Source organism: Rhipicephalus sanguineus, chromosome 1, assembly GCF_013339695.2.
Source record: "Rhipicephalus sanguineus isolate Rsan-2018 chromosome 1, BIME_Rsan_1.4, whole genome shotgun sequence".
In the NCBI taxonomy this organism is placed as follows: Eukaryota; Metazoa; Arthropoda; class Arachnida; order Ixodida; family Ixodidae; genus Rhipicephalus; species Rhipicephalus sanguineus.
Window position 1 is genome coordinate 267,492,496 of NC_051176.1, and position 144,179 is coordinate 267,636,674.

At 47.5% G+C, this 144,179-nt stretch overlaps 1 protein-coding gene across 15 annotated transcripts; it reads left to right on the forward strand.

Moving 5' to 3' along the window:
• Positions 1 to 64,990: 64,990 nt before the first annotated feature.
• On the forward strand, positions 64,991 to 113,005 carry LOC119378918 (probable nuclear hormone receptor HR38). 15 transcript variants are annotated; one of them, XM_037647993.2, is made up of 11 exons: positions 64,991 to 65,558; positions 70,116 to 70,171; positions 75,658 to 75,815; positions 94,065 to 94,378; positions 94,441 to 94,959; positions 106,982 to 107,156; positions 107,639 to 107,768; positions 108,312 to 108,472; positions 108,844 to 109,043; positions 109,640 to 109,818; positions 110,414 to 113,005. In XM_037647993.2, exons 3-11 carry the CDS (start codon positions 75,792 to 75,794, stop codon positions 110,668 to 110,670), a joined length of 1,959 nt encoding a protein of 652 aa, XP_037503921.1. In that variant the 5' UTR covers positions 64,991 to 65,558; positions 70,116 to 70,171; positions 75,658 to 75,791; the 3' UTR covers positions 110,671 to 113,005. The 15 variants fall into 15 exon arrangements, with proteins under 15 accessions (XP_037503921.1, XP_037503919.1, XP_049267701.1 ...); XM_049411742.1 differs by having other exon boundaries at positions 64,998 to 65,558; positions 94,245 to 94,378; XM_049411733.1 differs by lacking the exon at positions 64,991 to 65,558 and adding an exon at positions 68,376 to 68,493.
• Positions 113,006 to 144,179: the final 31,174 nt, after the last annotated feature.

The following is a 144,179-nucleotide window of genomic DNA, read 5'->3' on the forward strand; positions in this document are numbered from 1 at the left end:
GGCCGAATTCACAAAACTTCTATTTCGTAAGTGCGTTTTGCTCGTGATAGGCTGAAATATTCCGCATCGTGATAGGCTGAAATATTCTCTTAGAAAATTTTTTAGCGTAAGACGTTTTTGCGAATTAGGTCCCAGGGCCAGTATGCACAAAAACTTCTTACGACCAAAATATTCGTAAGAGAATATTTCAGCCAATCATGATGCTGTATATATGATTAGCGAAGTCGGCTGGCCAATGGCGAAAACCACTTAGAAAAGTGATTTGGCTCCAGTGCTTACGCATGGGAGGAGGTCGGTTCCGGCACACGCGAGACAGCCGTATGCATGTATTAGTATTGTTCGTATGAGCAAGCGCTAGCTAATGGTGCTGTCTATTGCTTCTAATTAGGGAAGAAAGAACGAACACGTAGCACCCCTCAGGAATATCGTTATGCGCATCTGCCACCCAAAGCGAAAGTGCGAATGAAAAAAGTTAAATGGCATCGTGCCTGCCGCGGCTTCTTATATCGTCCCCTGCGGCTGGTAGCAGCAACGTCTTTACGCAGAAATGCAAACAGATTTTTTGGCGAAATGCAAAAACGTCCGTGTCATTTGTTCCGAGTGGAAAATAAGCAACGGCGGCGCTTTCTATCCTTGCCTCTGCTTCTTCTTCGGCCGTATAAACAAAAAAATAAACAAAAGCGCGAACAAGGAGAACGGTTAGCGCGAAAAAGCGGCAGCTGACGGAGAAAAATGATCAGCGACAGCGGCACAAAGAGAGTAATTCTGTTACGCCCGTCTTGCCGCCGTTCGAGAGCACACGCGTCCGACGCGCGTCTTTCTGAAAACGAATTGAATTGTTCTGTCTCAATTGAAGCTGCTGAACGTGTCTCTTCTCTTAAATGGCGCGAAATGTAAACACTCGCGCATTGAAATGTCCTTTTCAGTGCGCTTTTGCACGTTCGCCCGTTCGGTCAGTCGCTGATGCGAATATACGGCAATCGACGGTATTCGTATTTATGTGGTGCAATGAACACAGTGTTGAAAGAAAAGAAACAAGTGATCTGTACAAGCAGCAGCCCAGCACTTCATTGTCCGGAATTGGTGGCCTCGGTCGACATTGGGATGGATGCGGGAATGGACTTTCAGGTCGAATGAGTAAATCTTGCATGGATGCCTTAGCCTCTGCTGCTCTCGCCTGTTGCCCTGCCCATGTCGGCTTGGTAATATGGCTGGACATTGGCTTCGCGTATATCCGGACTGAACAGGTGATTGCCTGCATGAATGTGGAACGATATTGATCACGGTAAATTGGTGGGCACACATTCAGAAACACAAATATCGCTCGTCGGCACACAAGCGGGTCAAGAAACACATAGATAACACACAGTTACATAGATTCACTCCGCAGGCACTCCTTCCCTTTGCGCGTCGCGGTTTAGCCGATGGGATTACCTTTTTCTACAACAGCTGAAAGCGCTGCATCGCCTTCGCTACCACTTAGACTTGTGTATGCAGGAGACCTTTTTCTGCAGGAAGCGTTGTGATACTCACGAATTCAAAGTCAGACATTTAAGTTGGTTCCGTCATCTACGCCAGCAATGACAGCGCCCGACATGCAGCACAGAGACGCTGCAATCTACGACCATTTTCGGACTCTGCTCAACTTCAAGTATATGTGGTCAGAAGACTTACTCGATAACAGGCCACCATGGGCGTCGGCAGGGGTGTGTGCAAAAAGGGCACTTGCCCCCCCCCCCCCCCCCCCCCCAAAGCCGCACCAGCATATACCACCTGCTGAAGCTACACAACAGCTCCCCCGTTCCCGCAGCAGCGATGCAACATGGGTATGCACTCCCCAAGACAAAATCATGCGGACTCCCTTCAGGGCACCCTCTTACAGAGCATTAAAACAGGTGCCACCTGCCCACAGGCGTGGTGATTTAAAAGTGACCGATTCCGTTCCCCGCTAGGATGCCTGATGTGGTGACAGCGGTGACGTGAAATACTTCGTCTAGTTGCTCCCGCCCTTTAATGAGAAAGAAGGCGTCGTTACCTTTCAAAACGTAATGTTCCTCGTTGGACCCGGTGATAAGATGTTCTACATATATAGTTTGATGAAACACAGGTACTAATAGCGTAACTATTCTCGGGCGGAACAACTGCCCGCCAACCACGCTAGGCTAACCACGCCTGCCGCATCATCCCCGATCGCAATTAGCGGTGTACTGGCTCTTACGTGTCAGACACGATATAACAAGTCTCTCTGAGTGCTTATGATAAGACAAAGAAAGACTTATGCGCAATAAAGCGGGCATTGAAGCAGTCTGTGGGCGTATTGTCTGGACTGCCTCATGTCCGAGCATTCTGAAGGTGCCTATTCACCTTCAATTTCAGTTTCGACAGTTCCAAAGCTTCACAAGTCGCATCATGCATTGGATGAATTCCACTTAAAGAAATAACTAAAAATCGCCTCGTTTTGCTCATTCTGCCGTTGTCCAACATTTTGTCTGAGCATAAAAGTGTGCACATTATTCCTCAATATGTGCGGTATTCAGGATGTTGTCCTCTCATACCTGGTGAAACAGTGGTTGGTTGGTTCAACTTTATTAATAGCCCTGAGAGACGCGACTAGCGCGCAGTGGGCTCCTTCCACATTTTAACGGGCAGGCTAAGCCTGCGTGCAAAATTTTGAATACTCTTAAAATTTGTAAGGAAAAAGTGACTTGACAAGAATCTACACTGTCGTCTCACAACTGAATTGGCTGCCCGTGAAGCTTACAAAATACGTAATTAAGCTCTCATTCTCACAAGTTCCCCGATTTGTATCAGCCGAATGTCGCTTCAAACAGAGAATGAGATTTCGATCGAGCGAATTTTTCGTAGAAAACGGCTACATTCTTCAATAACGGTCGCCGAAAGTTTGCCGGTACCAGGAGTTCGCTACGTTGCTGTAGCTTTACTGTAAATAATGCTTAATATCATTAGTACGAATGCGTTTTTCGACTACATTTTCTCCGGCGCACCTCCACATGCCGTCTGACAAGCTGATCGAGACAGTCGTTCAGCTATATGCATTGCGTTCACAGTGTACGGCCAGTGAAAAACGTTGGCGAGTAAAGTTGAATGTGAATCAAGAGAACTCGCTTTAGGTACAACATCGTGGCTGGTAACCTACATTTTTTGTTTATGCATGCCGCGGGACTTGTTTACGATTAGTTTGAAACTTAGCCGTCCCTGGCAATTTCTCAAGGTGCCGCAGCTTCTACAAGACAATAGTGGACACCTGCTGAGACCAGTTGCGGTGCTGAAAATAGATGCACTTCTTTTTTCATTGTTCTGTATATTTCCGTAGTTTACGCCCATAATACTTTTCTCAGGCGAAAAACGAAAAGGTAAAAAAAAACGGGCAAACTCAGAAGGTGATGCACATTAGTGTCCGCGCCCTGCTGTGCAGCTCGCTCGGCGGCAGCCAGCGTGGCCAGCGTTTTGCGCACGACCCACTAATCTGTAATTTTCCTCTGCTGCTTCACGCTGAGCTGTCACAATGTGCCACCTCTACGAATTGGAAGCGGTGTTCCAATATACACGGCTGCGTTCGGGTACACTGGAAGCGTTTTGATAGAATGCCTGGTGTAGCGACGACGCGATAGCGACGTCTGCGTTCGAGCTTTGCACGCATTGTGTGAGGCTTCGCTTCAGCTAGGGTTGCCACTTGCCGACGTGTTTTCGTGCCACCATTTGCTGCGACACGGATGACAAATAAGGCATTCTTACCTTATCCCCGGCGCAGAGTAGTCGATGAGCGCGTCACCGAGTCCCAAATCATGTTCCCTGTGTGCTGCCGAGAGAAAGTAAACAGCCTCGTTATCCTTCTTTATTTTCGACGGCTTTCTTTTTTTTTTTTCATTTTTATCTTCCATGAAGCAGCGCCACACGCTGTCTCAACGCACCACTCAACGGCTGTAAAACGCCACATGTCTATGCTCGACTTCCGCGCATTTTCTTCTCTTGGTATGCAGAGAAAGTAGCTTTGGTTAACATCATGCTGGGCGACGAAACTTGTCGGCATTTGGCTGGCTCGGTTGCAGTGTGACCAGCAGATACTATGCGGACCTGCATCAACCTGCTGAAGTTTTTGAAGATCTCGCCACAAGGCGCCAGTAGCTATACCCGAACAACGCTTCTTAAAGTACCGAACCTTAAACTGTTCTCCGTTCCCTCTGGTCCCTATTTCTACGGCAGAGAAAACGAAACCCTTTCCATTGTTATACTTTTTCGAACGCCTTACGTTTATCGACCTAAACAGCGAGCTTTGTAACGTCGGCATTCAGTAATTAAAATCTTCCGTCGTTGATTGCGTCAGTTGGTCGTCATCGTCGTCATTGTTGTTGCTTACTGGCTGCAAGGTATGTGTGGAAAGTTTCGCTAATAAAGAAAATAGTCTTTAAAAATGACGTTAATTCGTTTCAATCTCGGAAGTTGGGCCCGAGGCGACTTCAGCGGGCGCTGACTATGAGTCCGATTGAGTAGGGACCAGGATATTGTGATCGTACGTCACTTTGTCTTGCACACTCATATATTCAGATTAACGCTCTCATGCACGTGTCGAGAAAACAACTCGAGACCCATATTCAGAATGCTTACTCGTATAAGTGTCTAAAATCTGAAAGCTCATTCATACCTTGATCGAGAAACGGCACGGCTTCATTTTTCGATGCTGGCGACTCACTGAGGCGTTATGGGTAGCGAGCAGGCCGATAACACTTCTCGGACAGCTCTTGAGAACCTGGGAATCGATATCGCATTCACGGTCGAATGCAGCTAAAACATTTCGCGTGCGGGAGCGAGACAACACGCTCTCGGCGTGGCGCAAAAATTTTTAAGTGTAAGCCAAGTACACTGTCGAGACTGTTCGCTCCACAAGGATTCCGCCGACGCGATGCTACTCCGCTTTGTCGACTGGGAATAAGAGTAATCTATATTCAAAATCGTTTGCCTTCCGTATTGCTTGTATAGCGCTGCCTGTGATGACTGCGTTCTTTACAAGACACTTGAACACGTGTACGATTATCCTGAATGAAGTGTACAGAGACAAGCGCTCGAGGGTGCGCTCGCTCGTGTTGACGCTGACCGTTGCTAAAAAATATCATTTTTGGAATACCGACCTCTCAAGCCGTCACAGCAGAGGGCTGCGAATGCATTGTCGCAATCCTTACGGTCAATAAATCTACACAGGACATTTCGTCACTGTTGACTATTGACTGTTATCCTGTTCTGTAAACAGCAGTGTCTGTGTACATGCACGCATATGGTCGGCAAACTCACTCATGAGTCGACTCACTCAGACTCAGAGCTTAACGTGAGTCTGAGTCCGAGTGAGTCCGGTTGAGGAAAATTTTGGTAAGTCTGAGTACGAGTGAGCCCTAAGCGCAAAATATATTTCTTGAGTGAGTCTGAGTGAGCTCCAGTTTTTTTGCCGACCTATGTCATGTCCTTTCTCATTTAAATGGTGCATGATACAGGCTTCCAAGTCACTGTGGGATTATCGACAATGAGCGGGCGAATCAAGCTGCCCGTTCCGCCCATACTGAAAACAATCAAATAATAATACCACTCTCCCGAACTGACGCTGTACGGAAGCATGCAACCCATAATCACGACCGGAGAATAGCCAGAGCAAGGTCGCTTCATTAGCGCTACGCAACTTCGACCCCGTTCACTTACGTGCATGCCGCAGAATGCTCCGATCGTCCTGCCTTCGCAGCGGCAGTCTCAGATAATGTCCACAAGCTACTTTGTTGCGCCACTTTCGACCGAATGGCTCAACCAATCGAGGCGGAAGAAGCGGCAATTGCTTTAGCTATGACTCACACCCAGACTCAAAAACGGCCATTCGTAATTTTGCTATGCGTCGAATTCATTCACCTACCCACCGTATCCTACAATTCGTTCTACCCCCTAAAAGAATAATAACTATTTTGTGGGTTCCAACGCATTGTGGACATCCCGGGAATACAGCCGCCCATGAGCAAGTCCGAGCACTCGTCAACCGGGCAGTGGACGGTCTGCCTTTTTTTCGTAGCGCGCGGGAATTCCTGCTCACCTATCATGAAATTACTTCACATTACCGCAATTCCCGCATGATATCCCCACCAGCCCATAAATCGCTGTCCCAGGCTGAGCAAATCGTTTGGCGCCAACTCCAAACGGGCACCTTGATTTCCCACTTCAATTCCCAAATTCATCAGGGTGACGCCTTACCCCTTTGTCGTCTCTGCTCGAATCCGCGAGCCGACTTTAATCACGTATATCGTCATTGTCCAAAGAAGCCAAATGCCCCCTTTGCGGGGCTGAGAGACAGGAGCGATGGGAGGCTGCTTTGCGCAGCTCACGACCGGACGACCAACTCCGGATCGTGTGCTGGGCTATGGGGGTCGCCGAAGCGCACGGACTTTCGGCCACCTATGCCTGAGGGCCCATCGTCTTCTCCTTTCCTGAACCCATCCCCCCTCACCTGACCCATTTCATGGCGTCTGGAAAGTTGTATCCTCCTCCGCGTGCTTGCTCGCCAACGCACGACGTCGCAGTGGAACGAGCCACACTTCAAGCATTCACGACTATATTCCCTATATACCCAACTCTCAGCTTTCAAATTCCTCCAGGACTTCGCCGAGGTGACGCTACCCTTCTGTGGAGGTCATGGTTGGGTGTCGCATTTACCCATGCGTGCGCGTTCCGCATAGGAATGGCCGACACCGCAGCTTGTGACCACTGCGGAAGTGATGAAACAATTCAGCGTATTCTGTCTGACTCTCCACAGTACTGTTCGCAGAGACAGTCGCTTTGCAACGCGCTCGATAATTTGGACGACCTAACTCTTTCGGAAGAAAGAATCCTGCGCCATCGACAGGACTTAACGTCACAGAAGAAGGCTGTGCAGGCGCTATTGCGATCTCTGCGTTCAACCGGTCTACCAGAACGGCTCTGATTGGAACGTCCTGCATGTGTGCATCTTTTTAAGACGACAGTTTTTTATGGCGGGGTCTACCAAGACTTTCATGACGTATTTCCATCACGGAAATACGTCAGCAAAATGAGCGCCATCAGATGGCAAAGAAATAAACTATAAGAAAAAGTTCCGTTGCAGGATTCGAACCCAAGCCTCGCTCATATAGCATCCATTCATATCGAAAAATAGCGCTCCTACGCTCGCCTGGCTTTCGCACCGCGTTCCTCGCTCGCCCTGTGAAAATTAACGGCCAGGCGAGAGGGAAGACACGACGTGCGTAGCGTTTCTCTTCGCGTTTCACGACGCTTTGGAGGAGTGCATATCGAGTGTCATTGCTTATTATCTGCTTGTGAATACCATCTTTGCGTGGGATTCACCATGTGGTGTCCACGTATATGTTAGAACATCAGATACCGCAAGGTTTAAATCATGATCATGGGCGTTTGTCGTCGGTACGGACGGAGGTGTGCCACTACACGTCAACGTGAGTGCATCCACATCAAGCCGTGCTATATTTGCCAACCAACAGTAGAAATTGTATGTACAAGCACGGCCGGACTAGAGGGGTGCGCGCGTGCCGCCACTGTAGTCCGGCCGTGGTACAAGCTCTCATATACCAATGCACTGTAAACAATCAACTACTTCTGTGACGACACGTTTCACTTTCATGTTATACCGATTCCTATGACAGAGGGATCGGCCATCTTTCTTTATCTCTCTCTGTCCTCTTTCCGACCCCTATTTCCCCATCCCTGTGCAGGGTAGCAAACAGGTCATTACTACCAGGTTAACCTCCCTGCCTCTTCCTTTTCATCTACTTTTCTTTCTCTCTTGCCGACCTATGCATGCACGTGCTATCTCTCTCCCTTTCCTTCATATTTCTCCCCCCTCACCCATGTAGACTAGCAAACTGGAATTTCGTTCTAGATAGCCTCCGTGCACTTCCTTTCTTTGATCTTTCTCTCGTAGGCTGGAGTACTTTGCAAATCTTGCAGTATAGACGTCAGCCAATTGCGACAGCATATCGCATTAAAGTACTGGAATGAGATTTTCGTCCTGTCATCTTTCGCCTCGCTCCTACTCGCAAAAAGTTCTCACGCTAGAATCCCTCATTTCCTGGAATCGCTGCAGTTACAACATGCGAGCGCAGCCAGAAGAAACGTGTGCAGCACATTTGCACTTTTTTTTTCTTGACCAACGTCATAACATCTGGCCTTATGGCAACATGATGTGAGTAAACCTTGGTTCATGCCGTGGTAGTGTGATAACGTCGATGACACCAGTTCCAGCATTTCGAAGCCAACGTTAGTAAAGTAACATATTTTGTGTGTTTCTCGACCTCGAAATCTGCTAAGCGTCATCACTTGACGTCTGAGAAGCGTGTGGTATAGAGTTTCTGCAACTTCGGAAGTATGCACAAGTGCTGCAATGCTTATTTAGACAGAAACTTACAGCCAGTGACAAACAGTAACTTAGAGAGAAATCCTTTGCGAGCCCTGGTTTTCTGGCTTTTTCTTTGATTTATGTACATCATATCTGCAGCAAGGAAAAGGGGTGTGAAGGGGGAGGGAGGAACGAGCTATTTTATAAGAGTCCACTAAGTGGATTTTCCATTTCAGCGTGCGTTGATTCAATAGAGCTCGACTGCCGCTGTATGAGCGCCAGTCGTCACAACCGGCTCTCGAGCTCTATCCAATAGCTGCACGTTAAAATGTACAGTCCACTTAGAGCACTCTTGCAAAATAACCCTCCAGGTGCATCGTTTAGAAAAGTTTAAAAAACTATGCTAAAGATGCCTTGTGTCCACTTAACGTTTGAGAGGCATTCAGCAGCCTGCCTTACTTGACTTATCCTTTACGTTGAGTTTGTTGGCACACATTTCAGGATCACGCGCCCTTGATAAGCGTCGGGTGTTATGCCTTCCGCCATCGTCGTTTCGAGAGAACCAGTACCGTCAGTTGGATACAGCTATGTTTTGTCACCGTTAAGCCCTCATCGAAGATGCCATTGCTGAGAAACCCTTGCGCACATATTAAAGCGATGACATATCGCTCGCGTAGCACGTAGATGTCATGAGAATTACGGGATAGCTACAGTCTCCCCGAACGCGGTACCGCCTGCTCCGGCTAGTCGGCGAAGCTCATCGAATGCATTCACGGAGACCATTTAGCGTGCACGGGCATGTGCGCACTCCGTAAGTGCCATGTAGTATCTGTCCTCAATAAGCTCTATACACTACTCGTCCCGCGGGCGCTGAGCGCAGCCCCGGGTCCAATTGTTACCGGCGTCCATGCGAAGCCACCTCCGGGCGTCCTTGGCCAGCAAGGCCGCGCAGGGGTCGCAACTGGGGCGTCGCGAGGCGTGCGCGGAATGCGCTACGGACGCACGCACCTCGGAGCCCAGGCACCACTTCCGCAGTGGATGTAAACAGCAGCTGCGACCGGCAGCGAACGAACAGAGCTCATCCCCACCCCGAGCCCCGGGCCGACGTCACGGGTTTCCGAACGTGCCTGTGCTGGCGGCCCCGGGACGCTCACGCGAGCGTGCCCGGCCGAGGCGTCACGTTCAAGGACGGCTCAGCTGATGGCCGCGGTGCACGCCACGGACGCGTCCTAATTGCCGCCCCTTTGTGACGTGGACCTTGGCTGGGCCGGGCGTCACTCGGGCACGGACGACGACGCCCTGCATTTTTGATGGGTCGACGCGGCGGGGAGCGCACCTGGCGTAGACTGCAACGTCAACACGTGACGTCAAGACACGCTGTACTCTCTGCGGTCCATGCAGAGCGCGTCGCGCGCGTCCATCGATTGGCCGGCGGCGAGCCTCAGTGGCGTCAGTGGTTGCCGCTCGCGCTCTCCGTGCGCCGCTGTCGGCGGAAGGAGCACGGTCCTCGACTGCGACCGCGCGTAGGGGCCCCACAGTGGTTTTCCCGGAGACCGCAGGACAAAAGCAGCTTTCCCTGCGTGAAACGAAGGGCATAGCACTCCGCACAAGTGACAACAAGCCTGCTGTAATCATTCCTTCTTGAGGCCACATGAAGTACATCACGTAAGCTCACTTAGATGTCGCTCCGTGTCTCCCGCATAAAGCAAGACCTAACGCGCGCTAATAACATAGGTTTTGATCTTTTAAACATCAGAAAAGAAAGGAGGGTTTGCAGTGTAGGTCGTTTTTCCCTAATGGCCCGCTGAAACGAGGATGAGCGTGCAACGCATCTTGATTGCTTGCCTGCGAGACACTGGGCTGTGTGCCACGTGGTGACAGACCCCTAGAATTCAGAGGAGATGCTCAGGTGGAACAATTACCGGCTGTGTGGGCCAGGCTAACCCCGCCTGCAGCAACATCACCACAACCACCACCACGACCACCTAGAGGATAAGCAAACCGAATAGCCGAAAAGCTCCAGAACCTTGGACCTGGCCCGGCGAGATAGCCAGTGCAGCCTTGGACGAAGAGCCCCACCGACCTTAGATCTGAGGAACTTTTGATTAAATAAACGTTTATCCTCTCTCTCTCCAGAACAGGCTCCATGCTTGTGGTCTGTCTGTGACCATCTAAATCTGTTTCCTCTTCCAGAATATCCAGGGCACGTGTTCACCAAAACGTCTTACAGTAAAGATGTTTATTTCAATCAGCCATGATGCTGGACATATAACTAGCCAAGCTGGCCTGCCAGCGGCAAAAAAAAAAAAAACACTTACGAAAGGAGAAGTTTTCCCAGATCATCACAGAAGCGGTGAATGACGATAACCACTGCACGTACGCAACTTCCGCTCTGAAAGGCGAGCAATCGTTTATTATGGAGGCACCATATACCCAACAAATTTTCTTAACTATGCCTCCCCGAATAAAGATGCTTTCGAGAAAGAAGTGTCAGCATCCTTCCTTTTTCTGCTGAGAGAATAAAGTCTCGGGTTTGATTCCCGGCTACGTTGGCCGCATTTTGATGACTGCGGAATACAAGAGTTCTCGTGTGCTTTGATTTAGGTTTAGGTTGTCCTCAAGGTGCACCTAAATCAATGTACACGAGCGTTTTTGCATCTCAGGTGGTTGAAATTAATCGGGAGCCATCTATTAGTAGCTTTCACGAAGCCCATGGGTTGCGTTCGGATGATAGACTCCACAATTGTTTTTATATGCGGAGCACTAACTTGCCTAGCAAACCTGGAGGTCATTCAAGGTCGTTGAAGATTCTCGGTAATAAACGAACAATCACGCATTTCTTGTGATTTTTATGTGAGAAAATTACTATACAACATTATTTTTATAAAACAAGACATGAAGTTCATAAGCTAGTTAGTAACTCCCCTGCGCTCTTGATGTCGCTAGTCTTGACGTCAAGGGCGCAAAAATTGCCAAGTCTGACACTCCGCCCCTTCCCTGTGTAGAGTGACAGGGCTTTGTGAACACTTAGCACCTTACCTAGCTTAACGTATATACTAACCGTTTTTCTTTTCTTAAATAACTAGTAACTCCCCTACAGCAGTGACATTAATAAAAAAAATTTAACCCGCCGTGGTGGTCTAGTGTTTATGGTGCTCGACTGCTGACCCGAAGGTCTCGGGATCGATTCCCGGCCACGGCGGCCGCATTTTCACTGGAGGCGAGAATGCTACAGAGGCTTGCTTGAAATGCGAGCGCTTAACGTAGACAAGGACGTAAAGAACTTATGGTGGAACTTTTCTCTGTCAGTATATATGTCTCTTTTTCCCATTAAACCTTCAGTTGGTAGTAAGTGCCTGTCCGTGTGTTATTTCTTTGCGTCCTTGTCTACGTTAAGCGCTCGCCATTTCAAGCAAGCAGAATGAATCACCAACTAGCCCAGTCAGCCATTTTGACAAGCTACAGAGGCTTCGATTTAGGTGCACGTTAAAGAACCCAGGTGGTCGACATTTCCTGAGCCCACCACTACGGCATCTCTCATAATCATATCGTGGTTTTGGGAACCCCAACGATTATTATTAAAGTTTTTAAAAAATTGATATTAAACACCGAAGAAGTAAAAAAAGGTAAGATAAAACATGCATTTCAATGATTGCAGAGTACTAAACTCCGCCCTGTCATATAGCGTAGAGCAACAGGTGTAGGGTTCGTATGTATCACAGGTATTCTGGCGTCATAGTGCCACAAGACAAATATTAATTGTTTCAAATATTTATAATTTAAAATTGAATTAATTTATTAGCATCATTTTACAAAGAACGGTTCGTATTAATCATAGTATAACATACTTCACCTAAAAGAAAATCGCAGGCACTGTTTCTTTTTCCCCCCTTTTTTGAGCTAGAGATTCGACCTTGTGTTGCAAGCGTGGGTCCGTTTTTCACGGAAGAACCATTCATTCCGCATTTTACAAGCTTTCAACTAATTCATTCTGTGCGCTTTCCAGGGTGTCGGAACGAAATGGTTTTCGTTTCGGTTTTAGTTTCGTTCCACCGCAAGAATTCCGTTCCCTTTCTGTTCCGGAACGAGAAAAAAAAAATGTTCCGCAACGCTTCGTAACGGTTTTATTTTTTTTTTACGCAAAAATTTCAAGTTAAGGTATTCATGAAAAACATCGGATTTGTGATGTAGTTACTTGCCCTCCTCTTAAGAAAGTGGGAGAGCGGTAAAACACGTTCTTCCCACGTTCTTCAGAGGAGCGGAAGTAACTGTACTACGAATTCCCACCAACTAGCACAAACCAGTATACCCTTCAAAGTCATAGTATTTATTTTCTCAAAAGTCGCTTACGGTTCTTTTTTTTTTTTTAGCGCGCTCAATGCTTTGTGTCAAAGGAGTGAGCACGACCTCAGAAGCAGCACGTCATTGAGTGTACTCTCTGATGTGCGAGACCGCTGTTCTGATTAAAAAAAAACAAAAAAAGAAAACGCCAGGCCTGCGCGGAACACGCAGCACAGTCACAGCGAAAGCTGGAAGATTGGCCTTTCTAGAGTCCCTTATAGACTTTCTTGGGGCAGCTAATACAAGTACACATGCAAGGTGCCCAGTACGCCATAAATCGTCGCAATTTTTCTGTAGTAGCGAAGCAACCACTATGCCATTTTTCGTCATTCTTCGGAGAATCGTGGTAGCCGCTACACATCTGTAAGGCGTTATGCGCACTTTGTGCTGTGGCTGATCACGATGAAGAATCATGGCTGAGTCCTTTGTAACGGGTTGCAGACATTCAACGACCGACTCGTTGCGCCATTCGCATTGTGTGACGCCAGGTTGTTATTTTACTCTTCTGCCACGCCATATTGCGTATGTTAACACGATTCCTTGCCCGACATGACGCCTGTATAGAATACTTTTGCGAAGGAGTAAGCAGCCCCAGCGTGGCACTGTGGTGGAATACTCGACTGCCACGCAGAGGGCGCGGGTTAAAATCCCATGCGATCCTAGAAATTTGTTTCTCATTTATTTTTCTTATTTCACGCGATAGCGGTTACGGACACCGGCGGCAGCGGACAACTACGGCGCCAAAATCGGCTGTTGTGATCTCATAACAGCTTTCGCTGTAACAAACTTCAGCGCTGAAAATGCCTTCTCCACGCTGGCCTGTGTGACAGGCGCGCAAAAGTCCACTTGTGTTAATATAAACATCTCTGGCTGCCACTGGTTTCGTTTTTCGCACAATTTCAACATATCTTTGCTTTGGAATTCCTGCCTGAGGTACGCGTTAATACTGTACCCTGAGATATGCATAACTGCTCACGTTGCATGACCTCAGTTGTTCCGGATGGCCAAGTGTTCTCGTGAACCAAAAAAAAGAAAAACGATTAAAGAAATTTCGGTTCCACTGCGGAACAAAATAATAGATAAAGTTTCGGTTACGTTTTCGTTCCGGTCAAAAATATCGGTTTTTTTTTTTTCATTTTTCGTTTTTGGTTTTCGTTACGTTCCGACACACTGGCGCTGTCATTATTTTCCGGTTACTTTTTTTAAGGAAGTTTACACAAAAAGGAACTGTGAAGAGTTGTCGCCTACATTTTATTCGAATTGCATGCCTGCAACGCACTAGCCCTCCTTACGCTTCTCAGAATGTACAATTCTTCTGTCCCTTGCACATGGGCTTGGCACCATCTCACCTGGAGGTGGCACTCGAAAAAAAAAAAGTACACCACTCCGCAACAGACGTCACCCGCGTATAAAACGCGGCGTCTTCGAGGGCCCAAGAAAAGGACCGCAAGAAAGTCAACTGGCTTGTTTGCCGATGGAGGTAACGAGCGTTCGCTCACTTCAAGTGTAGGCGACCGCCAGAACCGAGCTATCTCGTTTGTCAGCTCGGCACGAGCGTTGCTGATAGCGCGCCTTCCTTCCAATATTAATCGGATCCCTGCTCCAGCGCTCAACGAAGACACCGCCGAGATTTGGACTCCCCTTCCGCGCCCGCTGCCTCCACAATCAGCCGCGATTCGCGCCCGGGCGGGGATAAAAAATTCATCGGGCCCCAGCACGAGATGGCGGCAACAGCACATCGGCGCGATTCTCGGCCGGCGCATGCCAATTTGAGCCGCCTGTTGCCAAGTTTTCCGCGGCCGTTCATCATGGCGTGCCACTGGCGTGCGATCCATCCGTTACTGTATATCTTTCTCTCTTCCTCTCTCCTTTTTTTTTTTTTTTCGCCGCTGCGGAGTACCGGGCTGTGTCGTGACGGAGCGCTGGTGCTGCCGCCGCCTCGTCCTTTTTTTTTTCTGTGCCTTCGTTATTGATAATTCCGGCGAGTTATTTCGGGCGGACCCTTTGTCTGCGCATTTGCAAACAGGAGCCAGCCCGCGCGCGATCGTCTTTTTGTTCGGCTTCGATCGAGCAGCCCGCCCACCTGGTTATTGACGTTGGTGGGCGACTCGCATTGCGTCATGTGAGCGGCGCTGCTGCTGCCTCAGCCCTTTACGTCGTCTCTCCGGCGCCGGTAATCCAAGGCGCACCTCGTTAGTCTGCACGTGCCTGCTCGCACAGAAGGTTCGCGGCCCTCTTGTCCTATGATAATTGCTCACCCCCGCCAAGATGGGCTGAACCAGCGTTGTAAGCATGCGAGATGTCGTCGCGAATGCTAGGCGCAATCGTCGCCCCCATTGTCTCATCGGGAGCTGCGGCGTTTCGGCAGCGCGAAGCATCGCGTGGGAAAGTGATTAGCAAATGCTTGCTTAGCCATGAAAGAAGGCGTACCGGTCATGTCAAGGTGCACTCTGTGCATCCTTAGCTTCTATGTACCTATTCACGCAACATCTCTTGCTTCCTGTTGGTCAAGAAAAAAAAATTGTCAAGTAGAGGGACGATTCTCACAGAAAAAAAAAAAGAGAAAGGACAAGGGCGCGACCTCTTCGCATTTTCTATAATAAAGCGAAACTTGACTTAGTTCTGTCCTTACATGAGTAACACATGCGCTGAGTACAGTTAAAATGAAGATACATACCGGGCTTATGAGGGAACAAATTATGGCCATACGCGCCGTAAAGACACCCAACAAGATCTTTTTTGTTGAGCGAAAGCACTGTTATCTGATAGTTAGCCGAACTGCCCTATCTTGAATCGGCATAATATTGAATGCTGGGGTGGGAATACATATACAGTGGTAATAATAATCTTAAAAAGCTTCATGTGATTGTTATGAATCAAGCAAACGATACTAAAGCCAACTAAATCACGTGATCAAGGAATATGTTTTGTTATTCCCCATAATTGAACATTCCAACAACTGCATGCGCTGGAATACTAGCAGCACTGCGCACCCTAGCATAGCCACAGTTTGGCCTAAGACTCAGCGAGCGAGTCTAATAAAAACTTCGGCAGATCCCACGCCTTGTTGGAATCGGTTTCATGCAAAGCATGTCAGCGAGTAGTTCTATGCTGCATATTTTTGGCTTTGAGCCGAGCGTTACGAGGTGGATCGACGTGGTTTTGTAAGTGTAGTAGCTGCGTACACATCGTGGGCTTACCAGGCACGTCGACAACACTGGCGTTTAAAGGGCAACTCATGGTCTGACGTAATGTCAGCACTCACGTTAGAGCACAAACGTCACTATTATCGAAACGAAGTGCACTTTATGGTGCGATGATGCCAATATTATACGTAACTTTCGTTAGCATATTCCTCCGGGGTCGAGCAACGCTAGGATATAGATTGCTGAATCATACGGATACATTGTAATGTTTATTAGGATGCTATAAAAGCGGAGCCAACACTGGAACCACAATTGACGTTACACCGACATTAGGCCTGCGTAGGGTCTTTTTCCAAAGCAGTTTCTAGACCTGGCGTGGCTCTGTAGTAGAATACCTGACTGCCACGCAGAGTGCTTGGGTCCGGTTCCTGCTGGGATATTAATTTTTATTTGCATTCATCGGGTCAACGCTGCCGACGTCGGTTTTCCTTAACGCTCTCGCGTTTAAATTACCAATGTCTGTTCTCGCCGTTCCTCGGTAGATATGAACTGTCAGTCACCTGTGGCGCATACCTATCAATCACCTGTGGCACATGCCCGTGGCACATACCCATGGTAAACGGGTATGTGCCGCACGTGTTTGAAGGAAAGTGTTTGACGACGTACGCGACAGGATTTTCACGTTAAGCGCGAGACAGACGGTACGATTTTCCATGCGATGCGACGGCCGACGCGACGGTGCGGCAGCCGGAGTGGTGACGTTTCATCGCATCGGACAGCCACCATTCTGGCTGCCGCAACGCCGCGTCGGACGTCGCATCGGAAGGAAAATCGTGCTGTCTGTCTCGGCGTTTATTCATGTCACAACCAGACAGTCATATTCGTCAAACCCTCTTACCCTCCCAGGCCAATTTTGCTCTACACCAAGCTAAGGAGGCGATCACGAGAGCACCCAGAGGTAGGTAGGTAGGTAGGTAGGTAGGTAGGTAGCAGGGCTGGGCAAAGATACTTTGAAATTGTATCGCGATACGATACAAGATACTCAGGCAAGAAGTATTGGAGATACAGATACAAGATACTGCCGCAAAAATTGTATCCGATACGATACTTGGCAATTGTATCTTAAGATACTTCGATACATTCTCAGATTTGTTATTATAGATCCATGTAATGTAGCAGCAAGCGCCTATGCACAAAAATGTCTGCTTCAAAATTTCTTAACTGTGATCTATTTTGTTTCACTTGAATGAAATGTCTGTTAGTATCTGAAAAGTTTTCCCTTCTTGCTCAAAGTACATTAGTTTCCTTTCAAAATAACTTATTGGGGTTTGTTTTAGCTTCTTCACAGGACAACTCTTTGTACACTTCGCTGACAGCAGTACTTGCTTTGCACAGCTTGCCGACCATCTAGCAGGTTGCCATATAATCAAAATAACTTCAATAAGAAGCCTTTTCACGACGGCGCACATACCGGTGTGGACTTTTACCTTGTCCGTAAAAGACAGCTTGCACAATACCGTATATCCCGAGAGGTGTACAGCAGCGACAACGCTGGTAGCGACATTTCTTTCTTTTTTTTTTGGGGGGGGGGGGGGGTATGCATGGTGTATAGGTGTTTGAGACCTTTCGCTAGCGGCCCGGCCCACACACTTGAACTTCTTCGTCTCATTTGTTTTTATTTTCTAAATAAGTATGTTCGTGAGCTCCACAGACATGACTGGTCTCAAGCATTCCTTTCGTGAGGAACGTGTGGTCACCATGTGCTAAAACATACCCGTGGAACAAAAACTCTATATTTATGAATCCGCGTCCAGATATCAGTCATTCTGTACATTGCTATCGCTGTTTCTCGAATCCTGACTCCAAATCCCCTTCAGAAATGACCTATATATGAGATATGGGAAAGGCTGCCTTTCAAACACCGTTTTGTTCAAACTCTCTCCCACCATCTTCACTGTCCCGGCCCTTGCAACTAAATTTCGCGACTGCGGCTCGTTGGCTATAAGCTCAGTTTGAGACCCCTGATGTATACGTAAACATGGGCGTCCGGAGGGGGGTGCAAGGGGGGCAGCTGCCCCCCCTTGGAATTTCGGATAATATTTTTCTATGCAGGTGCGATAAGCTACACAGCTGGATTAGCACACTCAGGTCCTGGCCTTCAGGTTTTCCATTCAATTTCGCAACTTACAAACTACTGACTAATCTTGCCTGTCATGCCATGGCAGTTAAAGAAACGCTGCCAGTGCTGAATGCCCCCCCCCCCCCCCTGCGTATGCACCCCCCTGCAAAAAGTTCTGCGGACGCCCTTGTACGTAAATGACGTAAAACTGCAATGAATTGTCATGTTCTACTTATCTGCTGGTGTAAAGGATTCTTTGTTGATATTGAAAGAAGAACGAAGAAGAACGGGCGCGAGGGATTTGGTGCTCGGCATCATCGGATCGTCCCTTGTCTTTTGCCTGCCGCTTCATTGACCTCATTGTAAATAAACCCATATCATCCGTAACAGTTTTGGTGGACTGGCGCGGGGTAACCGACGCCCTGGACAACACTGTCGCAGACGACCTTCGAAGAAGCCGACGCCTAGCTGGACTACCTCCGGAACACACCGACATGACCGACGCCCGCGAAGGCACGTCGGCCGGCAACGCCCACGCACCAACCGGTGTCACGGAGCAAGGCAGCCACCGACCGAGACAACCTAGCTACTGGGCACCTGAGCCACGCATATTCTCAGGTAGGACCGATGAAGACGTGGACAATTGGTTAAAGCACTACGAAAGAGTGAGCCGCTATCACGAATGGAGTACGTCGGCGAAGCTCGTGAACGTGGCATTCTTTCTCGCCGGGACCGCCCTGCTTTGGTTTGAGAACCATGAACACGTGCTGACCACTTGGCCGACCTTTGTTGAGGAACTGAAGGCCTGCTTTGGGGACACAAGTTCCAAGAAAAAGAAGGCTGAACAGACACTCGCACGTAGAGCACAACTGCCCGGCGAAACGTGTACGACGTACATTGAGGAAGTACTGAAGCTTTGTGGCATTGTGAACACGAACATGTCCGACGAAGACAAGGTCGGACATCTGTTAAAGGGCATCGCTGAAGATGTTTATAGCTTTTTAATTACAAGGGAAAACCTGCACACACCTTCCGAGTTTAGGCAGCAATGTCGGGCATTCGAGGCGCTGAAGACCCGACGAATTTTGCCGAAGTTCGGGCGCTTGGACAACGTACCTACGGTTGCAAGTATGGACGTCGCCGCCTGCGAAGACCTCCCTCTGATCGTGCGTCGAGTAGTTCAAGAAGAGCTAGCACGGCTTCAGGGAGCAGAGGCTGGCTATCATTGCGCATTCGACGAGTTTCCCGAACCACCATCCTTCTGGAAGCGAGAGCGTCGCATCGAGTATCGACCACAATCTGAAGAGGCGCACTCCAGCACGAGCTTCCGATCGCTCCCGACAAGTCACGGTCGCCGCCGGATGTCACCACCCCGTCGTGCTGCTGCGGAATATCCCCCGACACCACAACGTCCTCCTGCAGACTACTACTAGACGTCACGACGTGCGCCTGCGGAGTACCACCCAACTCCGCGAGCCTCTGCTACCACTAATTTGAACCGTGACGTGCCAATATGCTACACGTGCGGCCTCCGAGGGCATATCTCGCGCTTCTGTCGCCGCCAGCCGCGAGCGCCACGTTTCTCGGCATACCCGGCTCGTGTACACGAAACCTCGACATCTCCATCTATCGTTAGCCCTCTACGACAGCAGTGGCCTAACAGATTGCGTGACGAGTCCCCAGCATCCGAGCGAAGCCTTACGCCGCCTTCGAGACGACCACGCCGTTCGCCGTCCCCGCGTCGTCGGTCGCCTTCTCCTCCCCAGCTGGGCAACTAGCTGGTGCGACCGATGGAGGTGCGGTCGCGGGACGGTCCGATTCGCCAATTCCTCCTTCTGCTGTGATGTTGAAGAACAAAGTGCGTGTCTGTATAGACGGTGTAAACACTGTAGCTCTTGTAGATACTGGTGCGACTATTTCGGTGATGAGCCTTCATTTTAAAAATCACTTTTTAAGACATAAGGTTATGCTTGTGTGGGATCGCAATGAAACTTTTCGTGGAGTTGGAGGAGAATTGTTGCGCCCCGTTGGTGTTTGTTCGGCTTTAGTAACGATTGGAGGACAAAGTTTTAGAGCAGAATTCATTGTATTGGCGCAAGCAACTCATAGTGTTATCTTAGGGATAGACCTCCTGCGAGAATGTGGCGCTACACTTGACTGTGGGACTGGGGAAATTATTCTCCAAAGCACGTTGCCAACTGCCGTAATTGACGATTTTCGGGCTCAACCCGCCGACGTTCTTTCGTTGTCAGAAGATGCGTTGATCCCTGGTCATTCAGCCATGTTTATTCCCGGGTGCTCTTCTCGTGTCCTGTTGGGATCCTGCAGCGGCCTAGTGGAACCAGATCATACCAACGCCCTTAAGAAGAATGTGCTGGTCCCTCGGTCGTTTATTCAAATTATCGACGGACATGCTCTCTTGTGGACAGTCAACGCTTCTGCAGAGTCTGTCTGTCTGCCAGCCGGATTCAAATTGGGAACGTTTGAGGAGATGACCACAATTAACGTCCGGACGGTTGAAAGGTCCCGAGACATCCGTCCACCCACTCCTGACTACTCAGCCGACTTGTGGCGCATGATAAACAAGTCGCTGTCTTCTACTGAGCTGAATGTTCTTCAAGAGGTACTCGCCAGGTACGCGCCAGTCTTTGATTTTGCGCAAAGCGATCATTGTTTTACGCTGCCAAACTCCCGTATGCACCACCGTATCAACACGGGAGATGCTACACCGATACGCCAGAAGCCTTACCGCGTATCCCCTTCGGAAAGGAAAGTGATCGCCGAACAGGTCAACGACATGCTGCAGAAGGGCGTTATTCAGGAGTCATGCAGCCCCTGGGCAGCTCCGGTTATACTCGTCAAAAAGAAAGACGATTCATGGAGATTTTGTGTCGACTACCGCCGCCTTAACGCCGTCACGAAGAAAGACGTGTATCCTTTACCACGCATCGACGATGCTGTTGATTGCCTGCACTCCACCTCGTACTTTTCATCCGTCGACCTCAGGTCTGGGTACTGGCAGATACCAATGCATCCGTCTGACAGAGAAAAGACTGCTTTCGTTACGCCCGACGGCTTATTTGAGTTTAACGTTATGCCGTTTGGCTTATGTAACGCTCCGGCAACCTTCGAGCGATTCATGGACTCCATACTTCGCGGTCTCAAATGGGAGATTTGTATGTGTTATCTCGATGATGTCATTATTTTCGGCAGGACTTTCCACGAGCATAACCAGCGGCTCAGCGTTGTTCTCAGTTGTATCAAACAAGCTGGTCTTATTTTAAACTCCAAGAAGTGCCACTTCGGTGAGCGCCAAGCCGTTGTTCTTGGATATCTAGTCGACCAGGACGGCATACGGCCGGATCCCAACAAGATCACTGCAGTCCGCAACTTCAAGCCACCAAAGACGGTGAAGGACCTTCGTAGCTTCCTGGGCCTTTGTTCTTATTTTCGCCGGTTTATTAAAAACTTCGCCCAGCTAGCTCATCCACTGACAGACTTGCTTCGAAAGGACACCCCCCACCGGTGGACCGCTGAGCATGAGGCTGCTTTCGAACAGTTGAAGTTTTTGCTCACTTCTGGGCCCCTTCTGCATCATTTCGACCCGGAGGCACTCACAGAACTGCATACCGATGCAAGTGGCGTGGGCGTTGGTGCCGTCCTCGTCCAGTTTCATGACGGACGCCAACACGTCGTTGCGTATGCAAGTCGCGCTCTGACAAAGGCTGAAAGCAATTATACTGTAACAGAACTGGAGTGCCTCGCAGTTGTTTTCGCCATACACAAGTTCAGACCTTATTTGTACGGCCGACATATCAAGATCGTAACCGACCATCATTCCCTATGTTGGCTTGTCGGATTACGTGACCCAGCGGGCCGGTTGGCTCGTTGGTCCTTGCGGCTTCAGGAATATAACTTTTCTGTTGCCTACAAGAGTGGGCGATGCCACGCCGACGCCGATTGCTTATCTCGTCTACCATCTCCAACTACAAGCACCGTTGACGACGATTTCGACAATTACCTTGCGACGGTCTCCTTGGACTTTCCGAGTATGGACATCTTCAGTCAGGAGCAGCTGCGCGACCCATCACTGAGACCAATTATTGATGCCACCAACAGATCTTGACACTCAACGCAATTTGTGATTCGTGACGGTGTTTTGTACCGCAAGAATTACTCAAGCAATGGTGCCCCACTGCTTCTAGTCGTCCCAGAACGCTTGCGCCTTGCGGTGTTCCGAGCAATGCACGACGACATTACGTCTGGGCACCTTGGATTTGCTCGGACGCTTCATCGCATCCGACAGCGGTTCTACTGGCCTCGACTGTGGAAGACGACGAAGCACTACGTCGCCAGTTGTGATGTATGCCAACGCCACAAACAATCGACTGCTCTTCCTGCAGGTACACTGCAACAAGTTACGCCACCGACTTCGCCTTTCGAAAAAGTCGGCATAGATTTGCTCGGCACTTTCCCGAAGTCTTCCACCGGACGCCGCTGGATTATATTCTGCGTGGATTATCTAACACGTTACACTGAGACGATGGCACTTGCTTCAGCCACCTCATCTGATGTGTCCTGGTTCCTACTGCATTTGATTATCCTCCGTCACGGAGCTCCCCGTGTGGTAATAAGTGATTGTGGCCGGCAGTTCACCGCTGACGTTGTCGAAGAACTACTACGGCTCTGTGGGTGCCACTATCGGCATTCCACGCCTTACCACCCGCAAACCAACAGGCTAACTGAGCGTACCAATCGTGCCATCATAAACATGCTTTCAATGTATGTCTCAGCGGATCATAAGAACTGGGATGCCGTACTACCTTTCATAACGTATGCCTTTAACACCGCCAAACACGAAGTAACAGGTTATACACCTTTCTTTCTGCTCTACGCTCGCCATCCTCAAAGTTTCCTCGACACCGTGCTTCCTTTCTCGACCAACGAAAACGCAAGTGTCGCGCAACATTGTGTCGCGCTGAAGAAGCACGTCGACTGGCCCGGCTCAGAACTCTCTCGTCCCATTCCCGTGCTAAGGCCCGTTACGACGCAAGACATTTGCCAGTCACCTTTGCAACAGGTGATCTCGTATGGTTGTGGACACCACTAAGAAAGCAGGGACTTTGCCAAAAGCTTCTTTCTAAGTACACCGGTCCATTCGTCGTCGTTAAAGGTTTGAGCGACGTCACCTACGTCATCGCAAAAGTGACAGCTGGCAACCGCCGTTCACGCAAGACGCAACTTGTCCATGTTGCACGACTGAAGCCCTGCACTCAGCGAGCCCTCTGACTTGCTCGGTGAGCTTCGTCTGGCCCCGAGGAAAATGTAACGCGGCGCTGGAAGAGCGCGAAAGAAGAACGAAGAAGAAGAACGGGCGCGAGGGATTTGGTGCTCGGCATCATCGGATCGTCCCTTGTCTTTTGCCTGCCGCTTCATTGACCTCATTGTAAATAGACCCATATCATCCGTAACAATATATTCACTAACGTGGCATCTTTTTAGCAATTTTTCTTCAACTAGAGAACATGTGCAACACAGAAACGTCTCAGACGTATTGTAGAGTTCCATAAAACGTCGCAGGACACCGCCGCTATTCGCGCTATTGACACTTATAGCTCCCATTACGTGAATGCGAAAAATATTTAAGAAAACCTGAAACAGGAAAACAAGTATAAGTAAAATGGAGAGGTGGTTGTGTATCAAACATTCACATTGAATGAGCACAGAAACACAATACAGATGGCGCCCTTAATAGCTATGAGCATGAAGTATTTTCAACTTGCCTGTTGAGACAATAGAAAAAGTCACAGTTTCGCCGCAACGGCGAAGCAATGAATGCGATAGCAACAAATTGGAATGTAACGCGAAGAACGGAAACCAGCTCGAAATTTCCAGCTCGTCGCTCAAGCGCAAAGGACGTACGAAAAGAACACACACAGGACGAGCGCGAACTATCATGCGTCACAGCTCGACACTTGAAGAGCACTGCTCACACATAAACCAGGACGCACGAAACGAACACGTACACACAGGACGAGCGCGAACTAACTGTCACAGTTGTCACTTATTTCTGTTTGAACAGCGCGCTCCTTTCGCAAACGCGGCCGCTGCAGCGAGCGAAGTTACTTTCGTACGCTCTGTGACTTCAGTGCGGACATCGCGGGGAAAGCACAAAACAGACCCCGCTCCACGCCCCCCCCCCCCCCCGCCCATCCCCTTCTTTCCTCGATAAGCGCATGAATGCGACCACACCATGTAGGGCGAAGAGAAACGGCGTTCGCAGGAGCGGGGCGCGAGCTGGCCGACGCCTTTAAGTGCGCCCGTTGCGCTCCTAGCGCCATCTCGTTGGCAATGAAGAAACGCTTATAAGCGCTTGAGTACTGCGGTAAAGGATATGTATATAACGCTCGCCGTTAGCCACCTGGACGATCTGCGCTCTGTGGCATAGAGGTTAGAGCCACGCCCTGCAGATCGAGAAGGCGCTGGTTCGATTCCGCGCTTCGGAAGCTTTTTTCGGAATTATTTTTATTTGGGACTTTTATATATATATATATACATACTTATACATGTACGCAGCATGACGGCGGCCGAGTGCAGAGACTTACGTAATGTAAGGGATGCAAAATGACAGCTAAGAAAGCACTTGTGCTAATAATGAAATTATGATTTGATATATTCCTTGAATAAATGTAGCAAGAAGTGAAAATGCGGTACGCCAAGATATTTTCTGTTAGCTAAACGCTTGCTCTTTTAGATCTAGCAACAGTACCAGTGGTGCTAACGTTGTTAGATGCTTATTTGCATATAAATTAATTCATGGCATGCAAGTCAAACTTACATCCACGAGATCCTTCAAATCGGTGATATGCAAAATCCACGCGACGCAAAGGAACTCCATTCTTGCACGCATCACATTTTGTTACGGAGCAAGACGCAAGAGAATCTTCAAGATCGACACTGTAGCAACATCAGAATTTGCGCGATAGACGCGGCGCAGGACAGTGGCTAAGAGCAAGTGTCGCGGCATTGACGTAACTAAAAAGAAAATAAATCGAGGAAATAAAAGGTACGTGGGCTGGGCGTAGACGTCCGCGCGCTTGTCTTCCTCATCTTCTGCCCTCACTGGGGTACTCTGGCGGAAAAATAAAATTGCGTCACTGCCCTAACACTTATTCAGATGGCTTAGTGGCACCAGTGCCAGCTTGAGAAGCGGAGCTTGGCCAGCGATTATTGTTTCGCACGGTTGTGTTGCGATAGAAGTATCTTGTATCTTAAGATACACGATACATTATGAATGTATCGGAAATACAGATACAGATACTCGTATTTCGAGAAGTATCGCGATACAGATACAAGATACCCATAAAGTATCTAAGATAGTATCTAAGATACATGTATCTTCGATACTGCCCAGCACTGGCAGGCAGGCAGGCAGGCAGGCAGGCAAGCAAGCAAGCAAGCAAGCAAGCAAGCAAGCAAGCTCAAAGTCGCAGAAGTTCGCTAAGAAATGCTTTGCATTTAAAAATGCGACGTATCGCGGCCATGGAGCTTCCTCTCTACCGCCCGAAAGCGGTGCAAAGAGGGAAGGTAGAGAAACGCACTCGGACCCAGGCTCGCAATGCTTCGTCCGTCCACAAACTTTACCTTTGGCATGAATCTTTGCTATGACCTCCTTCGGTACCACGTTCGCTCGGTGAACGCTGTATAAGAAATATCGTATGGGTCGTAATCATAAATTCGCTAATTATGTATGGTAGAATAGGCTTGATCATAAAACGCTTGGTAGTTATGTTGCTGATAAATTATATGACATTATAAAATTTCCAGTAGCCTGCAGGCTTACTACGGCACAGTTGGCACTCGCCTCACCGATGACTTCTTACCCCACCAGAATTCCAACGTCGCTGCAAGTGAGCTATGGCTTCAGAGCCATCCTGCGTGTGTTCGGCGCGCTCCAACACACCGCGAAGCTGCAACCATCCCTTACGCAGCTTCGATCCCTCATTAAGATTGCAGTCCATCAGTGGCGTAGCCAAGGGGGGGGGGGTTGGGGGGATTGAACCCCCCCCCCCGAAATTTTTCAGTTTTGCTTGCGTATATATACACGCACACATACAAACGCACGCACGAACATACATAAAGTATGGTTGAACCCCCCCCCCCCCCGAAAAAAATTTCTGGCTACGCCCCTGCGAGTCCATCTCATATTTCTCATGATGCGACCCAATGCTGCTATGTCAGCCTCCGAGATCAAATGTAGTCTTTCGTAATCCATACTGCTATCGCACCAGAATGACTGACTTTCCCGTGTGAAGCTAATGATCCCCTGCTCTTCCACTGCTACCTTTTCAATTAACAGCGCCAAGCTGTTTAGGTGCGTGCTGAACCGAGTGGTAGAGCGACCTCTCAACCATGCTGAATTCTTGGAAGCGTCAGATTGTTCCTCGTGTGCCTGAAAAGCCATATTAGTTCCCTTGAAATACTTGAAGGCAAAGAGGAGTCTTATAGCTCATAAAGGCACTGTATGGTGCACTTAGTCTGAAAGAACGCTCACCTGCTTCGCCTCATTATCGCTCCCCGAATTCCTCTCTCCGTGTGTACAGTAGTCAAGTGTTCGGTTAGCCTTCGTGCCTTTTCTTTGCCCTCGGATACATGTAATGTAACTGTCAGCAATGGTTGCTAAGTGATCGTGCATAATAACGTGGTGGATTACTGTAAAGGGATTGTTTTTCTTGTCTCGCAGACACTCTAGCACTGTGGCATTCTGGCAATAACAAAGACAATAAGTCAAGCGATCATTGACATTTTCTTGGAGCTTCGTTGGATACTAGCCAGTAAATACTGGAACCACAAATCTGCCTCAGGAAACCTTGGTAGCTAGTTATGTGCGCAAGGAGAGAGAGAGAGAAACGAAGGGGGAAAGGCTGGGGGATCAAACAAGGACGCGCCCTGTTCGCTACCCTAGGGGAAAAGATAAATAATAGAAAGAATAGAAAGAATAGATAAGAAAATATAAAGTTAATCAAAATCACAAATGGGCCATTAGAATTAACACATAGAAAATACGCCAGCAGTTCACAAGTGTTCGTAAAGCCCAGTTGCCCTTAGGAAGCACTATGTCGGACACTGTGATCTTGTGCATGTAAGAATGTGTAGGCCAAGGTTCCAATATCTTTTCCTCTCAAAGCAGTCTTTCAGGAGGAGCCATCGAAATAAACTTGTGCTTCCCTTCCCCAGCTCTTGACGCCTTATTTCATACGCTGGCTGCTCATGCAGTCTATTACACTTAAAGGGACACTAAAGGCAAATAACAATTTATGTCAGAGTGAAAGCCCAATGTATGACAACTTCTAAAACGGCAATATTATCAACAGCAGTGCCCTACTTACCGAGAAATTAAGCTAAATGTATCACATGATGAGCGCCACGAGTGGGACATTTTCGAAGTGATCCCGATGACGTAGGGAAGTCGGCCTACAATAAATCACTAGTAATCAAACTAGCAGCAGTAAAAAAAGAACATTCCGAGCATCAAAAGACGTAATAAAATGCCGTTTGTTCGTTTCCGCTTGATTCATGGAAAACAAAACCTCCGTGGCGTTGCCATGGGGAACGGCGCGCGTGGTTCAAAGGTTCCGTTTTCGCCGAACTCTGCCTCGCCCGTCTCAGTGGTAGTTTCGGGATCGCGTACTGCCGTGCGTGTTTTGCGCGCTCGTGAAGGTCGCTCTGACAGAAAGTTCGACAAAATGCCGCATGCGTGTGATATTGCCGGATGCCCGAATGGTGCACAACACCAGTGCTGCAGCAAGGAAACCGGTGTGTCTTTTCACTGGGTGCCGCGGAATGGACCCTTACGCCCGAAGTGGCTTAGTGTCATGCCATTGCGCCAGTGTGCTAAACAGTCAAAACCTCTGCGTGTGTGCTCGCTGCACTTTCGTACTGAGGATTACGAGACCAACCGCAACTTGGTGACGGCTTTGAATGTGCCCATCCGAGCAAGTCTTTGCCACAGCGCCGTTGTTGCTACTGTGGGTCCCGCTACTTCCGCTCGGCTGCTACTAGTGTCGGCGGCCGCGCAGTAAAAGCGGGCAACGTTGGGCATGGCAGCAGTGACGTATGAGAGTCGTATTTTCAGGCGGGAGATTTGAAGCGCGGTAACGCGATGCGGACCACTAAAAACGTGATTTTATTTCAAAATAAGCACTTCCTTGGCACAAAAGCAGCGCTACGAGGTTTCTGGACCGCTATTTCAACAATCAACGTCGACTTAATATTTGCCTTTAGTGTCCCTGTGTAGGCCAAGGTTCCAATATCTTTTCCTCTCAAAGCAGTCTTTCAGGAGGAGCCATCGAAATAAACTTGTGCTTCCCTTCCCCAGCTCTTGACGCCTTATTTCATACGCTGGCTGCTCATGCAGTCTATTACACTTAAGACGAACTGTACGCCTAGGGGATGGATGGATGGATGGATGAATAAACTTTATTTTGGTGCCTCGGAACGCGCCCTAGCACGTTGCGGGCCGCTCCCACGTTTGGGTTCGTCAGAAAATTGAAACAGGAATGCATTTTGCTGAAAAATTGGGCACGTTATGCAAGGCCTGTCAATGGTCTAGTTTAGTTAGCATTCAATCACCATTCACTTGAAGCGGGAAGAGAGAAAATTGGGCAGGAAAAGACGAACACGGACAAGCGCTCCCCTTCTTGTGCAAGGATTACTCTCTCAATGACCGGCGTTTTTGTCACGATTCCTTCTTGAGCACCGCCGTAGTTCACCCCATCAATTTGTGTTTCTTTTAGTGTGTGTTTCTTTTAGTTGTACTGAAACTTATGATACGGACCGTAGCATTGCATACACGAATTTGTGAACCCAATCTTGACTGTGAACGTCGTCATGTTAATGTAGATGTTGGATGCCCACAAAATGCACATGAGAAAATATGGCTGACCACGAAGAAATAAAGAAAGAACACCTTTGAAGACACAGTTACTTCGGCTTTTATTTCAATTCCTTAATAAATCCTTACTTTCGACATTATGAAGAAGCTGAGGGACGCGGCACCTAGAGATTTAAAAATCCGGTACGCTCCCTACTTAGTGAAGCAAAATGTACACCGGGGCACGTGGAAGCTGCAGAAGTATCAAAACAACCGCTGCCTTTCACCCCTAACTGCAATAAAAACGCTCGATATTTTATGATCAGACGTTCAGTTTCTTCATGATCATACTGTCATTTATTAAAAGGAAAAGAAAGAGTGAGCTGGTATTTGTTCTCAACGAACTTTGCGAGAAGGTATGACGACAGTTGAAAAGAGGTTTGTGTTAAAAGCTACCATATTGTTATACATATTTCGAACTGGTTTCGACACAGATCTCAGGCGGACTTCGGTCCGTCAAGAGTGCATGATAAAGAGACGGAAGGGAAAAATAAACGGATTTAATTTTAATCTTCGGCCTCAATTACAATATTTTCATCGCGCTTCGGTGAACAAAATTTGGGCACCTGCAGCCGTCGCTGTGGGAAAGATACAGCGCCAGATTTAGAATAGCCAGAGGCACGTGCCTATATACCTTTAATTGCGGCGCCCCGTCACCTTCTTGCCTTCACGCTTTCGCTTGCATCGCTCAAATGTGACTGCTTATTTATAGGTAGCTTAACGAGTACAACTTAGTCCGAATGGGGCTCAACACGTATGATGGCAAGACTACCACATTAAGCACGAACGGTCGTTCCGCGAAATGGCGACCCCCCTGTTGAGGTGCGTCTATAGCCGAGGTGGTACGACGTTTCACAAGATTAGCCCTGCAATTACGCATGGTCAAAACAGTCTAATTGAAGCTACGCCGTAGATGTTGAGGGTGTAGTTATAGAAATAACTGAAAAGACAAATATGTAGAAGCATACGTTTATCTCAGTAACATCGCAAATTTTTTTCTAACAAAAGTCGTCAACGGGGATAATCTCAGCATGCGCGTGCACTTTAAGATCAGTAATAACTGACTTTTATCTTCACCCACAGCACCGGCGCGTGACGCTTGTCTGGACCTATAGAGCCGAGCACGGAAAGACATGCTTGTACCGCCGTGGCCCTCTCTTTTTTTTTTCCCCTCAGCTCGTGTTTTTTTCAAGGTGCACTATGCATGAATGGAGTGTTTTGGCATGAATAAAGAGCGCAAAGACGGCTTCGGACAATGGCTGGCCGAAAGGCTGTCGCTCCCGTGTTGCGATCAAAAGGTTCTATGCTGTGTATCTATGAATGGCTGCGGTGCATGGTAAAAAATAATAGATTCAACCAATAATACCACACAATACCAATAAAAAGCGTATAGAGGTAGGCAATAGATGAATCATATAAAAACGCTCCACTACAGCCTTACGATGAAACATGGCTTTAGTGGTCTAGGGCGGCTGCGAAAGAAAGACGGGACTGGTCGACACACGTGTCCAGAGCAAAGACACGCATCTAACATGCGTAGAAATGCAGGAAACGTCTACTCGTTTTGGCAACTAAGAGCTAAAGGCAAGGAAGAAAAAAAAAAAGCTGGACGTTGTCGAACTGTAATCCAAACCTTCACGGCCTTGAACTTCGTTTCATGTTAAAAAAAAACGATAGACAAGAGACAAAGAGGTAGTTTATTACTAATATAAGTGATAGTTTAAATAAAGGCACACACAATAAATTATCGTAACTCCGATATGTTGAAGTGGTGATCGCCTCGTGACGACAAATATATGTATATACGCCAGAGCACACGCGTCCACGTTACGCTGATCACTGGTCTCACCCATGGCCTTAATCTGCCGTAATGGCTAGCATTCGCTACAGGTCAACTTTTCGTGATGAGCGACGCTTCTTATTTGCCGTACAAAAATATGCCACTGAGATACTGAAATAAAACCAGCCCTTGCGACTATTTCCGTCAGGGCTGCATTTACATAGCATACCTCCCTCTAACCTTCCGTAGTGCCTACTAAACTTTTCGGAGGATCGACCGAATAATCGATCTACGAAAAGGCCAACTGATCGATACGTTCCGGCCCCTATGTCATAAGCCTTGCGCTGGCGCTCTGTAAGCCCCTGTATAGCGGTCACCAGAACAACCCAGCCTCAGAAGCGACCGGTCGGCCTTTTTTTAATAATTTCCCATATCCCTGACTACTTAGTCATACGTATATTCAATACGCATACCACTGTTAATTAACTGGACCTGGTTCCTCTAGAACACGTTGTACATGCGTACGGTCACCTTAAAGAATGTCGAATGTCAAATATACTTTTAAGTTATAAGCGAATAGATCATGTGCGAAATGTTAACGATAGAACAAGACTGTGTATATTTTTGATCGAAGAGATGATCGGTAGACCTTCGCGATACGGCATCTACAATCGAATATCTGCGAGCACCCCTTTGGCAATCGCGCAAGGCGCGCCTTATTGTGGAAAAGATGGGAAAACTAAGAAACATTTCTGATAGCATTAATTAATTTTGCTGGCCCACTTCACCGCATTTAACCCCCCCCCCCCTTTGTAAACGCTGGCCACGCGTTCACAAAAACGTACAGACCAAATCAAACTGCTCATGAAATTGGGCAGGAATGGCACGGAAGTTCATCAAATGTTCCGAAGGGCCTATCGAAAGAGCTCTCTAAAGAAAGTTATGTTCAGGTGGGTCTGCGTTTCCGGGAAGCTTCGCCCTGAAGATCACAAGAACGATGCACGATCGCCCCCTCCACATCACACGAAGATGGGAGCGTGGATGGTCTGAGTTCTATAGTACTAGGTGACTTCCAAATGTCCATTAGAATTAGAGCGGGAGCGATTTTACGGGAAAGTCCTGCTTTCAACAAATTTTGACGAGAAGAAATTTTGCCAAGATGGTACCGAAACTGCTGGCTCAAAAGCAAAAGTTGCGACGAATGAAAACTTTAATAATAATATCTGGGGTTTAACGTCCCAAAACCACCATATGATTAAGAGAGACGCCGTAGTGGAGGGCTCCGGAAATTTCGACCGCCTGGGGTTCTTTAACGTGCACCTAAATCTAGTACACGGGCCTCAAAACGAATGAAAACTTTAGACGTCAGCGAAGAACTTTTGCAAAGGGCCGTTACCGCCAATCACAGTTCGATTCGCGAATGCAAGATAAGGTGGAAGACGCACAGACACGAAGGCAAAAAGAGAGAATGCTTATAGACTGTCATAAAAATTAATTTTATCGCCATAGGCGTGCGCAGGGTTCCCCATTAGGGGGGGGGCAAAGGTTCATCGCAGCGCCTCCCCCCACCCTACTAAGTCAATGTATGGGGCAGATTTTGCGCCCCCCCCCCCTCTTAGGTGACTAGAAGGGTCAATGTACGGGGCAGATTTTGCGCCCCCCCCCCCTCTTAGGTGATTAGGGGCGGGTGGCCGCCTCCCCTCCCCCCCCCGTGCGCACGCCTATGTTTATCGCTTAAAGCGGCTGTCGGGGATTTGTTCACAAGTACTTTTGATCCGTGCAAAATGACCCTCTCTCCCCATGTTTCCAATTCTAGCGATAAAATGACAGAAAAAAAAACAATAAATGCCAACCACGAATTACTTAGGTTGCCTGCCGTAAATACACCCCTCCCCCCCTCCCTTTTTTGTATACTGTAAAAGGGGTAAAAGATGTTTCATATAATAATTGTTGGGGTTTAACGTCCCAAAACCACGATATGATTATGAGAGACATCGTAGTGGAGGGCTCCGGAATTTCGACCATCCGGGGTTCTTTAATGTGCACCTAAATCTAAGCAGACGGGCCTCAAACATTTCCGCCTCCATCGAAAATGCGGCCGGGATTCGATCCCGTGATCTTCGAGTCAGCAGTCGAGTACCATAACCACTAGACCACCGTGGCGGGGTGTAGCAGATGTTTCAAAAGGGGGAAAAAAAAAAGAAAGATCGGCTATCCCATAACAGGGGATTACACAGTCCAAAAATACTCGGGACGCGCAGCGTTGCCGGCTTTCTGTATGTAGGTCTGCCGTGACCAAGGTCCGGTGCATGATCTTTTATTCCGCAAAGGGCATGTCATATATAAATTACTTTAGGCTATCCCTGGAAAGTGACTGGTGCACGGGTGTAGACAAGGACTGAGTACACATTGACATTTACGGGGGCGCACTAGCAAGTGACGTCAACTGACGTGCACGCCCGTATGCGTCTTCGAGTGCCTCATTGTATTCTAACGCACCCCCTACGTACTATGAATTACCAGTTCGCCTAAGAAGCAACATTCCAAATGCGACCCGCCTATCGTAGGAGAACCAGTGGTCGATGATGTGTTTCGCTGCAGTCGCAAGGGTAACAGGCGGCACCGGATGCTATTTTCAAAAGCAGCGAATGAGTATTGGCGAGATAGATGTCCAACCATTGTCTGCAGCCGAGCGGTGGGAACACCCGAAACCTCAAGGAATGCTAAAAGGAGGTGAGATTAATCGCGATTGTACGCAAAATCGTGGGCATTCCAATAGTTGCCTATTGCCACAAGTAAGTCATATAAGTTGCCATAGTGCTGGCATCCGCGGCCGTGTCCACAGGACAGACAAGTACCAGTCATTGTGATGAGTGTGGCGCAGCTACAGTTTTAGCGTTTCTGAGATCCAGCTCAGTGTATACGGCCAGCTGCGATTAGAATTGGAGCAGTATTCCGACGCGATCGCTTTCAGCGATACTTTCATTTTCACGAGGTTTCCCGAATTTAGCGTCGGCTGCATTGTCGCGTACGAGCGATAACGCAGTCTGGCCGGCTGTCTTAGAACTGTTCGCGCAGTGCCAGACCGCTGTGACCCGTACGCGACCGAAAGGGGCCGACGCTTTAGCCTCAAGAACTCTCGCGAAAGTTAACGTATCTGCGAAAATAAGCCCTTGAGAATATGGCCTTAGCATGTCCTTACAATCTGCACTTAGTCTCTCAGCGAGAACGCTGGTACACGTGCGCGTAACTTTCACGCCAGTATTGGAAGACCAAAACCGAATGATGTCCTTGCATCGCCGCAGAACCTTTTGAGCGGAGCATGAACGTGTGTCTAATCGACCCGTTGTCATATTGAGTCAAGCTGACTGAGCCACACTAGGGTCTAATTTTAGAGAGGTACTAGAACAGGCTTATAAAAAAAATGAATAGAGGCTCTGTGCATTGCCTGTGCAGCGGAGCAGACCATTGGCGACGGCCTATTCTCGGTACTACTGACGCTTCAGTAGCTCGGCAGCGATCGAAATCCAATACCGTCAAAATATTGAAATAAGATGGTCGTCGTGACATTATACTCGCAGTAGAACGTTTTTCCAATTTCAGAAACCCATCACATGCATGACGCGTTTCAGTCGCGAAACGCAGCCCGTCGATTTGTTGAATGCTGAGAAGTGCTACTGCAAGTGCACGCGACGTTGGTATCACAGCGTTAGTAAACGGATTGAAAAGGCATGCGGATTTTGGTTTAATTATCATTTTTGCTCCGCGATGCTAGGCAAAACAATGTGATTCAGACCGTCCTGATTATTCTGACACTTTGAAATCGGCAACGATTATTCTACCGGATTGCAGTAAGTAATTAATAAACAGTGCAGCTGGCGTGAATCTAGCAAAGCTGATGCCACATGTCATCAGTCCATGCCTTGCTTCACTCGTCAGAACCCCTTTTACACGGTGCACAGCATTTACGATGGTATTTTATGCCACCTTTAGCTGTCATCCATAGATAGACTACTTCCATTACGACGGGCAAAAAGATTTCTTGGTGTATAGAAAGAATCGTTTGGTATATCGCCGTGACTAAATATTACTGTGCGCAGGTAAGCACACAAAAATGGATCATAAGTCTACCTGTCTGATAATGTCTTTCTTTACGAATTTTATACATGTGCGTTCCCTGTGCATTCCTTTATTTTTTTTTTCCTCACCAAAAAGCTACGATTGTTAAGTGCGCTTCAGCCTGGTCCTTCCCCAAGGATATTCGCGATGCATTTATATTGTCGATCAGGTTGGAGTTTGTAGGAGCTGTATAAATATATACGTTTGATTACTCGGTGCACAAAAACTGATTCTCGTGATTTCTTTTCGCTTTAGGCTGACTTGCCGTTGTCCAGCTTGAGTCACAATACCCGCTGATCTCCTCTGGGAAATTCAGTGTTCATACTTTCTTTAAGGACGCCACTATTTCTCTACCAGGAGTGCGCAAAGCAGAGACGAAACTTATGAGAAGAAGCGGCCGTCGAAGTTCCTTTTGGAAACGATGTTTGTGGCTCTACAACAATACACAGCAGTGAAACGTGTGTATGAAACGTCGAGTGCATGATCACATAGTCGTCCGTGTTTGTAAATAAGAGCCCTATGACGCTTTTAACGCGTAGGTGAATGAGCAGAAAGAAAACAGCCCTTGTTTCTGATGAATCTCTTTCGAGAGGTGGGCTGCGGGGTTGGGCTTGGTTATGCAGTTCTTTTGTGGGGCTGAATACGACTAGAACAAGTAAAATAAATGCATTTCTTGAAGAAAATGTAATAATAATATCGAACCTGCCATAACTTGCCCGAATGGTTGAACGCTCATAAACCTTCCTATGGCCAATTTTGATATAAGAGTTGCTCATTACTCCTTTATCTTTTTTTTTTTCCACAGCCTTTCTTTTTCTTCCCTGTATCACAGTCGAGACGTGTAGAAATTTGACTATATGTCGGTCTTTGCACAAAGCAGAATTCCTACTACTTGTTGTAAATGTCCATGTTGTGCACATTATAGTTACCGCTAACTTTTTTTGTGATGTGGTGTCAGAACTTACTGTGTTGTCATTCTTTGTGTACCCGATACTAGCCGCTGGCTGTGGGTTCAAGTAGCTTTGGCAGTTTGTAACTAAGCTTTTCGAATGTAAATGTTGAAGATATCTAGGTGGATAACGAATCTTTGTGATGGAAGATTGAACGAACTATAACTGGTGAAACTTTAAGAAACTCGGAAGATTTCAGTGTATAGTAGAGAACGAACAGGTCTAGCTAGCATGCGTTATCTCAACGAAAGAGGACAAATCGAGTTGGGAAGTTGATCAAAGCGTATAGCAGATAACCAGTGGTCAGTCATAGTAACAAAAAAAAAAGATTACGCACTACTAAGGGAAGGAAACCGCAGTCGTGTAAGTGTTAGGATAAGCTGGTGTTTAAAGGTTGGGAAACTTGCAGGAGGGTCCATGGGATAGGTATTGTAACTCCAGACGGGGAAAACTGGATATCGCGAGGTATTCGACCGGCATTGGACATAAAAGATTATGAGGATGACGATGATGACGATGATGACGATGATGATGATGATGATGAGGAGGAGGGGGAGGAGGAGGAGGAGGAGGAGGAGGAGGAGGAGGAGGAGGAGGAGGAGGAGGAGGAGGAGGAGGAGGACTCAACCACGATGGCACGGCCTGTGCATGATAAATCCCTTGTACATAGGTGAACCCATCGCAGCAAAAGGGTACCTGTCAATTTGAAAGAAGATGTGTACAGGGCAAGCATGCTAAAAGTAGTTGTGCAGCTAACACAAGTTCACCCTGTGAAAAATTCCAACGCTCAGAAGATCCTTGTGGATTAACAAATGACGTTGGGGAGGTTCTGTGGGTGACAGGAGAAGGCAGCTACGGGACGTCTGCGACGGTCAAGGCGGCCAACATCAAAATCAAGCTGTCAGATTGAAAACTGAGGTGGTCTGGCAGCATAAGGCTAGTAGTATTCCGCCAGCATCAGAGACAGGTCGTCGTTAATTATAGAGATGGGGGTCGCCTCAGGAGAAATGTGGCGATACACTGTTGTGGGTGTCCTTCAGTGGAAGAAACTACTCACAACCAAGCTGATATAAGAGAGTTCGAATGCGTGCCTCACGTCTGGCTGAATGCGTGCTACCTAATGCATATCTGTAGTTCCTAAGTTAATTCCGAAAATGAAGCGCCAAGCTCGTTGCAGCCTACCCACCGCGTACCGAATGGCGCTGTTCACACGGCTGCCGCGTGCACTCGTCTACACGAGGAGGCAGCAGCCAACGTCATCGCTGATTAACTGTCCGCTAGTGAGCCGAAGCGCCGTTGTCTTGCTTGGCGAAACGCGCGGGCGCAGAAATGAGGAAAGGAGCGCAACGAAGCGGGCGAAGTGCGCCCCCCCCCCCCCCCCCTTCGCTAAAGCGGCCTCATTTTTCAATTCATCCCAGTGAAGTCGGGTGGAAAATCCGCTACTACAGTTACATGCGGTAGCGCGCCTGCGAAACACGTCTCGTTCTTGTCGCTCACGGTGCGCTGCCATCGATTGGGCGCCGCGCCACGTACGAGCGGGCACGCCAGCGCACCGTAGTGACGTCGCAGCCCGTGACGCGTCTCCCTAGCGACGGCGACGAATCGGGACGTCACACAGTTCCCGATTTGGCTCGCGGCGGAGTGAAAAGGGGAAGGATGGAGAGCTTACCCTTCCCTGTTGATCACTGCTTCGCCTCTATCTCTTTGGTAAGATGTTTTCTCCTTTTTTTTTCTTTTTCATTTTTTTTTTTTCATTCGTTCATTCTGTCTCTCCGGCCACGCAGCGTGCGCGTCCGTGAGGCTTTCCCTTTGCACGGCTCTTTTTCATCTTTTCCCGCGTGCGGTACGGGATCAACGGAGACAAAAGCACTTCTAGAGACGCGGCGGCAAGTCGACCGGAAATCCGACGAGAGCGGCCCTGAATGATTCCCGCCTGTACGGGGGCGCCGAAGTTTCTCGTTTTTCTCGTATCCGTTGATTTGTGGAGGAAGTGCGCGCTGTACACGGCACCCGTGTGTTCACCCACGCTCTAGAACCTCAAGAAAGAGCATACCTGGCACGTCGTCTGCACTAGCCCGGGGGTGCAGACTTTGTCGAACGAATGGAAAGGCACGACGGAGCATATGCGTGGGCAAGTGCGCGAGCTTGCAACATGAATGATGATGTTGCGTGGCAACGGTTTTGTACGCCCTTACCAAAATTGATTTAGACAGTCATAGACTGTCTAAACCCATTTTTAGAGCGTCTATAGGCTATCTAAGTATATTTTTGTAAGGGCGGGCCCTCTCGCGGCTTATGAACACATGTTGCTTGAGCCTGACATGCCTAAATAAAGACCGGTTTAACGTTTCTACGGACAAAAGCTTCGTTATGAAAATTAGTGCTCAACTTGTTATTGCCGCAAGATTTAATACGCTACAACGACTGATAAAAGGCATTAAGTAAAGATGAGTAACAACCTTCAAGTTGGTGTTTATTTATTTATTTATTTATTTATTTATTTATTTATTTATTTATTTATTTATTTATTTATTTATATCTACTTATTTATTTATTCCGTGACAGTTTGCCGTCAGTAGCTGGACTAGTGCTTTCTTTAGGTTGATGAGACCGCAAGTCGCGCACGGTCGCACGGAGACTGTTCCAGCCTCCTCGAATCGGTTAAAGTACGTGGGGAAGAGAAAGGAAAAACGGGGTCGGTAGATTCTTTTGTCGCACTTCTGGGAATGACAGATATATTTCCTATTTTCCTCTTCTCTACCAGCTGACAGACTTAAAAAAAATAGTCACAGTTTCGCGGCAAGGGCGAAGCAATGGATTCGACAGCAACAAATTGTAATGTTATTCGGAGTGAGGCTAGCAGCTCACTCCTTTGGGAAACGCGACCGCTGCTGGGACCGAAGTTCCCTTCGTGCTGTCTACGACTTCAACGCAAACTTTGCGATGAGAGCACAAGTGCAAAGGTGTGAGCCGTCTGCTGATCTCCTCTAAAGATACGGCACGCGCTACCGCCGACGACCACCCGCAGGCGGTCAAAGTACGCATTTCCGCTGGAGCCATGCCGCCCCCCCTCCCCCTCTATGGCTCATATCTCCATGCGCCTTTCGCGCGACGTAAGACGGCCGGCGCGTTTCCTCTCTGCTTGAGCCGCGATCATCGGCAGCCTTCGCACGCTTTCACTCGCACATATAGAACATACGACACGCGGGGCGATGCTATCGATTTGGACTTTATGCCGATCAAGGCGACGCCAACGGCAAAACCGCGCCTGGAGTGTCCATATAATTGTTATCGCAGTGAAGAGGAAATGGAACACAGAGAAAGGTAAAACTCAACGTATACAGGAGGCTTGCTGCCTTACCCGGCGCCCGTATACCTTTGATTTCGTCTTCATCTCTTTCTCGTTTCCTCTTTTGCAATTCTCTTAATTGGTACTCCCCCTGCTCAGAACCATGTACCAAGGGGTCCAACAAGCTACGCTCGTCTTCCATGACGGCTGGCGGGTCGCCAAATCCGATGGACGGGAATACGTCGTTACGATGTCACTGTGCAGTGAATGCTGACTGTTCCGCAAAAAGTTCCGATGATGCAGAGCTTGAATAACCTCACACCGCAGCGCCGCTGTATTCAGGCTCGCCCTAGGTTTGAAAGCGTAAATTCAGACGAGTCAGGTTGTCATATGCTTATATTTGGCACGAGCAGCCAAACATTCATTAGCTTAACGAGCAAAGCTTGATAATACCTTGAAACGTGAGACGAGATGCGCAAACAAACAATGTGGTCAATGTCTAGTCATTTGTGAATTACGAAATGGAAGGAACATTTAAATTACCATTGGTGCGTGTGTCAGGTTCTGTAGGTGCGCCAAGCAATGACTGGAGCGACAAAAACGGGACAGGCAGACGTTGGCGTAGCCAGGGGGAGGGGGGTCAACTTTCCTAAACCCGCCTAATTTTTATATTTTGTATGGCTATATGTATATACACGCACACATATATACAAACATGCACGAACATACATAAATGGAGGTAAGACATCACCCTCCTCAAACAAAACATTTCTTGCTACGCCCCTGCAGACAGGTTATTAACGCTGATAAAAATGAGCATTACATTGCGAAACATGCGTTTTTTTAGACTCGTTCGTTGTCATCTGTGTCGTTGGCTGTCGTATGAAGGCCTCGAGATGGTCGTTTTTTGTCCCACAAGCACTCAGAAACGACAAGGTTCGCTTGTACGTTTCGGGCATCCTTTCTTTGTTAATTCGTCTACAGGTGGCTTAACAAATACCTATGGATCTTACTAAAAACTGGTCTCCAAAGGTGTTCCCTACAGCGCCTTTGATAAGTACTCTACTGCATGACGCGCAGCAGTTCTTGCCTCCTCTCCCCGCACTTGAAAGCTTAAATGTCTTGGGAAGCTGTGAGCCGTTTGGGAGGAGGAATCCCGAACCCAACGACAGCCGAAAGTAACACAATAATGACCCTTCTTTTTTCGAAGTAAAAATCACTGAGAATAAAACAGAACTCATACGAAATCATGATGAAAACACTGCTCGTCGAGCTGGCGATCCTGTCGCAGCTTGTTAGAGTCGAAAAGATCTTTTCATCTAAACGTATAAATAACCTTTCTTTCTCACCGATTTTTACGCAGTTTAACATCGGAAAAAATCAGGCACATGGAGCTTCGTGGCTTCACCAACGCGAGGTGCAGCGTAAGCTCTGTTTTTGAAACCTCTAGATCGCGCATACAACGCCGTAGAGTGCTATACATAGTACTCGTAAATTCTGTTATTTTAACTAAACCGTCGCTGACGACAGCAAAACAAAAAGACTAATACCGAAATTGATTAAGATAACTAAGTTTCACTTGATGAATTACTTAGTTCGGAACGTCCTGCTTCGTCTTTATGCGTATTTCTATACTTTTGTGTTTGACTTTAACGAACGTGAAGTGACTTTCTAATGAACATGGCACTTTTCCAGCGACTATTCACTCGTTTCGAACCGTGCTGTTGCAGCGAACTTAAATCCAAGTCTGTGAGCTTCGTGATGTCATTAGAACGTTCCAATTGACAAAGTACAGTTTGTTCGCCAGTATTTTTCCCCCTCTGGGGAAAAATATCTCATAACATGGGCTCTTTTCCTCCAATTTCTAGCTCAGTTTCCTTGTTTTCGACGTGCACGATCGCAGTCTGCTCTCATAACGGCGGCCTAGCAATTCGAGTATTTCTTCTTGAAAGCTGCTTGCATCACGGGCTCGGCTATTTTTTTGTTTTCTGCTAGTCATTATCCTTTCGTAGAATAGCAAAAATATCCATTACATTCTGAACAGGAACATCTTGATTCTTGAAGTACGATTTGAACTGTTCACTTTTTTTAGAAAAGTCAATTATTTCCGTGGGAAGAAATTAGATGTTTGGCTGGAAAGGATTCGATTCCAGTAATTGGAACAAATACGGCAAGGAACGTAAACATGGTGACTTAGAATTTAAAAACAAGCTTACGAAATGGACAAGGGGTGCACGAGCGTATGCGTAGGAATGCGTATGGAAGCTTTGACATTTCCAGAAGATAGTACCGTACCACAAATACATCTGCACAATTCACGTAAGGATCGTACCACATTTTCCTTTCAACATTGTTTTTTTTTTCTGCTCACACTAGGCAAAGAAGGCGACGCACTGATACGGCGTCCACGTGTACTCTTTATCTTGGGATGGGAAACACACGTACGTACATGTCTGTACGTGGCGGTTCTGCATGGAGACTACCGTGCACTCGGAACAGTTAAACGCAAGCCTCAAAGCGACAGTCAGCGTGAAAACATTGGTGCGATGTACTTACAACGACACTATCGCACGACACTTATGGCAGAAGTATAAGATGAACAAAGCACTTACGAACGCAAGCGTGGGTGCCAGATAAACGTAAAGTCTAGGCGCATTGACCAATGGCACCATAATATGCCACTAAACTATAAAATTTTGTGGCAACAATTAATGCCCTTTTATTTATATGTCCAACGAGTTCTTAAAGCAAACGTACCTGTTCCTTCATGGCATAACATCGATAGCGGCGACAAGATAGGAGGAGGGATGGCATGGTGATATTTGAGAACCGGAGCTGATAGAGCATAACAACTGCTTATAGAGAACACCTATGGGTGACAGTACCTGTGGACAAAATGAACTGTGTATAAATAAACGACGAGTTGTTACATCGCTTAAACGAAAAAATTAAAGAGACCGTAGCAAAGGTACGTATTACGAGTGTATATCCGATGTGGGCTCGCATTTGATCCACTTGGATGTATGGACGGACTGCAATGGGAAACTCCTGCTTGATGTGACTGACCAGTAACATTTGACCATTGAAAATAGGCCACTTAAATGTAACGCATAAAATCGCGCGGGAATCCGCGGAATAGGCAGAGCAAAACAGGCATGTTTGATAAACCGACGAAATCTGCAGTGAAGACGCCAGATGAAAATTGACGAGTCAGGACGGGATCATAAGCGTATTACATAACACTTTAGTTGCCTGAGCGAAGAAAAATAACAGAGGCAGTTGTATAACGTACAGCGCTATATTTAAGTGACGTACTAATAGCAGCTACAGCATTGAGTAGTATCAAATATGCACAAGAAAGTATTGGAATGTTGCGTAAACTTTAGCGCGTGGCAACGAAAATTTCTAAATTGCAGAAACAAAATGTCCGGCGGTAAGCTGGCAGAATAGTACGATCATGGGCGTAGTCGGAAAAGCGTGCAAAGCGTTAAAGGAACACGCAGAAGCAGAACATAAAAAAATAAAAAGAAACCTGCGGTGCTGTCATAAGGGAAAATGGATCGAAAATGAGAGACGTCTTGGCGCAAGGAAAAAGCAATTGGTGGTTCAGGAAAAATAAGTAGAAGCTGAAATAATTGCTGAAAAAGAAAAGACTCGAAAAAAATTCTGGAACTCGTCAAATCTTTCCGTAAAAAGAATGACGGCGTCCGGTATCCTATTTAGGACGCATACCGAGGGCAATTTGCTAGTGCGAGGTGCGTTGAATTTCATTACGGGCACTGAAGCTGAGTCATTCAAAAACGAAACAGAACGATCCGTGAAAGGGGGATTACGAAACAAGGTAAATGCAGGAAAGGTATCAAAGCCGAGGAATATAGCAATAATAATTGTTGGAGTTTAACGTCCCAGAACCACGATATAATTATGAGGGACGCCGTAGTGGAGGGCTCCGGAAATTTCGACCACCTGGGGTTCTTTAACGTGCACCTAAAGCTAAGTATACGGGCCTCTAGCATTTTCGCCTCCATCGAAAATGCGGCCGCCGCCGAGGAATATCGAGTGGAAAATGGCAGAAGAAAAATTTTGGTCGGACCTGCAACGAGGCTGGAGGGCATAGTCATACCCAGTAATAAGGAAATGCGCCAATTACCAATGAAGCCTCGCTAAAATTGTCTTAAATTCGAAGCATTTCTTAGCGAACCTTTGGTATTTTGAGCGTTTCTATCTGTGTATCTATCTATCTATCTATCTAGCCGCGTACGTCTGGGTGCTCTCATGATCGCCTCCTTAACTTGGTGTAGACCAAAATTGGCATGGGAGGGTAAGAGGGTTTGATGAATATGATTGCCGGGTCATGACATGAATAACACGAAAGTCCTGTCGCGTACGTCGTCAAACTCTTTCCTCCAGACACGTGTGGCACATACCCGTTTCCCACGGGCCGCGGTGTACGGGAATGTGCCATAGGTGATTGACAGTTTATATCTACCCAGGAACAGCGAGAACAGACATTGGTAATTGAAATGCGAGAGCTTTTAGAGAAACCGACATCGGCAGCGTTGACCCTACGAATAGAAAGAATAAAAATTAGGATACCAGCAGGAATCGAACCGAATCATTCTGAGTAGCAGTCAGGTATTCTACCACAGAGCCATGCCAGGTCTATAAACTGGTTTGGAAAAACAGCCTATGCAGACGTAATGTCGGTGCAACGTCAGTTGTGGTTGTGGTGCTGGCTATCTAATTTTATAACCAAGCAATAAACACTACATATGTACTCCTATGATACCGTACTTCATCTACAGCCACCGAACTGGCCGCACTACGGGCTGCTTTTAATTTCATCGTAGACCAGACAGCCGAGTCTTGGTTCATCTTCACAGACTCAAGATCGGCGCTGCAGTCTCTGAAGTCCCCCAGCACCCAGGAACAGCTTGTAATGGACATCAAACACCTATGCAATAAAGCCTGCGAATTGAATCACCGCGTTGTTCTGCAGTGGATACCTGCCCACTGCGGAATACAAGGCAACGTCCAGGCTGATGACGTTGCCAAAGCTGGACATGACGCCTCGAGAGAAATTGTTGAAATACCTTTCTCGAGAAAAGACGCGGCGACACTTGTATCGGCACATGCATGGCGCTTCCAGCGATCCCTCTGGGCAGGTGCCAGTCACCAGTATGGGCCTCTTTACAAAATTGATCCATCGTGTGCCTTCGATATGCCGCGAGACCTCAACAGACAAGAGGAAACATGCTTGCACCGCATCAGACTAAACGTCGCCTGCACTCATTACTTCAAGAACAAAATCAAGTTGTCGGACTCACCGTTGTGCGTTCAATGCAACGTCCTAGAAGACCTAAAGCACGTTCTCTGCGAATGCAGGCGATACGCAACAGGTAGACGATCTCTGAAGGCGGCTTTGCACCTTCAACAGGACTCGTGTTTAGAACTGCGGCACATTCTGGGCCCATGGCAGAACAGCACCTGTGCGTTACGAGCAACGAAAGCGCTGCTGACTTTCTTGCGAGCCACAAGCCTCACCGAAACTTTGTAAACAGTATAATCTATGTATGTATGTGTGGTTGTCAGTGTATATATCATAATCATCACCCTGGAGCACCTGGAGTAGCATGTCAGGCGAATAGCCAGGCAAACATCTCCAGCTTTTCACTAAAACATTTCTCTCTCTCTCTCTCTCTCTCTCTCGCTCTCCTATGATACAGGCGTCATGTCAGGTTAACGTCTGTGGTTCCAGTGTTTGCTCTGTTTTCATAGCAGTGTAATAAACGTTACATTTGTATTCCTATATGATTCAGCAAGCTATATTCAAGCGTTTCTCGACCCCGGAGGAATAAGCAAACGAAAGTTACTATATGATGTTCACATAATCGCACCGTAAAGTGCACTTCACTGCGAAAATACTGACGTATGTGCTGTAACGTGGGTGCTGACGTTACGTCAGACCATAAGTTACCCTTTGAACGCCAGTGTAGTCGACGTGCCTGGTAAGACCACGATGTGTACACAACTACTGCACTTACAAAAACACGTCGATCCACCTCGTAACGCTTGTCTCAACACCAAAAAAGAATGCAGCATAGAACTACTCGCTGACTGCTTCGCATGAAACCGATTCCCACAACGTGTGGGAGCTGCCGAATTTTTTTTAAGAATGTCGTCGACGACAAAGAAAAATCTGAGAGTTCATGTCAGGGTAGAAAGAAATAAATTTACAGAGGTATTGAAAATGAAAACATTGAATCCAGCAGGTCGATTACTGTTTTTAGATTACTATATCATCCGCAGTGCACAGATTAGCAAGGCTAGTCATTAAGTTGAAGCGACAAAAGTGGAACCAGATACTGGGAGTTCTACACAGAATGCTTTTAGAATAACCAAGGGTATCTTTGACAACCTGTTTGTAATCGCACAGTGCCAAAAAATAGCCAAGTAATTTCCTGGATAGTATATGTATGTAGCCTTTCGAGATAGTAGCAGCGCATTCGACAGCGTAAACGAGTTGATTATTGGAGACGGCATTTTGACAAGAAAGCATACACTCTTAAAAAATAAATGTCATCATATTCACTTAAATAAATGCTAACCGTTTGCTTGTCACAAAAAGCACTAACCTCATGATGAGTGATGTTAGTAAAATGCAAATTGGTGGAATCCACCATTTCGTTAGCAAGTGAACACCACCATCTCAAACTGTTGGTTCTTTACTATGTTGTTAGTAACAATACTTGCAACTTAGTAACTGTACTAACACTAGGGGACTATAATGACCTAACAAGAGGTTTACGCCTATTTGGTTTACATGTGCCGTGTACATTGTCATATACCAAGTTCATTCTAATAAAAAAGGATATGTAAGACTAACAAAAAAAATTGACGAGATGCTACAGCATAGTCCTTTTACCCTAATGAATAATAACCGCTTCAAGTAATTAGTACACATCACAGCTCACACAGAGACAAGAACGGACCACGAACGAGCGCACACAGTTTTTCAAGAATTCACAACGTACGCGACTTTCTGTTTCCCTTCACTTTTTTTTTTCTTTATTGACATCTACTCTAACAGCAGCTTGACGGCTATTAAGATGCCTACTTTGGGATAACACACCTTGCACCGGTTAGCAGTCATGGAATTTAGTGGAATGATCGATGTTTTTGCCCGGTATCTCGCACCCTACTGTTTGCATATATGTCTACCATCGCGTAGCACGAAACTGTTATTCTAACACAATCAAGAAAATAAACTGTGTCTAAATTTTGCGTAAGGCTGTCAAAATTACGGAATAACATACTACGGCATCTACGAAGCATCTGCACGCATAGGTGGCTTGGCAGTTACCTAGTAAAAACACCAAGAAAGCCTCCCTGGTTAGTAACGACAAAATTTACAAGCTTTACTAGCTGCTGGCTAGTAAAGAGATGCCACGAAGGTAGGAAAATATGCTCGAAACCGATAAATGCATGCATTTACAAACTGTTTACTAACTTTTTTTCTACGAGTGTAGAGTTTGTGGAGAAAATATACCAAAATGACAGTTACAGATAAGCTAAATTATCTAACCTAGAGAAACTTAGCAACCTAGCTAACCCATGGAAAGGGCAGGGGTGGTAATCAGGCTGAGCCTGGTTGGTTAGCCAGTGTATTGGGGAAAGAGAATTCAAGTTGAGGAGGAGGACGACGACGAGAAGAGTTCGTACTTCGTACTAATATAGGCTTTCAGTGTCTGGTCCGTCACGAGCGTTTGTGTAAGGTAGTTCGTCTGCCCCCTGAATTTTGGTATATCCCTTTTTTTTTTTAGGATGATGGCATAGACATGACCACTAAGGTGCCGCGCTGCAGCTCTTCATGACAAAGGAATTTAGATGTTGTTCTCTCTCTCTGGCTCTCTCTTGACGTGATTTATGGGCAGCGTTATCGGCCATTTCATCGCTAACGATACTGCAGTGCATGTTCAGGTAACCACTGAAACACTACGTCGGATTGTGCCCAGTTCACATGAACAATTGGTCTCAGATATTAAACTAGGATACCCTAAAGCTAATTAGGAAGGACGCACTAATTGCGCTGCAGTAGCTATCTAGAAAGGCACACTCTGTGTGAGAGTTAAATTCAGTATATGGAAACCAAACTTTTATAGAGTTTACTGACGCGTCTAATCGGCTGTTCAAAGTAGAGTAACGTGAGACGCCATGGATAGCTGACTAAGATCATATACCTACGGGAGTGCATAAGAGAGGAAAATATCTAGATTGTCGAGCAAAAGTCTGGAGACTAAGATGCTTCGATTAAATATATAGCTATTCGCATTCGAAGCATTAGTCCTGAAATAAAGTGATGCAATATGCGCACCCCTGCTCGACCAATGGAATCCATTGAAACAATTCTCCGCAAAACGGACTCGCTAAAACATTTTTTGCTGATACTGCGGCCTCTTGACTTTTGTTCCTGACTGCACAAAGAAAAATGTGACGTAAACAAAGTGAGAGGCTTAAAAGAACGCTGATGTATTAAATCATAAAGCGATATTTGTGTGTTCAGCAAACATTAACTAGTACAAGGGGCATGGGAAGGCTGTAGCTGTAGTGTTAGTGGGTGCAGTGCTTATACAGCATGAAGGTCTGGCAAAACTGTAGGACAATGGGAGATCCACTGAGACCCCATGGGATATATGGGACACGGTAGTGCAGAAGACTTCGGTGGGCATCTTTTTTTAATTTGGAAAACTCTGAGGAAAATCTCCTTCCAATGACGATTGCAGAATATAGTTAAAAATCTATGGGTGGCTGGGTTATAAAGCGCGTTTAGAGAAGAAAAAAGGTGGCTCAAAGTCGAGGAAGGGAATCGGGAAACTAACCAGCAAATATTACGTTAAAGTGGTATGCGCTAGCAGGAAACCCGGATATGACATTGAGCATGACACTTCTTTGTAAAGTTTTTGTGGTCAAGATCCATTATATTGCGAAGTCTAAGCTCGACTGAACAGATGCGCGTTTTTCAGGAAGCGAATAAATGATCATGCCTGTACAGGTGTGGGGTTAATTGTTAGCAAGAATATTTCGTAACAGCTGCGTCGCGTAAAGCGCCGTGAAATGAAAGCTACGGACATGGTTATCCCAAGGTATCCTAGACTTCTACGTAGGGTACTCTCACAAGACGACTTATTGCCTCGGTATCAGGGTCCTAGTCAGCTGCTCCGCAGTAATTACACAGTAGTTCCACTGACGCTGGGGCAACATGTGTCCCTGCAGTATCGTATGTGTCGCCGGTGAATCGACGAGTGCGCAGCGAATGCGGTGCGGCTGCTGAGCACGGCGTACACGGTGCGGGTCAGAGGTGCCATGGCTGAAGTGGGCTCGTGGGTTGATATTCCGGGTACGAGCCGTCGAAAAGGGTATCTGGCGTACTGTCACGCATGCAGGAGGAGCTGCACAACCTTTACGGGAACTGTGTGCTGAGAGTAGTTTGCTAGCACAGTCTATTTGGAGATTCTAATTGGCATTTTTGCGAACTACTGTTTCTGTTATCGTCATCGTCTTTCTCGGCGTTGGAAACATGTATAAATGAAAAGAGAGTTAAAAAGGAGTAGGCTGGCAATTGCCACAAAGACACACTTTCTTGGTAGCCGTTTTCTTTTTAACACTCGCAACACTTTCAAATATTCTGTTAGGGTTGCAATACCACGGGAGCAAATAGTAACTTAGTGTCTTCCTCCTATAGTTTAATGCAGCGCATGCAGTATTGCGTTTCTGGAATACGATGTAGTCTGAAGTGAAGGCAGAAAACACAATATCATGCATGCATCTCCTCTTCGCACTTGAACCGCAGTGTCATATTGGGAGTCTCGCTACATCGACATGGAGGAGACCTGGCTCCTGTTTCTCCAACAGCGAGTCTGTGTACTCCAGACAACCAAAACACAGTCGTGGAAGGCAAACGACAGCAGAGTAAGCACCACGGAACAACTACAAGTGTGAACGCGCAAGACCCCACAGAACCAAGGCCGCCTACACACATGATCGCACATCAGCGGTGGTCAAATGGTAGCGTAGCGCGTCCGCCTCCAGTGCGGGAGGTACTGAACTCGATTCCCAGTGCCACCTGGGAACCACCAGCTTTTCCTATTGGGAAAAGTGTACCCCGACCAGGCGCTCAGTGGTGTGGTCTAGATGGTCTGAGGTTACGAAAAACGCTTATTTCTGCAACCCGTAAGGGAGCACGACGCAGCATCGTTGGGGGAGAGAGGAGTGGAATGAAAGAAGAAATGCGGAAACGAGAGGCCATGCTCTTCAGATGCTAGGAGTATCGCCAGAAATTTTCGGGGGGGGGGGGGGGGTCAACAATTCATTACGCACTGTGGTTGGATGTCTGCGTGTTGCGTGTGTTCGTATGTGTGTGTGTGTATATATATATATATATATATATACATATATATATATATGCATTCATATATCTTGCATTCATATATATATATTATATATATATATATATATATATATATATATATATATATATATATATATATATATATATATATATATATATATATATATATATGACTGCAGCTTCTCACTTCCTTGGTGACCGACATAATGCAATGCAATTACTACGTTGTCATTTCATGGAAGGGTTGTTAATAAGCTCCCTCTATTCCTCGCATAGTTACACCGTAAGCCGATCTCACTGTGCTAAACAGTGAGGACAAACACCTCGACATTTCCGTGAGCGCAGGCAAGCAAAGCAAGCGCGCATGACGGCGATCCCAGGACACGTTTGCCGCCTGACAAGTCACGTACCATTCGTTTAAACGCACTTATGCATATCCACGCGGGCTTGATTTTTGCACAAACACAAAAATGCAGTTGTAGTATGTGTCCAAACCTACGCACAGCGCACGTTTGTGCACACTCCGATGCATGCGCGCACGACAAAAAGAAAGAAAAAAACGCCCGGCCTGCGCGGAAAGCCCAGCACAGTGCCTGCCGTCGAACTGCGTTATTCGACGCGCTCTTCGCTTGTGCTCTTTTGTTGCTCTCTAATCACTTGGACCGCACACAATTCTGCCTGCCTCTCAGAACGCGCAGAAAATGCTCAGTGATGAGCAATATCGTATTTCAGTCGTACGGCAGGCTTTCCGTTTCCGCGGCACGTTGACAGCCTCGCTACGGCCAACGGCCGCTGGTTAACCGCCATCCTTCATCCTCAAGAGGTAATTTGGGTACCCGTCAACAAGAGCACCATGACACACCTGTCAAATATGCATGCCTGGCTTCACGGCTTCCATGTTCCAGGCATGCCTGGCTTCTGGCTTCTCGGCTTCTAACCTGGAATGGGTTCTTTCTAGCCTATTCCAGGTTAGAAAAAACGGGGGCTTCGGCGTATGCGACGTATTTTCGGCCGACCCATCTCTATGCCACGACTTCAAATGTTTTTGTCACCGCTCCTCCGGTGTATTACAGCCCCTCCCCCCCCTTAGTTACATATGCATGGTTGGCGAAAAGTAACTCCTTATTAATAATCGTTTGTAACCTTTGTAATACTTAACCAATTTTAATGAAACAAAAAGCATTTTGTTCCTTGCTGTTTGAGATTTGTTATGCACGGCTAAACTTAGCCTACAGTGGTGGTACCTCGGCTATGCAGCAGTTACAGTGCTCGGCTGCTGACTCGAAGGTCGCGGGTTTAATCCTAGCCGCTGCGGTCGCATTTTGATGCAGGCGAAATGCTTGAGACCCGAGTACTGTGCGATGTCAGTCAGTGCACGCTAAAGAACACATGGTCGAAAATTCCTGAGCCCTCCCCTACGGCGTGCCTCAGATTCACATTGTTGGTTTGGCACGTAAAACCACGATTACTATTAAACTTCAGCGTAAGCACCACCATTATTCACTACGTTTTCTGTAAACGGTGGAAGGTGCTTGCGACGCACTGCTGCAGATATTCGTGTGGTGCGCTTGCAAAACCTCGCTGAATTCACACCTCGAATTCACCAATATGCTTTTCGTGTTGTGTGGTAAATTTCCTCTCTAGCCCACCCCAAGAGGAACAAGTCGCTGGGCGTCAGGTCTCCTTGTATGCAGCCCATTTTAGGGGGCCACGACGCCACAACGAACCTCTTAGAAAATGTGTACCGAAAACCTTTGAACCCAGGGCCTTTGTTGAGGTCATGTCGCTGATACCTCCAATAACATAAATGAGATATGTAATAAATTCTCCTATTGGAAGGAACAAAATGCTTTCTTGTTTCATTGAAATTGGTTAAGTGATATAAAAGTTATAAACGATTCTTGATAGAGAGTTACTTTGTACCCACATGTTATATGTAACTTTATTATTTTTATTAATTTTTTAGTGGTCGCCTCTTGCATTCTTTTCCACAAAGGTTCTGCTCGACAAAATTTCGTATGGCTTTAGACTGCACTTGAGTGTGCAGCCGACAATGTCCGCTTTCGGAAGTGCGCTCCAAAAACAGTCGCGCCGTTTTTAGGCGTCTTTTTGTCCCACAAATAGCAACCATTGTCCTATGTCTTGCGCGAAGTTCCTTGCCTTAACGCCTCGCGCCCGGCACTTCCAGGTTGCGAACAGCGTGTGCGCTATCAGCGTAACATAGCATCGTTTGTTAGGAAAGGGGCTAGCACTAGTTATCAAGAAAGAAAAGCCAAGCAAGTCGGAAAGTGGTTATCGTTGTCGGACTAAAAAAAAAAACCCATAAATGTTGCGAACGTATTTAGAGAGGGAGGTCTGATGTCATACTTTGCCCCCTTTGCCCGCACTCCTCCCCCCAGTATTTACACCGACGCAGAGCTGCAAACTCGGAGTTGCTTTGATGAGATGTGCTCAGGGGTCGCCTACTCCGCAACGCTTTCGCGCCAGCCACGAAAGCGTTGGTCACAGTGTTTGCAAGGCAGCAAATCTTTCGCTTGTCAAGTCGGGGCACGAAAGGCAATCGTCACTACAGAAGCCGGGGATACGTAACAAAAATCCACTAATTACGTTACTCGATTATGATGAAAGAAAACTTCGCCGAAGTATTGGTATTTGCCAGTGTGCTACTGACGTTGAGCACGTTCAAAAGTGAGGGGCCTGTACCCCACAACTTATTAAAGAGCGGGTGGGGGAGCGCCATCACGCCCCCTACGGCGGATCCGCCTGTACATACATACATACATACATACATACATACATACATACATACATACATACATACATACATACATACATACATACATACATACATACATACATACATACATACATACATACATACATACATACATGTTTGCGTATGTGTTCTGTATTACTCCCCTCCCCGTAAACCGCGCTCATACAATATGGTAACATCTCGGATACCAGAAACCTAGGTAAAGCTCCGTGCTCCTCGCTTTGAAGTGCGGAGCAATCGCCACGTCTCCCCGTTACAGCGCCCGATAACAAAAAAAAAAAAAAAAACAAAGGGGAAATGTTAGAACGATCGATGCACGCATCAGTAAACAAGCAGCCGCAGCTGCGTCTTGAGATGTCCGTGACGAGTACGATGAGCTGCTTCTGTCGTCATAATCAACTGAAACTTACTGACGTCATAACTTCCAGGCATTTCTTACGTTTCTGCCAGCTGCCTACGCACCCGTTGCCCGTAGCCGCCAGCAGCATTACACCTGTTAAAGTTCAATGGCAGATCCAGAGTGGTCCGCAAGCTCCGCTCCAGGGAGCCGTCCCCCAGAAGAGAACACTCGCCCCAAGTCCGCGTTGGGGTGCACTGGCGTTCCAACCAACACTCGAGGAAGTACAAAACCACATATGGAACTACCAACATTCCTTGCGCACTAGTCAGCTCTTTCGAGTATAAAATGTTTCGCAAGTAGCCGCTGATTTCGACGGGAAGGATTGCACGGTTCCGAGAAGCAATCTCTGATCGAGACCCGCTCCTGATCAGTCGCTGTATCAGCGGTTCGCACTCGGAGTAGACGGGCTCCGAAACAAGTAGAAAGTTTTGTCCTGAATCTACTGTGCAGCTGACACGCTACCATTAGAAATAGTAATTGTGCGCACCAAACACGAGGCAAAAGTACGATATGCATACGTCGAACGCTGCCAGGTTCTTCCAAACTTATAAGTGCACCAATCGCGTGGGAACGTTTTCCCGTACTTCTGGGGCAATGAAACCACGCAGCCTGCGAACCGGACAGAGAGAGAGCGATGGTTATTTTAATGAGAAGCCGGTGACGTAAGTCCGACTTGTGTGCTGATCCTGCTTCAACGTGATAATTATTGCAAACCATGGCCAGTACTGAATTCGCAAGAAAATAGTATTACGCTAGAACCAAAAGCTGTGAAATGAAACACTGGAGCCGCATTCAAAAGGCTTCGTTAGCACTGTGTTCTGTCGTTCTTCTGTTCATCCTTCTTTCACGCTGTTCAATATTTGGCTGCTTTCGTGATGTGCCGACTCAGCCCAAGTGTACACGATGCCAATGGTTTAGTTTTACGCTGCAACAACAGGCCGTCCGGGTCTCCTTAATGAGCTCAGCTTGATGTAGAAGGAAGCCACCCGTGGGTAGGTTATGTGCCACAATTAGAAAGATGTGAATTATATCTATCCAAAAGTCACACCTGAAATTAGTCCTCACCTAAACGAATAACTAGCTAAATCTGACCGCACGTAGACCCCCTGAGCCCACAAAATATTAATGCGTCTATCGCGGGAGTTTTAAGGAAGTAACGGGGATGAGACTCTTTTTATAGGAATTTCATTCCTCTCTCCATAATTACTCTGTTTCGCGTGATAAAAATAAACGTTCACCACCTCCATGCATGACTTAACGGGCCCTCTCTCGAAAGTATTACCGTTTTTAAGGCTTCTCTTCTTTTGGTTTGATCGCAAATGAAAGAGCGCACATCTCATGGACGGTCGCGGAATAATGAAAATAGACAAACCTCTGGAAAATCGCTCATTCCGAGACCCAAAACAAATAAAAATAAATAAATAGCTCGTCAACATTCTCAGCCTCTTTTTCGATACAAGGAGACACACAAGGCCAGGAACTGGAGAAAAACCGAAGCATACCGAACCAAACCCAGCCACGTGAAGCCACAATACGTGCATTGTTAAATAAAAAAAAAAAAACGTTACTTTGTGTGCAACACGTGAATGTCATTTTTCAAGTAGCCCTGACATCAAACGAAATCCAGATATAGTTCATAAAGTGTAACCACCAAATTAAATTACTTAGATTACTGTCTGCAAGAAAGTTCCGGATGGTTCTCAGCTTAGTGGACCGTGATGGGAAATGTTCGCCCAAAGGCAGTATCACGCGGGTCATAGGCGCCAGTTGATCTCGATAAGCTTAGCCTGTACACCAGCAGCAGTCGTGGTAATGCCAGAATAAGAGACTAGTGTTTTCGTCTTATTTATGCAGAGGTCATCTAAACGGCCTTTAGATCATTTCACACTGCGCAATAGATATTCCTCGAGCGAAGAACCCCTGGCAGCCTAGCCCTGAGCACCAGCAGCAATAACCGTTGGACAAGTAAAATTTATTCAAATCCAATCCATAAACCGACTGTACACGCGCTGTATTGGCTGCATTGTATGAAGCAGTCAACGGCCAGTTATTCGAAGGGAAGATAACGGAATTAAGTTGGAACACCGGCGTTCTCTTTTCTGAATCTACTGAGTGGTATTGCGGAACCGTATTACCGATTATTGTGTACTCGGGAACGAGTTTACTTCAAGTATGCTTGTAAATGCAAAAAAAAAGAGGGGGGGGGGGAGGCAAAAGACGACACATAGAAAGGTAACCGTTGCAATATCTTCTTTTGTCGAGTGAACGTGACAGCTGCAACCTCGTTTTACTCCATTGCGGCTGACCTATCCTGCTCCATGGTCCGCGTTGAAATGAATGATCTAAAGGGCACCACGGAACACAATACCATCTCCTCTTCTGAATTTCTTCTTTTTTTTTTCAGCTCCGGAGTTATCGCGTCACAAACAGGTCATGGTAAGACAGGAACAAGGGCATACGTTCGCCGTTCCGTCATGTGCGCGAACTCGCGAAGCTTGAATGGAATTGAGGAACCTCGGGCGACTTACATGCAATTGGTGGCAATGTTAAGGCATGCATTGCAATCTTCCGGAGACGCATTCCAGGAACTCTTGATCCCCGAGTTTGTTAAGTAGAGACGACATGCTTTGAGAACACACTTTCTTAACAGTTCTTTGATAAGTTTTCTTTTTTTCAAATATACAAAGGATATGGGGTCCAAAGCCGTAAAGTGCGGTCATGCATGGGTGATTCCGCTGTCGTTTTGGCGCCCCATATACTTCAGTATTTGGCACTGAAATGTCAGTACACGAGCGCTTTTGCACACATCCTCTCATAAGCGCTGCTGCCACTATCGGGACTTGAACCCACGACCTAATGCCAAGAACGCCGTAGCATCGCGACATGGCCCGTATGGCACTGCGACAGGTATATATATATATATATATATATATATATATATGTAAGTGTTGATATGGTTCAATGGGCCAGTTCTTCTTGGGTAATAGGTGTAATACAACGGAGGCGTTGTCAACAGTGATATAAATATTTAATTCCCAACAGTTTCGGGAGGGGTCCTCCCTTCTTCGGGGGATGAGTTAAAACTGATGTCGAAGTTCGGTCTTGCTTCTTGCCGCGTCGCTCTCTCGCCTTCAAAAGCACTCGATGAACTCCGAAGAAACGCCGACATTACCATCAAGCCTGCTGATAAAGGGGGTTGCATAGTAGTTCTAAACACGTCGGATTACCTAAAAGAAGGGGAGCGACAGTTATCAGACACAAACTTCTACAAAGAACTTCCAAAAGACCCGACTCCCGAATTTGAGAGTGTGATAAAAGCAACGCTAAATAATCTCCGCCGGGAGGGGAAAATTACCGCCAAAATGCTAAAAGCGATGTTGCCGGCCCATTCTGTTCCCGGTCGCTTCTATCTACTCCCTAAAATACACAAAGCAGGCAATCCGGGACGTCCGATAGTATCCAGTAACAGTACATCAACAGAAAATATATCAGAATTCATTAATTCCCTGATAAAAGACATCCCACCGACTTTTCCCTCTTACCTAAAGGACACAAACCATTTCATCCGCGAAACTTCTAGTCTCAACATTCCAGCTGATAGCTTCCTGGTGACCATGGACGTCTGCTCACTGTACACTAACATACCCCACCGCGACGGAATTGGGGCTACGGTTTCTGAGTATGTGAAATTTGACTCATCGACCGGTGTAAGTGGCGAGGTACTGTCTAAACTTCTCGATCTTGTACTAAACCATAACCATTTTGAGTTTAATGGCAAGCACTTCCTTCAGGTCAGTGGCACTGCAATGGGCACAAAAATGGCCCCGAACTTTGCGAGCACCTTTATGGCATCTCTTGAAATCCCATTCATTGAGGGGCGCGCCTTGAAACCTTTGTATTACAGAAGATTCTTGGACGACATATTCATTATATGGAACCACGATGAGGGGAGCCTTCAACAGTTCATATGGGATTTCAACGAGCTCCACCCATCAATTAAATTCACGCATAGCATTTCTAAAACTAGCATTAACTTCTTGGACGTGACTGTTTCTGTCAAAAATGAACGCCTTTCAACAAACCTTTACAGAAAGCCTACAGACCAGCAAATGTACCTACATTTCAACAGTAGCCATCCAAGACATTGCAAGACGGGTATTCCATATTGTCAGGCCTACCGGTATCGAAGAATATGCACCGATATACAGGAATTTGACAAACACGCAGAACGCCTAAAGAATTCCCTATCACAACAAAATTATCCCGAAGACATTATTGACGATGCCATACTACGTGCTCGCAACGTGAACCGGAATGACATAATTAAGGAGCCAAAAACAGTATCCAAAACAACTTCCCAAACAAATCTTGTACTAACTTACTCCTCATCGGTGCCACGAGTTAACAACATACTTTCCCGCCACTTCAACATAATTAGGCAAAGCAAACGACTGACTTCCATCTTCGCGGAGCCACCTCGCGTGGTGTACCGCAGGGATAAAACCTGAAGGATATTCTTGTCAGAGCAAAAACAAACCCCGCCAAAATTGAGCCAGGGTGCCGCCCCTGCGGAAAAGCTCGTTGCAAGGTATGCCCACACATGGTCACAACGCGTGAATCAAAGGCAAGCTTCTCAGATTTCAAATTCAACATCACCCAAAACCTAAATTGTGACTCCAGCAATGTGATATACATGTTACATTGTAACGTCTGCGGGCAAGAATACATCGGCCAAACGGACACGCCATTTCGGCTGCGGTTTAATAATCACCGGTACCACGCCACTTCACTGCCGAAGCTACCCTTATCCAGACATCTGCGCTTACCAAACCACAGCTTTGAAAATATCAGCGTAACTCTTTTACAGTCCGGTTTCCAAAACACGCGCGCGCGCGAACAACGTGAGGCATATTTTATCTTTAAATTTAGAACATTAACAGCCGGCATCAATGAGGACCCTGGAAGACTCTCCTGCCTCCGAGAGATAAGCCAAAATGAATTTGGCAACACGGAATCATAATTGGGACCATGCCTGTTTCTTGACTGGCTCGTACGAGTGCAGTGTCGTTTACTTTCTTGCTTTTCTTTTCTCCCCCTTTTTTTGTTTATTTTTTGTTCATGTTTTTTCACTACTTGTACAATGTAAAGTGCTTACGCTCCTCCACCACTTGGAGCCTATTCACAGGGAGCGGGCGAAGATGAAAGGCGGTATGCCGACCCATTAAGGGGACGCTTCCCTCAGGTGCCTCATTCTGCCCTCCGCGACAACAATTTTGGGTGGCCCTGCGCCCAACGCGAACCGAGAAACACCTTCCACGACTTCATGCCATACACAGTTAGCGTTTTTTTTTTTTTTTTCCTCGCCTCGTTTTCTGACTTCGTCGGTGTTCTTCTCTCTCCTTTTTTCGTTTTTTCTTTTTCCCTTTTCTTTCTTTTTCTCGTAGTCTATCTCCCCCACTCTCTCAAATGTCCTTGAAGGCGAGAGAGCGACGCGGCAAGAAGCAAGACCGAACTTCGACATCAGTTTTAACTCATCCCCCGAAGAAGGGAGGACCCCTCCCGAAACTGTTGGGAATTAAATATTTATATCACTGTTGACAACGCCTCCGTTGTATTATACCTATATATATATATATATATATATATATATATATATATATATATATATATATATATATATATATATATATATATATATATATATATATATATATATATATAACATTCTGGTTCGGCTATCGTATAGCATCGGCTGACGCGGGCGAACTTCTAGGGTGCTATTTCGGACAGGGCGTGGTGCGGCTGGTCAGCAGGCCCCTATAGATGACTGCCGGCCCGCGCATTCTGAGTGTAACATCATTTAGCAAAGCCCACTGAGAACTGTTCTTCGTGGGTAAAAAATATCGCGCCAAATGCTGCCAGGGTCATTTATTGAATTGTACGAATTATCAGTCTTCGCGCTTGACTTCACGGTTCAAAAAGCAGGACATCCTTCTTTAATTTAAGAAGGTGGTTTTGCCTTGCATTTTACACTATAGCATAGGCAATGAAGGTGGAACGCCCAATCCCACGGGAGGAAATATTTCGCTCCAACTCCTCCTTTCTTTTTTGCCGTTGCGGAAGTGAATATTCTAATACAATACGCGATGGTTTAAATGACACTTACTTACGTCTGCTGTTTCGCATCAAGTTAACCTATTTATTCGTTTGAACGATTTGCCTCTTCTGATGTCGAATTTTTACGGTTCTTAGAACCCTTGCTGTAGTTTTCAGGACCCTCAGGAGAAAAACGAGACGTGTTTTTGAGCAGATGTTTTATAGCGATACATGAGGTGACAGAAAGCGAAAGTCACTTTCGCTTCTTATGTGTAATGAGCACTGAGCTCAACACGCGGGTTTAGCGACAAATACATGGTGAAAAGATCCATGTCGCAATATTACCTGTGTAGTCTTGCATACGTACGTATGCCACTTTTCGGTTCCTTGGAATGGGTCGGGGGCAAATACGAAACCTAACATGCGGTTTGCGTTTTGCCCATGCGCAGTTGGCATTCGTGAATAGATAGGGTGCCAGGGGCGTAGCCAGGGGGGGGGGGGTTATGGGGCTTCAGCCCCCCCCCCAGAAATTTTTCGTGCTGTCTCTCACCGCCGACCAGGGGCGTCGCCCGGGGGGGGGGGGGTGAGATTTATTGGGCTTCAGCCTCCCCGCCACCCCTTGAATTTTTTTTCGTTCTATTATACACCGCCGTCCGAAATAACCACCTTCACCGAAAACCAACCAGGATGTCGTCTAAAATGTTTTTTTCTTTTTTTTTGAGCACGACAATACCATGGACAGTTAAAAAGTTCTGGATGGTAGCTTTTCTGCGAGATTTGTTTTCAACCATGCAATTTGTGAAACAGGGCATCACTCTTTTTCTTTTTTGAACAATATAAAGAAAATTGACTGTGGTCCGATTATTGCTATTTTACCTTACTTTCACGCAGCCGGCGTCTGCCATTGTGTCCTTCCTATCCTAGAAGCTCTACAAGGCGACGCAGGTTTAATTACATTAATTTTTTAATGACTAACGTCCCCGGATTTAACATTTACTCTCCATGCAGTTACTTCAAGGCAACTTTTTAGTCTTCTTCGGGAAAAATGTGCAGCGCGGCACGGACGAAGGACAATAAACGCACAACACGAGCGCTTGTCCTTCGTCCGTGCCGCGCTGCACATTTTTCCCGAAGATGTTAGTACACCAACTCGCCCAGATCGCCGTATTAGTTCAGAACTTTTTAGTCTTCACAGATCACCTCGCCAGACGAATAGTCGGTCCGCCCACAGACTCCATGCGAATGATCTTTTTATCGCCAGTTCAGATGAGCTGTAAATTCCCAGGGATTATTTTTCACATTTTTTTAGCGCTAGGCGCGAGTACTTTTTTTCATGTGTTTTTTTTCGTGGTTACAAAAAAATCGCGCGGAAAAGAACGCACCAAAAAATATTTAGCATTGCGTGCCTCACTGCTTTCGCTGTTAATGCGACAACTATATACAAAAGTGACATAAAATGATATGTTTTATTTTTCTGTGTGCATATAAAACTTATTTCTTTCAGTAGACTCGCTGTCAAATGTACGCGTGCAGTGATAAGAAAAGAAAAGAAAAACGTCCTTAAGAAAACAACCCTGGTGCCATGTCCAACCCATTGCTGAAAGGACACCACCCTCCGACCACCCTCGAGCCACTTCGCTGCTCCCGCCTCCGCGCAAAACGTTACACGTGGCACCACTTACGGGCTCATTACCCCAACTGCCACTCCAGCGATTCTGCCGAACCAGACTGTAAAGCAAAGTGCGGAAATGGTTACCGCGCCGAAGGAATGTCAGTGCACAAACAATTATCAAAGGTGCCGACTGGGCGCCCGTAACCCCGCGACGTGTGCCCGCTCCTCGCCGTTCACGCATTCTAGCGTCAAGGGCCTAGCCGCCGTCTGAGCCGCCTGATGCACGAAACACATGACGAATGCCTCCGGCGACCGCGCGGTGCCGAAAAAGCAGGCCACATTATCTTGTACCTCCTTGGGTGGCGACCGCGAAGCGCGCGAACAGCAAACGGTGGGGCCGAACCAAGGCCGAACCGATGCGACACCTCGCCACCGCCGCGCCGGGGCCTGGAAGCGGCCCATTCATGCGCAGCCGGAAGGCATCGCTGGGCAATTAGGGAGGTCATTACGACGGCGTTTCCAACCCTTCCAGCCACCGCCCGCGTGGAAGCGGGCTCCTTTGTCCTGGGTGCGACAAGAAACCAGATGGGCTCCCTCATCTCCGGAGCCCAAGCACTTCGCGGGGCGACGCGCACGCACTTCGAAGCCTGCGGTCAGGGGCCATCCGGTCGCATCTGCTTTGACCAAAAGCCGCCCAAGTCGCGCTGCGCGCCGGAATGAACGCAGCACCCCGACCGCCGTGGCCTCCCAAGTTTTCCGCTCAAAGTAAACAAGAAAACAACAACAATCGTGCGCCCAGTTCTGACGGCGGTCCTACAGACAGCTACCCAATTTAAGGCCGTGCAGGTCCGATTGTTAGGGAGTCGCACCAGCCGACGTGGTCGAGCACCCACTCGTGGTCCCAACGGCTACGCTACCCGAGTCGCAACAGCACCGACGCGAAGAGATTTGGCGCTTCAGTTGTGCGGTCATGTCGCAGAAAATAATATCGTCCTTTTTTTCACCTGCGCCAAAGCGTCCAAGCCATGACACCGAAGCCAGCAAAGGTAAGCACATTATATTTTTGTACTATAACCCCTATTCCTTAGAGCACGTGAGCCTCTTCGATTTTCACGCATGAGCGCTAATGGAAGGTGTTGGAAGATGGCTGGGCGTTGAGTAAGTGGTTAAACTTCAGCTGCACTGCTGAATTGTGTGACGGACAGACAGAATGACAGACCAAAAATGTTTAAGTTACCCAAGGAAGACCATCGTCTTTAAAACTCGAAGCGAACGAAAACAAAGGGGCTAGAAGGTGCGTGTCGTATCGCGCATCATGGCCCTGGGCAATTTCTCTCTCTTTTTTTCTGTGAACGTGGGACCTGCTTTCAGTGTGATCGCGAGCGCGCGCGCGGGCACATGGAGGCCTTCCGCGGCGGTCGCAGTAACTGTGCAGCCTACGCATCAGCCACCGACCTCCGAGTGTATTACGGATTCATGGCGCTGTCATTTCGGTTTATGGCATCATTTGTCGATAGAATAGGGGACAAATTCTAGCTGACTGAGAATTAATCGTAAGTTACAGGCCGCGTGCTGGGTTTCCAGCGGGCCTGGGAAGGAAACGGAGGAGCTATAACGTCTCGCTCGCGTGTTCTGACCATGCTGAAAAGTTGTTGCAGGGCCCTTTTAAGCACACGCAGAAAGAACACGAGGTTAGGAATGCGTTTCAATTTTTTTCCCCAGCATGGGCAAGATAAATAGGGAAATAAGAAAGCTTACCTTTAACGCCTCATTGCATATCTCATATAAGTGACCATCGTTACAATTAAGGGAAGTTATTTGTGGAACGAACGTCTTTTCGAGCTCACTTTCCCCACACTCGATAACCCAGTAGAATCAGCTACGGCAGCAAATTGCGGATTGTATTACCGAAGCATTTTTCAGAACATTACTGGCGAATGTATTACGGCGTGAACTTATTTTTTTCTATTTCTGTTGTGTTAATTTTCTTTGCCCAGTTGTCTATTTCTACGCGCACGTGTAACCCTGTGTATTTCTTTCCTGCAATAATTTCTTACTTGTTTTCTTACTTGTTCTTGACAGTGCGCAGCATTCAAGAAGTGATTTGCAGCATATAATACAAATTGTCACTGGTAATACGTGCTATTCATATACTTAGTCGTTCGAAACATTCGATGAGGAGGTTGCGCTGCAACGTGACTCCCCCCCCGAACAAAATTCCTGGCTACGCCACTGTAGGGTGCCCTAAGGTTTCTCTTGTTTTAATGCACCAACTAACGTCTCGTTGAGTGTTCGTTTCACCTTGAAGCAATGAGCTGATGAGCACACATAAAGCGTGTTCAAAATTATTGTCATACTACAACATTTACCATATGGCTTAAGATGGGACACTCGCGTAAATACAACTCTCTACTTAATTGATTCCTCAATGCCTAGACGGTATATATCAATAAGTTCATTAGTAGTTAATTAATTATCGAAATAATAACAATATCACAGAAGAAAAGCAATTTCTGTGTTATGGGCAGAGTTTCCGTGCAACGTGCAGTCATGGTTAAATCACTAAGGCATGCTTTCAGAAAAGTGTACCAGCAAGCGGCTTGTGAAGAAAAGGCTTACATGCTCAAAAGCAAAATGAAACTGTCGGAAGGTCCCGTGTTGGCTAGTACGTGACTTAAAAAAACGATAAAGTTCGGCGACCCAGGTGATCGGACAACGAGAAACGTCTCGACGTGCTTTGCAGGAAGTGGCTTCGAGGATAGCGTCGCGGCTCTCGAACTCAGAATGGGATTCGGTCGCATCTGCGTGGGCGCGTCATACAACGTCAGGTAGGAATGCGGTACGTGCGCGGATCTGTCAGCCGGCATCACTCCGCAGGCCTGTCTGCGCCTGACGGCCGAGCACGCACAGCCATCTGGCATGCCAGGCGACATCGCGTCGCGCCGGGCTCGGAGGCCGTTGACAAAACACGCCGACGTCAGGCACTGCCGCACATGCCTGCAAACTCCTGGCTCATTCGGATGACGACGCTGTTTTCCGGCCCCTTCCCTCCTTTCCCATTTTCCTAGTTTTTGTTCTTTTCTTTTTCTGCAACAGTTTTCACGGTTTTCTCTGAGCGTTAGTGGCTCACTTCTACGGTACATTTTCTTTTTCTTTTCGCGGTGATTGTTTGTTTCGGAACAGAGGAAAATGGAATCGTTGCCACGGGGACAAAATTTCGCCTGAATGCTAATATTTTGGCTTCCGTTTCGTTGAACAGTGCTAGGGAAATTAGCCGGTTCAACTACAAAGAGGGATACAGTCGAAGGCGAAACGTAATTATGGCCTCTTATAGGAGGTGCGGAGAGAACATGACGTCATACTAAGCCGTTGTAGCTTAGCGCAATCAGGTAACCGCAATGCATGGCCACAAAAGGACTATGTGCGTGCGCAGCAGGATAGCTCGACTCGGTCGATCGCGCTAATGCGAAATTCACCGCGCTATGTGGAAAAGCGGGATAGATACCATAGTAGTAGTAGTAGTAGTAGTAGTAGTAGTAGTAGTAGTAGTTGTAGTAGTAGTTGTAGTAGTAGTAACGCAGTAGCAGCTGGTTACTGCTAACTCATTCACTCACGAAACAAGACAAGTGAGCACACCGTTAATATCGCAAACTTCTGTAGTAACTTACAGGAGTATGTTCTCCTGTCCATTTTAAAAGAATTAAAAAGATACCGATCATTTCCCAAGTGTACTTCTCAATACTTACCGCTTTTACATGTGCATTGCATCTTTATAGCTTCGTAGCCTTCAGCTATGTATTATCCCAGAACATTATTAAAAATTTCCTGGTAATGTGCCTTTTATTCTACGTATATATTACTATGTTTGACTCATCCCACCTATTTTTTACTGCAGTGCAAGTTAAGTTCGTAAGATATTTTGACGTTTTCTAGCAATTACATTAGAAGTGTGGTTGCAAGCAGCTACTGGTACAAGGAAATGTTACGATATATTTTTTTCATCTCGAACCCTTAGTGAAGGTGAGTGTTTTCGAACGGTGAGAATACATCTGGAAATTTCCTACCATAGCGAAGAAGACACTCCTGCGACACAGACACTTGCCTGATCACAACAACCCACTCGATCACTCGCGAGCCGTTCACTATAACACCGCTTGAATTTCTAAGGAGAGAGCACATGATCAGCTCCCTCTCTCCTCCTCCTGCGCATCTGAGACGTGTTTTGCTCTGCTTGGTTCCCGCTGTTCTCAAGTTAATACGCGCGTATAAATTCAAACCATCTGTAAGTAACCATTCCCTCCACTCCCACATAGTATTCATTTCGGATGCGCTGCACATTTTTTGATATGTCTACGCCTACGCTCGAAACGCGATCAGCGCTAGCGCTGCTGTTCTTTTACGCCCGTCTCAATCCCATGGCTGTAGCAGCAAATCCCTCGGGGCAGCAAGCCACCGAGAAGGCCGGCTGAGCGCGGAGGGTGACTTCAAGCAGGCCCGTCCTGCAGGTTGGCTCCCCCTGCTGCTTACAAGTCCTGCAGGTGAACACGCTTTCCCGCACGGGTGCCTGTTTTTGTGCAGTGGACGGGCGCAACGGCCCGTCCGCAGACGACGCGGCGCGTGAGTCAGCTGAAGCTGGCAGCAGCTGCGGCCGGCCGCGTCGCCGCTATTGGGCCCCGGCTGTCACGCAGGCCCCGGCGCGAGACGCAATGTTGTCAGTGCTCGTCGCCAGGACGTGCTGGCACGTGTGCGCGGAGCCCCAGGCGGAATCGATCGCGGTGCGTTGGTCGCGTGGCCCGGGACCTCATGACGCGCGCGTTTACGTCACGGACCCGAATCGATGCGTGACGTCGCAGCGCGTCTTATGTCTGCTTGCGCTTCCCCATTCAGGGCTGGAGAGACGTCACCGAACGCGGCGCTCGGGATTGGAGCCGTGACGTCACGACCCATGGTTGCGTCACGACCGCTCCCTTTCGGCTCACGGCCGCTATAAAAGCTCGCCGGCGGCCGGTGCGCCCGGATTTTGACGCAAGTTAGCCGACCTCTCAGACGCATTCATGCAGGCAGCCTCGCCTTCGCTCAACGGGACAGCTCGCGAGAGGGGCCCTTTTACAGCATACGTCGGCACCGGCCATCACTAACAGGCCTCCGGATACCAGCCATACCATCGTACAAGCTCGTCGAGCACGGAGCACCCTGCAACACTGACCAGCAACCAGTGAGTCACTTACTTCCGGCTGGACGGGCCGACCCGGGCTACCTCACCCGTGGTCTACCCGTGCGGCTGACCCTTGACCTCGGCCGGTGGGCAGCACCAAGTCCTCGTGACCCGCGGGGCTCGTGGCGGCTGCTCGCCGGCGCTGGTTTACTTCAGTGCATCCTGCGTTACGCGTCCGCAGATGTTGGCTGCTCCTTCGTAAAAACCCTTTAAGTGTGTTGAGTTTGCCAGATATGTTGAATGCAATAATTCGCTTCCTCGGTTGACGCTTTTACGGCTGTGTATGCCGTAGCTCGTTGGCATCGGCGCATGGTCCAGACCTACGTGCGGAAACTTGGAAACTTGTGAAGAAACTTTCACTCGCGTAAGCCGCTTTTCCCCATGGTAGCCTTCAGTTATTTTACGCTGGTGTATCGGCGAATGTGAGTTTTGTCGGTTGCCTTCCTATCGAAATATCGAGTGTGTAGATCGACTGAGTGAGATCCGTAGAAGTGGTAGCCGGAGGAGCGGCCCTGGGCAGCGCTCCAATCATCGCCAGTGAGCTCGTGGCCATCGCTACGTTGTGCGGGCGCAGGGGGGCAGCTGTTGTGGCCTGGTTGCCCGACGGCCCGGGGTTGGCTCGCCAATGCGCCCGCTGACGTCACGTTGACGCCACTGTGACGTCACATGAGTATTGTGGGAAGGGAAGCGTCAGAGGGTCCAATAATAGCGTGGCGCCGCGCGTGACGTCAGTGGCCGTTTCGATCGGTCTATTTCGGGCTGCTTGTAGGGCCTCTTCGGGCGCCCGAGCCTGGCCGATGACGTGCGCACGCTGTGACCTAGTTCTGGCGCTGCGGTGCCTTTGGCGAGCCCGCCTCTGCGCTGCTTTCCCTTCCGGCCGCAAGGGCCCTCGCTCCTTTTCCTCCCGGTGACCCTCGCCAAAGCCGCCGCGGAAGCGCTGCGCTCGCGCCCGCCGCTCTTTTGTTTATACCGATGCGCGAGAGGTCAGCGAGTATGGGTAACCTTGACCTTGAGCACTAGTTAGATGACCCGAGAAGACAGAACTCGATCGGTGCGGACTGCCAACTTCCAGTGCTCGCGCGAACGAAAGTAATGTCTCAGCTTCAACGCTACAGCCACATCAAAGGAGAGTCTGGCGCGGCCGCATTTACCACGCTAACGAATCGTGTAAGCCAGCTGTGTCACTCCCAAGCCATACATATTTCCCCGCTGTACCGATACTACATTTTAGCGACAGAGGCGAATAATGCTCGTTCTTGTTTGTTACCACTACGCATGAGACGACACAGCGACGGCCTTTAACACTGAGACCTCATATTTCCTCACCGATTTTTATCGACTTGATTACCTTCTACTAAGTATATTACATTTTTTTGTTCATTTTCTTGGTCTACATGTCAGCGTATACTGCCACATTGAAACCAGCGACCTCTTACTTTTTTGTATACCGGCTGTATTTGCTTTCTGATACTCTGTGATAAGATGATATCGCATCTGAAAGTGATGTGTCTGATTTATCACTTTACAAGTGGCGTGATGTTTGGTTGATTAATTGTTCGGGTTTAACGTGGAGTGACGGCGTCAGGAAAAGTTTTGATCCCCACCTGGGGGCCTTTGACGGGCACCACAAGCATGGCACAAGAGCATTTTATTTATTTATTTATTTATTTTCTAATTCCGTCTCATTGGAATACGGCCTCCAGCGCTGGGAATCAAACCCACAACCTCTTGTTCATAAGTAGAATGTCATGGACACTTAGTCACCCCAGTGGGTAAGCATGGCACGTCAGCAATCGGCATCGTGATGCTACGGCAGCTATTATTCCGAGTCCGTAAACACTCTTATTGCAGCCGACAGCCCGTTTTCATAACTTGACGCATCTTATAGTTGCACGAAGATATTAATTAACGAGTTTGCTGGTAGTAGACCAAGCTACCTATCAGCAATAGTTTGTACTACCTGCTGCGGAGTATTACCTACTGATCGGCAGAGTGTAGACATGTCTTCATCTAAATTGGGTGCTTTATCTGACGATAAAGCTAGCCTCGCCTGGTGGCATCATGCTTTTGCTCGTAACCCACTGGAATTCGCGTTTTCTTTCACTGTGACTTAATCACATGCTAAGGTCATGAAAAATTAGCTGCGATGCTACTGCCATGTAAGAATATATGGTCAATCGTAGTCGGAGAGCACACCTGCCGCGGTAACTCTGTGGCTCTGTGTACAAGATTGCGGATTCGATCCCCTTTGGCGGCAGCCACATTCCAAAGGCAGCTCGTGTAGGTCGCTTTGAGTGCACCTTAAGGAACTCCAAGTGGGCAAAATGGCTACGTTTCAATAGCCTCGCTACGTAAGATTAGATCATTGCGAACAGATTTCGTCACTTTCTGAGGCACTTGTGACGAGAATGTCTGTCTATTTGAAGGGATTGCATAATTGTCTGTCTTCCTGAAAGAAATACGGGGAAGCCTCTCCGATGACAGCAACCATTATGTCCAGCCTAACGAGTCACTTATTGAAATGGCCACTCCAGGACTCGAACAAATGTTCCGCACTTTTCAGCGTAGGCTTTTACGAAACATTCTTCTCCTGCTCTCACAGACAAAGCCCACTGCGGTTTCCGGCATCTTACACGACAGGCCTTGAGCACGAACAAAGGGCTCATACCGGTTTCCCTGGCTTCAGTGAGTCGCAGAGTGCTGACAATATTGTTTAACAACGCGCTGACATTCTGCTGCAATGGCACAAAGCCTTTTTCTTCTTGTTTCTCTTATTTTTTAGTAGGGAACACCCGCAAGAAGGATCTTCGACGGGGACAAGGTTCACACGGTTTGCGCAAAAGCTGGGGCCTTTCATGATCTTCTCGCTGATGATGTATTTGGGCGACTGCTCTTCAGCGTGGGTTCATTCTGTGCATAGTGGGCGTACAGACTAGTGAGTACAGGATAGTCTATTGAGTCTTTATTGTTCTTTTTTGTTAATAGAACTCAAATGCTCCAACGCATTGGTTTAAATGTTAACAAGCGAGCTCATTCGAGGTAAATTAGCGAATTATTGGCTAGTAAATTTAAGATCGTGTGCTCTCATATCTAAGTCAACACGTTTGAGAGATTGGCTGAAGAGGATCATTGTGCTTCTTCTCACCTGCTGCAGAAGGTGAGAGAGAGCAGTCACTCCTCTCTCGGTTTTCAACGAAAAACGAGAGGTACGCCCGGACTTACTGCACTGCTTATACTTTCTTCTTCTTTTTTTTTGTGGACCACAGGTGACGCGCATTTGCATCTTCGGTTATCTTAGTGCCGTTTGCGACTGGCCATCTCCTTCGCGATGTCACCCTTATCACGACAATCGCTGTCATGGGTGGCGTGCTCTCAAGAGGCCGCCTCCTCCGGTTGTCACTGTCAGACGAATCGCGGAATGCAGAGGCTGTTGAGGCGATATCATCGCTAAATAATGAAGGACTTGCCTATATTATGCCCCTTCAGTGCGGCCACCTTTCACCAATGCCGTAGCTGTAGGGTGCTATCATGCTCACAAGCCTCTCGATGAAATGAAGTCGACTAGCGTTTCAATGTGGACTTGTTGGTATGACATCTGTGGGGGCCCTTGCGGTGATGGATGCGACTTTACTGCAATACTTGCGAACGGCCACCGTATATGATCACAGGTTCAAGACATTGTCGACGTACCGAGTGCCTCCCTGAACCATAGGATTCCCTGATGCGGTTCCTCGTAGCGCCCTACATTTGCGACGAGACTAGACATATTTCTTTCAATCTAGCATCCACAGTTGGCAAGTGCTTGTTGGCCCGATATGCCGACATCAGCAGCTTAGATGCTTAAACAGAGAGAAAAAAACGAGGACAGAGATGTGCGTTTTTTAGTAGTTGGCACCTAATTTTCTTTACGACTTCATGAATGAGGCCAACTGGTAGCATGACCAAGGAAACTGGCCCTGGTCAAGAGGCCAACTTTCTCGCGTGCTCCAGTGAACATGCTCCAGTGTCGCTATGACACCCACGGGAAAGCTGCAATGTTAAATGAGCACGTTTCAAGCACCAGTTGCTGTATTTTGTGACAACGCTTTTCAGCTTCTGTTCTTATTGCTGTTCGTCATTGGCACGCGCGAAGACACACTCTGATTACTGCCAGGTTTCTTTGTTGTTGTTGTTTGTTTGTTTGTTTTTCACTCGGCCGTACGTATGATAAAAAATTATTTGCACAAAATCAACAGAAGCGGCCACAAAACACCAACCCTTGTGCTCGTACTGCGACTGGCCCACCGTGCCACTCTAAGACTCTGTTGAGTTGAAAATCTAAAAATAGAGTTGCGTAGTAGCGGTAAATTAGTCGATGGAAAATTGCGAGAGCTCGATCCTTAGTACCTCAGTGCAAGATGCAGCACCTGGTAACCTTCAAGTCGAAACACACGTAGTACTGCTTCGCTGCGACAGGATCTCGCTAGATACAAATAAGTTTAGTCAAGGTTTCCTATATTACAGGATCATTCATTCTTTCATTACAAAATATTTTAGTCAAGGTTTCCTATATTACAGGATCATGGAGCAATGTGGTTCGTATATCCGGATTTTCTGACATGTGTGGCCGACAGGTGAGCACCACTAATCGTTCGCTGCGAATAAAATGGCAAGTGTCATATTTTGTACGATTCATCTATAGCCGGATTGAGGTGCTCTCATGAGTGAATTTGCCGATTAGCATCACTTACTTAACGTTACTGACAAGCTGTGACGTTTCAATACAGGCAACGCTACAGCTACTTACACAGGATGTTAACTCATCTTGAAGTACATCAACGAATTATTGAGGCCTCCGTTTCGCATTCCTCTGAAACGATACATTGGCGCCTGATGTGCTGTGTCCTGATAACTTGAGCTCCGTGACACTTTTATTGATACTTGTAAGCATTTTACGGCGGTAAAACGCGTGCTTAAATTAAGAAACACGGTGCATCAAGCCAGGCATTCGACATTTGCGAAGTGTATCTCTTACATAGGGAACGTGCATCTGGGAGTAGCGGTCAACCTCTTTGCCCGCTGTTCCCAAACGCGCCACTCATGAGTTCAAGTCTTGGTCCTTCTTCTGTCATTTTCACCCAACGATGGTGTGGGATATATCTCTGTACGGCTGTATTGCAAGGCTGTCAGTTCTACTTCAATAGAGAGAGGCAGGGGGAGTTTATTTTAATGAAGGCACTGAAGTCAGATTGAGCTAGCACACTCGAGCATCCTACTCGGCTCTCTTTTAGCCTTTCACGCAGGGCAGGAGATTCGAGGGATGGCTGTGTTAGACATACGCTGTTCATTATAAACTCTATTCTGTTCACTTGGAAATTCATAGCCTAGCGTAAATGCAGCGTGACATGGAATAGTCACAAAGATGTTGGCTGTACTGAAAAAGACTGGAGAGTTTAAGAAACGGAAAATAGGCAACCACCAATTTGTAGCACGAAGCCACAAGGAAATCCATACGAATTTCGCAGAAATAAAGCCTCTTAGTCGCCGAAAAATTCGTCCTGGTCCGGGGCCAACTGTGGCCAACGGAATGGGCATGGTGGCCTTGATGTTGGGGTAAACACGCAGCGAGACATACTGCATGTGAACACACAAGCGGTACAAGCACGCACTTAAACGCACGTACAGCATTGTTCTTGCATTTGCCGTTTCGTTAAAGCGTCTAGACCTCAGGAAAACCACAGAAGCAGAGCAGTTGCTCAGGTGCGGGTTCAATACCGACACTTCTTTTAGCACGTTAACTAAGAGATCCGGAAGATAAAGCGAGACATTGGTCAGTTAATGGCACGACCGTCTCGACTGATTTTATATTGCACAGCTTCATTTCTCGCTGAAACACCTCTTTCTTATTACAAGATTTTGCGGATTCAAAGCACTGCATACAACGAACATTAACTGAGGGTCAAAAGTGAAATGCCGTGGGTAGGGAGCACGGATAAAACGAACTTACTGCGATGTTTTTGTCTTAATCGCACAATTGTGGGACAATTTTCACAAAGCTTTCTGCTGTGGTGAAGCTGCTATATAAAGCTGTAGGCTTCCAAGCAGTGTCGCCGCTTTTCCAGCTTGAAGTAAATCTTGAGTTCTCAAAGAGTATTTCGGCATTAATAACCCTGAGGGATCTTGGCACACGAAATGCAGATACGGTAGTTTTGCGCTCGTATTTGGGTCACTTCCCAAATTAAGTGTGTGCGAGGCAGTTGTCTGCCTACACGCCGAGTCAGCAGCAGGCAAGCGACAGACACGAGCTTACCGCGGCTACATGACTTTCATTTTATTTCGGTTAAAGTTATAGCGACGGGGCCGTATCAAAATTGTTTGCCGGGGAGGCGACAATCATACTATGCTTTCCTACCCTCAGAACTGTGCTTTACAAAACGCCGAAGCCATGAATCTTAGTACCTCTCTCTTCGAAGCAAGAGGCGCGTGGCGGCGTTTCCTGGGCGAATCCGCCTTACGCAAGAGACAGGGTTTCAATGTCTGCGTAAAAGCGCTCGGCACTACTGCCTTTCATAGCGCAGCTCTCAAAACAGCCGCCTAAGTGCAGCCTAAAGGCGCAGCATGCTAATCAGCCACAGTCTGTTCGCTCGCGTATCCTGGCTGCATCAGTGAAGCAATAATGCGGTGTGAGGCGGCAACATTCTACAAACTGCTTCGAACCGCTTCTTACGTTTGGGCTCCATAGTTCCGTGGCAGCATTCAAAGCTGCCCACGTGACGAACACCAAGGCATGCGCACCAGTATTTATCACGGAATGACTTTTTCCTCAGACTGAGAGCCAATTTTATGAGATTTGCTACTCTGCTAAAAGACGGAAACGTTATTTAGTGACCTGAGTGCACCCACAAAATGTGTCCAGTTTGTCCTACTGTAGGTGGCATTCCGCACGGGCTCAGAATGTTGGGGGCGTACTCGTCCCACTGTCCACAAACAAAAGAGGTTTGTGATTGGCCCACAACCTGGGTTTTTGTTTGTTAACCGCCGCGATTGGGCCCCCGCCCATTGCTCCAGCCAATGAGGTTCTTACGCGCGAACTGTGTCGGGAAACTGGCTCCCTTCTCCGCGAAATGTGGAGTTCGGGCCCCACCTGGCGTTCCGACGTGGTTGTCCACGTCCCCTTCGCTGGTCCCTTATTTTATCCCACGTTGTCGGTACTCGGCCCGCGGCAGCATAAACGGCGCTGGTCCGCATCGGCGAGAGGGCGACGAGGGGGAGGGAGGCGCGACGCGCGCGCCTCTCCGTTCCTAGTTTCGAAATCGAGCCTGTGATGTTTGGGCGAATTCTTCTCGCGCTGGACGATCGCCTATCGGCAGGGACATTAGAGCAATGTGACTCCAGCGTGCTCGCTATCTGCGGCCGCGTGCGATAACGGTGCCGCTTGCGTGCTGATAGCGCACGCTCGGCGATCGGCTCCACGCAGTCTGCCCGCAGTCGGCGTCGTACCCCTCGCCTCTCGTGGCCGTCCCGCTGCCGGCGCGCTTTCTCTACGCGGCCGATTTTTTTGCTGGAGTCCGTACGCACAACAGTGTGAGTATGTGCGCGCACGTGTTGCACGCACCGCCGATGCCTCTGAGAGCTGTCAAGCGCCTAGGCCCGCGTTTACGCGCCAGCGTGCGTCGTGCGCTACGCGCGAGCCGCCGGGGTGTCGTCGTGTCCCGGGCGGTACACCGCAGGGGGCGCGCCGCTTGGTTGCGCGCAAGATTTGTGTTGCCATTAGTTCCAGCAGTCGGTCACTTCAGTGTTGGTTGTGTCTAGAAGTCGGGCCGCCGGATATTCGTGAGACATTACGCGTCCAGATAAGCAATTCCCACGCAAATGCGGGCCGCCCAGCGAGAAGCAACTTCTACGAACTGAAATCGTGTTTGTGAATTCAGCCCATCAGTAGCAGCTAACGCAAGCGCTGACTTCATCACGCGCATGCAGTGCATCGGAGCATCGTCCACTGCTTACGTTCGACACTTCATATCAACTGTGACCCGGCTGTGAGAAGCGAAAGAAAAATAATAGGAATTAATGATACGCGCTCCTTATGCTGCCTTAATGGGTCCATTTGCCAGGCACTACCAACTCCAGAGTTTCTTGCAAAGGTAATGCAGCTGAGAAAAGCTAGAGAAATAATTGCCACCCACTTGCAGCTGATGGCACTTAGGAAAGAATTGGTAAAAATGGTCCTTTGTTTTTAGTGCGCCGTCACAACGCAGATTCTACAATATTATGTTCTTCTTTTTCTCGTAAATTATATATCAACTTTCTCTGAAAGGTCAGGTTTCTTTACACCGTGCTCAAAGCAGGATCAGCTTTTTACCTATCGTGTCTGCTATGTAGTTTGTCCTTGCTGACGGCTCATGAGGTCTGTGTTCATGCTATTTTCACGTTTGTTTTCACTCATTTTCAATATGTTTATAATCTAAGTGACGCTAAATGGAGCTCAAAACTGAAAAAGCTTGACTAAGATTAACATTCCGGATCATAGATTGGCCGCTGTAGGGAATTGATGTTCATGAGACACTTCTCTCATAATTAACGCGACCTGAGCAATTTGTTACTGTGGAGATACTTTATTGACAGCGGTAATGGTTGCCAAGATACTCTTAGTGAATAGTGACCACAACACAAGGTCTCTAAGACGTGTTCTGAGCAGTAACTATATCATGCAACCACTGTCCGCCGTGCGCAGTTCATTGCGAGCTGGGGACAGTACGTATACATCTAATACGATTCTCTTTGTGTTTAGTTGTACGAAAGTTTTTGTGCGGCTTATGTCACTTTGTTTTTATTTTGTTTTTCACTGGAAAACAAACTTACTAACCAGAGAAGACGATACCCACGCTCTCGTTTTGCCTTTACGGGCTTCAACGCGGTCTTGCCATAGCTTTGCTGACGCCAACCGGCAGATGTGTCGGAACAATGCTGTCTCAGAGGAGAAAAACAAGAAGAACAGCAGGAACTCTTTTGTTCCTGTCGTGTGCGTCTCGACTGATTCGCGGAACATGTTACTCCGCGTTGACGCAGGGATCATGCGTCTGTACGAAGTTAGTCACCTGCGTGCGCTGGATTTCAAAAGAAAACATTTTTTTTAGTCATTTAATATTTTTAAACGCGTGCACGTGAAGCATATCAATGGATGGCTCATGTTGGTGCTGAGAATGGCTACAGGGCGATAAAGATGTTCAAGCGGCATATACGTCCAAGTCCTCGAGAGATAGCTTTTGCATACAGCGACTCCTCCGCGGACGCGCAGGACCGTATCTGTGCTATCTCGAAGTGGTGCGTCATTTACGCAATAGATGCAAACCTTAAGTGATTCAAGTTATGCCATAAACCGAACTATCCCATGCCATAGTGTTAGTAGAGCGTTCTCGAATGCAGCTGTACCGCTCTGTCGTTAACGTTGTCATTTAGGCCGCTGTCACTTGCAGCGTATACGCAGTTACCTGACTGTGGCGGCGACGGCCGCGAAACCAGCGTGATCAAATAACTCGCTCCAAAACATGGACTGGTCCGTGCTCCTTATAATGCTTAGTCAAGAATTCCTATGTTGTAATCACGATGCTGTAAACCGTCTACTTGACCTACTATACTGTGCTAGGCTCATATAGCATCGTCAGCGAAGCTGCTTTAGCATATCCGATACAACTGTAGACATGACTGAGCTTACAACTGTGGTAACGGTGTCAACTGACAGTGCATCGAGACCTCCTTGAGTGTTCAGTTTCTAACTTAATCTCGGATTACTTGTTTACACAGGCTGTTTTACTCACTCTTTTATTTGTAGTCATCACTGAGGGTAAACAGTCGTCAATCCCCAGTGGAAAATATACTTCTCGGGGTTCATGCTCTGATTCGTCAACATTGCGGCACTTGAAGATAGATAACAACCTTCCGCTCGGCATCCGTACTCAGGCACCTGTTGACACTATAACGCCATCCAAGCTAATACCAAAAAGTCAAATACCAGAAAGTCTCCCTCTCATTAAAAGAAAAAATAACGAATAAGGCTCAATGGCGTCACGTTTGATACGCGAAACAGCATTGTGACGGCGGGCTCGACTCTCTCGCGCAGCCCTCGCGGTGTCTGAGCCGGAAGACCAGCCCAGCCCGAGTGCAGCTGCAAGCTCAGCGGGATCGGAACCCAGCACGGAGCTCGAGTCTGCCTCCCAGGCTCTGGCGACAATTGGGGCTGCACCGTCAGAAACCATGCTGCTCCTTGAATCACCGCAGGTAAGGCGTCTCTCGCTGCTACGCATGTAGTGTACACGCTCGCGGGCGCCCTGCCAGCGGAGCCGTTCCTCGCGAGAAGTGTTTTGCCGTGGCCTGATTGTTTTTCATATCGAGGCCAGTCTTTGACGCCTGGCATGAGAGCACTGTCTCGTCCTATTGCGAAGAACATAAGTCCCCTTAAGCATAATAAGTTCTCCTTTGAGGACGATTGTACGGGGCCTCGTGAGCTCAAAGTTAACTTAATCCGTGGGTGTCTCTTTCTTTCTTTCTTTCTCTCGGCATTATAATGTCTTCAGCAAGAGGTATTTAACCTTCTCCATTCGAGCAATCAAGTGAAGCATATTTCATCTTCAAAAGTGCGCTTAATGAACACAGACACAAACGAAAAAATGCAGGACATAAGGCAACGTTGCCTTATGTCCTGTATTTTTTTCGTTTGTGTCTGTGTTCACTAAGCGCACTTTTGAAGATGAATCAACGCCAGCTAGCCCACCTTATAGCTCTCCTGAAGCATGTTTATTTATTTATTCATTTTGGAATGAGACCAAGAATGCACGAGGGGAGGATAATGAATATACACGGATGAGAGGGGTAAAGTGCACACACACGCACACCACTTACAAGTTGCAGGTACCTGTAGCTTGCTGTGTGCATGAGAAACAGCGCTCCTTCGTTATTGTGGATGGAGCCCCTCGTACAGGGCCCCACTGGCCATTGCGGCTCGCCGGGCCTGGTCAAGGGTCGCCACTTGGCTTCCCAAGTCGAGTTCGGCGAGTAGCACCTCCCACGACCGATTGATAAGCCTGAGCTTAATTAGCGGTCAGACGGCGTCTGCCGGACGGTGTGTGCACTGGTAGGATATGTGTTCGTGTGTCGTGGTGCGGTCGCGCCACGGACATTTGTCGCTCTGTTTTTCGGGAAATATCTTGTGAAGTTTATGTGATTGTGGGCAGCTGTTTGTCTGCATTCCGCGCCAGTCCCTTGCCTGTCGCCTGTTGCATTTGGGTTGAGGCGGGGCATTGGTTCGCCTCCCCAGTCTTTGTGCCGCTCGAGTATGTCTCTGTTTATATTGTGCGCGTACGTTGCGTAAAACTTCGGTATCTGCCGAGAACGCCTGCCTGCATGATTTTAGTGTCCGTGTGGTGAAGTACGAACTGGTATTTAAAAGGCCGCGCGCTGCCGTGCAGTTTCACTTTTGGGTCTTGGGCGGGTACTCACGGTCACGATTTTACACGGGCGGAATGCTTGGTGCAAGAGCCGTGCCTAATTGCCCCACGTGCCGCTAACGAGGGGGCCCCGTGGGATAAGCGTGATATCGAACGAGCAGCATTCATATTGGAAGATATCCAACTCGCCCGCCGATACTGCGGCGCGCACGTAATGCGCGCAATCCCGAGTGCATAATCGCCATTGTGGCACTATCAGCGAATGCAGCGCAAACACGGACACGCCGTGCGATCGGGCATGCAATGTGCGTCGTTTGGGTGCCCTTCGATGGAGGAACCCTTGAAGAGGCTGCTCGCGAGCGTGCAGGCTCGGCAATGACCGCGCGCACACAGGTCAGTCAGGTGCATGAAGGAGCGGCGCGCCTCTTCATGAATGCGTATATACGGGTTTCCCGCAGAGTAGAAAAAAAAATGAAACTGGGATTTTACGGGCCTTAGCGACGACATGATTTACGAGACGCGCCGAAGTGGGGGACTCCGCATTAAATTTGCACTCCTGGAACTATGTTCGGCCCCATGGAAATGCGGCTGCCATCGTCGGGAATCAAACACGCTTCCCCGATCTCAGCAGCGCAGCTCCTTACCCGCTAAGCACGGCGTGTTCATTCAGGGTACCAAGCAATCTTTAAAACGTGTGCCAGATTCAGTCGCATTTTTACTTGCGGATTGTCTTCTATGTCGTAAATTTTTTTTTAAGCTTTAGAATGATCAGACCCTGTCCTAGACGTTGTGTAGACGGCATAAAATGGGATCCTCAGCTAGGGTTCACTGTGACTGACATGTACTCTGTAGCTGAGTGGTAAAGGCCCTGTGCATGACATCACTTCTGTGCCGCGAGGCAAGACGTATACAGAATACGAACTTTAATATTATGCTGGCGATGAGTCATTCGCATTCACCCATGCGCATGAACGAAGTATGTTGAAAAAGAAAATCGTATAAGTGCTTTGTTTTCCAAGCTAAGTCAGTGTGTACTTAAAGAAACGGATGCCACGTGATTGCATTGAGCGTACTGTTACGGCCATCATTCGCACTTTCTAGCAAGGATCCACATCGCACACGTAATGTAACGCAGGCGTACTGCGCAAGATGTGGGTTCGCCTCCCACTGGTGGCGAACGATTTTTGTCCTCCTTCATTTTTCGTTACCACATCATATCTAGAGTTCAGATAAAACAACGAATAGTTTCCGTCGTGCTTTCCTTTGCTTCGTTATCTGTTGGCTCCGTATAGTTGCGTCCATCAAAAACGGGCTTTTCGGCTTCCCTTCCCGTCTTACATATGAGGAGAGGCCGCCACGGTGGTACAGTGGTTTGACTGCTGTCCCGAAGAAGAACGGCTATTTGGGCCAGTTGGTTAAAATGCATATTGAAAGGGTTTGCAGCGCAAGCACGGCAGTGCTGAAGGAAAGGCTTAAAAGTGAGGAACGGAAAGCAAAGAGGGACGACACGAGCGCTGTGTCGTCCCTCTTTGCTTTCCGTTCCTCAGTGTGTCGTCCCTCTTTGCTTTCCGTTCCTCACTTTTAAGCCTTTCCTTCAGCACTGCCGTGCTTGCGCTGCAAACCCTTTCAATATGCTGTCCCGAAAGTCGCGAGTTCGAACCCAGCCGCGGCGGTCGCATTTCAAATGAGGAGAAATGCTAGAGGCCCATGTACTTAATTTAGGTGCACATTAAAGAACCCCAGGTGGACGAAATTTCCGGAGCCCTCCACTACGGCGTACCTCATAATCATATCGTGAGTGTGGCACGTAAAACCGCAGATATTATTATGATATATAAGGAGCTTGATGGTAAATCTGGCTGCTAACCGAAAAGGCGTTGTCATAGTAAAATCATTGAGTGAAACAGAAATTGTGTTTTTCTTCTCTCGTTCATTTAGACACTTCTTCACGATCCCCCCTAACTTTCGCTTCTTGATTTGTCGAAGTAAAAAAAACCGATGATCGAAATGCCTAAAGCAAACCCTATTCTGCAGCCGACAAGTTGTCAGACGGGCAAAAAATGGTGCTGCGTCAAACACGTATTTTCAGACTTTAGGTTCTTCGGATAGCAGGTGGGAATGCCAGCTTTCATGTTGCTGGTAAGATGGAGCGTAGATGTTACCATTGGAGCCGCAAAAACACGGTCGTGTGTTCTCTTTTGTATATTTTATTTTGCCGCTAAGTGCGCAGCTGCCATCGAGATGGGTGAAAACAAGCCGTTAGGCTACATGCGTGTCTCGGCGGGAATCGTCGTTTAATGCTTACGCCTGACAAACGGTAAAAGATGTTACGACGCACGCCGTCGGGAGAGCCGAAGACGCGCTATAGTAAAGCAATAGACAAAGGCTCGAAGCGAAGAAAATACTAGCGCGAAGACGCCAGTCTGTTTCTAAGAAAGGCGGTGGGGAATCTCTTCTTGACGCATTACGCAATCTTCTGCCCTTTTGCACTGCCCTATGGTGAAGAATAAAAACGAAAAGCTTCTGATCTCATTTTCTCTCAAGTAGGAAACGCGGGATAACTGAAGCGGTAACTTCGGAGATTGCACACACTCTGCCGCATCTTGCTGCAACACAATGATAGCGAACAATATCTCGCGCTCTGTCAATCTGTGTGGTCCTTTGCGGACGTGATACAAGTGTGCCTGTTAGGGGTGTGCTAATATTCGAGTTCCGAATTCGAATCGAATAGTTCATAATCGAATAATTCGATTCGACTTTCGAATAGCTAGTATTCGAAGTTTCGAATAATTCGACGGGACGAATATCTCAAACGCGACAAAGGCCAATGGTGCAACTTGGTTAGGGTAGGGTGGCTAAAACTAACGCTAACTTCGCCGTTCTTTAAACTTTCACCGACATCCTGGTTTAAAAGCGAACGCATGTTGATCTTGAAAAAGATTGTCATTTCCGCACGTAGGAAAACACATGAGAGAACTGTCAAGTCATTCACAACTTTGCTCCCGAAACGAAGGCACGGACTTCTTGCGTAGTTCGGTCGCATATGCCGCAAGCGCCGTAAAACGCCCTGACTTTGGCCTGCGAAACCCTCGGTCATTGGCTTTGCATGTAAAAAAGCGTTCACGCTGGGCAGTCGCCACTACCGCACCGCACCACTAGTTCAGACACTCATCGTTCCGGCGCGCAGTTAAAAAACACGGGTGTGAACGGGCGCCCGAAGACTTTTGGGCCCGGAGCACCAATGGTGATGAAGCACAACATTATACCATTGTCAGATGAGCCTTATTGCTCGACCATGGGGAAAGAAAACTGGCTACCGTAGCCCCCTCTGTTAGGAGGTGAGGAGTTCCGCTGCTGACTGGAATGGCGGCTCTTCTATCAACATGCTTGCGCGCCCATAAAAACTGAAACAAAAGCCACTCCCGAACAAGTGCGTAATGAAGCTGTCAGCACGCCGTAGCGTCCCTGATTTTTCCTTTGTCTTGTCGTAACTGGCGGTACACATTTCGTGTAAATATACTATTCGGTATTCCATTCGATATTTTTGGCCACTATTCGGCACTATTCGATTCGAATTCGATTCGAGATTAAATTTCACACTTCGCACACCCCTAGTGCCTGTAAGTGCATCCAAAGCCAGTGAATATCCAAAGCCAGTGCAGAATTATTTACGGCAATCACTCATAAAATGCAGTCATCGCACACTAATCAAGTATACTCATTAGATTAGTGAGTGTGTTTCGGTAATAATGGTTCTGTAGTATGGCTCGGAGCTAGCGGTAACTGCGGAGAGATAGAGGAGCAATTTTTGGCAGCCCTGTATCGAGCACGTCTCCGCAAGCCTTACAGTAACGAATGTAAATGTCACTTATTGGGCATAATGCCAGCTGCACGCGTTATGGCCGTTATTTATTTATTTATTTATTTATTTATTTATTTATTTATTTATTTATTTATTTATTTATTTATTTATTTATCGTTCAGTTATTCGACAAACTAAGTGCTATCAGGTATTAAAGACTGCTGACTATGTCTATTATTCGCGTGGCTCTCTTGATCGGTCGCTCGCCGATAGTTTCCCGATCACGTTGCGCGCCCCCGAGAATTCCCGCGCGCACGTGCACTTCGAAAGCGCACGTCCCCAATGCCTCACGGCTGGCACCTGCGTCTCCAGCGCGTCGGAGATTCAGGGCGCCTTCAAACAATGGGCTGCGTTACGAGCTGGCGGTGCTTGAGGTTTTCTACACAAACGTGGCTCGAATTTGTGTCTTCTTTCCATTGTCGGGAGCTGTTCATTTTATCCTCTGCCGTCAGCCGTCACGATCCGGACGCCGCTGTCGCGGAGCCGCGACTTGGCGGGTGCGAATTTTCGTCACGCTAGATCGATGGGCCTCTTCTTCACTTTCTTGTCCACACCTGCACATTTTGTAACGCATGAAAGTCGGTCGGAAAACTAAAAATATGTTCCTTTCGGTGCATTTTTTTTGTTCTTTTTCCGCGACGATATACTGACGTGTTGAGTGACAACGGTCAGTGTAACGGAGAATCGGCCTTTCTTTGAGCTCGCCTTCGATCCCGCCCTTCGCCCGCCATATCGAAAACGCCGCACTACCGCCAGCATACCCCCCTTGGTTACAGCCTATTATTTTTCTTGTTTCTGTTTCGGAGTCGACTGCATTGAGTCTTTCTTCCTTTTTCTGTTTTTTTTTTTTCAATTGAAATCGTTTGACTGAAGGCTACAGCCGCGGTTGATGCATGGGCTCCGCGCAGCGAACTACGGCTTCGCGCTGGCAGCGTCGGTGACGACGCGGTAAATATTGGCTGCGCCACGCACACACGCTGCTGTCTTTCTTCGAGCCGCCTTGCGCAGCGCGATGGCGTCGAGTCAATGCGTCGCGATGCACAGCTGCACTCACTCGCCGCCACGCAAACGCTTTTCCTCGAGTTGATCAGCGTTTCAAAACACACCGCAAACAAGAGCCCTCACTCGGGACGCTAAGCCAATGACGTCATACACTGCCAACAGTTCTGACAGCATTATGATAGAGAAGTACTTCGCGAGCATCGCATCTTGTACTTAGGCCCGCATGGACGGGCCTAAGTACGAACTCTCTGTCCAAACACCTTATAGAGGAATAATTACGCAAGTTTTCGAAGTTATGCGCAACTTTATAGCACACGGTCTGGAAGCATTTACAGTTTTATCTTGCACTCTCGAAACGCCCTGGTCCAGACATCATCGGCAGTAACGTGACGTCATGATAAGATTGATTTCCTGACGTCGTCTTGGGATAAGGTTATAGATTTTATGATGTTGTTGATTTTTAAAAAAAAAAAAGTATTAACAAGAGTGCTACGCACATTTATTCCGGTCGCGTGTGGCAGCTACAGCATTGGCTACAGCGTTCGCAGAAGCGGAACGAACCAGTGTATTTTGACGTCATGACGCATCCACCACCAAGACCGAAACCGAAACTGTGCACCCACCAGTTTCTATTACTATAACTGGTACTTTACCTACTAGCGCAAACCGACAAGGTCATAGACCACTTTCAGAGACCTTGTACAGAGCTATGCGCGGGAATCGCTACAGTTTATAAAACCGACTGGCTTCGGTGACAGATTGTTAGCGTGATGCACAAGCGCACGTGTTCCCACAGCGAGACATTCGTCCCTCCGTCTCCTTTACTTCTTTTCATCCGTTGAACCCCTTCCCCCTGTGTAGGGTAATAACCAGACGCGTGTATCGCTTCCCACCCTGCATTTCATTCCTTTTCACCTCCTCACCATGCATGCAAGCGGACCTTTCGTTACAGCCTGAATGTTTCACTCTGGAATACTTTCACTGTATACGTGTTTTGTGGCAAGAATAATGACAGGATATTTAACTGTAACAGTTCCTTAACTGTGCATCAGCCTCTGCCATTGTGATTTGTGATGACGCATTCGCAATCTGTATCTGAAGTGGAAATTTCCATCGCCCCCTCCTTCCTCGCCCTAGTTGTCTTAGTATTTTTTCTATATGCTCCCTTCTTCATGCCGCAGGGTCGGATAGCCGACCATATTATCTGTCCTGGTTAGCCTCCCTACCTGTCCCATTTCTTTGTTCTATCTGCGTCTCCCTTGGAGCTTAAAAGGAACGCACACCGAAAGATAGAAGGGTTTATTTATCCATTTGGAGATAGGTGTCTTCCACAGTTTCTTAAAGATTGCAGTTGTCGCCGCTAACATCTGAATTCTTCATAGACCAATGATTACGTCTGTTGGCAAGAAAGATAAAATAGTTACCCTTTGCAGGGGGGCTTCCACTATGTCTTAGATCTCACACCTGTCGCCACCGACATCTTAGTCTATCAAAGACGTATTCAGTTTTATGGCTCCAAATGGAAGACCACGCATTGTACAGGGTGCCTGATTGTGTATGACATTCGTTTGAAAACAGTGTGCCGAATTTAATGTGCGTATTTGATAGATGTGGTCACTTCAGATCGCAGTCGTCTTTCCTTTCTGGACTGGCAAAGCAAAATAAGACATGCGTTTAGATAAGACATGCGTTTAGCAGTTTCAACGTTTGGCCAGACTGCGCCGCCCACTAGAGTGCGGCTTTGTGTACACTAGCGACGACCGTTGTCGCAATGGAAATCTGTTTGACGTTGGTGGTGTTTCGGCGAGGTACGATGGAGGAGTGCCCATATATGGCTCAATTTATCGGTTCTCCTTTCCTCGCTCGGCTACACGCGCCCTAGAAGGCGGTCTCTGGGTCAGCACTACAGGGTTGTCTACTCGGGCACTGTACGTCTTATCTGTATTAAAATACGCTCAGGAATAAAAATAGGGAACCGGATCGAGAGAGGGGGCTGGGTACAGCCGCCGACGACGCAGGTGGGTCGCACCCGCTTCGGCCATCGGGGGATTTCGCTATCGTTCTAAAAGAAGCGCTCTTGCATGGCTATCGAATGTTTACGTTGCCGCGGCAACGATAAGATGAGCTGAAGTGAGAAATTCCATTCCCAGAACGTCAACAGATAAGCGTGCCGCGCATAAGTGCCGAGCGAGAGGCGTCACGCGTGCAGCCGGCGGTGCTCGTGCGCAATACGCCCGCTTGCATCACGGCGTGCGTCCGCCACTCGAGGTCGCACAGAGCGCTCCGCTAATCTCCGTCCTGCTGCTGACATCCACCTCCCCGCCGCTTCGTGGCTGACTCTCTCCCGTTTCTTCGAGGCGCGGGGCACTTGTATAGCGAAGTCGCTTACAAGCGTAGTTTTCGTTATCGCCAATTTTCTTCTACGCCCATTTTTTCGCCTCGCTGAGTGCCGCGGGGCTCCGAGCACTCGGACAACCGACGATCGCGCCGGTGACGACACGCGATAGACATTATACACTCGATGCCGAAGACGGGATATGGGCTCCCCAACCCTGAGTTCGAGACCAGGCTGAATCTGCGTAGTCCGTTCCTGCTTCACGAAATAATTCATGACTGAGCTCAAACAAGCGAGCTTGGAAAAACGCAACTCATTAATTTTATTGCTTGTGACTATTGCTCACTTTTTCCCTCGTTAAGATCTTGCTTAATTACGTATAAGAAGGAGGAGGAAATAAATTTATTGACAGATGTGGACGCGGCATGGCCGATTATACTCTTTAAATATTTACACCTAATCAGTTCAAGTCATGAATGTTACGACCACCTGCATCAGTTGCCACTTATCTGCTTCCATGAAAGTGCATCAGCGATGTCTCACGAGACCCCGTCAGTGGCAGTTATCTTAACCTCATGAAGGTAACTGTGCAATTTATCTGCAAGGAATTTTCCCAAAGCCTTGCTGTGCGAGACTGCATTAATTAGATGGGTGTCTCCGCAGTACGACTTCAGAAAACCAATACCTCACACGTCAGTGTCGGGGGGAACAGTTTGCTGACGACTAAGGGTCCATTTGGGCTGCACCTTCGAATTCCTGAACTTACTACTTCTCGGCAGCCTCAGAAACGGTAACGAGGCAAGAGATAATCGTTTGAGTTCCCGCCAAAGCTGCGTGTTAATGATAGAGCGATGAAAGGCGTGACGACTACCGCGTCATTGTCGGAGGCTGCTTGCGGAGCGCATCCAGAGTGGCCACCGGGGAAGGGCAGCGGGGTCAGAACCGGTGCGCCTGGTGAGGTCCACTCTGAGGGAAGTAGGAGTGTCCTCGAATCCAAGACTAGCAGTTCAAGTGGAGACGGCATTTTGCTCTCTCCCTCCCTGCTTGTAGTCGCGCCGCGGAAACACCCACGAGAACGCCGGCCCCACGCTCTTGAGTACACCGGCATCGGAGGCCGCGCTGTTCGAAAGCCAAATGAAGCGAGTTTATTATTCTTTTTTTATTATTATTACCAGCACCGTCCCAGGTTGGCGTAGCATTGTTTGCGCCCCTGCGAATGGCTGCTTCACCAGCCTACGTAACCTGTTCGCTGGTGTGTGATTGGCTCGCACAGCCAGTTTTCTTTTCAAGGCGGTTGAGAGGCACAAACGCGGCTGAGACTGATGAGAGCGCCTGGTGAACAGATGGCACCCGGCTTCTCATAGCTTGTTTCTTTCTCTCTCCCTCTCTCTTTCGAATGGGGCGATGCGGGCTTGACAAGATAATGCTCACCCATAAACCTTAGCCGAGACTGGGTTATAAACGTGTGTATGGATATAATACCCGGTCGCGATAATACACTTTGGCGCTGCGCTTTATTAAACGGCCCCGCGCCAGCAACGTTTTCGTGTCAAAAGACTTGCGAAGCGATCAGTTCAGCGAAACATAGACTCGCCCAGCTGTACGAGAACATGATCGCGCGGTAGCTTGGGGCTCTCCAAAAGCCGGCAGGGGGCAGCACGTATCAGGAGCCTGTGCGGCACGCAGATGACGATGACGCTAGAGTAGTGCGTCAAGGAGATTAAAATGTGTCGCCACCCACTCACAACAGCTCCCCCTCCCCCCCCCTCTCCCTTTCCTTTAACTCCGACAGATTGCTTCCACAGCTCAAGTCGCACCCTTCTTTTGATTGATAGCTCAATTGTGGTTCCTTTACGCAGTCATGCGTTTTCGACGGTTGTGGTAAATATTTGCACGTCCGTCAAACGCTCATTTTTGTGGCATTTATTATGCATCGTCACAGAAGCCAAGAGTGGCTGCATCGCGTGTTTTGGGGCACGCGGGTCGTTCTTTGGCAGAGGTTGTTTACCTGCTCGCTCAGCCGAATATTATCTGCAGCATAGCGGCACACATATAACTCGATTTGCAACCTTGAACAATGCCTAGAAATAAGCGTGAGCGTGTCCCATTTCTCAGATCTGCAAACTCAGAAATTAGAGTAAGTAATTGAGAGTTTTGTCTCTCGTCAACCAAATAATTGTGGCGCGAAGTACGCATTAAACAGGCAGCTCGTTCTCGTAGAGCAGAAAGGAATCTGTCGCTTTTGCTTCTCCCGTTAAATGTCATCTGACAACAAAGGCAGACTGTCACATTCGAAGCAATTGATGCACGAGAAAAAAGAAAGCGTACGTGTAGGAGTTCTCCGAACAGAACGCTACTTGGGAATCAGTTGTTCTTGAGTTGGCCCTGCCACACACTCGCTGACAGGCTTCAAGCGAGAGGTTAGTCTCTGTCAGCGTGCGCCAACGGCATTGTACTTCGAGAGTTACAAAACAATCTTAGAGCCGACTCTGAATATTGCACACACAACATGAAAAATAAAATCCAAATTTACCACACTACGGTGAAGCTGAGCAGGCGATAAGAATATGCAAGCGTGCACTATCAGCAGCAGGCGGCCGATTTCATTGTGATTCGAGAGCCATGGTAAGTGCGAAGAAGACTGAGCAAAAGTGTCTACACACACACACACACCACACACACACACACACACACACACACACACACACACACACACACACACACACACACACACACACACACACACACACACACACACGCGCGCGCGCGCGCGCACACACACACACACACCAAACCTTTATGATTATGAAGTTGTTCTTTGTTTGCCAAAGGACCTACTTTGTGCGTTGCTGGAAAGCTCACCTTTCTGATTCTAGAAGCATTCCCTCTAGTGATCTGTTAAGCGCAATAACGTTAGGTTCACACTGTTTTGCATACGCCAGTCAAAGACTCCAAGCTGTCATTGTAACGTATACAATTTAAGGTACATATAAGGGCAGCAGCAAAAATGCGATTGGGTTTTCGCATCTTGAAGTGACCCTTGGTCTCGCGCATCTTGAAATGACGCTTCCTCTATCGGCGTTGGATGCGCCTTGTCCATGACCTAGCTCAGCGTTGTAGTCTTCAGCTCATTGTTTAGTAGTAGTAGTAGTAGTAGTAGTAGTAGTAGTAGTAGTAGTAGTAGTAGTAGTAGTAGTAGTAGTAGTAGTAGCAGCAGCAGCAGCAGCAGCAGCAGCAGCAGCAGCAGCAGCACAGAGGAAAAATAGCGATACCTTTAGCCAACACACAAGAGCGCAATCTACTCAGCGTGTTTCGTTGGCTGCTTACATGCAATAGAAAAATATGGCTGCCTGTATACCATCGCGATCTGATGGAATGTAGCAATGTGTCACCCATAACTTTTCTGTTAATTGTTAGATATACAGCGCTGGGCGGTTAGCTCACCACATTGAAAGAAATGCATAAGAATGAAAGCGCTGAACGTAATAGTCAGTTTCACGATCTCCTTTATCAGACAAACTTTTTTAAATTTATTTATCGTGGAGCAAGAAGGAGCACGGCCCAAGCAGTACAGAATGGCCATTTGCACATCACGATGCTCCTTGCGGTCGAAGCTGGGAGCAAATTCGCAAAGCTTCCCATTGGTAAGAATCGTTGGTCACTGCGAGAAATGGGCATCAGAAAGATTGAAAGATGACAATAAAAACAGAGACAGGCAGAAAAGAGGTACACGATCACTGCACACAATCATGCTCACTATCACGAACATTAACAAAGACATGTCACAAGAGAGGCGATTGCTTACACGTAGGTGCATACATTCTCATCAATCTATTCAAGTTAGCTTCAAAACAAATGTCTCTTCCAATGATGTTCCCTTGCCACGTACTGCTCTGCTTTAAGTGCTTTAAGCGCACGTCACACCCACCCTAACATTTTCTAAGATTGTCACTCCATCTAACTCTTCGCTTCCCTCAACTCTGTGCAGCAAAAAAGGAAAAGAGATAAAACATGCTAATGTAGAAGTTGTTTTGCGCTCTCTTCACGCATGATTAGGGGTACCTGCAAAATGAACTTGTTGGTGATCCATTAGGAACAGTTAAGATGACAGAAAACTTCATTAACCAGTGCTTTTACGACGAATGAAAGCCGCGTACACAAGCCTCGTACGACGACCTCAGTGCGAACATATGAACGTGCGAGCTAATGCAACAGTGCAACGATAAACAAGAAAGGAAACATGTAGAACGAAACCGTACACTGTAAACCACTTTGCACCCTTAAGGGGGTTTCAAGCAATCAAAACACCCTTTTGCCTAACAAAAATTTGCAAAAATTAGGGTGTAAGGGTGCTTTCCTTCCCCAAAACAGCCTTTAGGGTGTAATGCTCTAACTAAACACCCTTTAGGAGTTAAGGGTGTTATGTGTTATCGAAACACCCATGGCCCATACCACAGCGTGCCAAATGATAACTGGGACTCGCTGATTAAAATGTCGTTGAATCTTCGGCGAGTTTAGATTAAAAGATATGTCTCTTTTAGGACTATCTACAAGCGTACCATAAATTCACGCCTATTCTCTTAATGTTTAATGTTCATTTATACGGAACAGAAATATCTCCACCGGCACTGAACGGCGGCTTAAGATACTATGGCTATATATACCAGATGGTCAGTGTAAGGCTGTGTAGCACAAGCGCTCCGTGCATGTGGTATTTTACAATACGCTTTGTTGTGTGTGCGGTGTGGCGCGTGCGTACTGCTGATGTCATCTATAATTGCATGTTCCCTGACTGGTAGATTTTTTTTTCACATTTTTCGCCAATAAGGGTGTTTAGGCCATTGGAAACACCCTATGGTATGGGTGTTTTGATACGTGAAAACACCCTTTTCCTAGGGTGTAAGGGTGTTAGTTATAGACACGGCAAAACCCCCTTAAGGGTGTAAAGTGGTTTACTGTGTAAAATGTAGAAGCAGTCGTACTTTGTCACCCGTACGATTTGGTGTTTAGAAATAAAGTGCGACTTTCTGGGTTACGTGGTTTCAGGAAAGTCGTGGACGCATAGTGAGAATTTGAAGCAATGTAGATTCTCAAGCTTTTCCGGCGTGTTGCTTGTATTCGTCCTGGGTAGCCTGTGTGACGAACATGTGTTATCCGTATATTAAGGCTATTTGCTTATTTGTGCATTGTTTCAGACCAAATTCAAAGGCATAATTATTTTAAACGGTGGTACTCTTGGAGTAATGTATCTTCGTACTCTCAGCAACATTCCTTACAACACCACTATAACGTGCAGCATTTTACTAAATCTTCTCTGCCGCTTCGAATACGGCACAGGGTTGGGAGATAATCATAATGGGATGCGTTGAGCGCATACGAGACATTACGAGGCGATGAACAATGGAGTTATGTTTTATTTCCGTCATTTCCCTACTAGTGGCATAGCCAGGAAATTGAATTTCTTTTTAAGAGGGAGAGAGAGAGAGAGAGGGGGGGGGGGCGTGTGGTGCATGTGCTGGATCAGAAATGATTTGTCATATCAAAGAAGTCGCGCCTATTCAGTATTAGTTATGATACGCTTGAAGCAATTTGTCGATAGTTAAGCTAGCGCACAATTTACCACAGTGAGTGCTGAAGTGTGTGCACTTGTCTCTTTAACTTCATCTATCACCGAGAACAACAGGTTGCCAAGTCGAACGGGTTGGAGCCCCCACAGCTTTAGATGAGAAATTGATGTTTCGAAATCATCCACTGATAGCCAAGCTGTATTATTGCTCGGCTTGTAGTTTGCTTTTTACCTTTATTGGTCTAATTAAAGCCAAGTGATTAACGTTACAATATCTCGCACTACTGTTGTCATTTACTTGAACAGTACTTCGTATTTTACTATAGGAAGAGCCTTCCGACGCACAGTAGCACATCAAGTGGACCAGTTCTATCCTTATTAGCAACGACTGACCGCAGGTATCGACAGTAAAAAAAAAAAAAAAACTAACCATCGTTGAACTAAGGGCTGATAGAAAAAATGGACACAAGCGCCTGCTACCAATTAGCACTTTTCAAGAATAGCGCGCACGTGTAACACATACTGCTCATACCTGTACATGCATGTATGCATCACGCACTCATACATACATACATACATACATACATACATACATACATACATACATACATACATACATACATACATACATACATACATACATACATACATACATACATACATACATACATACATACATACATACATACATACACGCGCACGCACGCACGCACGCACGCACGCTTAATCCCACACCTTTGGTGCTCAACCAACGCAGGTGTAACGCGTTATCTTGTGTCGGTCACCTGCATTCAGTGAGTGCCATAGGTGTGCCAGCTTATCAGCGCCGTCAATTATTGCACTCAAATTGCAGACTAGATAGGGAGTGCTTTTGCTGCAATCAGTGCCGTGTTCTTAGCTGGAAACCGCGGCGCTCACATCCGTCAATCGAAGCGCAGGGCAAAGAGGGACATCGATAGTAGCGTCCAGGGAGGCATGCGTACACAATGTGCATACATTACAACATTACAACACTGTATAGACGTGTATAGTTAGGTGCACATCCAAGACTGGAAGGGTGTCGCATTATGCAGTATCTGCTGTTCCATTAATCCATATGAACTCAACATTCTGATCGTGTGCCAACCTGTTAGCATGAGTTTGTCGAAGCCGCGAAGAATAAAATTTTCCATTATTTGTAATCACGGTTTATGCGTGTATCAACATTCCGACAGTACAATATACTGGGCAGTGCTTGCATAGTCGGCAAACGAATGTAGTTTGGTAGAAGAAGAATATGGCGCTATTTTCCGCAGCCACTGCGGGATCACGGCCAACGGGGAGATGGATATGGCAGATGTAGAAGACGAAAGGTGGGAGAGGTGATAGGAACAGGCCGGGAAGCAGGGGCCCATGGGATCACCGGGTGATGGCAAGGCTGACCCTGCCCGATGACAAACGGAGCGTACACGTTACACACCGGACATTGCTCTTCCACCTCCCCAAAGTGATCCGGCAGCTATCGGCTCATCATTTCACGGCCACGCTGTGAAATACCGACGGCCGAGCAAACTAATCCGTTCACAATTTCAGCACCGAAAGGGAGCAACTAACTGGACAAAATACCAAAAGGCAACGTCCCTTTTGTGCGCTTCGTCACCTACAAGTTTTTGAGCATATATATTTGAGGTTCTGTGTAAACAAACAATTATGAAGAAGCGGTTAGTACAGCGTTCGTTGTCCTCATTCTCCTCAATTTTTTTTACTTTTCTTCTCTTTTTTTTTGTCTATCTTCCTTATCACATCCTACTGTGTGTGTGTGCAGCACTTGCGCAGTGCTAGAGTAGATGGATGTGCTTGCCGTTATGTTCATTTCTTTCTCCGATAATAATAATAATAATAATCTGGGGTTTAACGACCCAAAACCACGATATGATTATGAGAGACGCCGAAGTGGAGGGCTCCGGAAATTTCGGCCACCTGGGGTTCTTTAACGTGCACCTAAATCTGTGTACACTGGCCTCAAACATTTTCGCCTCAATCGAAAATGCAGCCGCCGCGGCCGGGATTCGATCCCACGACCTTCGAGTCAGCAGTCGAGCGCCATAACCACTAGACCGCCGTCGCGGGACTTTCTTCGATGAACGAGCATAGTGAACAGTGAAGCTGAGTGTAGGTGCGTTTCTCCTAAAATCTATTGGTCTGCAAATGTGGCATCTGAGCTTAAGATTTCATACACTTCGGCCCCATAGATTCATATAAGCATCTGCGTGAAAGCACCCGCGCTGTCAATATTTACTATAAAATGTATTCAACCATCGCGTCTTCTGGCGTCTCTCATAAAACAGCGGCGTACTGAGAGACATACAATAACTGGTTTGGCGACAATGACTGTTAATCTCCAGGCGCTTTTCTGCGTGGTTCACGCGGGCGCTTCATTTCAGGTAGGGCTCATCTCGTTCTACCTTTCGTTGGTGATCTGATGTCGGCGCTAACCTTCGCAGCGCACGAGAGCAAGCTCGCTCTGGGCTCGCTTGAGTTTCTCTCGAAACCTTCTAAAAGCCGTCGGTCGGTCGTGTGAACATGATACACTCGACAGGACTGAGTGCTTTTCTAGATATGGCGCTCCCCACTCGAGACCCGCGACGACGATGGAACATATAGGCGTGGCTCCCTAGGGGTGTACACAAGCGTGCCCTCACTACTACTACTCGAGCAATCGCAAAAAGCAAAAAAAAAAAGCCAAATCAGACGAGGAGAGCGGACGATCGGCCGCACCGGGTGCACCTATCAGAAGGCGGAGAATGGTATCCGGAGGTAGCAACTGAGCGGAAAAAAGGTTCACCGAGGCTTAAGCGCTCGTTTTCGACTTTTCCGCTGTATGAGTGCGCGCCATTTCTCGGCCGTCTCCGGTCTACTTCGCATTGCTGTTTCCGCAAATCATTACGGTGTCACACACGTAATTTTCATTGTTGCACCGCTGTTCCGCACCCACTAACCATCCCATATGTCGTGTCTAATACGGCCGCGCGCTCCAACTGGAGACCGACGTCGTCCAAGGCGCTCGTCTTGCGGCGGCAGCGGCAGCGCACAGATGACACGCGTAGACGCGTGGCTTGATCTCCAAGTGCCTCGACCTCGTGTCAGTGTCATTTCGCGCGCATGCGGCGAGGGTGCGAAGCGCGCTGCTGAGTGGACACGGAGCACTCTCTCTCCGTAAGTGCCGGGGGAGACGGATGGCACCTTATTGGCGCCGTTGACGTTGGTCCCCGCATGACGTACAGAGCCGGGCTTGTGCACGCCCAGCACCTGCTGCTGCTGCTCGCCCTGACCACGTCTAGCCTTTTGCCGATGTGCTCGCGCCTTGGCGTGTGGACACACTCTCCCCCACAGCATGCCCTTCCCCTCTGTTCCATCCCTCTTTCCTCGTCATGACATGCTCTCCTCATTGTCTCTGGCACCTGCGAACCGCGCATCACCACTGGACATGTAATCCTTGACGCGACCGATTATATGCAACCCGCGGCTGCGCTCGTGTTCATTGCGAAGACAGACTGCCGCGGATGGAATTGGACGCGGCTCTTAGCATCCAAGGCGCCTGGCACGGTCTCGTACGCAGAGCTCACGTAAGGCTCCAGAACCACCAGTCATAGGGTGGCGGCGACCGGACCCGCGCGACTGCCACGTATCCTCTTGGCCACTGGCCGCGCGCGCAGCCAGGCATTCGTCTGGCACTTGTTTCATTTTCCTCACTTAGCTGCCGAAGGAGGTACGGGTAACGGCGCAGAGGGACACGCGCCATTGTATTTTGTGTTTCGCTCATTTTCCCTTGTTTCTCGAAGTATCTCGCGCATTTTTATTTGTGCTGAACGCAGCTGGTATGTTTGCGGATGACTTGTATTGATTTTGCTGTGTGATTAACCACGCACTTCCATATGTCGGTTGCATTTCGTACGTTGATGCGCATGCATGTCGCCGTTGAGTTTTGACTTGATTTTCCGTATTAAGTATGTGTTTACATGTTAGTGTCAGTACGCGAAGTGCTGTGCTTGTGCCATGTTGGAAGCCCTGCGGAGAACAGCGCGCTGGCCCTGTTCTCCGCAGCGGCCACTCTGTAATGTTTCCGGGAGCTGCTCGTAGACTCTTAAGCCAAATTCTCCTTCCCCGCGCGCCTTTCGCGGTGCAGCAGAGCCATTGGGTCGTGGGTTGCTTTCGAGCAGCGCCCATTGCAAGAGCGGGGGCCGTGCTCGGGCGAGACTGAGCCCGGCCTATGCGGGTTGGGGGGGCCGCCTTTCGTTGCCGACGGACTCACATTGGATCGTCCGCTGTTCGTTTGCAGAGCGCGGCGTTAACTTCCACGAGCAGCCTCTTACACGCCGACTACCTCTCATCCTCGTTCACAGCCGAGGAGTCGTTATCGCTGAGCGAGGAGCTCAAGCTCCCCGGTCTCGATTTAGTGGGAGCGCAGGTTCCTTCTGAAGTATTCGGCAGCACCGTGAGAGAAGTCTCCTCTTACCAGGAGATGTTCCAGTCCGGCTTCCCGGTGGTCAGCAGTCCTCCCCTCACCGAGCAGCCGACGCCTCTGACTCCCTTGAGCATTTCACCCGCAAACCCATCCGCCCTGCCCAGCTTCGAGGAAACGTACTCGCCCAGGTGGGTTGTGCGCACTACTTGTGCACCGACCAGGCTCTTCAGCAAAAGCCCCTTGCTTCCAGGTACAGGCGGGACATCACACACTCCGGCGTGTTTTCCTTCAAGTTCGAGGAGCTGCGCTCGGACACCGAGCTGCCGGCCGAGGCCGGCAGCCCTGAGGCCTACCAGGTGTCCGTGGGCGGCTTCTCTCCTAAGCCTCACCCGTCGACCAGCTACCGGCCGCCGTTCACGCCGCCACCTCCACCACCGCAGCCGATGGCCGGTACATCCCAGGAGTTCTACAAGACCGAGCCGCCGTCGTACCAGACCTCCAGCTGCTACGTGCAGTATCAGGCGGAACAGGAGCATGCCAAAGCCGGCTTCTCGGGCTATCTTCATCCGTCGCCACCGGTATTCCAGAAGGGGCTCGTGTTCCCGGGACCTTCGGAAAGCTCCAGCTTCAGCCTCGTGTCGGCAGGGTCTTCGTCCTCCCTCGCGTCATTCCCGGGCGACCTGACACCGCCACTGCCCAGCCCTGGGGGCACGTGGGCGCAAGCCCGAAAACCGGCCGTTCTCAAGGCCGCTGTTGCCAGCGACCCAGGGTGAGTGTAGCCTTGGTTTGGTTTATGCGTACGCCCATATCAAGTTTCACTTACGCTGAGTATTGTTGCATTAAGAACCGCCCTGAAATAGCGATAAATCGGTATCCATTCCTTTCTAACCTGTGCGCTGTAATGCCCAGGCTGCGTTAGGATCAAGAGCGCACTTGTTTTTACAGACAAGGTCGCTAATAGGTGCTAACGAATTATTTATGTTTTATTCTATTCCGGCAGATAAGTCTTAATTTTATCGGATGTATTTTCAGCTGCGACTTCTTCTTGGTGCCACATGCTGTGTTGGCGTTACTAGTTAACGCTCGCAGTACGTGCTGCCTATTGTTTCTGTCCTCCATGAAGCCCTTTATTCCAGGAAGCAGAGTGTCGCACCAAGTGTGATTTTCTGGTTACGTGCGCAGTTCATTTTGTGAAGTCATATAATGTTTGTATCCAAAGTTCCATATGCATTTTATCTGATATTGTTGCCTCAAATGGCGTACTTTAGTCAAGTGTGACCGCTGCGCTGTAAGGATAACTTCTGCGTCTTAAAGAGAGCATTGTGATAACGCGCTTATTATTTGGGTAAAGTAGTTACTTCACCTGTTGGCTTTCTTGGTTACGTTACCTGGTTCTTTGCTTGATGGCTTTCTGTCCGCGTGGACAGGAAGCCACCCTGAATGACTGCGCTGCAATTATGTAGTAAAGTCATTACTGAAAACGTCATATTTAGACAGTTAAGTCCTTCCTCGCATATTCTGTTGCCACCATTCAAAGTAAAGCGCAAGGCCGAAGTTGTACTACACTTCATGAACTGCATGCGACGCAGCTGAGTCTGGTTTCTGTGACCCGAACGGTGCCGCATCGTGTGCAGCTGGTTTGGAAAATGATCAATGGCCAATCAGACTGTGACAACAAATAGATCTATCCAGTTATTTTGAGAGCAAGTCCAGCCTTTCACAATTTTTTTTTCGGTAACTTGACGCAGAGGTGTGCCCAGCGACGTTTTTCGATTGTTCGTTGGGCATCAAAGGCACTCGCCAACTTGACGGGCGTCACATACAAACTTCTTGATCAATGTTGATACTGCATCAACATTTGTGCTGAAGAGAGCTGTGAACCTGTGTAGAGTCAATCATGTAGCATGTTAGCCCTAGAAACACCGCCCTGTGAGGAGTGCGTCAAGTGCCTTGCAGGGCAGTCAGCGACAGCGCGCCTTCACCACAAGCCTTTGAAATCGTTTGGATCAGTGACCTGAACTACTTACATTTTTCTTAGAGCGCTTAGGTGTGTACCGTGTGTTTCTGAGTCCCGCAGCAGTGCAGCATGTTCTATGAAATGTAAATAAGTGGTCGGTGTCGAAAATATTGAGAATACCGCATCAAGACAATCGTCGCTAAAGCCGAATATCTGATCGCCAATATAATATTTCTCGCGCTGTTTCCGAAAAACAGCTTGCTCAGTTTGCTCTCCTGCCCGAAAATGGATGTGTGCGGCGCTCGCTTAGTTATCGTTTTCAGTAGTATGTTTTTCTGCAGAACTACAGCGCAAAAATCTGAATTTCGGTTGATCGCCAGGCAACATAGAGAAATATACAAGATATATGTTGCTTAAGTTCTTAGATTACCACGTATGATCGCCTTCTATTTCATGGCTTGTATATTCTGATGTGTCTGAAGAAGTAGCCCTCATCAGAATTGCGACACGGCCGCTGTTCAGTGTCCATAAAACAACCATGACCGTCATGTACCATTAGAACATAAAGCATAACCGATACAGGAAACGCACTACGGCGTCTGCAGCCTGGCGAAGTTAACGATTGGCCGCAAGGTTTTTTGTGTCGCCGCGAGGAAGTCCTCCGAAGTCGTCTGAAGACTAAGAGAAAAATTCGTGGTACGCAAAGAGAGACGTACAAAACGCGGACACAGGAACGAGGGCAACACAAATGACGCCCTTCCAGTTGTCGTTTTGCACGCCTGCTTTTGCATCACAGTCAACTTGCCCAGCTTTTTACTTGTTCTGTGAAGATCTGTGACCGTCTTTCCTTGGCCACTTGGTTGCCGTTCAGTTCACTTCAGTAGTTTGTCTTAAGGTCTCTCCGTCTTGCCTGTTTCCGCCGAAAACATTCCCTAAGAAATCAGTCGGGCTCACCATACACGTACTCGGGAATTTCTGCGCGTGGCGACGAAGGCATTGTTGAAATTTTTAAAGACAATAGACTTGCACAAGCGGCTGTATACTAATTGGGCTTGTCGTGATTGACGAATGATGTGGCATACCGCACAAAAGTGACTGACTGTGACCACGTGTAAGTGCTCCCGCTCTCTCTTCCTTCACTGCTCTAACTTTCAAGCTCCCCCATCCGCAGCGAGCATACTGGTTATTCTAAACTGTTCGCCTCCCTTTGGCGTCACCCCCTCCTGTTCCTTCCTTGCTTCCTTCTCCGTGTTTCCCGTTCTGCCATAAAAAAGGGGTGGAAGAAGGGCTACTACGGGCTAACTCCTTGACGTGTGCTCTCTTTTTCATTCTTTCGCTCATTTGATAGCGGTTAGCGCTTTGGGATTTGCGCGAACAGCGATCAAACTTAACCTTGTAGAACGTCGATTTCTTCCTCTCTTCTTTTTTTTCTTTCCGCGGAGCTAAAAACAACCGAGTTAGTGCGTCAGTTCCCCCGTGTCACCATCGGGCAGCTTGTGACGAACACAACTTCTGTCATCGCATTTTGATAAGGTCACATTCTTATCCGTGCGCAGCGGCCGTCTGCGTTCGGTAGAAAAAAAATGTCCTCACTCTCGTCGCTGTCGCGAAGGAGAATTCAACCGAAGGCGAAACAACTATCTAAAGAAAGACGAAAATGCCGAGGAGCGATGTCCTCCTTGTCCTGTTGTGACGTCTTCAACATTAGTATATAGATATAACGTGCTCGTGGAAGATGTCATTCATCAATATACGGATGTGATCCTTTTATCACGTGATCACGGGGAGTGGGGAGGGGGGGGCTGTGATTTTTTGCTTGCAGTCAGAACACTAAGTGCTCAGCAGATCCCTTGACTGTCCAGCTCCCTGCCGGGATATTCGAAAAGCTTCTCGCTTTTCAGTGTTCATTCTTCAGCGTCCACTTTCGCTAGCATTATATAGTCCAGTAACAAGCTAGAGAAGCTTGTCCATTGAAGTTTCCTATAGTCCCAAGCAGCTATCCGCAGCATTTATTCGCGCATTCGTGCATCCATAGAACGTGGAAGCGCTGATGTGAAATATACACCGTCCGAACGGTTCATGTTGGCGCATATTTATCTCATTACGAGGCATTGCTACGTCACTTCTCGTGGCAGTAATTTCAAGCACTGTTTGGTCCAGCTCGCGGGAAGAACAAGTGTCATACTTTCCGTGTACGATAGCCTTGATCATCAAAATGTCTCCACAGACGTACGGCAGTTGCATTTTTCTGAGTACTTCCTTCATCGGCTTACCGGAACGCACTCGTCGCACTAAAAAGCTGCTCGTACGACAACGAAGTGATTGTCGATGCCGTACGCAGTAGGCGTTATTTCTGGCGATTCATTCTGTTCTCGCGAGCCTCGTTTTTACAAACGAACAGCGAACTCAGTGTACCTGCTGCCCTGACACGCCATTACTACTTTGTTGCGTATTCCACATATGCTTCGATACTGGGAGTCGGTTTCGAATTCAAGTGCATACTCAGCCGCGTCTATTTCTCTTCGCAAGTGATCGGGTCCGAAGTACGTCTTTTTCTGCAACCAGAGTTGTCTCACAAAGTTAAAATTTCATCATATCGTATTTCAAATAACTACCACAATCTCATAAACTGCAACCTGCTCAGTCCCTTGTAAGGTTCAAAGTTTGATTACTAACTTGCATAATCATGCTGTATTTTGCTGTTGAGGACGATAATTTGCTTTATCCTACTTTCTGTCGAAATTTTTGCGACAGCAGATCAGCGATAAGCACAAAGTATTTTTTTCTTCGAAGTTACTGAAATAAAAACGAAAACGCTGGTGGCTCTATATGTACAGTCATGAAAAAAAGATGGTTGATCCCTCCTTCATAGGAATCGGAATAACACGAAAGTAAAGCGTGCCCTTACAGAAGTAACTGAACGTTTACAGAAGTAACTGAATTGATATAACAGAGTTTGCACAATGTATATTGATGTCTGGCATCTATAGCACCGTTTACCGTGTACTTAGCTTTAGGTGCACGTTAATGAACACCAAGTGGTCGAAATTTCCAGAGCCCTCCACTACGGCTTCCCTCATAATCACATCGTGGATTTGGGAGGTTAAACCCCAGATATTATTATTATTATTATTATTATTATTATTATTATTATTATTATTATTATTATTATTATTATTATTATTATTATTATATTATTATTATTATTATTATTATTATTATTATTATAGCACCGTTTAACGTGGATGCACCCACTTCGATGATTGGTGGTACATCTCCATCCCGACGACTAACGTTCATGTTCAATGATTAAACAAACCTTTGTGGTAGCTATAGTAGTTAACGGTGAAAGCGTAATCAGAGAACGAGGTGTGATAGCCAGAAGAGTGTCGCATATTGGACGCTGAACTTGGTCGCCATCCCGCGGCATGTTAAAATGTGATTGAACACCACGGCCGGACTAGGGGGGAACGCAAAGAGCATCCTGCCGCCCCGGTACACTGAAAAAAATATATCGTGTTTCAACGTCGGAACAGACCGTAAGAAACACAGAGTATGATCTGTTTCCTGAAAAATGGCGGAAGTGGACGTTTAGAGCACAAACTGTGCTGCGTCTTTTACGAAACAGCGGGACTGGACGTAAAGGAGTAGTCGACGTTTCCGTTCCGTCGCTCTTTCCGTAAAACATCAGAAAAACGTATGTATTCTGTAATTCAAGAACACGCATGTAGTGTGCTTCCGTAATTTGTGTGCATGGCGGACACACTGTCTGAACTTGGACCATCGACTCCGTTCGACAATGATACATTGAGCTAGAACAGTTAAGCAACAGCCGTGTGCAGCGCCTTGAAAGAGCTGTCGCGGCGGGTGGCAAACGTATAGTGGCAGCACTGTAGTCGCCGACTACGCTGAGGTGTCCCGCATAGGGTTAGGGTTCCGCCTTAGGAAACTCTAAGGCGGAAAAGTGGGGAAAAAGGACAATTAAATGGCATGAAAACCAAGAAGCTGTACCGTGAAACGCCTTTTTTTTCCACAGAAAGAAAATTTTTCCTTAGGTATACACAAATATTTAGACAGAATTAAAAAAAGAAAGATTTATGGCTAACAGGTCAGCGTGTCTGTTACAAAGGGGACGCTTATAATATCCATCCATACATACATCCTGAATTCCATCCAACACCATGCACCCCTTGACAGTTAAGCGCAAGAGATTTGGTGTGAGCAATATGTTTCAGTGATTAGGTATTTTGCATGGAAATGCAACTAGCATACTTAAACGAGAGAATTATAGAAAGGGATAGTTCCAAACATGCCACTCGGGAAAGATGGTACACGTAATTTTAGCCTCTAAATAGCAGCGGATACGTCGTTCAGAAGAGGTAAAACCCGCACTACATCTAGATCTATGGTCCTCGTCGAAGGGCTGCACTTCGCAGACACCTGCAAGATTGAAAACGAACAGGTACTTGTACTGCGTCTACGAGCCCTTATTGACAAAAAAAAAAAAAAAAAACATACCCGTCCGAGGATCCCCGCATACGTGAATCTCGATTGTGCGTATAATAGTTTACGTTTTCTTTCTTCATCACATCGTGAGAATGCACGACCCACAGGAGAACAGACAGTGTACGCGTTCTCCTGTTTTCATCCCCTTTATCCGTGCTTGCACGCCTTTACTTCTTTTGTGAGAACGTTCTTAGCATCGCAGGTGCGTTGCGTATTTAGCACACTAATCAACACGCCATCAATGAAACACAGTAACGAAGGCACGCGCGATTAACTTACGTAAGTTAGTACAATAATGAAATACTCTGAACTATAAGGCGAGAACAATATTCTTCTGAAGGCTCGTGCAAATGTTTGTTCTTTTATGTATTAATCAGTCTGCTCGGTGAACATCCACGAGGAATACACTTCTTCACCGAAAAATTCGTTGGTTGTTAAAATGTTCTCACTACCTGCGACAAGAACATCCATTCTTGAGAACTATTTACCATTCTACCGCTTCCCCTGAATAACCAATAAAGTTTTTCCACCACCATAACCCTTCGCAACAGGCAAAAAGAAAAAAGCGCGCAGATGGCCACACATAATACGCTTGAAAAATTCATCATCGTACCCTAGAAATGCGCAATAAACGGTAAGATGCGTGTTTCTGTTATAATGGTTGTTTTATTCTTACCTATCCATTGTGCAGATTTGTAACGACATATCAATTAATACGACTGCTGTGGTGTGTACGGCCGTCACCGCCCCATAGAATTGGTGCATCGCAGTGTAGGCTAGAATACAGAAAGAGTGAAATGCAGGCACTAAAGAAGTTAGTTTGACTTACGTAGTGCGTCGCGAGTGCGATTAAAAGCCGCGCCGCCGGTGCCGCCTTCGCTGCGCGCTTCCCATCGCCGGCGATCACAGCGCCGCCGCTACTTTCGCCACCGCAGTGGTAGTGATGGTAGCTCGGTTATGGCTCGAGCTCGGTCGCAACTTTCAAAATCGACATAGAAAACGTGTGCGTCTGAGGGGACGCTGGTTACTTTGCTTACATGAACTTTTCGTCCATCCATCGGTTTAGTACGTGCTTCGCATACCACCACAGGGGCGCGCACTGCGCAAAGGTTGTTGGCGCGCTGTTCACCGTGTTCACATTGTTGTTCGTGTTCTCCGGCACCGTACGTGGTTTTCGTCAGCGCTCTCGCAACTGCCTGCCAAGTCTGTCACCTCGCACACATCACAATCAGGTAAGCAATACTTCACTGTTTCGATCATTACCTACTCACCAATAGTCTCATAAGCAGCTAGTTATAAGGCGCACTCGCATGCCGCAGGTCATAAAGATTAAACACGTGTTTGCCATGCTTGCATTAGGGATAAGATTAAACACGTGTTCGCCATGCATGCATTGCTCATACATATCTTATTACTAAATTAGGTGCAGGAAACGGTAGAGGCAGTAGCTGTAATTTTACTGTGCGTAGGCATATTTCAATGCATTCTGTTGATTCGGAGTGACTGCCTTGAGGCACGACCATTGTGCTCGCACGCTGTGTTGCGTCTTCTTTATTGAGCTGCACATTCAGGAAGGAGTGTAGCGAGCAGTTGAGTTTTTCTGAATTCAATGACGCGTTGCTTGCGCTCAGCAATAACGTGATTTGACACGTCACGTAACCGTTTTACACAAACGTATTGCGGTGAAGCCTGATGCTGGGCTGCATCTCTGTAGTTTGAGAATGTCACAGCTCAGTTTTGGCACCCAGTCATTAGTAATTTCACCAATACCCAACCTTTTGGCTGTTACAAGGTGCACTCGCAAGCCTGAACCGCAAGTCACATGCACCAAGCGTGTAGGTCATGCACCAAGCGTGTAGGTGTCTGTTGTCTTATCGAGGGCAGACAGTGCTTTCCATGCTTGCATAGCTTGCAAGTCGTACGTACTGTACTACAAAATAAGGTGAAGGAGACCGCAGGGGCAGCAACTGTCACGTGGCTTTGTTCATGCATGATCAGGACTATTAAGTATATTTCTGGTTGTTGTCAAAACATACTCCTATTATTTCACAAGAGTCGACACATGAAGGCGAAGTTTTTGTTCTACTCTCAATCGAGATACTGTGTATTGCGCGAAGGATATAGCATGAAGTGAAAAGAGAAAAATTGAAAGTTCGACCTTAATTTTCTCCTAGTAATCAATCTCACTGATGCTTATGTTACATGGGGTTGGGAAATTCATCCACCTAATCAGGGGCGTAGGCAGAATTTTTTTAGGGGGGGGGGGGCACCTCCTTAATCTGAAGGTGGGTCCGGGCAGGCAAATGGTCATTTTGCGCTATGTATGCATGTCATGGAGAAAAAAAAAATTCGACGGGCCCGGTGTGCCACCCCTTAGCTTCGCTACTGATCTAAACCACTAAGTGTAGTCTATATGTTTCTTAGTTAGGTCAAGCTTTTTCAGTTTTTAAAGGGTTCCTCAAACACCCCTCCGGCATAAAGAAAAACACATTCTATGATCAATGAACACTGCTAAGCAAAGCTCAGCCATATTTTGTAGCTGTGTGTGGCACATAGAGCTTAACAGCAGAACGTACAGTTGGAGATCAGTATATATAGTATTTCTGAAAATCTTGCTGCTCACTCTGAGCGTGATCAGAGCCAGTTGGGAAATGTCTTAAGTGCACGGCCCCTACTTTTTGGATATGCGCATCAAAGGCCATATACACGTGCAGAGAATGCATTATAAAGAGTGTACGTTGTTGCTTCTCGGATGTGTTTTGATCACTTGTTTTTAACATTCCTTTCAGACATAAACAACGTGCTGAAGTAGCAGTCTCTGGAAATGTCACTAGCTGGTTTGTGACACTTGTAAATAAATTTTGTGTAAATAAATTCATCCATGTTTTGTTAAAGGTGCAATATTATTCATATGGCATGCTGCAGCAGAGGTGGTGCACGCATGCACAGTACATGAAGACAGCACTAGTGTAGGTTAAAATAGTGCTGTCAAATGTACACGCATGCGGTGTAGAAATAGTGATGTGTAATTGAATATGATAAAACACCCTACTGTGAGAATTTAAGCAGCTCCATAAACATTCCTATGAGACGTCGGCTTTTCTACAGTGTACTGACGTTTCACACCTCTCTACAATTCAACAAGGGCTTGTGTTAATTTTTCACAAACTAAGTTACTACCGAACTTAAGTTTACTTAATGCTCAGTGAAACAACTCTTTCCTTCAAGCTAAAACTTAATCCTTCAGGACACAAAACATTAATCATGCACAAAAAAGCCATTAAATTGAACCAACCGTTTTACGAGAGCTTCAGTTTTCGTTCACAATAACAGAATAATTCACTGGCAGACCGTTATACGGCAACCTTCGTTTTTCTCTTTTATGAATACCGCAAATGCTGTATTCCTAGTAACAGGGTCATGGTGTGTTTGAAGTAACAGATTTGCTGTATTCCTAGTTACAGGGTCGTGGTGTGTTTGGGATGACAGATTTGCCGTGTTTGGGATGACAGATTTGCTGTGTTTGGGATGACAGATTTGCTGTGTTTGAGATGACAGATCTGCAGTGTTTCGGATGACAGATCTGCAGTGTTTCGGATGACAGAGATATGACGTGCACGTAATAACAGAAGGATGCTGTGAACGAGGATACAGAAAAATAAATAACAGAGTCTCTGTGATACGGAGCCTGCTGTTTCTTATTAACAGAATGCCTCTGGCACCGATTTACCAGCAGCTTCTGCCGTGAACTGAGACATTTTTTTTTAGAGTGTAGCCCAGCTGCGATTTTTCTCGGGGCGAGCGCGTCAGCGCTGAACGCGGCGTTACAGCTAGGTGAGGCAGGCGCGCGTCGCAGAGCTATTTTTGGTTTGGATCAGCGTGATGCTATGAGCGAGGCCGACGCGTTTACGACGCTTGGTCTAAGATCGCCACCTCGCGGTGTGTTAAGGCATTGGCAGAATTGAACTTCTATTGAAAACGCGCCGAATGGGACGGACGTGTAACGCGTTGCAGGTGCTAATCGCGGAGGCCACAGTAATGACGAATTACTTTACCGCTCCCAGAGGGCAGCGCCACCCCGCCGTCCGGGAGAGTGGTAGATATAAAAGGCGCGTTTGTAAAGTCTCTGGGGTCTGTGGCCGTGGCGCAGTGGTTAGCGTGCCCGGCATCTGTTGTTGCGTACCGAGCGGTCGTGGGTTCGATGCCCGTTGACGGAACTTTTTGACTTCTGATCGTTAGTTTTTTTCTACGTCATTTCCGTGACGGAAATACGTCACTGAAGTCTTGGTGGACCCCGGCATAAAACACTTTCGTGTTAAAAAATTAAACGGGAACAAGAAATTACAAAATGCAAGAGCTTCCGCAAACGATAACTTGAGAGCACAATCTAGCATCAGTAATTATGTGGTTTCAAAAGCTTTCTGGCCCCTACACTAAGTGTTCAAGGCGAATTCATGCCGACGTTAAGTGTAACGGCGAAAACAAATATGAAAGGGCGTGTTTTAGTTAGCACTAACTGGTTGCTAATTCAATTGTGCATGACTCTACATAACTTCGCCGTAGACTCTTCGAGGAGGATCAACTGAATCGCAGCGATCCTAAGAACATGGACAGTTCCGCACTGGCTAAACGAAGAGCTTTTTCTCCTTGTTGATTCCACGCATGTGTGTTTTTTTTTTTTTTTTGCACGCCTTAGGAAGGTATGACAGTGCAATAACAAAAAGAAGTACAACTTTAACGATAAAAGCCACAACGGTAGTCAATACTGCTTTTCCTCATTCAGTACGTCTTACAGGGACCCTCACCACCCCGAGTTCAAAGACGAGGGAGTGGTTTCCTTCTCGCCTTCGCTACCCTTCCTACAGGCGACATCTCCTCCTTGCCATTCATTTCTTAAACATTTTTGTACAATGCCAGCACTAAGCATGGAGCCTATCAGGATTTCGCGCTTGTCGGCTACACGCTGTTATCTCCGCTTGCGCAGTCGAAAACGCACAAGATGAAGCGAAATCAGTTGATCGCGCACGATAGTCATGCGAGACAAGGAAGAACGGGTGGGCGACTGCATGGCAAAGCAGTGTAGGATACAATTCACGACTGATATTTCGCGTATATGGACCAATCGAGATTATGTACGGTAATGACGTCACGTGAATCCCTGTTCTTGCGTCACGAAGTGCGCCAGAAAGACGAGAAACGCCAGGAGATAATAACGCGCTCGCTTTTTGTATTTTTTAGAGGCTGGTGAGGGGCCCTTTAACCATTAGACGAACAAACTTCCCCCACGATAGCAGTCTGCTGACTTACATCTTATCCACCTTGACGCAATCTATGCTTGGCTCCTGCTGTGCTCTTGGACCAACTTCGTTTACTCCACATATGTACCGTGGCTAGTCGTACAAGTTGTTGCGTCCTTCTTGCAGACCAATTGCTTCTTCAACGTTGTACACACCTTGAAGAATCCTTTGAGTCTTCTATATGCAAGTGTTAGCGTTGAGGCAGAAATGAACGCAAATTATAAAGCCATCACTGTATCGCACCACGTTCACGGCTTCTTGCCTTCCATTCAGTTCACGCTAATCGCAGTGAACTTACGTGCATTGAGGTCCCTCCACTATGCATGTTGCCTTGCATTGCCCTTCTTGCTGTTGTCGACAAGCTCGGTTCGTGTCGCTATTTATAAAAACAGCCTCTAGGACGCTCCCACCTGATTATCTCCCCATCCTTTTCGCATAGAACACATGGACAGAAAGTGCCGAGAATCGATTAAAGTTTTGAGTTACTCGCGTGGGCTTGCTGGATGCCATCAGAGCGTGTTTGCAATTCGCAACATTTTCCCGCCAAAACTACGCAGACAAGGGCCAGTAGATGTGACGGTTTCTTTCGCTCGAATCTCTTCCTTTCTTATCGTCCATTTCATATATATTATCAGTCGATTATGGAGATAGAGCATAGTGGTCGTGTTAACTGGCGAAACGCGCAAAAGGATTATTGGAATAGAAGCTTTACACCATTGTCCCTATCGAATAATCACAACTGAACAAATGAACAGACATTCGATCCATGTCGACCTAGCCTTATGGCCATTAGGCCAACGTCATTTTGTTAACAGCTGAACACCCCCTCCCCCAACAACCACCTCCACACACATATTCTGCGCCATCAAGTGATTTCGCTGTGTGTTACAAACGGCACAATTCAAGGTATTTTGTTGCACCTATGTGACCTGCACTAACATTTCAATGTAGGAGAGAAGGCAAAAATAATGCTTTTCATCGGCGCATGGATGCGTCCAAAATTGATTAACGTCCGCGTACCTTATGTGCAGTGGACGGTTGGCCCCGCCATCGGCCCCCGGAACTCCGCCGGCGTCGGGATCGAGCACGGCCTCGTCGCCACCGCCCGCCACCCCGTCCTACCAGTTGTGTGCCGTGTGCGGCGACAACGCCGCCTGCCAGCACTACGGGGTCAGGACCTGCGAGGGTTGCAAGGGATTCTTCAAGGTACGGCCCTTAAGCACGTGCCGACAGCGATCTACCGTATAGTGTAGCAGGCGGGACTCCTTTCAAGAAAGGAGCTTCACTATCTTGGTCTTCTAAACAGGCTGAATATATGGGCGCTCGACGAAAAAAAGATTGTGCTGACGACTCTCTCATCACCGAGGACAGCTGCTTTTCGCATGCTGGACTCCATTTCCGAGACCTCTTGTACCACCCAATAACGTATACGTTCACCGAAATTGAACGCAATAAGGAATGTATTCCCAAAAACATTTGTCATCTAATTTAGGAATAGATAGTCGATGAACTGAGCTGACTATAACGAATGAATTATCGGCCGGTAGGTCATCATAATTTCTGAAATACAGTAATGCTACACGTCTAAGCGCTGTGTTTTTCGGCTTTCGATTTCGTCCTATTCTCTGCGCCCTCTCCTTCACTTTCCGATTTCGTCTCTCAATTTTTCATTTCTCTCCTTCGTGCAGAGGACAGTTCAGAAAGGAGCCAAATACGTGTGCCTTGCTAATAGAGACTGTCCAGTCGACAAGAGGAGAAGAAACCGCTGCCAGTTCTGCAGGTTCCAGAAATGTCTCGCTGTTGGAATGGTCAAAGAAGGTAAGCGGCGCATTTCCTTTTAAGGAGGTCCTGTCTTGTTTCGTTAAACCACAACAGCAACTTCTGAAATGATTAATAATATCCTCCGCCCTCAGTAATGTTGCCAGCTTACGAAGCCACTTGATAATTTTGTCAAAAAGTTGTTTCCACGAAGTATTCACTCGCCCCTGCACTTCTTTTCATCGATTTCCATTTTCCTTTTCAAATATCTTTAGACATTATTCCGAGCTGATGTAACGTGGGAACTATGCAGTGGGCAATTGACAATGGTTTTTTTTCGCGGCTGCACAGAATCGAAGTCATAATTACGGTTACTTGACAAGGAAAACTTTTTTTTTTAGTGCGCAGAATTACTGAAGAAAAGGGACGACGAAATAGAACAGGGCGCATAATTATGGCCGTGCGATGCATGCAGCGATGATACTGATATCTTTGGCACCATCGGCTTTTCGTGACATGTTGTATGCTGTCTATGCTGGCATGTTGTGTGCGCGATCAAATGTCCAAATGTAGCGCCTATACATTGTTTTTTTTTTTTTTTAGTTGTGCGGACGGACAGCCTTAAGGGACGGCGAGGCAGATTGCCTTCGAAGCCCAAGAGTCCCCAGGAGTCCCCACCGTCGCCGCCGGTCAGCCTCATAACGGCACTTGTCAGGGCCCACGTGGACACCTCTCCAGATCTCGCCAACAGAGATTACTCGTTGGTAAGTCTTCCTTCCCTACTGCTATCAGACGTTACAACGGTACCCGCACTCAAAATGCGGGTACCGTCCGTCACCAACCATCCCATATGTCAATTCCGCTTAACTTTAGCTAAAAGCAGTTAAATTGTCGCAATAGCTCAGCATGGATTTCGTGTTTAAGTTGTTCCTTCATATGACTTTTAAATTTGGGCTGTGGCCCGTACTTAAGAAGTTTACACACCTTGACAAAACGGAAAGACACACATGTCTTTCAGTTTTCTTAGGGTGTGCGATCTTTGTGTAATAACCAAAAGTGCTTCTGACTTCATTGCTTGTACCGTACCCTCTTAATGCCTATAAGGTCTGTGTGTGCGCTTGTGTTTGACTTACAGTGTCAGGAGATGCCAGTCGATGAAAGCCGCAGGACCGCAGCCGAAGTTCAGCAGTTCTACAACTTGTTGACCTCGTCCGTGGACGTCATAAAAACGTTCTCCGAGAAGATTCCGGGATTCAATGAACTGGAGAAAAGCGACCAGGAGCTCCTGTTCCAATCAGCTAGCCTCGAGCTGTTTGCGCTTCGACTGGCATACAGGTAAGCATGCCACAAGATGCATGTGGCTGTAGTTTCGGCTCAGCAGCGCATACAATGCCTTTGCTGCAAGTAACCTCGGAAACAACATGCTCAGCTCTGCTTTTTTAGATCTTTCACATATTAAAAAGGGGTATCTGTTCACATCGCATAAGGATTACTGGTGAAGGTTCACTGTCACATCCAAATCCAGCAGCTTCAAAAACCAGCAAATGAAACAGCTCGTTAACGTTTTTATATGGTAAGTGAATTCACTGATAAATTTGCAAACGGCAAAGGCGTTGGCAACTGAAATAAATTTCTTGGCATTTCACCTAGTATTGCGAAGGCCGCTTTAGAGGTAACATGCCAAGTACTAGGGGGCGATCTTTTTTTTCCTTTTTTCTTTTCTTTTACCGCAAGTATTGCGTCTGCTAACCTCTCAGCGTCGCACTGCAAGCCATGGTATCCGATAATATAGAAACCATGGCATCTTTGCTCATTCAGAAATCGTTCAAAGCAAATACGAATTTGAAAAAAAGACAGCCTCCCCCCCCCCCCCCCCCATATGAATATGTAATTCGTTTGCTCGCTTCATGGTTCTTTTTCACATTGTGCAGGATCCGGCAGGAAGATGACGAGTTCACTTTCTGTAATGGCGTCGTCCTCCACCGAACTCAGTGCGAGAGGATCTTCGGGGAATGGCTGGCTGCCATCTTCGAGTTCTCGAGAAGCCTGCACGCCATGCAAATAGACATCTCTGCATTCGCTTGCCTCGCAGCGCTGACGCTCGTGACAGGTAAGTTGTAGCCGTTTCAGCTCGCACTTCAAGTCAACTATAGTAAATCTCAACGTTGGAGGCGAAGATGCTCCAGTGTGCCGAATACTGCGGGAGTCCAACCAGACTTCAGCAAGCGGGCAGTGGATTATGCCGACTTACTGTGAAATTTATTAATACACATCATGCGGTCCTTAAAGGTTACGATCAGAGCTCCCGCCAATGTTCGCCACTGCTCGCGTGACGCTTATTTCTTACTGATTGATTTTCCTCAAATGCGAATCATCTCAAGGTTAAATGTGTAGTATGGACGGCGACAGAGTATGAGATAAACTTAGATAGGACCTCCCTGCTTAACCACTGTGTACATATCGCGTATTATACATGAGAACTGATTTTCTTTTGTGCACAACGTAAAGTGGAATTTCGGCAGTTTCCGTCGTTGCGGGCTTAGCCGTCAGAAGCGTGCGTTAGCGTCTAAGCTCTTGAGCATATCGTTCCTACTGGATGAATAAGAATGAGTGGCAGGGTGCTGTCAACGCGAGTAGGCAAGGCTGTTGCAATTGTGCGTTGTATACATGACGGTGCGTTCACGAGCTTCGTTCCCGCGCCGCAGAGCGACACGGCCTCAAGGACGGCGCCAAGGTGGAGCGGCTCCAGATGAAAATCATTGGATCTCTGAGGGACCACGTGACGTACAACAGCGAGGCCCAAAAGAAGCCACACTACTTCTCGCGGCTGCTGGCCAAGCTGCCGGACTTGCGCAGCCTGAGCGTCCAGGGCCTGCAGCGCATCTTCTACTTGAAGCTCGAAGACCTGGTGCCCGCGCCGACGGTCATCGAGAACATGTTCGTCTCCAGCCTGCCGTTCTGAAGGCCCGAACATTCGCCCTCCCCCCGCACATCGGATCATCCCCTCCTGTTTTGTCCCGCGTGGTTGTTGTCAATCTGCCTTCGGTACCCGGCCGGGGCCGTCTCACAATAATGATTGTGATAGCAGTCGCGTCGTCCGTTTTCTCGTGTGTCTTGTCAAGGAGTTTCTTTGTGACCCCACCCTCCTCACTTGCGCGCCCTTCCGGCGTTTCGTTTGTGTGTTCGTGTCCTGCACCCGGGGACTAGTCTGGCGACTACGAGCGCCGCGTTCTGTAAACGTGGCCCGCACGCCATAGTCCTGTCACTCGCGCACTCTCACCGTGGTATGGCATTTGTTTGCATCGCACCCGTGAACATTTTTAGGACTTGTGTATCCCCCTTTGTATGTGGCTCACTATCACCTCTCATGCGCTATTTATTTGCGTACACCCCGCGTCACCCGACGAAGAGAGGCCCGTTCGGGCCCTCCATACTTACGAGTCCCCATGCTCCGCTAGAGCGGTGTCTTGCCGCGCTACCGTTAGTCTCTTCGGCAGAGCCCATTCTAGTCAGCCAGCTCGCCCTCTGTTTCGTTCGCATTGCGAGTCAGCGTATTCCGAGATTCTGTGCACGTTGAACGCCCTTTCTTTTTGGAATATATATTCATATGCATTATATACACGCCCTACATGATATACTGGTTCCCAAAGCGCACGTGTTGGAAAAATGTTTCTCGAGTCTATTTTACTGTGGATCTAGTCAAATGTTATGTGTGTCGCCCATTACGCGGAAGCGTGTTCCGTGTACCCTACCCTTATTTGCTCGATGTGCTGTATTCGCTTTCTTTTTTATCTTGTGGTGTCCTGCCTATTAAAAATATCGGTGAGCACTTGTTGTTAACTGGTCTCGCAGACCCACTGGAAAGGAAGAAAAAGGCAGAAAGAGAGAGATGGGTACTCGCTCTTGACAAGTCATGTACAAAGAGAAGAGCCTGCCTTTCGTATTTTTCTGTACAGCAGACACGGCGACACGATACACACACGAGACCCCTCACTGCCTTTCCAGCAACATTCCCCGCTACTTCGTGGCTAGACCAACTTAGTTACTGCGCTCTCGTGGATGGCGCCCGGAGAGTATCGAAACATTCCACAAGCAGTTTGCTTACTGTGTGCACCCTTCATTTTGATTTCTGTCACGCTGTCTCTTCGCAAACCTCCAATCGGCTCTTACGATGTCGGCTTATTTACTCGTCTAAGTTCATTTCGTTAAGCTTGAGATATATATATGCATATATATACACATATAAATAATATACCAACGCGTGTACATAAGATACATACATCAGAACCACCAGACAAACAGACACGTGCTTTTAGCACCGGCAATGTTAAAGTCAAGGTTGCTCTAGTCTTTAGACAGTTTTATTTTTATCTGTCGACGTTTTTCACTTAGATCGTTGTTGAAGAGTGCGGCTGTTTCGGTGTCTAGGGAACCAATATATGTCGATAGTACAAAAAGGAGCTGCGCGCGGAATTCCCGAGGCGAGTACCCAAGACAGGTCCAGCGTCGTTCGTGTGCGTCCAGCTGCTTCCCGGTGCTCGCCTTTCTAAGCGCCGAGGCGGCTGCGCGCGCGTGGCGCTCAGCGGCCGTAAATCTACGCCTTGCCCCCGCCGTGCTTATCCTTACAGACACCAAGTCCGCCAGCGCCTGTCGTATCGCGACAATTGGCACGCGCACTCGATGTCTGAATAGGAATGGCAACGGTACAGCGGTAACGGTATCAGCAACCCCAGTCCTGTCCGTGCACCTCCTTGCTGGTGCGGTCCTGCGAGCCTGCCAACAGCGAACTCCGCCTCGCCTCTGCGAGCCGCTCTCACTGCAAGTCGCACCCGCCGGGCACGCTGCCGACAGTGCACGCCCAGGGCCCTATAGCGTGAGGAATATGTGATGGGGCTCGTTCCCTTCGGCCCACGGAGAAAGTGACTCGCATATGGCGTGCAGCCGAGCTGACGTTTCGGGCGACGGACCGGAGGTTCGTCCTCGGTGGTGTTCGCGTTGGTGAGGCTCCCGGGACAGCGCCGGCGACCCCCAACACCCGACCAAACCTGCGTGACGTGCGGTTCCGCCGTCGCCCGCCACCACCGTACGTTCGAGTCGTTGTCCGTTCTGTTGCCGTTCTTTAGGGAGGGCTTCTGCCGGAGTACTCGTTTCCGTCACCATACCAGAAATACTGTGCTGACCAGAAGTCTGTAACACGGTTCACGGTTCTCTTTGTGCTTTCAACCGCCCTTTTTATGTTATTGTTGTTGTTTTTCTTGAAAGACGTGAGTGAAATACAGAATTTGTTGCTGTTGTGATTGTTGATGTGTCTCTACTTCTCCGTCTCGGCACGTAAGTGAAGAGACGGGGCTTTTCACGCGTGCTTTAGCGACTGAGTCACGAAATGACAATGGGTGTGCTGGTCGAAGCTTACAGAGACAGCACGAGAATTTGCCATCACCACAAGTGCAGGAACGTTGATGCCATTCGGGCACTGCCAGCCATACAAATAGCGTCATTTTTTTTTCACGTTCATACATGCGTAAGACATCATTAATATGTAAGCAACTCATCTTGTGAGTTTTTCCCCTCCAACACTAAGGCAATGAGCTGCAAACCCAAGCCCGAACCACCTACGTTCATCAGTAAAATTGGGGCGAAATCTTAAAATTATTTTGTGTCCTCGCTTGATTGAAACAGATTGATACAAAATATGTTAGGTTATACAGAAGAAAATATTATTTGTCGAGAAGCGCTTTATTTCACTGAGAGTAGTTCACCAAGCGTCAGCCTTCCTCAACATGGTCGAGTAGTTCTATGCCCACAAGTTCATTTTCTGGTAGGAAACAAACCCCCATATGCCCGCTTCCTTCCCCGACACCCAGGTTGTCGAATTAGGCTGGCCTTCAAACTCTTCAGGATGGGGTGGCTCAGACATTCGCTATCATGTGGGGCCGGGAAAGTTACAAGTGACAATCCGAAGAGACCGGCTCCTGTGTCTGCGGTGGAAACCCATATGCTGTGGCTTTGTCCTGCTACTATAGGCACACGTTGCCCAAAGAGGCCAACCTCAACGTACTGTTCTAGCCTCCACGGAACTAGACCAGTTGGATAACGAATAATAAATGCGCAAGCGCATTCACAGTGAGGCGAACAAGCAGTGCATCATACAGGTCTGCATGTGTTTAATCGATGTCCCCTTTTTTTCTTTTTTCTTTAATACTTATATGCATGGCAGCATATATCGTCTATGCTTTATATAGTGTTCGCAACGTAAGTATATTAAGAACAAGAGGGGAACTTAGAGTGAACCTTGACAGTAAGGATGACCCAGTGGCCTAAGCAGGGATGGAGACCAATGGCGCGATCATAAATAAACGAATAAAAGCAAAGGCAATCCTTGTTGTCGGGGATTACCTTTGAGTTCTTTATTTTTCGTTTAAAGCAGAGTGAAAGCTTCTGGTCTTGAAAATTCAAGTCTCACCGCAGAGCCCCCCCCCCCCCTTTCTCCATGGGTCGAGTCCAAAAGAGAGAAAGCTTTACAATTTATTTTAAAAAAGTGAAAATCTTTCAGGTGTAAACATGGAGGCAAAATGCGTGAGGCGCGTGTACTCAAATTTACGTGCACGTTAAAGGTGGTCGAAATTTCCGGAGACCTCCACTATACGGCGTGTCTCCCAATAAGCCCTAGAAATAATTATTATTGTAAACCTTTTACATTCACGGTCCTCTGATGATGACTTATGTGCTCGAGTGCGCAAACAGAATGCGTCCTGTAAACTGAGGCTGGCAGAAAGTTCTACGAAGAGCCTTCTTTCAAGGTTATTCATCCGCTAATTGCTAATCGCAAACATGTTCGGTTCAAGTTATCCGTCCCATCAGCGTTGTACCGGGTCCGTAGGGCGTAGCCATGAACCTTTTTTTTTTTTTCTTTTTCCTTCAGTGAGAATTATACACTGAAAACGCAAACACAGATCTCAACCCAGTCTTTTTCTTTCGTTGTTTTTTTCTTCTCGCTTCGGTCCCACATAAGAAGCTGTAATATTACAGAGAAAGCTCGGTAATTTCACTATTTGGCTGTATAGGAAACAAAGTAACATTTTTTAATCGATTCTGTCACTGCTTGTTCGCCTCACTCACGCGGAGAAATTAACGTCCAAGCTTGTTTCAACTTCCAAAAGCAACGCACCAACTGCAAGGACATACTCGAAGCCGATGCACATTCAGAAGCTCAGCCTGTAGTGTCTACGATCATCTAAGGGCATCAAGCGAAGGAATTCGACTATTGTAAGCTGCCCATGTTGGTAAACATCAGCATATCTTGTACTTCGGATGGTAATCCGATTAGCATTGAAAAAAAGAAAGCATGCTTCGAACAAATCGGAACCATAGTGTCACCAGGATTTCTGAGCACAGAATATATCTCTGGGAGACCAGTTGAAATGCGTTAAAAAAAATGCCCTGAAAGAAACAGCCATAATGAAAGAAATGAGATGGTTGGGTCTATGGGCGTCGGCAGGGGTGTGCTAAAGGGGCACTTGCCGCCCTCAAGCCACACCAACATTGCCCCCCACCCGAGGGACACCAGTGCTCCCCCCTCCCCCAGCACGATGCAACACGGATTGGCACCCCCCAAGACAAAATGCTCCCGACGCACATGGTGGGGTCAGGAACATTTCGCTGAACCGTCATTCATAATTTGCACTGGAAATTTCACACAATTTTCATGGAAATTGTAGCGTTTCTTAAAACTGTGTGAAACATGAGCAAGTCAGGCGCCGATGGGGCATTCAGCAATATGTAAGGTGGCGCAGGCCCCCCTTGTCTGGATATAAGTAATAGCTGCATAAATGTGCCTTACTGGGCTGGTTGTTGCGTTATGATAGGGAGAAGAAAAAACAGCGCTTTGGACTGGACGATTCAGTGAAAACGACAGACACGGCGCTGTGTCTGTGGTCTTGGTCCTCTCCGAAGCGCTATTTTGTTCCCTTTAAGCAATAGATGCACATGAACCACTCGCCCCGCCGGAACCGATCGTACAAGGAACCCATGTGGATTAAACAAATGGAGACTTTGAGCCCTGTACACAATAAAATGAGTCAACCACAACGCGAATTGGCATTATCTTTCCCTGTAGAGCCCCACGTCAATCGAATAGATCCGATTTTATTTAACGATAGCCTGTGTTCTTTTTCTAACGAACCGAAAACAATTGGACAATTTCTTTTCTGACACCACTTATCCTTCCTCCGATGGCTATCAGTGTAGGCATAAATTCATTGACGTCACACCTATTGTCATCCGGTGCGTGTCAGTCAGGTAACTATAGCCGAGCTACATACCAGCAGCTCTGTATACATTCACTGAAGTGCCCAGAAGGTTACGCTCCTATGCGGTTCAGCGACTGCGGTGTACTTTAATACGCGTGATCAAAATTCTTCGAAATAAACGTCATAGGGGCAGTGCAGAAACCTAGACCACAAAAACGCTTACCATTGGTTGTATCGCTCTGTTGTTTCGAAAATGTTCAACTTGGCCATCTTCGAGTTTTCATTAAAAATATGTCGTCGTTACACGTATAGCGCGCAATGTTCTTTTTCATCACTAGTATTCCTTGTTCTTACTTGTTTTTACATTGTACTTACTGTATTTACTGTTCATTAACCCTAGTGTCATCAATATCTTTCGTGTGCATACGGTTCTTGTTTTGCGCCCACAACAAACACAATCTCTAAGGGCGCTGCGATACCTGAGGTCCACGCCACAGCTTCGGGTCTTTGGTTGGAGCACACATTTTCTCATAGCAGAACTGGCAATAAAAATGTCCAACAAGTTAGTATATGTTCTTTTAAGCGATAGCTCCACTCGCCCAGGTAAAAAACCAGAAAACGGCCCGTTCCGTGAATCTGACCTTCAAGCTCAGACACGGTCACTCCAGCGCGTGTACTTCGTCCACATCGTCACTGCGGCGTCGCGTGAGCGAAATATATATATATATATATATATATATATATATATATATATATATATATATATATATATATATATATATATATATTGAAAAAGCACATGAATGCTCGAGCTGCGCGTCCACTTAGGTCACGTCGTCTTTGCGCCGTTCGCGTGATTAGCACGCAGTGGAGCTGCATGCGCATTGTGTGCCGTCGCAACGCCGGCCAATGAGCTTCAGCGAAGCAGTAGTCGCGCCGAGGAAAAAGCGCGCTCGCATGCGTGTCCGCAGCAGGAACAACGCGCAGCTGCGCGTGAGACATGCTGCTGCTCAACGCCGAAGGCTTGTCCACAGGATCCCGCAGTTTGGGAGCGCAAAACGGAAGCCCATGTCGCCCCTAAAGGTGCTATACTTCGTATATGTGTTGCTGCCACATTTATTGCTTTGCCGTTTCGGCGAAACTGCGATTTTTTTCTATTGGTGGGGCTGTACTTTTAGAGTACTGGGCCACGTATCAGGTTGTGTGAAACTAATTTTCCTCTCTAGCTAGCTGCTTCAAATGCGGAAAGCCTGCTAAAATTGCTTTTCTGCGCATGCACACAGTAGGTAGTGAGTTGGAATGACCGAATGACCTCACCTGACATTCCACCTGACCTGAACTTCGCCTGTAGCTTTGGTGTAAACGAGGCTATAGCAGCGTCGAATGCGCGAATTTTACGACACCGACATCGATGATTCGCCCGTCTATGTAACGTAGTATACGTCAACGCAAATTTTACCCACCCCGTCGTCGGGGTCGGAATTAGTAAGTGTAAATAAGAAAGCTGTTTACGTTAATTGAGTACGCCAAGGAAAGCTCGCTCAGGCGGTAGATCATATTACTTTATGTCTATGTTTTGAGTAATCAACTCAACGCCACCGCCTGGTTCTGCCATCCTTAGATGCATCATCAAACGCGAAAGTTGACCGTCGGCGTCCCGTGGCGCCAGCATCAACACGAGTGATGCAGAAAATCGCCATCACGTGATGCCGTCACAGATCGCAAAATTTTATGACGTCACGTAACGTGGCGTCACACGACGACGTCATCACATGACATCGTCGCTTGGTCAAAGGTGGGCTCATCACGGAGGCAGTGTAAAATCAGGTGAGGGGCAGAAAGTTCGCAGTGCCTCCGATCCTGAAGGCAGTGCGAAACCACGTTAGGTACAGTAAGCTTTCGGAAGGGGGAGGGTAAGGATCAATATGTCGACTGAGAAGAAAAAGAAGCAGAAGAAGTTGGCTTTCGCCTTCGAGTCGTCTTCGGTTAATGCATAAGGGACCTCGTGAGTTTTGTTGGATGGATGGATGGAAAAACTTTATTTCGTCAGAAAACAGTTGGGGACGATTCCGTGTTAGATGGCCATCAACCCAAGGTTGACGGCGACCTGTGTGGCCCACTCCACGACCCTTATCTGGACGACTGGGTCTGAGCTGGTCAACACGGCCTCCCACTGCTCGAGAGAGGGATCACGCATAATATCCGCCGGTGGCGGCACCGTGCTACATTCCCACAGTATATGGTCATAACTTGCCACTGCCTGGCACCATTTGCATTGTGGCTTAATCTCCTCCGGGTATATTTTGCTCAACACGTATGGGTTGGGAAAAGATCGCGTCTGCAGTTTTCTCCAGACGCATTCCTGCGCCTTGGTCAACCGCTTGTGCGGGGGCGGATAAAGCCTACGCTCTAGTTTATAATGATTAGTGATGTCGTGAAAGGACACCAGCCCATCTCTCGCGGATCTCCCCGGAACGGGCGGCTCACCTGCCCGGCTGACGAAACTTCGAGCATTCAGGTGAGCCGCCTCGTTCCCAGGGTTTCCAGAGTGTGCTGGTACCCAGACAAGTTCTATTTCCCGAATTTCTCGCCCCGCGGCTCGGTGCAGCAGTCGTGCGGCGGTGACCGATATTCTGCCCCTCGCCAGATTTCGAATGGCTGTTTTTGAATCACTGAGAATCAGGTCAGACTGAGAATTAGTGATAGCTAGTGCTATTGCCGCTTCTTCAGCAGTTTCTGAGGAGCGGGTTTTGACTGATCCAGAGGCGACCAAGCGTCCCCGCCTGTCCACCACCACAATCGCAAATGCGTCCTTGTCCTTATATTCCGCGACGTCTGTATAGACTGCCGATTTGTACTCCCCATATTGAACATGTAAATTCCTGGCTCTTGCCTGCCTGCGTCCCTCATGGTGGATCGGATGCATGTTCTTGGGCAAAGGCTTTATGTACAAGGTCTTGTGTAATTCTCGCCGCACCTGAGTTTTAGTGTCACCAGCGGGAGCCTCGGCGCCAACGCCAATCCTTTCCAATATATCCCTGCCAGTTTCGGTTGTCGAAAGCCTAGCGTGCTGCATCACCAGGTGCGCCTCCCGTAGTTCTTCCAGGGTGTTGTGCACCCCTAATCTTAGTAGCCTGTCTGTTGACGCATTGTTAGGAAGCCCAAGGGCTGCCTTGTAAGCCTGCCTAATCATAGCTTCGACCTTGCCTTTTTCTGTGGTATCCAATTTCATATAAGGTGTCGCATAAGTAATCCTGCTGAGCACAAACGCCTGTACCAGCTTACAGAGGTTCTTTTCTTTTATCCCGCTCTTACGGTTAGCGATTCGCCTGATTAGCCTTACAGTAGCGTTGACCGTGTTCTTAAGCTTTTCAAGGGCCACCGTATTCTTCCTGTTAGTCTGTAAATATAGGCCCAGGATTCTGATCGTTTGGGCTTCGGCGACCGGCATACCCCCCACTTTTACCTCCAGCGGTGGTGGCGGAATATAGTGCCTCGCATGTGGACCTCGTGGTTTGTCCCGAACCACAAAGAGCTCGGACTTGGGCTGAGAGCATGAGAGTCCCGCATCTCCTGCGAGCTCTTCTACAATATTGACTGCCTGTTGCAGTGTTTCCTCCAACTGCGCGTCGCTACCCCTGGTCACCCATAGAGTAATATCATCCGCATAAAATGTGTGCTTCAGTCCCGGTATCTCTTCCAGCCTCGGCGGTATCTTAATCAAAGCGAGGTTAAACAGGAACGGCGACAAAACTGAACCCTGTGGCGTCCCCTTGCCCCCCATCGGGAAAGAATCCGATTTGATTTCTCCAACTGCAATCTCCGCAGTCCTGCTCTCCAAGAATGATCTGATGTAGCGGAAGGTTCTGGCCCCTGGGCTAACGTCCGATAGGTTCTTTAATATTGCCTCATGGGAAACATTGTCAAAAGCCTTATTCAGGTCGAGCCCCAATATAGCTTTGGTGCCCGTGCCGTTCCCGGGATCGACTACGTCATGTTTCAGCTGTAACATGACGTCCTGCGTGGACAAATTGGCCCTGAAACCAATCATAGTTGCGGGAAAGATCGCCTTGTCCTCCGCATAACCCTGAAGCCTGTTTAAAACCACGTGCTCCATCAATTTGCCCACGCATGATGTCAGCGAGATCGGGCGCAGGTTCTCCACACAGAGCTTCTTGCCTGGCTTAGGAATAAATATAATCCTAGCATGCTTCCATTGTGCTGGGATCTCCCCGGCCGCCCAATACTTGTTCATCAAGTCCGTGAGCGCCCCCACCGATTTGAAATCCAGGTTCCTCAGCATTTTATTAGTAACCCCGTCCGGGCCCGCGGCTGACGTAGTGCGGAGCTGCCCCATGGCAAACTCCACCTCCGCCACCGTAAAGTCTTCATCTAGTTCTGAGTTTTCCGCCCCCGAATAGTGTGGTAAGCAACCACCTACTCCTTTGGTTATGTATCGATCCCGGAGTTCTTTTATAAATTCCCCAATCGTGCCTTGATACTGATGCACTAACCGAGTCATTTGTCCTCTTTGTGCCGACTTGGTTGCCGCCGGATCCAAAAGGTGCCTCAACAACTGCCATGTCTTTTTGCATCCGAACTGACCATTCATTCGATCACAAATCTGTCCCCACTGCTTGCCCTGCAAGTCCAATGTGTAGGTTTCAATTTGGCGTTCTAGCTTGGCCATCTTTCTGCGAAGGACGCCATTATGTTTCTGCTTCTTCCACCTTTTTAAGAGACTCGCGTGAGCTTCCCACATGTGTAACAGCCTAGAGTCTGCAGTAAACTCCTCTTCCTCGATTGGCACTTCTACCGTGGTACTCTTTACATCCTGCTTGAGCGCCTCAACCCACGTGTCCAAGTCTTCAATTTCCCCGTTCACCGTGTCTGCCCTGGTTTTCCTAAATCTGTCCCAATCCGTAACTTTATGGCCTTTCACTTTGTCTTTATGCTTCGAAGCACTAAACGTCGTGGAAAGGATATAGTGATCACTTCCTAGCGTTTGTCCCGTGTTAACCCACTTTGCATTACTGATGCCCTTGAGAAACGTAAGGTCCGGAGAAGTATCCATGCTAATGCTGTTGCCTATCCTCGTATGATCTTGCGGGTTGTTTAAGAGCGTCCACCGCAGATCCCGGGCAACTTGCCAAAGTCGATTGCCCTTTGGGCTGGCTCGGATGTAACCCCACTCTGGGTGAGGCGCATTGAAATCCCCCACCACTATAAGCTGAGCACTAGCCGCTAACCGTTGAGTTTGAATCAGGAGCGGTGGCAAGCCCAATCCCTTATCTTTTGGAGAACAATATACATTAAGTACAAACAGACTCTTCTCGTCCTTTCGTTTGGGCACAATCTCTAGCAGTACGTAGTCTTCCCTGCTGCTATGTACGGTATGCTGAATGGCGGTGGTGTTGCGATGGACTAACACTGCGGTAAAGACGCGCGATACGCCCCTTGGATCAATCCCTTGCGGTGTAAATGCCTTAAATCCGGGTAATTTCACGGAACCACTAGCCTCCTGTAAGGCTATTATGTCCGGCTTACTATCCAGATTTTGTACGTGTAACTGCAGGTTACCCCGCTTGCGACGGAAGCCCCTGCAGTTCCACTGCCAAACCTCAATTTGTTGGCGAGGGGCCATGATGAGGCAACAGGTTGTCCTATGTTGGCGCTTGGCCAACTGCGGGGGGCAGTCTTGCCTCCAATAAAGTATGGAGCTGCTGAAACATGCCCATAACCTGGGTTTGGGAAGCCCTGAATTCACTGGCGAGGGTGCCAAGACGCTCCTCTATTTTGTCGAGTCTAGCTTCGATTTTGTCGACCCGAGCCTCCAATCTATCCTGTCTTTCCCCCTGTTTTCCTACTTTCTCAGCAAGGTTAGTTACGTCTGCCTTAAGACTAGTGACCTTAACAACCGGCTGTGGCATGTCTACCGTCGATGTTTCGGCTAACCTTTTTGCATTAACTCCCTCATCTGCCGGCAGCGGCCTCTTGACTGGCCCCCTATTCTCCACTTCCATAGCCGCACTCTCCTGAACGCGAGCAGACGCCGCTTGCGTCGCTTTCTGTAGGCCCTGTATTGCTGGTGCCTGTACCCCTTGTCGTTGGCCGCTTTTAAGAGCGCGTTCCATCTCTGCAATTCTAGCTTCCATTTTTTTAATCAAATCACCCTGCTGCTGAACCAGCGTTTCCAATTCCCTCTCTCGAGCAGTTTCATTTTGGGAGCCCGCGTTTGACAAGCTCACCTTTTTGGTCGTGTCGCGTGCGTTTCTGTCAGGACTGGGAACTCGTCCGCTCTCTTCACCACCCCCGCCTCCTGGCAATGGTGGGAAAGAACTCGACCGGTCCCTGCTCTTGCTTGTGCTTCTTTTACCACTCGATGACGACCGCTCCTTGGCCCTCGAGTGCCGCTCATCCTTGCCAGGTTGGCTCTCACGTTCGATGCTCTGCTGCCGGCCTGTCGGTGGCTTGCGGGCAAGACGAAACTTGCAGTTCCGGCTCCCTGTGTGATGCGCACCATGGCACACGATGCAGTCGGGCGTGCACGTCAGCGGCTCTCCTTCTGGCGGGGCAGGATGGTCCTTCCCACAACGATGACATAAGTTAGTCTTCGGACGATAGCAAACGTCCGCTCGATGTCCAACTCGTCTGCAGTTGTAGCAGGTCTCGACTAAATTTCTATACGGAATCACAGCGTACAGACAGTTCCAGTAAGTGACCTGCCGGGGTACACGCTTACCCCCGAACGTGATCTGAATTGCCTTCGACTTGCCGAGAGGTCGCGCATCCAGAATTTCCATGCCTTCATTCTTCTTCAGGAATCCCGCCCGGACTTCTTCCACTGGGCATCCATCATAAGCATTGTAAATGACTCCCCGCACGGAGTTCTCCAACGGCGCCACGTACGCCGAAACCGGAAGGTCATGATCGCCCAGCTTGAGCGTCTTCACAGTCGCGTATGCCCCACTGCGATTCATACACGGCGTGCTCACCGTCAACGTGTTGTTCGTCCCATTAACCCGCACAAGGTCCTCTTCCGCTGCAGTCACACTCGTCAGACGCGCTGCTGCTCTCAGTGCACATCCGAGTTGCCTCGCTGTCACCACACTCAAGTCCCAGTTCTGGGGCCTATACACAACCTTGAAATCCGTGGCCGGCATCTTCAGAAACGGTCCTCGTTTCTTCCACACCGGCGCCTTCCCCCGTTTCGCTTGTTCCGCTCCGTGCGTCTTGCGCCCATCGCTGCCTGCCTGCGTCTCGCAAGGCGTATTCTTGGCGTTGTCGCCATATAGAGACTTCTTAAATCGGTCTTGTGCCTTCAGAACTGGGGCCCACTCTCCCGCCTCGAACTCTTCGGGCGTTATAGTCTCACCTTCAACTGCGTATTGCATCATCTTCAGCCTCGCAAGGCCCACGGCCACCAAGCATAAACCCGACGCCTGGTGTCACGGCACCGGCTCGGCCTATAGGCCTAGCCTTGCCGCCGCGGGGTTGAGAGGAAAATCTTGAAAAACCTCTCAAAAGTGGCAAACTTGCCTACGAGTGGTGTCCGCAGGTACAGGGCAGCTTCCTGAAGACGAGCCAACCAACAGCAAGTCCAAAGAAAAAGGCGTCCGCCGAAACTCGGTCACTGGGCCGGAGCCCATGCGAAGCACGTCCGCACAGCGTTTCGCTCCGGCGTCCCACTCTCGTGAGTTTTGTTGATCAGTGACCTATATAGGTTGATTAGCAGCATTGATATCACTGCAAGACTTTTCTGCTCCGCCAAAACCATTAGTGCACTTAGGATACGGGCTGGCCGCAGGAGACGTATATACTTCAGAAAGCACAGCGCACTAAACGAACACGAGACAAGAGGAACACAGGACGAGCGCTTGGCCTGTGTTCATCTTGTCTCGCGTTCGTTTAGTGCGCTGAGCTTTCTGAAGTGCGATGAGCCCAAACGTCCTCCCTCCGCAGGAGACGCCCATTCTGCTCAAGTATGACGTTCACATGCGGAAACACTTAACTCGCGAGAATTATCAAGCTCTGTTGGGCAGCATGCTATACCTATAGAACGAGTTGCTTACTCAGTTAATACAGATTATTGGTGTTGCTCTACAAAAGAACGTAAGTAGTTCGCTTAGGCTGTATTGTTTGTTGTGAAATCTTGACTCGTGTTACGAGCATGGTCGAAGTGCGACGCAGAGAGACGTGGTGACTACACCTTCACTTTGTGTCGCTTCTATCATAGTGGTAACGTGAATCATGAATTGCAAAACTGCGTTATTTATTTATTTATTTATTTATTTATTTATTTATTTATTTATTTATTTATTCTCCAGGGGGCACGTGTCGGTTGTACTCCCTGGCTAAGCCTGTGGGTCACTGCATGGCGTAAAACAATCGGTGCACTACTGTCTTTGCTGATCCGGTGGTGCCGTTAGGGATTGCAGTGGTGTAGCAGTACATCTTATGGTGACGTTTGTTGTACTCCGCTTTCTTGATCTATTTCGAGTTGTGGAGCTCCACAGGCTTCACTCTGCAATTGCCGCCGCAGGTATTTGGTGAAAGCCTCTCACTATAGCGGTACCTTTCACTGAAGCCTGCTCATCTCATGTTGGAATGGCAGGCGCATAATATGCAAAGGCCATGAAGAGACGACTCTTCAGAGTACGCATCTGTCTACCTGTCTGTCCTTGTTCCTTTTTTTTTTTTTGCTTTCATGTTCTTCAGTCCCTTTCCCTCGGAGTCTCCCACACATCGAAGGTCACTCAACCCGTCATTGTCGTTTATAGTTTTTCTATGCCCTTCTACATGAAGCTAACTGCACTATAATTAATCTCAAGTATCTATTGCAAATCGAATTTTAAATGCGCTGTTTCCAAACGGGATTCGAGACAATACGACTCAATCTACACGCGCCTGACTGACTCATGCGTGTGCCCCCATAGCGATCAGTGCTTCATTATACGGCTACGTTTCTCGCGCCTGTCGCTTTCATCACTTGTTCATGTTTTTTCCCATTTCCTCATTCATTCGTGATTCGAGATGCATTATTTTGTTTCCGTGTATTCTCACAGACTGGTCACTAGTATCATAGGCGTATTTACCGGGGGGGGGGGGGGGGGGGCAAGGGAGGCGCTAGCCTCCCCCCCCCCCCACTGAAAAATGTTGCGGAGGCGGAGCCCCCCCCCCCCCACTTCCGTCAGTGGTTATTGTCGGCTGCAGACTGGGAAACTAACAAGTCAGGCAAAGTTTTACTTGAACGCAGCAATAACGTAATTTTCTAATAACATTTGTCCTACGATTCTGCTGTGACGACTGTGACGCACTGTAGGCTACCTGCGGTGCAGGCTGCCTATTCCACGCTTGTGCGTCTTGCGCTCGAGCATTGCAGAGGAGGCTATCGCTCAGCAGGGGCTGTTTTATAGCCCGATCGTTTTATAGCCCGATCAAATGCGCGCTGTCCCTTTTCAGGACATTCGCTTTCTTTCTATGAAAACGAATAGCACCGCCACTGCTCCATATTCAAGCTGCTGTGAGTTGATGATTGTGCAGAAGTGTCCAGTATTTTAGTTGTGCCTGGCCAGGACAGCTAAAATAGATTCCCACTTTAGTCTCCGATTAGCCTGCTTCACTTTGCTTATCATATGGTAGCCTGCAGCGATCGTGGCGGCTTGTAACAAGGCAGTGGACTCGAGCACATTGAGAAGCCCAGCTTTCAGGTTTGCCCCGTTACTTATCTGTATACCTCACCAGGGAGGTGGTCAGCGTCCACGGTTTTCTGGACTAAGAAGGCTGCCTACCTGCAAAGGATTGTGTCTGTTCCTAATAATGTTTATTTCTCTCTCTACCTCTTTGTCAGCAACGATGAGTTCACAGAGAGTTGTACACGCGCAAAAGCAGCTCAACGTCGTTATACTGCAACTGAAAGTATCTATTATACACACATGAAGCCATCTCGCCCGCTGCTATAAGCAGCCGCTGCCAATGTGATTGGCGGGCAGCCTTCTTAAATTACGTTCAGAAAGAGACACTGTCTGGCTATTTCGAAAAAAAATGAGTTATTGTTCAGCACAGTAATGTGCTGCTTATTGTGCACACTTCATTTTAACGCCGCGAGTTTTCGCAGTCTTGTGACGTCGCGTAACAAGGAGGCAATTTTATGGCACGTTAAAAATTTCTGACGAATAGCGAAGAACCAATGACAAACAATACGCCGTATTGAAAATAGTTCATTATTATTTTTTACGCAGTCATGCGTACGTTGTAATTACGCGGTGGATCACTTACGCGTCATTTGTTGCGTCGTTTTATGAGCAGGTGCTGTGAGCATGACCCAGAAAATTTCGACCAATCATTAACAGCTAACGACCTAATAATAATAATATGTGGGGTTTAACGTCCCAAAACTACGATATGATTATGAGAGACGCCGTAGTGGAGGGCTCCAGAAATTTCGATCACTTGGGGTTCTTTTACGTGCACCTAAATCTAAGTACACGGGCCTCAAACATTTTCGCCTCCATCGAAAATGCAGCCGCCGCGGCTGGGATTCGATCCCGCGACTTTCGGGACAAGAGGCGAGCTCCATAACCACTAGATCACAGTGGCGGGGCAACTGCTAACGACCTATACGGAAGGAAACAATCCGGGGTAGTTTAACATTGTAATCGCCCAAATTTTTTCAAAGAAAATTTGAGCTTACACAATTTGCGTAGGCTACTTACTTGGAGGAGCCGGAGGGCAGAAGTAAAGGGCCACTTCACCGCTTTCCCGTCCACCCCCACCCAAGCCGGGAAAAGTAGGAGCGCAAGGAACGACACCTAGCCTATATGAATTCGTAGTCCTTTATAATCTTATAACTATGCACAACCAGCTCAATGTGGTTTGCTGAAGTATTAATCGACTGAACTTGGTCTTCTTCTTAAGAAAGACTTTATATTAGAGGGCTCTAACAGTAAAAAAAATGGCACTCGGCTTATCCTGAAGACTTCTGCGAAGTGCATAGCTTTGTCAGCCACATGTTTTGTTTAATAAGTGAGAATTTAAGGTACTATAGAGTCATAGCAGGTTCTTCATACTCATCGTATCTACAACGCCAAACTAGGACTGGCAAGTTTGCTGATGCAATGCTCAGATGATCAGGTTAAATTTGGGTGTTGTCGCGGTATAGGGCGGCCCAGCCTGCACAATCTGTTTGTGCAGATTCATCCTTGATTTAAAACAAACAGTTTTGAAAAGCACGTCATCTCATCAGCTCTATCGATATAAAGAATCACCTCAAATCAAACATATATATATATATATATATATATATATATATATATATATATATATATATATATATATATATATATATATATATATATATATATATATATATATATATATATATATATTTATATATATATATATCCCACTCGCGAACGAGTTGGTACGCCACTGACTAGTATCCTTAAACACCAACGCACGCACTGCTCTAATTTCAGCCACGGGACTTACTCACCGTCTTTGATGTCAAGCGCGGAACTGCTGTTACGTCGACGGCAACAGTGACTTTTCTCTCCTCCTCTCTAATCTTTTCCCCTTATCCCTTTCCCCAGCGCAGGGTGGCCTACCGGGCACAGCCCTTGTTAACCTCCCGGCCTTTTTTTTATCCTTAATCTCTCCCTCTCTCTCTCTCTCTCTCTCTCTCTCTTAAACACCGCGAACGCTACCTTTTGTCCATTGAATATAAAACCATCAGTTTCTATCTCCCGTCCACGAGCCCCGGAAGTATATTCACCAGAAGGTCAATATCCCTCTGATTGTCAGGTATCATGACGTCATCCGTGTGCACTGGGCCCGGAAGACTTTGCTTCACTGCCACACCCTCTTGTTATTTATTAATTTCGTAATCTTTGCCGATCCCAACGGGGACTTCAGCAAGAAGGGCAACAAACATATTAGGGGATGACTTGCACACATATAATAAAAATTGTTGGGGTTTTACGCCCCAAAACCCCGATGTGATTATGAGAGGCGCCGTAGTGGAGGGCTCTGAAAATTTCGACCACCTGGGGTTCTTTAACGTGCACCTGAATCTAAGCACAGGGGCCTCTAACATATTGCCTTCATCGAAATGCGGCCACCGCGGCCGGAATTCGATCCCACGAACTCCGGGGCAGCAATCAAGCACTATAACCGCTAGACCACCGCGGCGGGTGAGTTGCACACGTAGTATTCAAAAATAAAGTTGAAGAAATGACACCATGAAACGTGTTTCACAGGGGATTGCGAGTGCTTACAATAGGATTAAAAGTAGTATACTGCTATTCAAATCTTACGAGAGGCGGGAAGTATAATGACGCAGATAATAATAATAAATGAAGCACCAGTACAGGAGTTACAAAGTACATACAACTGAATGAAATGTTAATACATAATGCATACCTAATGAGCTAGAGACTAATGCAGGATTTAATCAACGTCTTAAACAAAGCGAGCGGGACAGTTAAAGGTTTGCATACAATTCATCTTTGCGAAATACATACGTAACGTTCAAGTATAGACAGGAATTAATGCGCATTACTACTACTAGTTATACTTGTATGTAGACTTTACCATTACGGACTCGCCTGCTGAAAGAATTAGAATTTAAAGCAATCAGATTTGAATCGGTTAAGAGAGACAAAGGCCTCCTTTCCAGTGCAACATCAACCACCGTATAGAAACACAAGCGTATACGCCTTTCAGGTTATATACAGCGTGTTTTTTTTTTTTTTTTTTAGACGATGCAGATTTTTTAATAAAATTCGTATGACAGTAAGGCTCTTGTCGTTTTCGCACACGCGCGCACGTCGAGGCGGAAGAACTTTTCCGCAGTTAAAATGACACGGTTCCCACTAATTAACAAACGCTCGTTAATTAACTTTTTTTAATTATTGACTTGAGGGTAGGTGTTTATATCAGAAAGTTGTGCGTACCAATTTATGGCATACTTACTTTTTACAAATCTCAAAAGTTGCACGTAGTTCGAGATATTCTTCATCGAATGTCAAGGGCGAAATCGAAACTGAGCGAACAAATTTGAATGAATGCGCGCCGCGGCCGTATGTGTTCGTGAAAAGCTGCAAGTAATCTCACTTGCGTTCGCGCATAGCCTTATTTTCGCGCGCACTGTTTGGTACTTATCCGTTTCTTTCGAACTGTGCACAAGAAAACCGCGATACCAACCTTTTTCTTTGTCTGGTAAGCATAAAACTCAGGGGCTGCCACTTCGGCGCTTCTTCTTGCAGGCACCCGAAATCGTTATTCGCGCCTCTTTAAAGTTCAAGAAAAAGTCACATAAGCACCACCCATCGTACACAAACATAAAGCTGTCTACTTGTGTATTTCAAAATGTTTTCCGATTTTTCTGGCCAGATTCTGCTTCTGCGCGCCTTCATTCGAATTTCGCCCCCTCCCTGTCACGTGTCGTCCCGGTGATCCGCCGCACTTTGTGCGCGCCGGGCGCGATCAGTTTTGATTTCACCCTTGAAATTCGATGATGAATATCTCGAACTACGTGCAACTTTCGTGATTTTTAGAAAAGATATGGCTGTGCCATAAATTGTTACGCACTACAACTTCCTAAAATAAACACCTGCCCTCAAGAAAATAATTCAAAAATTAATTAACGATTTTTTGTTAATTAGTGGCAACAGTGTAAGTTTAACTGCGGCATAGTTTTTCCGCCTCGACATAGAGTTCATGTGCGAAAACGGCAAGAGGCTTACTGTCACTGGATTTCTATTAAAAAAATCTGTATTGTCTAAAAAGAAAAACACCCTGTATACCATTTCGCTGCTAGTTAGCTTGCCCTCTTCAGAGAGAAGGGCGGATGGCCTCCCGCTCTTCTCTCGTTGGCTAATGCAACACGGGCGGCACGCCATCCACCCTGTGCGGGATGGCAGGGCGGCTTGAGGATAAACAGGCTATTGCGTCGCCTTACCCAGGTCGTCACCTCTGAGAATGTTGTGTAAAATTGCGTGGTTGTATACGCTGTCGCAATGCATTGATAACATAGTATATCTGAAAGAAGGCCCAAGTACAAAGATTCGTTCCCTGATCGGCTAGGTTTTCACCGTCGTCTCTATAAAGCAGCTTTTGCATTATCCCGATATCTTATTCTCATCCGTTGATGCAGGGAGGCGGTTTCCGGCGAAGAAGGAGTAGTGCTTATTGAAGAGAGAGAAGCGCGATAAATCGGTGGTCTCTGCAGTCATGTATTCTCTTAAGGATGGAGGGGTACTGACACCAAGTTTCGAAGCTGGCTTTACTCCGCCAAACCAATTTCCTGTGAGATGGCTCAGCAGGAGGCTCAAGAAACGCTGAGATTTTATTTTGGTATCAGTCAAGTTTCGCATGGCGCACCTACTGATATCGACACAAGCGTGACGTTAGGCTACAGCACGGAGGAGGGCTACAATATCAATTCTTCACGCTCCAGAATGGGTAGTTGTGATCACGTCAGGCACTAAATTATACGAAATAGCCGCGAGCACGTACGTACCCAACGAAGCCATGGCACGGAGCGGAGCGGCCGTGCAAACGTCACGATATTTTCGCAACTCAAATCAACATGAGAGGGCGCTGCGGAGTCTGGCACGATACGGAAGAGCCACCACATATTGACAATTATATTTGGGAAGGATGTAACAGGATCACATCAGAAAGGAGAGGTGGGGGTGTTGGAATGCTAATTCATAGCAGAACAAAATGGGATAGAGTGAAACAGACGTGTTCAGAACACCTCTGGGTTTCGGGCACAGTAGGTGGAAAGAAAACGTGGCTAGGTGTAGCTTACTTGTGGACGGGGAATAGCTGCAGAGAAAAGAATCTGGAGATAGTGAAATGCATAAGCACCGATATTAAAGAATTTGGTCATGATGCCGAAATAATCCTTCTAGGGGACATGAACGCTCACATTCATGACCTTGACGGATATTCAGACACCAATGGCAAGTTATTGCTAGATCTCTGCGAGCAACATAGTCTTGAGATAGTTAACGGGGCCTAAGTGTGAGGGGCAGATAACGTGGGAAGTCGGAAACAGGCAATCGAGCATTGATTATTGTCTCATGACAGAAGGAATTATGACAAACTTAGAGAGATGAGAATAGACGAGGAAGGCATTAACAGCTTGGGTAGTGATCATAAACGCATAATATTACAAATGGGATATAAAACTGAAAATAAGAACATAGAATCAAAGCTTGGCAGCTTGTATCTAAATGACAAACAAATAACAAATATAGCCGCATGAGCCGAGGAAAAAGTAGACGAACTACCAGGCAAAGACTGGAAGTATAGTGAGCTGCTACATGTAATCACGAAAGAAATGGAAAAAGAGAAGAAAACTATTCGTTGGAAAGGAAAGAGAAAGCCAAAAAGTTGGTGGAACAAAGAAATCTGGGAGGCGATCGAGAAGCGACGTGAGGCATCACGGGAGCACAGACAGGCAAAAAAGGAGAAGCGGCCACAGGGCGAAGTCAACCAAATATGGGAAATCTATTTAGAGCAAGAATCCATTGTGCAGAAATTAGTCGAGGCAAAAATTAAAGGTGAAAGTGAACGCTGGATGACAGAGATTCGCGAAAAGAAGAAGGCCGCGCCTAGGATATTTTGGAGCCACCTAAAAGCGCTAGGTAGGAAGTCTGTCACAATGCAACAACGTTTGGTAGATGAAGGAGGAAATCAAATGGAAGGGCATGAAGCGCTAGGTTACATCCGAAAGATAACAGCCGATTCGTTTAAAAAGGTCACCCAGGGGATTCCCGCGGTGAGTAAAAGTACGCAAAGGAGTGTAACTGACGAAGATGTAGTACTAGAGAATTTCAATTGGAAGAAGGCCGAAGGAAAAATTCCTAAGCGCACTACTCTGGGCTTAGATGAGGTTCCCGTCAGCCTCATTAACGAACTCGGACATAACACTAAAGAAGCACTGCTGAAAGCCGTAGAAAAGTGCTTACAGGAAAGGGAAATACCAGACAGTTGGCGAAAAAGTAGAATGAACTTAATCTATAAAGGCAGGGGAGAAAAGGATAACATTCGCTCGTATAGACCGCTAACCATTACATCGGTGCTATACAGGTTGGCGATGCAGGCAGTAAAATTAAAAACAGAAGCGTGGGTAGAACAAAATGATATTTTGGGAGAACTTCAGAATGGATTTCGAGTCGACAGGCAGTTAGACGATAATCTGTTTGTTCCTACCCAGTGTATAGAAATATCGAAAATAGAAAACAGGCCCTTATACGTAGCTTATCTAGATATCACCGGGGCGTATGACGACGTTAATCAGGAAATTTTGTGGGATATATTGAAAGAAGTGGGCATAGGGGACGACTGTATACAGCTTTTGAGGGAAATATACCGAGAAAATACAGTTTGTATAGAATGGGAAGGAATAAGTAGCAAGGACAGCGTTGAAATTAGCAAGGGGCGGAGACAGGGATGTCCTTTGTCCCCGCTGTTATTCATGCTGTATGTACATGGTGAGGATGGAAAAAGCGCTAGAAGGTAGCAAAATTGGATTTAATGTGTCGTACAAACAGGTCGGCACGATGGTTGAGCAGAAGCTTCCAGGTCTATTTTATGCTGATGATATTGTCTTATTTGCGGACAGTCAAGATGATATACAGCGACTGGCAGATATATGCGGAAGGGAATGTGAGGCTCTAGGACTTGGATTTAGTGCAACAAAATGTGGATTGATGGTATTCAATGATCACGAAGACCGTGCGGTCTTCATACAGGGCCAAAAAATACCGAGGGTAAGTGAGTACAAGTACCTCGGAGTATGGGTAAATGAGGAGGATAGATATATGGAGGTAGAAGAGAAAGCATCGGTAGCAAAGGGAAAGAGGAATGCTGCAATTATGAAGCACAGAGCTTTATGGGGATACAATAGGTACGAGGTGCTTCGAGGGCTGTGGAAGGGTGTGATGGTCCCGGGGCTTACATTTGGGAACTCAGTGGTGTGCATGAAGTAAGAGGTACAATCAGGAATGGATGTAAATCAAAGGACGGTGGGCCGCCTCGCGTTGGGCGCTCACGAAAAGACGACAAATGAGGCTGTAAAGGGTGATATGGGATGGACAGGCTTTGAAGTGAGGGAAGCTCAGAGCAAAATGAGATTCGGAGAGAGGCTGAGGAAAATGAAGAAGAGTAGATGGGCAGACAAGGTCTTCAGGTATTTGTATAGAAAAAGCGTTGACACGCAGTGGAGAAATAGAACTAGGAGGCTCACCAGTAAATATACGGCTGGCAGTGTGGGCGATATGGCAACAAGGAGCATTAAGCGGAAGGTCAGAGAGGCGGAGAGGACTTATTGGATGACAGCGATGGGAAAGAAGCCGGCTCTGAGTAACCACCGAAAGGGAAAAAACGAAATAAGGAGGGAAAGGTTTTATGATAATTCAAGGGGAAGCGCTCTACTGTTTGAAGCAAGGTCGGGCTGCCTTAGAACGCGTAGTTATAAAGCGAGATTCAGTAACGAAGAAGAACAGTGTACATGCTGCGGGGGAACTAAGGAAACGATGGAACATGTACTGATTGAATGTGGCGATATTCACCCAGGTATACTTGTGGGCACGAGTCTACAGGAAGCCTTGGGTTTTAGGGACAACAATGGAAAGCTGAACACGTCCGCGATAGAAATAAGTAAGAGACGGTTAGAGTATTGGTGGCAGAAAAGTAGAGATAAAGCACAAAAATAAATAATGGGGAAAAAAATAAGGTCATTCTGCCTTAAGAGGCAGGGAGATGGACCGTGAATTTATAATTTTTTGGTATAATAACATAGATTCAATCAATATAGATAAGGTATTAGGCCAGCATGAAACAAGGAAGTTTTTTTTTTTTCTTTTTGCTTTGAGCATGGTCGCCGCCCCGTTATAAAGGGGACGCTCATAGCATCCATCCATCCATCCATCCATCCATCCGGTCTGGCCACACTGTGCAGCATGGCGGATTCACGGAGGTCCCCGCATCCGCTGTCTCTGACACAAATATTAACTTTTTTGCAATGTGACTGCAGTTCGCGATATTTTGTAGAAGGGGAGCAGGTTGTCGATGCTCAACATCTCATTTTAGTAGTAACCAGTGGTCCTGCAAGCGCGAGTGGCGTGCTGGAAGTGGTCGCGTTGTGTGTGCAAACATGCGGCGTGACTGCGGACCCACACGAGATCCTCGTTCGAATCGCCGGTGTTTTCCGGGAGCCCTCCATCACTGAAGCGAAGTGCTCGTGCACAGCTGTACTGTCCGCGAAGTGGAAGCACATTTCGGCTGTCTTGATCCACTGTTACAGGTAGGTGACCCGTGACTAGTTACATCGACGCGCATGGTAACGCAGAGCAAGCTCACTGCTTCATTGCTTTTGAAGCAAGGCCGGCATAACGTAACTGGCCCTGCTCCTATTCCGAACTCGTTTTTTTTTTTTCCTTTCCTCTAACGCAGTTCGCGCTTATCATTCATCGTGTCCGGCGCACAAGGAGCTGCTGCAGACCAGCAGTTTGGGCTAGCAATATGGCCGATGAAAGGAGTCTGTTGCATTACACCGACACTGGCTTGGTACGGCGTTGTTTTTTAGCCGTCCACCTGAAAAATAAATTCTTGAAGCTTTATGTGTCGATGTGTGTTGCATTTAGTTTTTCACAACAGAAACACAATGTTTTTAGGAAAAAGAAGGGGCACTTGCAAGCAAATTAAGGTCATGTTTGGAGCGTTATGAAACATTGCACACCGAACGTAGCATCTGCAAGACACAGTTTAAAGTTGCTTGTAACACAATAAAATGATGAATGCTTATGACGATGACGTCAGCATAATCGAAATAATCTACATAACACTACTTTAGGTGCTAATACTGCACTTGTAATACGGTATGCGCCAGCAAAAAGTGGATGCGGTTGGTTTTCCTTAACTTGCAAGGGCGAGTAAAATTGTCGCGAGGGTGGCGTGGATGTCACCAATTACTGTAATAAACCGGCTGAGTGAAATACCAGCATCATATGGACACATTCGTGCGTGATTGGAAGACAAATCCGTACTCGTGCGCGGAGAGCTTTTTGAGTGCACTTCGAATTCGTCCGTGCCATGCAAGAGACTGCGCTTTCAATAAGTGCCATGGTTACAATGATTGCTTCCCCGAACTTGCTGACGCCAGTAGTAAACACTAAGACTTCCTACACCCGTTCACGATGCGCGAGCGTTGTGCGGGAAAGTGCATACGATGCCTTCCGGGTTGCCGCCACGTGTAGTGCAGAAGACGCGAACAACGCAGACACCGTTAAAGGTTGCACATGTGCTCGAACTGCGGCATGATACATGCAGCAAATAGTCGCAAGTGTGCCCAATAGATCAAGTCCTCGTATTCCGGTCAACATGCAAAAAAAATAAGGTACAGCTCAATCGCAAGTGTAACGCACATACATGGCGCACCGAGACCTCGCAGTGCCACATTTGTTGACGTACTTCAGGCGCCGCAGCGACATGTAAAGTAACTAGATACAATGGTCATGTAATAGGTTCTAGTTCACAAGCTTATACTTGTGTTTCACCTGGAAAGAAGAAATCATCCCGTGCAAAATGTCGCGAGCAAACGGTCATCGTCGGCGTCACAGCCTTGCCGATGCGAAGATTCGCAATCCACCGCACTCTGCGGCTTCGGTCTTTGGCCTCGGAGGAAATGCATGAAAAGAAATAGCGCTATCTTTCCATCTCGCGGACACGCACTAAGGAACACAGCAGAACTGCTTGGCCGCTCGTTTTTTCTTTACTGGCGGCTCCATCTTACCGCCCACGACTGCAGCCGATACGGTACTTATGGCGTCCGGACTGCTTTGGACCTCCGCGCGCTGTTTCCTCCCACTGCCGCTAGGTGCCGCATGAATCGCTGGAGTCGCGATACCATAACATGATATTAAAAACCTGTTATAACTAATTTTTCAGGGTGCACTACCGCTTACCAGTACACTGTCTATGTTCTTGGGGGCTTGGCCTTTCATTTGACTCACAAAACGATGACTGCAAAATTTCATGTCCGTACCCCTGCAAGTGGCTCGTTGCGCGATAGCCTTGAAAAAAAAAAAAAGCGCGGCATGTAGTCGAGTGGTACCCCAAAAAAGAAAAAAAAAAAACATGTGACCGTCTTCTAGCCGGCGGCAGATGGATGGGGAACGAGTGGCGCACGCAGACAGAAAAACGGGTGTTGCGCCGCTGATGTCACATGGCGGCGACGACGGTTGTGGTATGGGTTGTGGCCGCAGTCGACTGCGAAGGGAGAGAGACGGCGATGCAGGATGCTCGCCCGGGGCCTAGCGGACTGCGCGGTAGGCTTTGGAAGAACTCTACGGCCGAGGATGCATAGCCAAGCGAGAAACGAGGTGCGACGTGCGAAGCGAAGAGAGCAAGGCGTTCGACCGCGATACTGCTTTTCCCCTGCTGCCGAGAAGATGCAACGTAAAGCCGGTGTCGCTACGGTGCATGGTCGGAGGATCTTTTCCAACCAGACGACGGTGACCATGGACTACGTACGACTAATAAAGTGTCAAGGCGTGCAGTAATCATGTGTGTCTAATTGTGTTCGGCTTGAGTTGCACATTTGCAACACTTACTGACTAATGCATTACCATTAATGTATTACCATTAATGTATTATTAATGCATTGCTGGTTAATGTTAATGTGTTACTTACTTACACTTAATGTATTACCAAATGTACAGCAGGCTTTCACCTTCACCTATTACAGGAGTGTAACATTCTGCCGAACTTTTTTTTTTTAAGATGGCTTCGTTCCTTAGTTTGGAGGAAAAAACTTTTTGAAGACCTGTTTCAAAAAACATGTCTAGAGCTTACTCTTTGGGTAGCGCCCTTGATCGTTATCTGTTTCGTGCTGTGTTACAGCCACAGCAATGTTTGCTCATTTATTTTCGATATCCTGATCGAGACAAGATTTGTACATTACCCTTCATTCTTTCTCCTAACTTTTTTTTCTTTTTTTTTCACAATAATATTCAACCACTATCAGAAGCGTTCAGAAAAGTGACGTTCCAGAATTGTAACTCGAATGTTTGGTGAAACAACCCCCAAATATCGAAGCAAATACCGAATGTGTTGTCATCGCTAAACAAAATTGAATATTAACTCCCATTGGTATATAGCACATCCAGGATGGTACAAAACGGGTGACACAGGAACACGCACACTTAGTGTTCATGTGACGTCACCTCCGCCGCCTTCGCCCTTTCCCGCCATCACTGGGTACCTCCCTTGCGGGGTGTTGAGGGGTTGTCAGCTGTTGCTGCGCGCGATGTCGAAAATCAAGCAGTGCGGTTTTTTGTTGTCGTATTTCGACGAGCTCATCGGACTAGGAAGAACTCGATTATTGGCTCGATACGAGACTATATATAGGATCAAAATGTGTGATACGTCGACCCGTACCGGATTTCCGTCAGCAGAGATGCCACCGCGGACTACGGCTTGTTGCCCGCCACGATCTACGTGGCATATTTAATTACCTCGTTTTCACTACAAGTTACGTGGCCCAAGAACAAGTGAAAGCCCAAAGTTCCTCGAGGCCCACAATATTTTATGAGTGGATGAGTGAAGCGATGCAGCTCCCATCGAAAGCGAGCCGTCATGCACAACGATGTTTGCTGGTGATGCGGCCCACGCCATCGTCATTCGTGGAAACAACCGGAAAAAAAATTGGGGGACCCTTAAGCTTCGCCTTTGCACACTTCAGCCACTAAGTGCATACTTATTAATGTGTATTGTTACACACACACGCGCCCGCGCGAATGGTACAGGTTTTTGATCTAAAGCGAGTGTCGCATGGCCTCCAAGACACACGCCGCGCGCTCGCCATCTCGGAGGCCATAAAGAGTCTCACAATGCCTCACAGATGGCAGCACATTATCTAGCATTTGATGTTTGCTTGATCAACGCCTCCTCTAGAAAGCCGGCGTTGGCTTGATATGTTTTCCGCTAGATGGACACAGTTGTCCATTTTTAGAGCTGTTTGAAAGTTCGTGTGTGTTTTTAGCGGCGATGGCTGCACTATCCCGACCTTTTACGAAATAGTTTGATGGTCTCCCAAATACGCTACCATACGCCAACAAATCGTGGCTTTGTGGTAAGACACCTGCTTGCCACGCGAACGGGCCGGGTTCGATCCTCAATGGGACCGCAAATTTTATTCTCCATTTTATTTGCTCCTTTCTCGATTTTTCGCTCACGGACGATTTTTCGCTCACAACCAACGGTGCCGACACCGACGCCGACGGCGGAATTTCTGCGACACGAGCTCTCTAACGCTATCGCGTTAAAATTGTGCGAGTGCAAGGTAGAGACTTCGCGTGGTACGTACGTAATGCCTAGGGGATGTTATAGGCTTCCCAAGCAACGCTTAGCGGCGCTGCTGGATGGATGGATGGATGCTATGAGCGTCCCCTTTATAACGGGGCGGTGACATGTCTGCCACCAGGCTCGAAGGATAAAAAAGAAAAAAAAAAAGAAAAAAAACTTCCTTGTTTCATGTTGTCCTAATGCCTTATCTACATTGATTAAATCTATGTTATTATAACAAAAAATATAAATTCACAGTCCATCTCTCTGCCTCTTAAGGCAGAATAACCTTTTTTTTCCCCCAATTATTTATTTTTGTACTTTATCTCTACTTTTCTGCCACCAATACTCTAACCGTCTCTTACTTATTTCTATCGCGGGCGTGTTCAGCTTTCCATTGTTGTCCCTAAAACCCAAGGCTTCATGTAGACTCGTGCCCACACGTATACCTGGGTGAATATCGCCACATTCAATCAGTACATGTTCCATCGTTTCCTTAGTTCCCCCGCAGCATGTACATAGTTCTTCTTCGTTACTGAATCTCGCTTTATAACTACGCGTTCTCAGGCAGCCCGACCTTGCTTCAAACAGCAAAGCGCTTCCCCTTGAATTATCATAAAACCTTTCCCTCCTTATTTCGTTTTTTCCTTTTCGGTAGTTACTCAGAGCCGGCTTCTTTTCCATCGCTGTCATCCAATAAGTCTTCTCCGCCTCTCTGACCTTCCGCTTAATGCTCCTTGTTGCCATATCGCCCGCACTGCCAGCCGTATATTTACTGGTGAGCCTCCTAGTTCTTTTTCTCCACTGCGTGTCAACGCTTTTTCTATACAAATACCTGAAAACCTTCTCTGCCCATCTACTCTTCTTCATTTTCCTCAGCCTCTCTTCGAATCTCATTTTGCTCTGCGCTTCCCTCACTTCAAAGCCTGTCCATCCCATATCACCCTTCACCGCCTCATTTGTCGTCTTCCCGTGAGCGCCCAAGGCGAGGCGGCCCACCGTCCTTTGATTTACATCCATTCCTGATTGCACCTCTGACTTCATGCACACCACTGAGTTCCCAAATGTAAGCCCCGGAACCATCACACCCTTCCACAGCCCTCGAAGCACCTCGTACCTATTGTATCCCCATAAAGCTCTGTGCTTCATAATTGCAGCATTCCTCTTTCCCTTTGCTACCGATGCTTTCTCTTGTACCTCCATATATCTATCCCCCTCATTTACCCATACTCCGAGGTACTTGTACTCGCTTACCCTCGGTATTTTTTGGCCCTGTATTAAGACCGTATGGTCTCCGTGATCATTGAATATCATCAATCCACATTTTGTTGCACTAAATCCTAGTCCTAGAGCCTCACACTCCCTTCCGCATATATCTGCCAGTCGCTGTATATCATCTTGACTGTCTGCAAATAAGACAATATCATCAGCATAAAATAGACCTGGAAGCTTCTGCTCAACCATCGCTCCGACCTGTTTGTGTGACAAATTAAATCCAATGTTGCTACCTTCTAGCGCTTTTTCCATCCTCGCCATGTACAGCATGAATAACAGCGGGGACAAAGGGCATCCCTGTCTCAGCCCCTTGCTAATTTCAACGCTGTCCTTGCTACTTATTCCTTCCCATTCTATACAAACTGTATTTTCTCGGTATATCTCTCTCAAAAGCTGTACACAGTCGTCACCTATGCCCACTTCCTTCAATATATCCCACAAAATTTCCTGATTAACGTTGTCATACGCCCCGGTGATATCTAGATAAGCTACGTATAAGGGCCTGTTTTCTATTTTAGATATTTCTATACACTGGGTAAGAACAAACAGATTATCGTCTAACCGCCTGTCGATTCGAAATCCATTCTGAAGTTCTCCCAAAATATCATTTTGTTCTACCCACGCTTCTATTTTTAATTTTACTGCCTGCATCGCCAACCTGTATAGCACCGATGTAATTGTTAGGGGTCTATACGAGCGAATGTTATCTTTTTCTCCCTTGCCTTTATAGATTAAGTTCATTCTACTTTTTCGCCAACTGTCTGGTATTTCCCTCTCCTGTAAGCACTTTTCTACGGCTTTCATCAGTGCTTCTTTAGTGTTATGTCCGAGTTCGTTAATGAGGCTGACGGGAACCCCATCTAAGCCCGGAGTAGTGCGCTTAGGAATTTTTCCTTCGGCCTTCTTCCAATTGAAATTCTCTAGTACTACATCTTCGTCGGTTGCTCTCCTTTGCGTACTTTTACTCACCGGGGGAATCCCCTGGGGGACCTTTTTAAACGAATCGGCTGTTATCTTTCGAATGTAACCTAGCGCTTCATATCCTTCGAATTTATTTCCTCCTTCATCTACCATATGTTGTTGCATTGTGACAGACTTCCTACCCAGCGCTTTTAGGTGGCTCCAAAATATCCTAGGCGCGGCCTTCTTCTTTTCGCGAATCTCTGTCATCCAGCGTTCACTTTCACCTTTAATTTTTGCCTCGACTAATTTCTGCACAATGGATTTTTGCTCTAAATATATTTCCCATATTTGGTTAACTTCGTCCTGTGGCCGCTTCTCCTTTTTTGCCTGTCTGTGCTCCCGTGATGCCTGACGTCGCATCTCGATCGCTTCCCGGATTTCTTTGTTCCACCAACTTTTTGGCTTTTTCTTTCCTTTCCAACAAATAGTTTTCTTCTCTATTTCCATTTCTTTCGTGATTACATGTAGCAGCTCACTATACTTCCAGTCTTTGCCTGGTAGTTCGTCTACTTTTTCCTCGACTCTTGCGGCTATATTTGTTATTTGTTTGTCATTTAGATACGAGCTGCCAAACTTTGATTCTATGTTCTTATTTTCAGTTTTATATCCCATTTGTAATATTATGCGTTTATGATCACTACCCAAGCTGTTAATGCCTTCTTCGTCTATTCTCATGTCTCTAAGTTTGTCATATATTCCTTCTGTCATGAGACAGTAATCAATGCTCGATTGCCTGTTTCCGACTTCCCACGTGATCTGCCCCTCACACTTAGGCCCCACGTTAACTATCTCAAGACTATGTTGCTCGCAGAGATCTAGCAATAACTTGCCATTGGTGTCTGAATATCCGTCAAGGTCATGAATGTGAGCGTTCATGTCCCCTAGAAGGATTATTTCGGCATCATGACCAAATTCTTTAATATCGGTGCTTATGCATTTCACTATCTCCAGATTCTTTTCTCTGCAGTTATTCCCCGTCCACAAGTAAGCTACACCTAGCCACGTTTTCTTTCCACCTACTGTGCCCGAAACCCATACGTGCTCTGAACACGTTTGTTTCACTCTCTCCCATTTTGTTCTGCTATGAATTAGCATTCCAACCCCCCCACCTCTCCTTTCTGATGTGATCCTGTTACATCCTTCCCAAACATAATTTTCAATATGTGGTGGCTCTTCCAAGTCTCTAAGGTGTGTTTCTGTAACCGCATAAACACCTATCTGTACCTTGTTTAACTGTCTCTCAATCTCTAACCATTTTGCCTTTTTTCTGCCACCCTGCATGTTAATGTAACTAATTGCAACACGCGCCTTCTCCCTTCTTTTACCTTTTCTCTGTTTTTTCGCTATACTACCTGTCAAACTACCTGCTGCTCTTGACAGGCAGCGCCATCTCTGGCAGAAAAAGAGAAACTGGGGCGTGAGCAGCGAGCGTTTTCCCTTCTCTCCACCGCGTTGCCGTTCGCTTCCGTGCACGTGCAGAGCTCTCGCGGTGCACTTGCGGCGTCTCACAATGTACCGCGTGCAGTGCGGCTTCAAAAGGATCTTCAAGCTTGACTGGCGCTTCCGAAAAGCGAACTTGAAAAGGAGAAAGGCTCGTCAATCACCTTAATGTCTGGACCGTCCAGAGGTGGACGTTTCGGCCACCGTCACCGGTAGCGTCGACGTCGAGGGACGCCGGCGTACGAAACGCCGGGAAAATGCCGGCAAAAACGCTCTATATGGTTCGGCCTTAACGGTGAAGAGCAGACTATCGACGACAACGACGCCCGACTCAAAGCGAAATGCATTTCCCAAGTCGCGATTACACCGTGTAGGACGTATACCTCGAGGTAAGTCTCATTCTGTCATGTTAAAGATGAATAATGGTCCACATGCACTCCGAAATGAAGCCGTACACGCTATCGATGTTCTGCGGTGTGGACTACGAATCATATGATTGTTGTTTTGATATGGCATGCTTAACAGTAGCAGCCGTGTACTTTCGTGAACAAACGTTTGCTGCGTGCGAAAAAAAGAAATTACACGGCCATGGCCCTGTTTCCTGAGAAGGTTAGAGTCAAGTCCTCCGTGCCGCTGGAGAATCACCCGCCGATTAAGACGCGAGGCAGCTAGCTGAGCTTTAACCACTGTGAAGGAAGATGAACTGCTCGCCTCGTTTTTTCGGCTCTCGTGTCATGCTTGCAGTCTCTTTTCATGATATCGACTTGACAGGGGTATAAAACCTGCTGCGCGAACGCGGCTACAAAATCGCACAAAGTCAGAAGGTTACTTGAAGGTTGCACTTGCAAAGCATGTATTAAGTGCCAGTTGTATTTAGCGGCTTAGATATATATCACACTAATAAAGTGACAAAAACAAAGCAAACCTGCAGAACGATGTCATAGCTTGCTGAAAATGCACGAACGTCCGTTCCGGCGTGATAAAGCAGCCTTCCCGACGCGTGCATTGCAGGCGCCGAACTTCTGACAATGTGCAGAGTTCAGTTGAATTCAACCAACCTCGCAACGCTAACGGTATAACGCGAATGTGAACGTTCAACAACGACGGGTAGGTCTCACGAGCACGGGGAATCAAAACATAAAGTTGCTTCACCTACAACCGTAACTGGACTTTAACAGTGCGAGAAGACAGCGAGTAATCATTACTGTAGTCGCTGCGTGCATGCGCCCCGTTACTAAACGATTCAGGTAGTCGGAACGAACGAAAGCGATGAACTCAGACAGCCAAAATAGAAGGCGAGACAGCGCTGTCAGCTATCCACGCTTGCCGCCTTTATTTCTCGTGCGACACGCCCGGGAACCGATACAGTTTAACACGTGATTCGTGTGCCTTGTCTGCACTGTTGTGGCTGGCCACTAAACCGCAATACTTCGGACCATGCTTGCGCTTCCGCGGGGTCGCTTCTGCCATCGTGGAAGTGCGCAGCTTCGCGCAGCAAGCCTCTCGGTTCAACGTACCCAGAGAAGAACGCGTGCGCACGTGCGCTACCGCCACTACCGCTACCGTGAAAGGGGCTGAGTCGGCTGAGTCGGCCGCGCGAAGGTTCAGAGCTTTCCGACAGAGCCGCAGCGCGGCTGGCGCGGCGCTGTCGTCGCGCCGCAAACTTGAGCTTGGGTTCCCTATTAGCAGTAAATGTAACGTAAATATGCAGAAAGAAAAGTGGACGAAAAGATAGCTTGCCGCGGGCAGGGACCGAACCTGCGACCTTCGAATAACGCGTCCGATGCTCTACAAACAGCTACCGCGGCGGCCATCCCCCCGTCCACTTTATGGGGTATATATGTACGTACATTTAAACGTGGGAGTGTCAGTCAGCGCCGCCAGTAGCCATGACGGCGAGTGTGGAACACTCTTATTTCTGCCTGTTGGCGTCACGTAGCACGTGAACTTATTACGAGCTGGCAGCTGACCAATAATCCCTCGCATACTACCTGAAAGCATCAAGTCTGCCAGAACGAGACCCTCGCTATGAATGAAGGAAAGAAGTGGAAATCTTAAGGGCTCGTTTTTCTTTGTTATACACAATATTAATGAGACTAACAGACAATAATGCCAATGTCTGTTAGTCTCATTAATATTGTGTATAACAAAGAAAAACGAGCCCTTAAGATTTCCACTTCTTTCC

Bases quoted from the DNA above. Each gene is read 5' to 3' on its own strand.
- LOC119378918 (XM_037647989.2), top strand. From the start codon at position 93,289: ATGGAATTGGACGCGGCTCTTAGCATCCAAGGCGCCTGGCACGGTCTC. The intron at 107,157-107,638 runs GTACGGCCCTTA...TCCTTCGTGCAG, and splicing joins GTTGCAAGGGATTCTTCAAG to AGGACAGTTCAGAAAGGAGC. The intron at 108,473-108,843 runs GTAAGTCTTCCT...TTTGACTTACAG, and splicing joins CCAACAGAGATTACTCGTTG to TGTCAGGAGATGCCAGTCGA.